The sequence below is a fragment of the Podarcis raffonei genome, chromosome 7, assembly GCF_027172205.1.
Source record: "Podarcis raffonei isolate rPodRaf1 chromosome 7, rPodRaf1.pri, whole genome shotgun sequence".
NCBI lineage: Eukaryota > Metazoa > Chordata > Lepidosauria > Squamata > Lacertidae > Podarcis > Podarcis raffonei.
Genome location: NC_070608.1, coordinates 34,951,191 through 35,095,369, shown reverse-complemented (window position 1 = coordinate 35,095,369; position 144,179 = coordinate 34,951,191). Strand labels below are relative to the sequence as shown.

General features: G+C 40.7%; 3 protein-coding genes across 7 annotated transcripts; 1 reads left to right on the top strand and 2 right to left on the bottom strand.

Annotated features, from left to right (window-relative positions):
* Positions 1-40,219: 40,219 nt before the first annotated feature.
* Positions 40,220-57,632, bottom strand: ARMC1 (armadillo repeat containing 1). Of its 4 annotated transcripts, none has more exons than XM_053396026.1 (7): positions 57,356-57,632; positions 54,336-54,535; positions 51,931-52,022; positions 47,630-47,819; positions 43,477-43,593; positions 43,302-43,376; positions 40,220-42,543 (listed from the first exon to the last, which is right to left on the bottom strand). In XM_053396026.1, the coding sequence occupies exons 2-7, from the start codon at positions 54,507-54,509 to the stop codon at positions 42,352-42,354; spliced, it is 840 nt and encodes a 279-aa protein (XP_053252001.1). In that variant the 5' UTR covers positions 54,510-54,535; positions 57,356-57,632; the 3' UTR covers positions 40,220-42,351. The 4 variants fall into 4 exon arrangements, with proteins under 4 accessions (XP_053252001.1, XP_053252000.1, XP_053252004.1 ...); XM_053396025.1 differs by having other exon boundaries at positions 54,336-54,532; XM_053396029.1 differs by lacking the exon at positions 57,356-57,632 and adding an exon at positions 55,968-56,038.
* A 1,648-nt stretch (positions 57,633-59,280) lies between these two features.
* On the top strand, positions 59,281-79,389 carry MTFR1 (mitochondrial fission regulator 1). The gene is made up of 8 exons (XM_053396024.1): positions 59,281-59,487; positions 64,810-64,953; positions 66,203-66,301; positions 72,915-73,033; positions 73,900-74,138; positions 75,178-75,430; positions 75,823-75,973; positions 77,897-79,389. Exons 2-8 carry the CDS (start codon positions 64,888-64,890, stop codon positions 77,954-77,956), a joined length of 987 nt encoding a protein of 328 aa, XP_053251999.1. The 5' UTR covers positions 59,281-59,487; positions 64,810-64,887; the 3' UTR covers positions 77,957-79,389.
* A 4,737-nt stretch (positions 79,390-84,126) lies between these two features.
* On the bottom strand, positions 84,127-142,527 carry PDE7A (phosphodiesterase 7A). 2 transcript variants are annotated; one of them, XM_053396022.1, is made up of 13 exons: positions 141,779-142,527; positions 127,683-127,743; positions 109,302-109,385; positions 99,752-99,903; positions 97,748-97,811; positions 96,233-96,328; positions 94,021-94,121; positions 93,561-93,692; positions 92,384-92,475; positions 91,828-91,972; positions 89,818-89,914; positions 87,365-87,445; positions 84,127-85,981 (listed from the first exon to the last, which is right to left on the bottom strand). In XM_053396022.1, the coding sequence occupies exons 1-13, from the start codon at positions 141,914-141,916 to the stop codon at positions 85,770-85,772; spliced, it is 1,455 nt and encodes a 484-aa protein (XP_053251997.1). In that variant the 5' UTR covers positions 141,917-142,527; the 3' UTR covers positions 84,127-85,769. The 2 variants fall into 2 exon arrangements, with proteins under 2 accessions (XP_053251997.1, XP_053251998.1); XM_053396023.1 differs by lacking the exon at positions 109,302-109,385 and having other exon boundaries at positions 141,779-142,519.
* Positions 142,528-144,179: the final 1,652 nt, after the last annotated feature.

Genomic DNA, 144,179 nt, shown 5'->3' with positions numbered 1-144,179 from the left:
CCAAAGGTAGTATAGCCTGGGAGATAATCCCCAGGTGCTTCTAGGATATTCATGTTTCTCTGTGCTTAACATATATTTTCCAACATTTAACATGCATTATGATAATCTCTGCCATCCTTCTTTTATGCTACTGCTAGTTACTTCCAGCCTCATACAGAGCAGAACACATTGAGATAAATGCCTTTAGCTTGTTAAATCAGTGAAGTCAGCTGAATTATATCATGGATTGGTTCGGCCCTGTCTGCAGACACAGAATTGACCCCGCAAAAATGTCTATAAATCCGTACTGCTTTTGAGCTAGGAGTTGGAGAAAACATCATAATTTAGGAAGTGCCAAATGAGAAAAAAAACTGCTAGTTCACATTTGAGATTCTCAGGAAAGCTGTTAAATGTAAGAGGCAATTTGAAAGTCCAAGTTAACAAAATGAAAAAGTAAACGCAGAGGAGCTCTCTTAGGAAGGAAAAGGATGCAGTAATTGAATGGGTGAAAGGCACAAACAGACAATTCCTAGTATGTTACTCTTCCACTGCTTCCCGCTTCTCAGGAAACAAATTAGAATACATTTAAGATCAGCTACATTAGATCTGGCTGACTACAAGGACAGCGACAAATAACTAGTTTTTGAAATCTGTTATATGCCTCGGTAAATGAAAGAAGTATTGAAAGACAGATAAGAGTTTCAATTATGGTAAAGCAAGATCTATAATAATAAATTAAAAAATAAAGCAGTTGCCAACATTCTGTCACACCCTAGAATAAGGGAACCTGTGGTGCTTCAGGTGTTATTGTACCCCAGCTTTCAAAAGGTTCAGCTAACATGGCCAATAGCCAGGGATGGGAGTTGGAGGTCAGCAACACCTAGAAAATATTTTTATTGCTTAGTCTTGATGATTGGGGCCCTGGGCTCCTTCAGGGAAAAGGGCAGGATATAAATTTAATAAATAAAATAAAATATATGAACCCTCTGTTCACACACACACATCATAGCAGTTATTTTCCTAATGTAAAATTATTGTAAAATTGATGGGACTGTGTAATAGTATCTACTTTTTGCCCTGTGGCTGTCTGTCTGTCTATCCATTGCTTCCCTCCCATGTTTTGGGCATCAGCAAAGCCTACCTCCGGCCCTGCAGCTCATGTGAGCAGAGTGCCAGCTTCACCAAGTTTCTTTATGGGAGATGTCATTACGAGCAGCAGCATCTAGATCTCTGGTAAGCTCCTCATATTGTACAGACAGCTCACAAGTTGCCTTTGGACCTGTCAGATGGCACACACAGATGCTCATATGCCATGTGAACTGTTTTGACCTCGTCTGTGCCATTTTCCTTTGGCTTCTCTTCGATGCGGAGAATATGGCTTCCCCCACACAGCTTATGGGATCACAGCACCACCAAGGTCTTTACCCCCCCCCCAACCAAGATAACATAAAGGGGGGAGGGTTGTTTTCAACATAAGAAAAATGCTTGTTTCAAATGAATGGCTTATCAGAGGAGAGAAATGAAGAGATTTCATAGGTTCTTGACTTACCAGACATCTGGGCCTTGCCTCAACAAGCAGGGCTTTACATAACCGTGTCCACTATAAAATTCTGAGGAACCTACTGTCAGTGTACCAATCTACCTAGTAAGCCTATTGAGAATTGGGTGTATCTGTTGATCTACAATGGCTTTGTGAGCAGGTGGAGTCATATTTGTGGAATCATATTCAATGGTGGCGCTTATTTTGCCTCTACCAGTTAGCAGTACTTTATTTCTGAAATGAGGATGAGGGAGGGGGGCCAAATCTGCCCATCTCCACCAACCTAACCTGTCCCCTAAACCTGTATCACTTCTGGTTGCATGAACTGAATGATGACAAAAATGTTCCTTGGACAAAAGGCATCAAATGCATTTTCCTTCTCTTTATTACTTCACATTTTTTCAGGACTGTATATTGGTATCAAAACAGGCTCCCTGGTAATCGGTAAAACAAAATGAAAGTTGGATTCCTTATATTTTAGCCTCCCCAACCACCACTCCCTTCCACTTCTTTATGTCTAATCTAAGGCTCAGCAAATCAGCAAAACTAAAGCCTCTCATGAAATTGAATGGAATCAGGAGGGTTTGTGGGATAAGCTGCCAATAACCTTCTGCATAGTTTGGAGTGCTGAGAAAATCCCATTTGCAATTTGCCAACCTTCTCACCAAACAGTTCAGGATAGACCTGAGACTGCTGTTGTGTGCAATGGAACACTGTGATCCCGGTGCCATGAGGTTTTGTGTGTGTGACATACAGTGGTAAAAGGTAAAGGTAAAGGTACCCCTGCCCATCAGGGCCAGTCGTGACCGACTCTAGGGTTGCGTGCTCATCTCGCTCAAGAGGCCGGGAGCCGGCGCTGTCCGAAGACACTTCCAGGTCATGTGGCCAGCGTGACTAAGCTGCATCTGGCGAGCCAGCACCAGCACCGCACACGGAAACGCCGTTTACCTTCCCGCTAGAAAGCGGTCCCTTTTTATCTACTTGCACTTAGGGGTGCTTTCGAACTGCTAGGTAGGCAGGAGCTGGGACCGAACAACGAGAGCTCACCCCGCCGCGGGGATTCGAATCGCCGACCTTTCGATCGGCAGGTCCTAGGCTCCGTGGTTTAATCCACAGCGCCACCCGCGTCCCGACATACAGTGGTACCTCAGGTTAAGTACTTAATTCGTTCCGGAGGTCCGTTCTTAACCTGAAACTGTTCTTATCCTGAAGCACTACTTTAGCTAATGGGGCCTCCCACTGCCACCGCGCCACCAGAGCACAATTTCGGTTCTTATCCTGAAGCAAAGTTCTTAACCTGAGGTACTATTTCTGGGTTAGCGGAGTCTGTAACCTGAAGCATATGTAACCTGAAGCATAGGTACCACTATGCCACTAGGTACCACACAACCCGAGGTACCACTAGGTACCACACAACCTGAGGTACCACTGTATTCCTTTCCCCTACTGTTTTTCTGTCACCACATCCTCTCTTAAAACAGGAGATGTAGCTGCTTTATACTGAGTAAATGGCAGGGACTCTCCAAAGCCCAGACAGAGGTCTTTCTTACTCACTGGTATCTGATTTTTTTTTTTTTATTTTTACATTTGGAGATGCTAAGGATTGAATTTGGGTCTTACTGAATTTACCACTGAGATATGGCCCCTCTCTGAAGGTCTTTTAGGGAAAGTACATGAGGCAGTTCTATAAAATACGGTTCCCATATTTTTTATACCTTTGGGCCACAGTGCAATGGGAACTAGAAGCTTACTAAAATGGCACAAATATATGGATATGGAAGAGAGTGGGAACAAATTGCAGTGAGCTGTCGTAACAGAGAGGTCAAAGCTACAGCGATATGCGTATATATTCTGCTCTGGGCAGAGTTTGTGGGCAGGGCCATAAGAGCCGAGCATGATTTCAAGCCAAGGAACAGAACCATGGAAAGATATACTTGTTCCTTGCAGAGTGTTCCTCACCAGAAAAGCAGAGCAGGAATTCCAGAAAAGAGGAGTACCTTAGAGATCTCCAAGTAGGACCCAATGGAGTTACTACCTGGATATATGCAGCATCTATATCAGGTATAGGGAACTGGTGGCACTCCAGATGATATTGGACCCCAACTCCCAACAGCCCTCAACTTTGACCAGGGATGGTTGGGGCTGATGGGAGTTGGAGTCCAGTAACATCTGGAGTGCCACAGGTTTCCTAACCTTAATTTAAGCAAAGAAGACTGAGTTGTTGCTTCGGTTAAGATCTGGAAGTCACTGAAAGGCAGCTGTCCAGCCAGGGTGGCTAGTGCCACTCACCATCAGGGAAGCCCCTTGTGGTTTAAAGGATTCCTGCCTAATTTTTCAGTCATTGGCTCCAATGGCATTGGTTGTCAGATCTGAAAGTGAGTCCCTGGAGGCTGAGCAAGAGGGCAGAGCAACCTTCTTAGGTGATAGAAGTAGTGGCAGGACTGCTCCAGGGACTCCAGTGGCACAAAGGTGTGTGTGTGTGTGTGTGTGTGTGTGTGTGTACGTACAGGGGGAAAGTATTATGGAGCTCATGCTGACGGAAATTCTCTCCCTCAATCTGCCACCTCCTCAGAGTCACGAACCTCATCTCTCTGTTGGGGGAGTCCAACCCCATGCCCATGGCAGTATGATAAAATGCTACAAAAATGTTAAAGATTGCCATTGTGCAACTGGTGGAAATGATCCAGATGTCATGTATCAATCACAGTGCGTACATATCTTTCAATAAGGGGCGATCCTATACCCATTTACCTTGGAGAAAGTCTCATAGAACTCAATGGGCTTTACTTCTGAGCAGATGTTAATCTATATAAAAACATAGTCATTAAATATTTGGGTGATATATGTGCGTGAGTGTGTGAGTGAGTGCATACATACATGTGTGTGTGCATATATATATGTAGGTGGGTGTAAAAGAATTCAAAAAGAAATAAAACTACTAATAAATATATCTGATAAATAATGATGATGGCCCCCATATTTCTTTGTTTAATTCTCAGTTTCTTTCAAGACCTTCTTGAAGTTTGGCTGTAATGGATCATTACGTCCATAATGTGTTCAATGTTGGGAGTGAATTTTGAACAGTTTTTAGGCTGCATACTGTTTTCTTCCAGATAATTTACTGGATTAAAATTAGCAGTGTGAAAAGCTGTAGAGAAATCTAAATGCCTGCCAAATCAAAGAAATAATCACATTTTTATGAATATTTAATATCATAGTCATGGCAAATAAGGCAAGTAATTAGTACTTACCATATATTTGCAAAGTATTATTTTATGTAAATGCTACATTCTACTAGTTTGATATGAATTATTCATTGTATTACCCAACACTGACACAAACCAGTAAACATTTAAATCTATGTGTTATTCGTTTACTTCCCTTTAATGATATTGTGTAGAGTGAATTTTGGAGTGAAGATTGCTGTTTGTTTTCCCAAAGGGGATGGAAACAAGAAGGTCATTTAAAGTCACCTATTGTACAGCACCATAATAAAGAAACTTAAGATGCAAATTTACAAGACACAAATTCTTTCATGTGTACTGATGAAGAGCTCTTAGCTCTGCCTCAGCCTCCAAAGACAGCACAGGAATTACTATTAATGAGATATGGGAAGGGCTGTTTATGAAAATAATGGCTCTTAAGTGATGAGGAATTACGTGTTTTAAAAAATAGCATTCCATTCCACCAAAATTTCCAAAGCCTCCACAAGATTTTTAGACAGTAGAAAGATACAGTAAACTTCTCTAGTTATATTGTAGCTCTAGGCTTTGATTGGTTGAAAAGTACCAGGTATCATTCAAATACATGTGGGTAAAAAAAAAAAAAACTTTAAAAAGGCTGGAGATTGAACTCCATTGGGATCATTATCCAACACTGACCACCAGGAAACCCAGCCACTGACCACTTGTGCTATGTTACTTATGAGTAGACCAGAAGCCTGTGCTGTTTGGCTCTATGGAGCCTCCAATGTGTGGTTCTTCAGGGTTCAATTTTATCTCCCATGTTGTTTAACACATACATGAAACCGCTGAGTGGGATAATCTAGGTTTTTGGAGTATTTTGTCAGCAGTACGCTGATGACACACAGTTCTATGTCTTATTTACATCTGCAGGTGTAATAATGGATGTGATGAACTAATGTATTGTTTCAGTAATGGACTGGATGAGAGCCAATAAACCGAAGCTCAATCTAGATAAGACTGAGGCTAGGTTGCTCACTGGGGCAAGATAGTCTGAGCACATAACATCAGTCCCTGCCCCACTGAATTGCTACCAGATGGTACATGTACCAACATGTACACTAAGCATAAGGCCTTTGAGTGGGCCTTATGATTTCACGACCTCAATGACTGTCTTTCCCCCATAAGAACGAACCCAGACTCTGCAATTGTCATCTGAGGCCCTTCTTTGTGGGCCCCTCCACAGGAGATTCAGAGGTTGGTGACAGAGGTTGGTGAGCCTTTCCAGTGGTGGCTCCCCACTTGTGGAATGTTCTTCCCAAGGAGGCTCACTTGGAGCTATTATTGCCTATGTTTGGCACCAGGCAAAAATATTTCCTTTTTCACGTTGGCTTTTAATTATCTATGGCCTCCAATATGGGAGTGGGTGGGGTGTTTTCCTCTACCCTCCATGGCTGGCTGCTGTTGTACATAAAATTATAAGAAGAGCCCTGCTGGAGCAGACTAGCTAGTACAGGATCCAGTGGGCAACAACATAACTATGGGAAAATCACAACAACACTCTAAAATCCAGCTGAGTTCTCCAAATGTTCCATATAAGCACCTAGTGATTTAAGTTGCAACCTGGGAGAGCAGTAAACATGGCAGACAATCTAATAACCAAACAAATTCTTGAAGAAACACATGAACCTAAGTTCTTGTGTGTTTGGCTCCTCCTACTTTCTGTTCTGCATCACCATTAGGCACCTGCTCTGAGTAACTACTGCAACTGTAGCCCAGGAAGAGTAACCAATCACCTTCTGGGGGAATATGAATCAACTGAAGAGATGAGGGCTCACTGCAGTGGACACTAAAAACGTTTGTTTTTAGCTTTAATATTTTAAGCAAAGATTTCACTTCAGTTAGACTCATCCTGATCTGCAGTCTCCACCTGGTGTTCCTCTAGCCAGATGGAACTGTAAATTATTTAAAATCATGAATTTCCATTAGCAGTTGCATTTAAGTGCTTAAAAAAAGAGGTTTCTAGGATTCCTGAAAGCAGCAGTGGTGTGCTTGGGAAAGATGAGGGAGAGGGGCACAGCGTATCCACAGGCTTTGAATTCTTTGTATTGAGACCCAAGAGGAGCGTAAGGAATATGCCACTGCTATATGTAGTTGCTATTGCTAAGAACAAGGAATACAGTGGTACCTCAGGTTGCAGATGCTTCAGGTTACAGACGCTTCAGGTTACAGACTCCGCTAACCCAGAAATAGTACCTCGGGTTAAGAACTTTGCTTCAGGATGAGAACAGAAATCGTGCGGTGGTGGCGCAGTGGCAGCGGGAGGCCCCATTAGCTAAAGTGGTACCTCAGGTTAAGAACAGTTTCAGGTTAAGAAAGGACCTCCGGAACAAATTAAGTTCTTAACCCAAGGTACCACTGTATTGTTCACAGATAAAGATTAAAGCAGGGTTGGGCAGCCTCATTTCTGTCGACGGATAATAATGTCTAATAATGTTAATAACCTGCAACTAACCATGACAAATACATGTGGTCCTCCATTTTGGTGATTTTTGTACTAAGTTCCCCTTGCATGCTCTCATAGCTACATAGAGAATTGCAAGAAATCATCCTGAAGTAAGCACCAGTCCAAGAACAGTTCCTAGCTCATCCCTGATACCACTCCGGTCCATTTCAATATCTCCTATCCTCAATTACTAAGCAGCTTTTGATAGCATCTACCAATGTATCCGTCTGGCAAAGGTCATCCGAGGATTTGGAGCACGACGTCCACAATCTGTAGATGATTCTCAACAATATATTTCCTTACCATCTGCATCAGGCATGGTTGTGCAGATGCTGAACCAGGGTCTGGAGGCAGTAATGGGATGAATGAAGGCCAGTGAATGAATCCTGAAGGCACTTTGTGAGTGGATTCCATGTCCAATAAGTGGGTAGATGTCCTGTTCTAGATGAAGCCACTCCTTTATCCAACACTGACATTTGAAGCCCCAAAGACCTCTGTGGCTAGGAGTGCCTATTTTCAGCTAAGGATTGTTTTCCAGCTGTGACTGAACTGGAACAGCTCACCATTGGTGATTCATGTTTTCTTGGACTCCTGCAATGCACTCTGTGTACGGCTATCCTTGAAGGCTGTTCTGAAGCTGAAGCTGGTGCAGAATGCCATGGCCAAACTATTGAATGCCTCCTCAAACTGGAGTTACATTACACCAGTTCTGCATGACCCACACTGGCTGCCTTTATGCTTCCAGGCTCAAGGTGTTGATGCTTGTATATGAAGTCCTAAAAGACTTTGACTTCTCCCAGTATCTACCAGCACAGCCTTTGAGATCTGTTGGGTAGGGCCCCACTTGTGGTGACATTAATGGGTGCTGCCTGGTATGCTGTAACCCAGAACAGGTCTCTCTGCATTATAGCACTCTGCTCATTGGACTCCCCATACTCAGAGATGTTCAGATGCCTTCGGTGATTTCCTTTCACTATCAATGTACTTGAGCCTTGCAAGTTGGGGGCATCAGGTAAGTCACTGGAGCATTTGTGCATTATTTCTGCCATTTCATTTATATGTGAAATGTTTTGTTGTTCCGGATTTATGCCTTTGTCATTTTATTGACACATTGGTTTTACTGTTTTAATTTTGTAAACCATATGGTATATATATTTTTGTAACGAAGAGCCATATAAATAAACTTTAACAACGACAAACATCACACACGACAAGGAAGAGGTTATGACTGGCAATGTGTCGGCTCCCCATATTTGTTTGAGACATCACCATTTCATTCTTCTGCAAGGCTCATTTGTGAGGGAATTCCTCCACTATTCTCTTGGCTGAGGACATGTGCTCCACCTTGATTTGGATTGGATGGCTTTTCAGAAGGACATGACAGCAGACTAGAAGGGCCTAGGGGTGGGAAGAGATCGAGCATTGAAGCTGCAGTAATCGCCATGTGCTCAGATAGACTGCAATGTGTTGCAGCTGCTGTAAGGCTCCCTTTAACCGACTCTTCCTTGCAATGGAATTGTGTCAGTCCCAGAAGCAGAGAAAGGAGGTCGGCAGCAAGAGGAGGAGAAATCACTTTATTTCTACCCTGATGCAGTAAGATATAAATACAATCAAGAGGAGGTTAATCTAATCCTTTTGTGAAGCACTGAGTCAGAGAACAAGACAAAAACAAATCTGTGATCTGGAACTTCCTGAGCACCCACTCAGGGTGGATTAATGAGGACTACACGGCTGTGAAATTACGTGCCCTCTGAGTCAGGAAAATGGTCCTAGTGGTGCATGACCTTGAAATGAGGGGAAGCAAACTTCACCTGATCCACAATTATAAAGACCTGGGAGGAGGGGGTCTGGGAGGAAGAACATATTAAGAGCCTGGAAAATGTTCTGAATATGAAAGCAACAAAACACTTTAAAAACCCTGGGCTTTGAAGGATGCACTAAAAGTAGTATTTAAAAAAAAAAAATCAAGGGGCATTACACGGATACTGGTAGTTGAGCCTGAGCACTACAAAGAAAGCCTGTCCTCTTTATTTATAAGAAGTGGATTTTGGTCGCTGTTGTTAGGGACTTAGCGATGTTTGTCTCTGTTCAATTTTCTCTCAGCAATGAAAAATTGTTGCGAGATGATTTCCAGCCTTAGCTGCTTTACATGACAGTATTATCAAGGATTCATCAAGAGGCCATCTGTCGAATTTATGAAAAAAAAATGCCAAAAAAAACCCCTCACAGATGAAAAGGAAAGAGCAAGACAGAGACTGGTCCCGGGGAAAGATAGATGTGGCAGCATGTGCCTGAGTGTGAAAATTGCAGCATTTAAATACTGCAGAATAAATTACTCTGCTTGAAAATTAGTGATGCTCTCCCAATTTAGATTTACCCCTCCTTACTCTAAGAACATAATGAAATACATTGCATTCCCATGACTATTTTTATATCCTAATGAAAAAATAAAATGGGAGAAAGCACAGACCCTGTAATAGGCATCAAATAAGCTTTAGAACTTGAGTCCAAAAATTAAATAACTTCAAGATATGATACTCGTGGAAATGTATATTAATGTAAATTAACATATGTATGTAAAAAAATGGCATGCATGACTGTGACTGTCACATAAGTGGTTACTCCTAGCAGACAAAGTAAGATATAGTCTTATCAGATATATGGAATTGATAATATTTATAGAACATATCAAATTTGTTCACATTTACTATTATCATCATTTACTATTTTTAGTGTTGACAGGTTCTTATCCTCATACGGTGTATGAGAAATGAAGTTGAAGGTGTTGTCAGTTTACAAAATATAAATACTATTCCTTTAACTACTGTTTTCCTTGCATTATGCATAAGACACACAGGGATTTAGGTCAGGTTTAAAAGTATATTTTCATCCCACACATAATATACCGTAACTGATTTTTTAAAAAAAAAATAGTTCTTCTTTCCATGATAATATTTTGTTTCTTACATGGGATGGGTGGCTCTGTCAAGTTTGATTCCTCTCAGTTTCTCATTTTTCCAGTCTTCTGTTCAGTTCTACACATCTCTACATCAGTCTGTACATATTTAGTGAAGATTTCAATAAGCTGTTTTGATCAATATACACATTTCTGCAGAGTAATTTCCCCTAAGATAATGCATTTTCATTATGCTATTTTCACTAATATGTGCATTTTTACTCTCATATTCTAATATATACATTTTTGCGCACATTACTTAGCTGGAGAACTGAATTGCAAAATTCAGAGAAGTACAAATTTCAATGGATGCTTTGTTTCGGTTCACATATTGTTTCAGGAAGTGCAAATTAGGTAGGTTCACCTTTAAATGGGAACTGAATGAAATGCCTCCCACATCCTTAACTACATTGCAGGGAAGCAATGAGGTGGGATTAAAGCAGCTGCAACAAGATTACCTTACAAGAACAACATAGCTAAGCTGATGCTGCCCTATGAATTTGAGTCTTTCGTCCACTGGCCCTGGGAAGGATCATCGTGGACTGTCCAGCCAAAGTAAACTCCAGGCACAGGGCAGTTGTCTGCTAAGCAGGTCCTTGTCGTCACATCCTGCTCTCTTGTAGGAAGAAGGTATTAGGGAAAGTTCGGATTTTGGAGCCATCAGCAAGCTCCCTTTGGTTTATTGTCACTAAGGTGAGAATGAGCCTAGTGAGACATCCTAGCAGTATGAACATCATATGAAACCTTATTTGTTTATTCCCAATGTCTATACCTAGGAGCAGACCTATCGTGAGGCAGAATGAGGCCACAGACTCAGGTGGCAGATGCTAGGGCCAGTGGCAGTAACCCCTATTGGAGGACAGGTATATGGGTGCCATGTGAGCTGTTCTGCATCCTCATAACAAACCCACTATCACATTACCAGAACTGAAATAACATTCAACTGCAATTCCAGTCACCTTCTGTACATGGAATATCAGGGTGCAGGTATATTGACCTATGCCTCGGGCAGCAAAATGTTTTGGGCTAGTCCTAATTATATCCTGCCTTCCACCCAACAGGTAACACAAGGCACCATGCCTGGGTTCCCTGGAGGACTTGCCTTCAGACACTGACAAGATTCCAGAATTGCTTACTGTCCACAAGCTGTGATGGTCTGGCGGCATTATGTGCCGCCAGACCATCCCCCTGCTTTTAAAAAAATGCCAACCAATCTATTGCTTTTTTACTTAGACACATCTTTTTCACAATGTTGTCATATTTTTCCACACTGACCTTCAATGTGAGTTGGCTGCCTTCCGCTCCACCCTGGCCTATGAAATATATTCTGCAATACCACCTGTCATGTTGCTCAACAAGAGGTTATTGTTGTTTTGAATGAGTTCCATCTTCCCCAGTCTGTGTTTTGTGAAATAGATTCCAGGTTGCTTAACATTAACCTCTTGCCTTGAATAAATACCTTTATTGGATTGAGGTTACCTCATCCTGCCAATGCTGGCAGGATCCCTGCAAAGTACAGTTTCCCCTATAGCATGTAACACTGTGGGAAAAGTTGTATGGATCACTGTTGTTGGGTTGGGGTTTCTATCAGAAATAGCGTGGGTAAAAAAAATCAAAACATATCTGAGTGCAATCTTTGTCTATCCAGCTGCAAATAAACAAAGCATATTGTAAGCCAATGGGAGTAGAGCAGGATGGAAAACAATTAGCCTTCCAAGGACCTCGTTCCCTTCTGGGCAAACTTCTGTGGCCATATTTCCTGTGGCAGGGCCAGAGACAAAAGTGGTTGATGCAACAAATTTTAATTTTACCTTTGGACAGTAGGATAGTTTCTACAAAGAATTCACATCCCTCTCTATCTTCCATCTAGGCAAACAAGAAGCCTTCAAGGGCCAAAACACACAGGTGCAAAGCAAGCCAATGAGGGGGTTGGTCTCAGGAGAGGACTTGTGGCCTAGGGAACATTCCAAGGTCCCAGTGACATGCAGTCAGTGGACTAGAGGGACTAGGCTAGTCCCTTATATGCTCCTGGTAAATTAGAGTATTAAAGTATTAAAGCCTGAAGCCTCCTTCCCAAAGCCCAGGAAGCTTCTGCCCAGCTAAGGAGGGAGGTGTGATGCTCCAACGAGCTCCAAGAGCCCTCCCTCCACCTTCCCAAAACCTGTCCCGCTTTGGGAAGGAAAAAGCAGGGCTCCAGCATCCTTTAAAAGGCCTGCCACCTCCTTCCCAAAGTCTGGGAAGCTTCTGCTTGGCTTAGGCAGGGAGAAACGATGCTCACACATGCGACGCCAGGACACCCTCCTCCCCTGCTAATCACCCTCACAAGCTGGTGTCTCTGGCCCTAACTGTTTCCCTCCAAAAATTTTCACTGCACACCACTGCAAGGGCCAGACAGAGAGATCTGGGAGGCTGGGTCAGCCTCGAGGCCTGAGATTCCCCACTTCTGGGGTAGAATTTTTGTCTTTGTTCAGAAACCTAAATCTGGGATTAGGGCATCTCCAGTTATGTTTATTTTCTCTTGGTATGATAAATGGTGAGGAATTCTATAGCTGCTTAAAGATCTAGTGGTTACTGATGTGTGAAATGATAGTTTCATGAAGAACAGTCTGGATTTTAAACATTTGCTGTAGCAGCATTTTAGATTCAACATGTTAAGAGTGGATGCATTGAAGGTTTAATCCGGGCTAGAGCTCACCATCAGTTTTTAATGTCAGGGCTTACTCTGGAACATACAAAATTAGAAAACGTAGAAGTAACCCAAAGCTGGTAAAGACCTAGGTTTTCCTCAACACTGTTTAATTGCAAGAGAACCCTCACATCTTCAGGATTCAAAGGTAGAGCTTTCAGACCAAGTGGTGGTGATTTCTCACAGACATGGGCCTCTACACCCCTTTTTCTAGAAAATAAGTACAAGATATGTCAGAAAGTTAGAATACTCAGAAACTTAGAATAAGCACCATTCACTTCTACACACACAACAGCACACTGTGCTCTTAGTGTGCATTAAAACAAGGAAACTTCATGGCTGCTTCAAACATGATGAGTTCAGTAAATGGAAAAGGCATCAATGCAAGGAATACTGTTCAAACTGTATACAGATGACTGCATGTAACTACTTTAACTGTAACCATTTTACCCCATGTACATGGGGCAAAGTAGCTCACAGAGCCAGCCCTAGCATTTGGTGGAGTGAGGTAGCTACATTGGATGATAGATATGGGGTGGGTAGGGGGGCAGAAGCCCTCCCAATCTTCTGAACCCCCTAAGCTAGCCTGCTGTTCTTGGGTGTACTTAGGGAGGGTGCCCCATCACTAGTGTTGAACCAAGAGTCAGCTGCCCTTCAGGTTAGACTATGTATGTGGAACACAGGGTGTGAAATTTTGCCTCTTGCCTTAGGCAGCAAAAACTTTGGACTGGTTCTGTTTACATGGCAGCTGTCATTCACCATAAAGTATACATGGCTTGCAATGTTATTTCCTAAAGAAGGGTTGGGGAACCTCTGGCTCACAGGTCAAACTTGGCACACTAGGTGTCCCCATTTGGCCCATGAGGCCATTTAGGGCAAGTCACACCCACCTGCCCTACACCTGAGGCTATAGATACTGGATAGGGCTAGACCTGCTTTCCATGCAGGTAATTGATTCTTTTGCAGTGCTTTCCATGCAGGAAGTTGATATTTTTGAAGCTCGCTTTACCCAACTCCAGTTGGGTAAAATAAGAGATTTTGTGTTGTTGTTTCTTCTGTATCTTAATTCAGCTGAGGCAGAGGTGACAGCAGTTCTCTTAGGTAGGATATTAGCAGTCATACTGATCATAATCGCTCCAAGCATTGCAAGCAGAAAATGGCTTAACAACAACAACAATATTCAGCGTAGAAAAATTAAAAGAGTTGTTAAGACAAGCAAAGCAGGCAGCTGAGATCAAAATAATTTCATGGAGATCACAAAATATGCTGTTGTGAGTTATGTATTCTAACCATCATAAGAAACTCTCGGCTGATCCCGATCAGGGATCACTGAAGTAGTTAAGGTAGCACTGATATGTAAGTGCTTTAAAAAGGAAATTATTTTTGCTTGCTCTGCTTGCTTTCCAAGCAAGTCTGGGGATAATCGTGGCTCATATTAAAAATACTGTTATCGACAGGCATTTGCTTAGGTTTCAATTATTTATTTTTACTATGAATATGATTTCATTGCAGATCCATTACTTTAAACACAATTATAGTTTTATGTGCACATTTTCCTTTTACATATTTTGGAATTTCCAAATGATAAATTAAGGCTGTTTGTTATCAAGACTGTGCATGACAGTGTTAATGACAGTGTTGTTCAGAGAGCAAATATTCTTACAGGTTTTCATCCAATAAAGACGAATAATTTTCGATTATAGCCTATATATGAATTGGGAAATCAGAGAATATTCCTCCTCACATAATATAGGCTTATGCTAAAATGACTACAGCCATGAAGCGTAAGAATTTTAATAGCTTAGACCATGTTCCTTGTAAATCTTATGCAATTTAGCAATCAAGAAAAGGTGTTGTTGATTCCATGAACTGGGAGGATGCTTTAGTTAAATCATACAGTTCCTTAAATCACAAAGCAGGCGGAGGCATTGCTGAGTTTAGGAAGGAATCAATATTTTGCTTATTCCACGATTTAAACCAATTTTGCAGAACCAATTTAATCTTAAGCATATCTTGCTAAATTCAATCAAACACATTGTGCAGTCACATTGTACTGCCCCCATGTTTTGCAAGAATTGTTAGGGCGTAAGGGGGTCAGCGGCGGAGCAAGCCAATTGGGTGCCTGGGGTGGCACCCGGGGGCAAGGCCAGCTGCCTGTGGGGCAGGGCGAGCTGGGGCAGGACGCTCTGCAGGGCCTCTGAGGAGTCTGCCTGCCTCCTCCCACTCAGCCACCCTACAGCTGATGCCAGTGAGTGTGAACAATCCTGAACCAATGCAAGGCTATTCCTAATCAGAATATCCATAAGAATTAATCCCTCCTGTAATGTACCTCTTGAAAGGTCAGTTTGGTCATTACATTGAAACAAAATTGTCCTGTAAAGTACAGGAGAACTGTAGCTGGCTAGAAAGGGCTCAAAGGGGTGTTCAGAAGTTACAGAGGAGGTACATTTGTCCTGGAGTGCTGATAGGGTTAGTTTCAGTGGCATCATCAGGCATCTACCTAGGTCCATACTCGGACTAAGTCTAATAACCCCAGGCCCCCTAAATCTATGAATCCCACTCATGGAAGCTGCTGACTGCTTACTGGCCCTCTCCAAATGAGCGAGCAGTGACTAGATCAGGGCTAGAGAAATGTGGCCCTCCAGATGCTATTGGACTCCAAATCCCATCAGCCTTATCCAGCAGAGGCTATGATCAGGGATGGTGTGAACTGTAGCTCAGCAACATCTGGAAGAACACACATTCGCCATCTCTGGACTAGAAGGGAAAGAACCACAGCCAACACTCACTTTGCCATTTCCCTCTGGGCATGGGCATTGATCTGGTCAAGAGGCAACAAGGCTGGGCATTTGAGCAGAGGAGGTGACTTGAAGAGAGGCTATAGCTCAGGAGAAGACCACCTGCTTTGTATGCAGAAGATCCCAGGTTCGATCCCTTGTGTCTCCAGGTAGAGCTCCTGCTTGAAATCCTGAAGAGCTGCTACTTGGTTACTGAGCTCAATAGTTTGACTCAATACCAGGCAGTTTTCTATGTTTCTATGAGATGTGCCTGCTCAGGGAGAGAGAGACCTCTGAAGGCATCTTGCCCAAGTGCCCCTCCCCTTGGAAAAAAAGGGGGGAACCCTGGAGATGATACTGAGTCTGACCAAACACTGAAGAAGCGAAGTTCATTAAATTCTCAGATGTGCCATCCTTCCATTCAAAAGCATCACAGAAGGCAGTTCCCACTTTCCCCCATTCCTTGTAATCATGATTCAAAACCCCCAGTGCATTACACACAAGCTGCAGAAATCTGCCAAGGGATCCTTAACACCATAGCCATTAAGCGGGCACTGTATTTTTCCATAGGTACGTCTTATTAGAATAATCTTTGAACTATTCCACTACATGAACTCCAATATCACACAAATATCTTTCCATCTGTGCAAATGCAGGTTCTGGAGAACAAGCTGGAAATAGATGGGAGACAGTGTTATTTTAAATAGCTGTTCAACCAAATAAATATTAAGCACATAGTTCAGCATTTCAAAAATTGTAAAATAAATCATCATCAAAAGGCTTATTTTATGAACCTATAAATCTCCGGAAAATAAACGTTTTCTTCATCTTCCTGTGTTTTAATAAAGAATCCCCCCCTTTTTACTCACTCAATTACAATATCACTATCAGTTCAAATTACAGGTCAAAGATATGAGGCTTAATGTATGTACAGCCGGTTCTCTTCTCCTAATAACCTGTCATTCCTGGGATTTGAATGTCAGAATGCAGCCTGCTGCGGTAATGCTCTTCGGCAGTGCTGTGATGAAAACTTTGGACAAATCATGAAGAACATTCCAGATCCAAATCATCAGAAGGTTACTGGGGAGAGCCTTTCATTCTGCTTTGACCCCTTGATCTGACAAGTGACACCTACAAAATGAACAGCCCTCCAACTTAAATTGTTTAACTGTAGCCTGATCAGTTTTATTATCTTGCTAATCCGGATATCAGCCATTTCATCAGAATGGAAGATATGCATATCATGAATTATTTTGACACCAAGACCTTTTAATTTTTGCCAGCAATATTTCACTGCACCAATCAGGGCCTGCAGTCAGTGATGCTTCTCACCTCCTGGGATGTCAAGAGGACAGTGCACTCCTGACAGCACCAAATCATCTGGGAGCTGTAACGAGCTATTGCTGCAATTATTATTATCTCCTGTAGTCATGCATTTCATTACAGTGCGGGTAGGCAGAGGCTTCTCTTCCAGGCTGGTCTTATTTAGGAATCTCTGCTGTTTTATGTGCTGTGGGGCTCTGTCGTGTAATTTCTTTTCTCCTCGGCAGACAAGGGTAGGTGAATTTGTAATAAAAACAAAACACTAGCTAGGTACCATAGGAAAAAAAGAATGATCACAATACAGTACATTAACCAGCGGTGAAACAGTTTAAATGGCCCACTTGTACTTTATGAAAGCAGTGGTTAATCAGCAATATGGTATGCTACAGAGAGAAATAAAGCACAGTTTATTCTTAAAAGATACATTACACACACTCACCCACATGTACTTTCCTAAAATCCTTTTATTTTTTTATCATGCCTACATCCAATTTTTTCTCTTTTCCTTTTGGTATTAATACAGTTGAAATGTTTCAGAGATTGTTTGGGGAGAACTCTACCTCCTTTATACACATGGGGAGCTAATTTTCATTTCCAGCGAAAATGAAGGGTGGTATTCAACAAAGTCTTACTCAGAGTAGTCCCATTGAAATCAACATAACTAAGTTATGTCCATTAATTTCAGTACATCTGCTCTGGGTTATAGTTGAATACCACCCAACACCATTCAAAAAGCATGTGAATCTTACTACAGGTTGTGCAAATAAGCTGTGGAGCATTCTGTTTACCAAGTCACCAGTGAGAAAGCTGGATCCGTAAGTTTGTTATGTGAGGTCAACCAGAGGCTCCACAACAGCAGTTTTATCATTGGGTGCTCCAGAAAGCCTTGCTTTCCCTAAATCCCACATTTCAATGTCTCAAAAAGAAGTGGTCCTCCCCTATGTTTTCCTCATTTCTCCAGGTGTTCTGCAGCTTTCATAAGCCTCCTGTTCATATCATTCAGCAATCTCCCTTCTAGGCAGCCATACATCTTTTAAAGTGCTCTTCCCTTTCTCATTTTCACTAGGTGACCTGTCTGACAACAATGTCACAAAGAGCTAATAAATCTGATGATAACTGGTTGACCAGAGAGATATTGGAGCACTCACTAGTTATATCTGCCATGTTTGATTTTCCTGGGCCTGCAACTTCGCTCCCAAACATTGTTCCACTTTTTATGAGTTTCTCCACATGGATATTGCTTCTATGTATGTGACTGCATGTGCACTCTGTGTACAATATCACAAATGACAAGTACATGTGCTTAGTCTGTCACATACAACCATGGAAAGAAATGCTGATTGGTAGCTGCTTTCTGACCTTCTCCAGTCCACAGGACAAGGCAGGCCAGCTGTTGCAGCACCCACCATGGAGAGCTCCAAGTGAGCAACCTCTTCCAACAAAAGTTAGAGGTGGGCTTTTCAGCCTTTGCCTCCAGTACACCTCTCCTAGGCTTCACTTTTATTGTGGGAGCTGCAATCTTTAAACAGCCAACTCTCTGACCTCCAGACAGGCACTTCTGTGTTTCCAAGCCTTCTGTCTGGTGCACTTCCTGCGCTGTTGGATCAGCACAGACTTGGAGGCACTTGGTTCTTTAACCAAGGGAAAGATGCCTTGAGAGTCTATGTTCTATGGGTGCTGCAGAATCTGGTTCAGGAAGCTCCTGCCTGCCTGCCTGCCTGTCAGCCATCATGAGCATCAGACTCTGGCTCTGGCTCCTTAGTCAGTGATACTGCATTCTTTGACTTCATCCTGGACTCTGGGGTGAAGACAGTTATCCCAGCATGTACACCTTGAAAATTTAGCTGTTGTTTCCCCATGATTTCAGGGATTTTATTTGGACTTCTATTTTATCTTTGATTGTGTTGGTGATTTTATGGTTTTACTGGACAGAATGCTACTTTAATGTCATTGTGGGCTACTGTTATTTATTAATTTTATTGTGATTGTGTATTCTTTAGCGTTAAATATGATGCACTATATATATATATATATATATTGCTTAATTTATATATTATTGTGAGCTGTTCTATATGGGAATTTTTCTAAAAGATGGGAAATTAAATATATATGCATAATAAATAAATATGAACATATATGGCATATGCAATTTACTGAATAGCAATAATAGCAGTTTAGAAAAATCTATCAGATAGTGCTTCCCAACCTCTATGAAAATTGATACCAAACTATTTAGTTAAAAAATTATCAATGGATGCATATTGGAATTTATTGAGCTAATTTCCATGTGTTAAAGAAGTTGTTCTTGATGGTATAAGTTTAAATACAATGAGCTAAGGGGGGAAAGTGACTACTGGTAAAATAGATAGATATAGATATAGATATAGATATAGATATAGATATAGATGTGGAGCAGAAAGAGGTCTGTCACAACATTCTATTTCTTGTTAATCTTGGGCAAGGGAGCAATTAAGTGATAAGATGATCACCTGCTTATTCAACATTTCTCTACAGAGATCCCAATTCTCTTTTACATATTTCCAAACTAAAACTAGATAACAAGGTTGGATGCTCACATGATACATCTGCATGTATGTCATTGGAAACAAATCACTAACACAGGCACATGCAGTGCATCAGTTGTTTCAATTGATCAAACAGCTGGCTTTAGTTTACTGAGCTATCTATTTGAGGTTGATCTACAGCAGACATTGAGGTAACTCTGCTTGCAGCCCACATCCATTTGAAGTCAATGACCACACTCCCACTGACTTTCATTGAGATGGATTGCATCCTAAATTATTTCATCAGATTGTTTTTCTCTGCAGGAGAATTCTTCTGCCAAATACTTCTTAAAAGTACTTCTAGACAGCTATTCAGCTTCATCATAGGGGTCTCAAATAGAATTATAGAAATGCCTTTTCTAACATATATAATGATTTTGGACCAATCCACACAGTCAGCAGACTCAAGACGTAAGCCTTCACCAACATTCTTGAAGCTGAAGGTTAAGTGACATGCCTAAAAAACCCATGGGAAGAAAGTACAAAACTAGCATGCCAGGGAGAAGAGTTCAGACTAGGCTGAAGCCTGAAGTGCTTCAGCCAAAAAGACTTTTCAACTTGTTCCTGCTAATGGTATGAACTGGCCCACACTCTGGTATAATGTTTGCTTTGTGTTGGAGCCTCTTTTGCACAACACTTTGAGGTCAGGTGTTGAGGGGGTCCCCCATATGCAGCAAGGCTGGCTCACCGCATTTTAAAGTGGGTGGCGCTGTGGTCTAAACCACTGAGCCTAGGACTTGCCGATCGGAAGGTCGGTGGTTCGAATCCCCACGACGGGGTGAGCTCCCGTTGCTCGGTCCCTGCTCCTGCCAACCCAGCAGTTCGAAAGCACGTCAAAGTGCAAATAGATAAATAGGTACCGCTCCGGCGGGAAGGTAAACGGCGTTTCCATGAGGTGCTCTGGTTTCGCCAGAAGCAGCTTAGTCATGCTGGCCACATGACCCAGAAAAACTGTCTGCAGACAAACGTCGGCTCCCTCAGCCAGTAAAGCGAGATGAGCACCTCAACCCCAGAGTCGTCTGCGACTGGACTTAACTGTCAGAGGTCCTTTACCTTTACCTTTTTAATACACTATCTAAAGATGAGGGTTCCCATAAAATTACCCAATTGCAACTGTTGCTTCCATGCAAATAAATACATGTTTTTAAAAAACCCTGTGGCATGCAACATCAGAATTACTTCACAGTAGCTAAGCTTCTAATGTCCTTTTATAGCCATGTTATTCTGGTGATAAGACAAATGCATTTCTGAACATTAAACCAACATATTATTTCTTTCATGTAAAGAGACAGCTGATGCTGCTTGAAAGTTTGGCACCAAAGACACAGGACCATATTTTTCAACCACCCCCACACAAAATCTTTTAATAAGATCACTGCAGAAAACTGCCTGTTACATTTCCAGCCATTTTATTTGGCAAAGGCTAACTTGCAGTGCTCAGGATAATCATTTTTTGCTGGCTTAAAAAAAGAAAAATATTTTATTTATTTTATTTATAAATTTTCTATCTTGCCTTTCCTTAAAAAAAAAAGTAAAAGGCCAAGGCAGCTCACAACATGTGATCAAAACAGTGATGTTCAACTAAACCATACAAATTCCATTCAACATTGCAAAAAAAAAGTGCACGCATGCACACACACACACACACACACACACACTATATCAGTCTAAGGATGTCATTTGTGTGACATGAACAGAATGAGGAAGCAGTATCACCATTAACATTTGATGTCTTAGAAGCAAAACGGATTGGCTTTTTTACTGTTTGAAGGGTAAATAAAGAACTTCCCTGCTACATCCCAACATGTGATTCTAAACATAAATATTACTTAGGGACATAGGATGCTGTCTTCTACAGAGTCAGACCATGGGTCCATCTACTGTCCATTTATTCCAAATCTTTGCTTCCTGTTACTTAACCACTTCCTGATCCACAAGACTGCTGATCCATGACTGCTAAGCTTACTCAGAAGTCTTCGGTGTCTTTCAAAAAGCTTTCGGCAAAGCACACTATGTGAAGCAACACTGAAAGGCACTGTGGCTTAGAAAGTGGCCTATCAATATAGCAATTTATGAATTTATAAATTAATGAACAAGCTGACTCTCTGGGTGGCGTTTTTGTGGGTCCCGGGACCTTGGCCCTGAGAGCCATCCCTAGCTGCAATACTGCTCATATTCCATGGACTAGATGGGTTCACTAAGACACTCAACATGCTGGACCCAAGATGGCTGCATTGCTCTATGGCAGGCAGGCAGGTGCTAACCAGCAATCAGGTCAGGGGAATGTAAAGGCCTAATACCTTCAATGAATCTCACACAAGAACATTGGAGAGTACTTGAAGAGGGTTATATCCAAACATGGACGTGAGACACTGTAGAAGAAGAGGAGGAGGAGGAACAGAGGCATCAGACACCAAGGGACTTGTCCAGGGGCTCTGGGGCACCCAAAGGTACTATACTGGGTGTCGCCAGGTCCACTCTGTCCACCAATGACTCTCTGGGGTCTCAGGCAGAAATCACTCACAACACCTATTACTTGGTCTCTTTTTAATCGGAGATGCCAGGATTTGAACTTTGGGGGCTTTTACAGGTGAAAAATGAACAATTTTCTATATTCATATGCTTTGTGGGGGTTGGAGGGCATTTAACTTTAATGTCCTTTCATCTGACATTAAGCCGGTCGTGAAAAGAGACCCTTTGCCTGCATGTCTGTATTCATGTTTTTCTCCAGCTTCTTTCCAAACTGTAGTTCATTGTGCTATGTTAATAGTCCATTTCTGAGTATATCACAGGCTTTCATTATGGCTTGCCTGAGAGCAAGAAGTCCCCAAATACTTGAGAAGAATTTCCACAGTGTTGTTTAGATTTGGAATAACCATGTTTTACTTTTGCAGATCAAACTGATATAAACAGAACAATTGTCTTGCTTGGATCCAGCAATTTATTTTGAGTAATTCCAGTTTTTTCTTCTTCTAAAGCGCAAAATGGTTTCGTTCTATCCACCAAGCAATTAGTATGTTCTACTAAACAAATCAGTGCTAAAGAACCAAATTAACACCCTTCAACAGTGATACATCAGTGCCTGATTTCACAGAATGTTTTATGACCCTTCCACCTAAACTAATGGATAGATTTCAAACATGAAAGCCCCAACATGGCTTGAATTTGAATTCTTGGATTCCGTGTAAGTGTATTCTAAGTCTTTTTAAAGAAAATTGCTGTCTTTTTTTCATAAATATTATGTCTACCTTTTACAAGAGCAATTAGATATTGGCTTATTAATCAGTTTTTTGGCCATTTCATTACAATTCTCCAGCCTCTCAAGGAAATATTTCAGGCATTCAATGGTATCTTTATTATCAATTAGTATCACAAGTATTTCCTAAAACAAAGCCGCCGCCACCACCACCAACAACAACAACAACAACCCACCACCACCAGTGTTTCTTAAGCAGGAACTCAGAAGCAAGGTGTCAGGAAAAACTAACCATTGTTTCTTGTTCTGTTTTCTAAACAGCCTGAGGAAATGAAGCAAATTCAGACTAACATGTACAATTGGGCTCAACTGAACCATGTAAAAAAAAAAATCACAGAGAATGAAAGAATAGTGCGATGTCAGACCCTCCAAGTGTCTCTATTTTCCAGGAATAGTCACAGATTTACAGAAGCGGTCCAGTTTCTGATTTGATCCTAGAACAGGGGTCAGCAAAAATTTTTAGCTGCAGGCCTCAGACCTTGTGGCAGGCCAGAGAAGCAGCACTGGGGGGAGAGCTGGAAGAAGAGGCAAGGGGGGCAAGTAGTCCTTCTCCCCATCCCCCACTGCCACCACTGCTGCTTCTCGTGGGTAGGCAGAGGGAGCTCGTCCACTCCACTCTCTGGCCCACAGGAGCACCAGGGTGGTGGCGGCAGAGAAGGGAAGACAAGCAGTGCAAAAGGGCTGGCTCCAGAGAGGGGCTGTTTAAAATGGCCCTCTGCCAGCTCAGCCCAACCCCCTTCCTCCTATAGGCAGGGCAGGGAGAAGCTTGGAGGAGGGAGGGAAGAGGCGCTGCCGCAGTGTGTGTGAGGCGGGGGGAATAGCGCAGCCCAAACAAACAGAATCCCCACGCCGATCCATGGACAGTCTGCGGGCCGGATCCTGAAGGCAATTGGGCCTGATCCAGCCCCTGGGCCTTAGTTTGCTGACCCCTGTCCTAGAAGGTCCTGCTTTTTCTTGGGATGTCCCTATTTTCATCGGAGAGTATATGATGTAATGGCTAGAGTGTTGGACTGGGATGTAGGGAAACCTGGGTTCAAAACATTGCTCAGCGTTGATGCTCACTGGATAATCTCAGGCAAGTCACTTTCTCTCAGCCTTAACTACTGTTGCTGTGAGAATAAAAAGAGTTAATCTCCATATTTTGGAAGAAGGGTAAGATATGAATGAGTTAAAGCAGCCACAATGGAGGCCTTTGCAAAACAAATGCAACCTGTTTGATAGGAATCCAACGATAGACTGGACAGGTCAGCATCTCCATACTACTTTCAGGGTCTGTAGCAGCAGCAGCATCCTGAGTTAAGCACATAGTGTTCAGAGTCAGATGACCAATTTAGCCAGCAGCATGGCTAAAGGTCAGCATTGGCATGGGCTAGGCTGGAAAAACCACAGATTCAGGAAGCCATGCATATGTCTAGCCTGTGTGTCCTCAGTGTAGGATCGTTCACTCTCCTGATTCCTCTGGGTAACTTGATTATAGCTTACCAAATGACCTGGTAGCAGAATGAAATCCAGAACTGGTGTCAAAATGGTCCCATCTGATTACCATTTGCTGGTTATCATAAGCAGTAAAATGCTTTGCCTTCACGTCTTGCTACCTATAGGCATCCTGTTGGTCACTATCAGAATAGGCTGTGACAATAGATAGGCCTTTAAGTATGATCCTGCAGGGCTGTTCTTATATTCTTATTCCCAGCAATCTTTCCAGTATCTCCTTTGAAATAACCCAGCAATCCCTGTCCTCAGGGGGTTTTTGTGTGTGTATCCCACATCCTTCCACAACAACCCATGAAAGAAATTGAACATTTTCAGAGGCCAGCTTTAACTTGTAATTTATACAGCAGTACAAGATTAATAAATCTATTACCAATGTCGTTTTACGCTTTATAAGAATTTCACAACCAGGGGAGCAATATCCAGATCACAACATTTTGTCACTAGTAGGAGATGTGGAGATGAGTGAGCATGATGGGATACAAATCTATTCCAAGTCAAGATTTATATGGGGAGAAATTACTTTGTTAGCCAACTATGACTTGTTTTATTAGCATCATTTACTTCTAAGTAGACTGAGAAATGGAAAAAGAATGGTTTTTCAGTTTTAACATTTCCTTCCCCACTTAGTATCCATCATGGATGGGAATGATCAGTCACACTCGCACAACAACACACCATCCCTTCAAAAGCCAGGGCAAGTTTCTGAAATATGTCTCTTTCTTAGTGAAGGTTGTGCTTCTAAACACGCTTGGCATTGTTTCTTAATATAACATTGGCATATGGCATTTATGCGCTTAGTCGTGTTGTTTTGTTTGTGTGTGTTTTCTAGCTTATCTCCAGTCTTTTCTGCAGGCAATTACTGTCAAATGCATTTAATTTCTTCTGTTATGTATTATCGGGTTGCTAACATGCTTGTATTTACATTACATGGAGCCTTTGTTCTTAGACTGGAGAAGTATTATGAAGTTGTGCAATGCACAGGCACATGCCTTTCTCATTCTAATAGGCTTACATTTCTCAAATTAACTGGGTCAACCATTATGGAAGGATCTCAAAACCGAGCTGGTGTTCTTTCCGCCCAAGTCTATATAGCTGCTTTGTTGCTTTTGTCCATCCTTCTGAATGTTTTGCCTGTGGTTCATTCTACCACAGCACAATCTTATGCATGTCCACCCAGAAGTACATCGCTTTGAGTTCAGCTGTAACTCCCAGGCAAAGTGGGTGAGGGGAGGAAGCTAAGAGGAGTAGAAAGCATCCATGAAGCAAGAATTCTCTTTATCCTCATCCCAGCTGTAACCAAGTCTAAGTACGTATAACTGCATCTGCTCACAATTATCCTTTGCTACCCTTGTCTCTCCCTCCCTTTGTCTTCCCTGCTCTCCACATTTGCATTTGAAGATCCTTGGGGGCAGGGGCCTGTCTTTATGGCTTATGAAAGCCTGTACATGGTGATTTTACATGGATTACACTCTAAAAATAAAGTACAGCAATATTTCATAAGATTGCCCTGTTTTGAAATGAAAATGTTTACTCAAACCTAGTACCAAACACGTACCCAAAAGTAGTATAGCATAAGACATACGTGGCCATAATCGTCTGCCTAAGAGACAATGCTAAAATCAAACAGTTGGCCATTTTGCACTTAAAAATTTGCACCCAAAAAATGTGGCTGCAGTTGTCACCATTAACATTATCAGGGCCATCTTTAGCATATGCGCCGCCAGGGTGCAAAGATCCGCCCAGTGCCCCCAAATTAACTTTTATCAAGGAGGGGGGAAGCCAAAGAAAAACTGCTTTGGTTTCCTGACTTGTCAGGAATATTTAACGCTATGGAGTAACAGAGCAACGGGGGGGGGGGGGCAGGGCACTTTAGCTAATGGGGCCTCCCGCTGCCACCGTGTGATTTCTGTTCTCATCCTGAGGTAAAGTTCTTAACCCAAGGTATTACTTCCAGGTTAGCAGAGTCTGTAACCTGAAGCGTTTGTAACCCGATATACCACTGTACTGTTAATTTTAATTACCTTTTAAATGTTTTTAATTACTTGTTTTTAAACTGTTTTTCTTGATGAATTTAAATATTTCTTGTAAAGCACTTAGAGATTTACTACAATCAAGCAGTGTATACATTTGGTTAAAGAAAATAAGGTGGGTCCTATAATAAATATCTTAGATGTCAAATACCAGGTGTGAAGAGGTGTGTTTTTCTTGGGTTTGGGAATGGCAGTTTTGGAGAAAAAAGCTGGTAGTGAATTGGTTAAGTGCACCAAGCCTTCCTGCCCTTTCCTGTTGCAAAACTGCCCCAAACCTTGAAAAGGTTCTGCAGTGCAGAGCTGCAAACGACTGCCAGGGCTTCTTTTCATATGGCTCTAGTGCCACATGGAGTTATTCTCTGACTGTGAACACTCAAAGGAACTGAGATTAAATATCTGCAAAACAGGTACTTGCTCTCTCCCTCTGTCGGCTCCCAAGGAAAACATCTGGAGTGCAGAGAAATCAAGGGATTAGTTAGCCCAATTAGTATAATGATGTTCAGGCTTAGTTTCTTTTGTTACGGCAACAGCGTCAGCCTGTTTTAAGCTTTTCTGCATTGTCTCAGAAGTTAAGTCACAACGAATTTAAAAATAGGAAGTATTACATTCCCTTACTTCCTCCCCTCCCAGCGTTTACAACTTTATTTATTTTTTAAAAAAAAATATTACCCAGCAAAATAGAAATATCTTAGTAAAAAAGATATATACTTAGCTTGGAAGTGGGGTGGAACATGAGATTCAAAAAGCATGTTGTGTGCCCCATAGAAATGAACTGAGCAACATCCTCAGAACCAATTTGTTTTGGAGCAGATCTAGGTCAGCCTGTAAAACTTCTTTCTCCCAACGTTTTTTGAGACCCAGGCAATCCATAGATGATCATTTTAGGCAGCCCCTTGGTAGAGAAATCGTACTAAAGTAGTCCTGAAAATTGAAACGGCCTGACCGTTTATTAGGCTGCATGTTAAAGTACAGGTGATGCTGATGAGGTCTTCTGGTAGGGTCATGTTTCTCTGAATTTGAGCCAATTTATATATTGGCTCTCGAAGGAATAATTTAGCCCAACTCTTGAAGTGTGGAATCAGCCGTGTGGCTGTTTGCTTTGGCTGAAAAGGGCATTCCAGAAAATTGGATTATTTTTTTTACTTTTGCCCAAGGTGATGACGAATGCAGAGACAAAGCTCTGCCAATGGAATTGCAACAAGGCTGGGTTTGGGGGACATGGTGGGGTTTGGTTGTTTTTAATCCCATTTGAAACCATCATTCCCTTTTCAAAGTAATCAATGCAAAAGTTTGCATAGGATGCAAGGCCTCTAAAGTTGAACCACACCATCGGTTTTGTGCTGATGAGACATCAGATGAATTTCCTGTTATATATCCAAAGGGTGAACATCTGTCTTACCAGAAACTTGCTCAGCCTCAGCCAAAAGCTCTCATAGGCAGGGACACATGTCATCATTTGAGGCTACTGAACTGAAGCTCTGCAGGAGAAGAGACATGCCACCAGGGAATACTCAAACACAGCAGAGATTTGTTTTACATAGAAAGGACACAGAAGGGGAATGCACCCTTTTAGCATTATTTCTGACTTCTTCTTCAATGCCTTCCTCTGTCCTTCCAGTGCTACAATTCTATTAAATTATATTAATTTTAAAGGTTCTCAGAGTGGCTTGCAATGGTCAATAATAAGACACTTAAGAAAGATTTTTTTACAATCTAAGGAACACAACAAAAAGGAAAGGGATTGAGATTTAGGAGGGGAAAATCTCAGGCATTACTTCTTAGAGTTACAAAGTTCTTGTAAATGTTCTTTCTAATAGAGGCTAAAAAACGCTCCCTGAAGCTGATTCCTTCCTGGCTGATAGATGAGACCAGGTTGATCTTGTTGTTCTTACTGATAATCCTAAAATGTTTTACTTTATTAGGGCTTTTTATATATATAAAAACCCAAGTTATAGCCCTTAAATGAAGATGCATTTAAAATAGGGCTGTGATCTTCAAGTGAGTAATGGGTTGATTAATCCATTTGGAAACAAGGGATTGAATAGAATATATGTACAGTGGTACCTCGGAATGCGAACGCGATCCGTTCCGGAACCCCGTTCGCATCCTGAACGGAACGCAACACGCGATGGTGCTCCGTTACTTCCGGGTTGCCACAGAGCGCAACTCGAATGCGCTCAACCCGAAGCACATTCAACTCGAGGTATGACTGTACAAACTTGCAACACATGAACAAGCCACGTAGAAAAGTAGACTCACCATGGACAAATTTCATGATTTTTGAAATTCATTTTTATAAACACTGTATTAGGTTAGGTTTAAGATAACTACAATAATAATCATGTAATGTTTATAGTTTTTGTTGTTTTTTTATATGGGTGTTACTTTATTGTCTTGTTTTACCTTGTGCACTTACAATTTTATACTTCTTATTTTTCAATAAAGAATGTTTAAAAAGTTGCATTATATATTCAGGTTGCAGAATTCGGATACTTTTGACCACAGAAATTTGGTATTTAGCAGAGGCTTGCCTTCCTGCCTATGTGTTGTTCGCTGTGAGTAGAAGTAGCTGTTTTAAAACTTTTTTAGAAGTTCTTTTAAAATATTTTTATTATACTTTTTATTTCATCCTTTTGCTGCTTTGCCACCCTGAACTTCTTTGCAAGTAAGGACAGGAAAGAAATGTCAATAACAATTAATCACCTGCCATTTGTGCCTAAATCATTCCCAAGCATGCCTACCCTCCCTCAGTTTTGCCTTCTTCACTTCCCTCTTAATGCAAGGAGTAGATAGACCAAGACCATCATTGTTGTTTTACCTAGAATTTTTATGGTTCCTTGCGAAGATCATTGTATTAATGCGATATAGATGGGAAACACTTTGAATGCATGCTCACACACAAAACATCACAGATGTGACACATATACAGAGGAAATGTGCATTTGCAAATGCAATTTGCAAAACACATCACATGGAAATTCACTAATGCACCAGGCCACTGATTCATGATCGTCAAAAGATGAAAAGGGTTAACCACTTGCCTGTGTGCCACGAGTTCAGCTTTGCTGAATAGATTTATCAATAGAGTTAGCACTCTAAATTATGTAATGTGTTTTGCCTAATAAGGTTGCTCTTGCTGTAATTGCTGTTCTAGGATTAGGTGGTTAATCTTTTAAGTGAAGCCGTTGAACTCACCTTCTGAGAGATGATCTAGAGCTCACCAATAAATCATTCATGGTTTCATGCCCCCCATCCTGCACTTAAATCTATGCCAGCAGTTTCCAAAAGCAAAGAATTCAGCCCCATGTTCCACTGTGATCAATTAGACCTCATGCTTAGCAATCAGAGACTTCCGCTCAGTTGGAGAAATGTAGCCTCTTTTTTCGATTTCGTGGGAGGTAGAATGGCAGATGGAATTTGCTTCTTTTATTCAAAGACTGTTTACAAGATTCATTTGGTTGAAGGATCATTCCTCCTGGGTTTTTTGTTCTTCTTCGAGGGAGGGAGACATCACCACGGGCTGCATCTCCTTAGAAAATTCATGCCAGGAAAGCTGGCATGCCCAAGGTTTCAAAATACTTAGCTTAGTGTCGTCTTACTTGCTCCAAAAACAGTATCACTATCTCTGCTGTCCACATCAGCCCCATACAAGTGTCAAGATTCATTCTAACCTGTGGGTAGGGATGCACAGAATGGTACAGAATGGCAATGACAGTTTTGCTTAGAAGGGAGGAGAAGGCTCTAAAGCAGAGGTGTGGTATCTGTGGTGCTCCTGATATTGTTGGACTGAAAAGTAGTCATGCTGGCTTGGGATGATGGGAGTTGGTTCAACAACATCTGGAGGAACAGCATTTAGCTAACTGAAGCAGGGATTTATTATAATAATTATAATCATCATAAATATTTCATTTGGAGAAGAGGGTAGAATAATGTGGATAAACACAATTCTGTTTTATAGTCCTTCTAAAAGGATGTTCTCCAGTCTTTTTAGTGATGTTCCTCTGCAGTCTGGCTTGAGCCCATAAAACTGCATAAAAATGAAGGCATAGCACACAAGTTTTGCCTTCAGAAGGCCCTTGGTTCAGTCCTTTTTCTAGGCAGGGCAAAGGGAACAAACTCATCAGAAATCGTCAAAGCCATTGTACTCAGCATAGCCGTAGAAGATACTAGGTTGGTGTACCAGTGGTAGCCTCTTAAGTGAAGTTCTGCTCACACAATGAACTTTTCTTGCCTCCTCCTTCCTGTTGCAGTCCCTGCATTGCTCCCACTCACCTCCAAAGCTTCCCCCAATAGGCATGGAAATGGTATTGGATGAGGCAGAAGGGACTCCTTGAGTAGAGAACTGTCCGATATGAGGAAACCACCCACATAAGTGGAAGTGTTACTCCTCATACCATTCAATCCAAGTCCTTAACATAGAATATTCTTTTGAAAGTTGTCTTTCAACAGGAGGCGGCTCCCAATGCCAAATCACAAACTATATTTGAAGGATCATTCATCGTTTCAAAACTGATGTCCTATGTGGCCTGAGAAGCTGCTGCTTGAGGAACACAAGTCCAAAATCCCTTTAGGCCTAGGTGTGTAGTAGAGGAGAGGAATGTAGGAAATTAAGTAATATCGCAGATCAAATATTTCATTTCATGCAAGGCTCATCAAGACAAATATTGTTAAATATTTACTTACCGCCCACCAGCATATTAATAATTTTCTCACCCAATACAGCTCATAATATAGAGTGTAGGAAGGAATGTATTGCGCTGCATTTGACTAGAAACATTCCATGAGTAAAACTCATGAGGGAACAAAAATGTTGTTACTCATCTTTATCAGGGGCAGCTGAATATCCCTAGTCAGTTGGCTTCCTGAAAGAGCTGCTCTTCTGTTAATTTCTCTTTCTCTCTCTCTCTCTCTCTCTCTCTCTCTCTCGTTCAGGGATAAACATTTTATATAACATCAGTATATCTGCACTATCCATTAAATACCATCATACCACTTTTAACCATCACGGCTTTGCCTCAAATAACCCTGGAAGTGGTAGGGTGCTGAGAGTTGTTAGGAGACCCCTATTCTCCTCAAAGAACTACAATTTCCAGAGTTTCCTGGGAAGATGGATTGACTGTTAAACAACTCTAACAATTGTAGCTCTGTCAGGGAAATAGGAGTTGGCCAACACTCTCTGCATCCTTGACAAACTACAGTTCCCAAGATGTTTTTGTGGAAGTTATGACTGCTTCAAGTGGTGTGATACTGCTTTAAATGTAAATTAATGACGTTAATGTCACAAAATAAAGTTATCCATTGGCACAATGGAATTAGCTGCAGCATGGGTGGGGAACTTACCCACCATCTGCTCCCTGAACATTTAACTAGTGAGGTCAAAGACAGGCCCTTGTGTATGCAAAGCATGTAATCCACTCCTGAGCAATGCTTCTTCCATCCAAAACTGGGTGAGTTTGTATGGAACACACTGTTCTTCAATGCTTCATGGCTATTGATAGGCCTTAAACACTTTGAATTTTGGACAAGCTTACTATACTGTTAGCCCAGTGTTAAAAATGTGCACCAGCATTGGGTGATCAATTGCAGATATGTCCATATTTTCAGAGACTGCAGGCTGTTGACATGTTCAAGAAATTGTATGCACACACACCATTGCCAATGTCAGGAAACAGCTTATTTATCCCTAAGGAACTTATATGGTCATTGTCACCACATGTATCATTTCCATAAAGGAAAAAAAGTGCATAGCAAACACAAGCGGTGAATATTTTGCCAGGCTTCAGACATTACAGATTGCACAGACTGTTTGCACTAATTCCCTTTTATAATATGTATACTTGCATTGAGTACATACTTTCTCCTAAAAGTAGTGTAGGAAGACCACTATGTGTGAGGCTAGGGGGTTGTATAGCAAACATAAGAAAGAATGTCTAACTGCAAGCACAATAAACCCTTCTCCCCCCCCCCCCACCCCTGTGCTAGGAATGGTTGTAACTCAATCTAGCCAAGGAGAGCAAATCTGCTAGTGAGTTATGTCTGCTCTTCCCAAAGGAATGAAAATAAGAAGTATATTACATTGCCGACTATTACACATTATATTTAATGATAGCATGATCCAAGAGGGATTTCTGTATTACAAACAGAGACCTAATGTTTTTGCTAATACTGATGTAGAAACAATATAATTTATTGCTTTTTAGAATGTCCCATGCTAAAATTATGCATACAAGGGAGAAATTAATGTATATGATTCTGAAAAACAGACACAGCAAAAATGTGTAGAAGTAATTTCAAAGGGGCCGTCCCCAGTTTATTTTGTATCTAAGGCATCTTCCTGGTCAATGAACCTCTGTGAAAGATTAATGTAGTTTGAACTTTTATTGAGGAATATCATTTGTGCACTGTCACATTTAGCACAAATGGTGCTTCAGTCACAGTTCAGTAATATTCCAGCATATTATTTCCAAGGCATTTGAGAGTTTAGAGAATTATTGAAGGGCATGCTGTACTCATTTGGTAATAAGGCAGAGTACAGTTGCAGTCTCCATATGATTTCAACAAATGGAATCTCTGTTAATTCCGTTGCACATAGAAGATGGTTATGTGATAATCACCCAAGTGAAATAAACCCTGTTGGAGAATATGAATGGAATCGGGCACTCCACAAGGTCTTTGGCAAAAGCTTTTTTTAAAAGGAAGAAACTGAACCTAGAGTTGTCAAAGGCTATTTGTAACAAAATATATCCCCCCCCCAAGGGCCAAGAATAGCTCAGGGTATTTTCCCCCTTGCCAGTCTGAGGTAAAATATACCTCCCCCAGGTTATAAATACAGTGGACAGCAAAACACTGGTTTACATCTGAGGCGGTGACTAGACTCAAGAGCAATCAATGTATCCATGGCAGAAGACACAATTCATAGAAAGGCTGTGCTCAAGAATAGTCCCCCTCCCCCCATGCATGCAGTAAATGCTGAGGGAGGGAGAGTGGGACTGTGTCCACCAGCCCCTCCCCTGACACAGATAACCAGATACAATCACTGACACAACCTGACTCATGTAACCATTTTAAACACAAGTGGGGTGGGAGAGTATTGGCTGTGTGGAAGTCTACTCCCCTGGCCAGGACCAGTCCTACTATTAGACAAAGAGAGGCAGCCACCTCAGGCAGCAGATGCTGAGCAACAGAAACAGAGCTGTGCATGACACACATGATCTGCCCTATACCCTCTAAGCTAGAATTCTGCCCTCAAGTGCAGTGGTGGATGAGTGCCCCATTGCCAGTGTCAAAATAAGATTCAGTTGCCAGTGTGGTCAGCTTTGGACATGGAATGAGGCAGGTGGACTGTGTTATCTTGTCATGTGCTTCAAGCAACACAATGCCTTTGGCTGGCCCTTTCCAAAGCATTCCACCAATTTCTGTTCTCCCTTTGCTTTACTTTTATAATGCTACTTTGTTTTAATCCTGTCCACTCTTCAGAGCATTTCTCTTGCATTTAATTGGGTGGCGCTGTGGTCTAAACCACTGAGCCTCTTGGGCTTGCCGAATGGAAGGTTGACGGTTCGAATCCCCACGATGGGGTGAGCTCCCGTTGCTCGATCCCTGCTCCAGCCAACCTAGCAGTTCAAAAGCACGTCAAAGTGCAAGTAGATAAATAGGTAGTACTCCGGCGGGAAGGTAAGCGGCGTTTCCGTGCACTGCTCTGGTTCGCCAGAAGTGGCTTAGTCATGCTGGCCACGTGACCCGGAAGCTGTACGCCGGCTCCCTCGGCCAGTAAAGCGAGATGAGCACCACAACTCCAGAGTCGTTCGCGACTGGACTTAACTATCAGGAGTCCTTTACCTTTTAAGGTAGTCCATAGGTTCTTCCCCTGCCCACTGGTCATTACGTAGAATAGGATATCCTGCTGCTGTGCATTTGATCAGGGAAATGTTGGTTGTTGTTTTTTCCTTATTTTTTATTAAACTTATTCCTTATTAAACTTATTTTTTTGAGGTGGGGGGAGGTTATTGGCTTTTTATCATCTGGAAAGACTGTAATATAACCACTTAGCAGGTGTGTGTATGACTTTAATTTTCTCTCTAAGTAAATGGTACAGGCAATTTGAAACAGTTTTTTCAGCTTCATCCAAGACCCAGATGGAAAACTGTGAAAGCTTAATTTCTGAGGGCATTCAGGCTGACAGCTCCTCAAGCAGGAGGCTTAATCCAACTTGTGTGAAGATAGTAAAAGGCTCTGCACAAATGCTAAGAATCCCAAACTGCTTCCATCTATCCATGAGGCTAACTTCAACCTCTAAAAATAAATAACATGACAGCCATTTAACAAGAGACAGGACAGGATGCTGTTGTCTCTTCAAAACTACAAGGGAAGCTTCAAGGCGTACTAGGATGCAGCCACCCGGACTGGATTGTTAAACTGGACGTAAACACAAATTACAGCTTTTCTTGGAAAAAGTATAATGGGGATAGCAAGGATGTGAAGATCCGCAGGTGCCTGGAGGGCAGTTGCTCAGCTTTGCACCACCCACTGGGTGAGCGGAGATAGGAGGAAATCAAGGGAAGGATGGCGGCATGGTAGTGATAATCACAAGGGATGGGTGAATATGTCAATCTCCATTTCTCATTTTTCCAATCTTAAATTCCATTCTCCACATTTCCACATCAGTTTACATTTAAAAAAAAACAACACAATTCATTGTGAAAATTCCATGGCAGTCTGTGGTTCCCCAATTTTTGCTGGGGTAGAAACTCCCATCATCCCTGACAAAGTGTCTTGCCAAATGCAAGGTGGCTCATTTAAAATGAGAATCGGAGGCAATGCAAACACAAGTGAGTGAGAAGATTAAGTATTTTATTCTAAACAGCAAGCATTATATACATTACCAAACAAGCACTTCGATCTGCCACTTGGAAGCCCTCAAGAAGTGGTGAAGCGACTCCCACAAGTAGCCTCAGTTTGCAGGGCCCTGTGATTGATCAGTCTATGCATGAGCTTCTAAAAACTGTACCCGATTTATAGATAGCTAACCTGTTAGCCTGCATGGCTTGCCTGACAGCCTACATGCTACTAGCTACATGCAGATTATTCATTAACCACATCTCCCAGTGCCTTACTTTCTTCAAACAACGTCTAACATCAAAGAAGTTGAAGGTATTCAGCACTATCACTTTCTTCCAACAGATTAGGACTAGGAAATTAAAGGCTGTTTTTCAGCCATCAAAGAGCTTAGAGAGGAAGAAAAGGAAGGAACAGGGGCAGGAAGAGGGCAACCAAGTTAGTTCACTAAACTCCTCTAAACACAAATATATTTGGGATAGATTGCCCATACACAAAGCTATCTTGGACTGATGGGAGCTAGATTCGAACATCTGGAGGGCCACCCATTTCCTCGCGCCCTGCATTATAAGGAACAGAGCAAGACAGTAGCAGATCTTCAGAATATTTTTGTTTTAATCATTCATTCCTACTCCTCCACATGCAAGACATAAGCCACAACCATCTACATAAAATGCAGTGTTGTGCCTGGCCTCTCTGATTCATATTCTGCTATACATAAGCGTCTGCTGTTATACATCTGTTGTGGTGCAAGCGATTTTCTGCACTTTTATGATCTGACTCAGTATTTGTACTTCTGTCTCATAACTGTGCTGAAAACATCCCTAGCTGCACCGCTCTGTAATTGGTATCAAAATATTTGGTAGCAGAATCAACAACACCCACAACTTTCCACTTTGCCTTATGCCAGTATGGAACATTAGGGCTTCCTTGTACGTTTTCGGCAGGGTGTGGGAGTGCCGCTGGCTTGATTTATTTTGGAGAACCGTCAGCATTGCGTTGTCCCTGTGCAGTTTTGTGAAACTTATATATGTTTGCAGCTTTCCTAGGATCGAGTTTTGTAGATCTGTCGTGGACCACTGATCTCCGGAAAAGCTGGTGGCTATAGACTGAGCCCAACAAGAAGTCTAGCATTAGATCTATCAGTGACAAATAAAGACACATCATGAGGCTCTCATTATAAGGGATGAAATATATGTATGCACGCCTGAATAGTTCAGTTGGTTAAAGCATGGTGCTGATAACAGCAAGGTCGCAGGTTCAATCCATGTATGGGACAGCTGCATATTCCTGCATTGCAGGGAATTTGACTAAATCATCCTCAGGGATCTGTAATTCTAAGATTCTATTTCCTTACAGCAACTTCATAAAATGAAAGTCAGGATGTGGAGCTGCGTGATGAGTTTAAAAAGCTAATCTGTGACATATATTCCCCAACTATTATTATTATTATTATTAACCATTATATTTATACCCCACCTTTTCCCCTGATGGGACTCAAGACTTAGCTTCACCTAAAGAATACAACTACATTACTCAGAGGAGGGATGGGGAAGCTGTGGTCTTTAAGAAGTTGTTGAACTCCAACTCTAATCAGTCCCAAGCACTGGCCAAGCTAGGTTGGAACTGATGGGAGTTGGAGACCAACATCAGGAGAGCCACAGCTTCCCTGTCCCTTTTTAAACACTGATCTGTATTATGCGGTCGTTGCATCTGCTCTGTCCTTTCCAAGTAGTCCCAACAGTTCCACAAAACACTTAGGTAAAGAAGCAAGAAGCCTAAATTATCTCACCTTGAGAGGACGACCAGAACACCAAATACAGTGTTTAGTTTCCTCACCAGAGATGGTGACTACCCCTTTAAAATGCTCCGTCACCAAGGGAGACATCTTCCAGGCTTTTCTACCTGCTAGTCTATAGGACTCTCATCTCACTCCCCAAAACACACACAAATATATCTAGCAGCTGAGGGTGGAAGAGAGGGGAATGCAAGTGTCTATAGTGCCTCCCTCAATACACCAGAGTATTTAAATATGTAGGGAGTTTCAGGGGAGGTTTACCACACAGAAATATAGGCACACCTTCTTAATTTGAAAAAAGTGCTGCTGCAAAGCCTCAGCAGAAAATTATGAGGACCACCTAATGTGGGACCTACTGTGGTTTTCTGTGGGTCCCACAGTGTATGAAAGCCTTCACATAATACAGCTGCATATGAGAATGCTCTCTTCCCACAGACATTTGTGCTGCATGTGCAGATGTCGTTGGTAGGGCTAGCTAGGGTGCAAGTTGGGGCACAGTTAGCCAGCACAGCCCTGCTTTCTTTCAATGCAATGAGATGAACTTCCAAACAAGGCTGACATTGCCACCTTATCAGTTGCTTCTGCAAACCAGGCCTCTTACCGATGCGTTTTTTACTGTCTTATACAAGCATTGATTTCTACAGGAGGTGAAACAGTCAACTCTTGAAACCCCCTTACAATCCCTTCTACACAACCTGTCTGGTCTATCACTTGAGTACTTCATGTACCATTCAACTCTGCTTTTTGGGGAACTGCCAGCGCTCATTAAAACATCTTACCAAGTACCAACTCAGAGTCTGGGGAAGGAAATAAGATTTTTGGCTACCTCTCCATTCAGGAGCCCCCTTTCCTAGTGTGCCAGGAAAAAAACTGTTTGGTTTTTTCTCCCCTCAGTTTTTGATCACTAAGCACCCAACCAGTATAAAATTCTAACCTTTGCAAAATCCTAAGCACAGATCTTGGAAGCCTTGAAAATATAAAGGAAATGGGGAACGAGACCCTAGGTTTATTAGATTCTTTCTAATTATACATACAATTATATCTCAAATGTGTATATGGTACCAATTCCCTTTCCAGATTTTTTTTTTCATAAAATGGTCGTATTCTACACCACTGGCCTATAAATAACCTCAGCATTGTACCCAAGCAAGGATAGCATGGTCAGAATATACTTTGATGTGAGAAAACGGCCCCAAATACCTGCACACAATTACCTGCTGTAAACAGAAAATAAAAGATCTTGGAAGTCAGTTGACTGATTCACTTTGATGGGGGTAAAAGAGGCTACCTCATCCCAAAGCAGGGTCCAAAAGTGATTAGACCATTCAGTTCATCACTGAGCAAAATCTGGACATACATCATCTGCAGTTCAAGTTCAATAGCCCATCCCCAACACTCCACAGGCTCTCTAACATCTAAGGATGCAGTCCTAACCCGACTTACCTGGGAGTAGACCCCAATGAGTCCAATAAGATTTAACTTCTAAGCAGACATGGTTAGGACTGTGCTGTAAGATTGGTACGGAACATAAGAGGATGCTTTAGTAGCAAAAACAACTAGAATATATAGACACACACAAGGCAATATCTACCTACCAGTTTGCTCTTGCACAACTTTGGTTCATTAAAAAAAATACATTTGTTTGTTTAAAGGAAAATTGTGCAGGAAAAAATATGATAGATTGCACCCATGATAGCCTTTTTTCATGTAGACTTACTGTTGTATGATTTACAAAATGATATAGACAGCCCAATACCAAAACTTTTGAATATTCAAATATTTTGCAGGTTACTTGGATAGGTGGATTGGCATTATGTTTTGAAATTATATATCTTGTCATTCCAATGTGCAGTTTTTCCAACTCTTCCCATCTTAGCCATATACATTATTCATGTCAAAAAAGAAAGAACATATGAAAACCACACATTTCCTGTGTTGGCTCTCCACCTCAGCATAAAAAAAATTAAAATTCTATGAGAACACTAAAAAAACCCCTGAGGAATCTACTACCAGATACTGAGAGAGGGACGGAGAGAAAGAGAGACAGACAGATAGACAGATAGACAGACAGACAGACAGACAGACAGACAGACAGAAGTAGTCCATCAGTTCATAGGCCTATCCTGCTGCTAATCTACATATTGCAAAATGCCAGGATAAATCATCATGCATCCAAAAATCAAAACTAAGTGCAATTCAAAAGCTTGCAGTCCAGTCTCTTTCTCAGATACTGAGTTTCTACAATAATATTTCTATGCTGCCATCTAGTGCAGCATTGGCAGAACATGTATGAAATTTCAAGATGAATTTAAAAGAAAAAGAGTGAACCCCAATATGGAGACTTTTTATTTTAAAATATGATGCCTCCCAGAAAGCAGCTTCGGAAGGAAAACTTCAATTTGTGGGATGACATACAAGAATAGAAGATGAGAGTGCAGACCGTTGCAGTAATCCAGGTGAGAGAGGACTAGTGTGAAGGTTGGCTTTTGCTGAGAGGGGTGGAAAGGTTGCATTTCTGCAATATTGGAAAAACAAGAGTTGGTTACAGGCTAAATATGGGGGGGGGGGCAAAGTAAAGAGGGAGCCAAAAATAAAACCAAGACTTTGTGCTTGTCAATTGATAAGAATACATAAGAATAGGGCTTAAGAGGAATGCTGAGAAATTTCAACTCTGACACACAGAGATTTGGAGCTATTAAAAATAGGACATTGCATCTAATCAGAATACACATTCCCTAGCAAATTAAATGGAGTAATCTGACTTTTGGAAGAATAAAGAAAACCGATAGCGTTTTGATACCAATCATGACATCATAATAGGGGGCCAAGGGCAAGGGGACAAGGCCTTCAACAATGGAATAGTAAGTAGTAGAGCTGAATCAAGTCTCATATACCATATACTAGAATCCATACCTTGTTTCTCCTAACAAGCAGCGTTCTGTAGCTTGCATCCACGGACATGGCAACCTGAACTCTACTTCCATGGATAATAATAGTTTCTCGTTATCAATACACAGGCACCCCCAATACAAGGTGCAGTCCTGCTCCCTCAATTGTGACCATGAGCACATTTTGATCCTTATGAATTCTGAAAGCAAAAAGCACCAGCTTTAAAGAAAGGGATGGAGACTCTGTGGCCACCCAGATATTCTCCCTGTAGTCCCAAAAAGTGTCGCTAACGGGGAGGATGACTGGAGCTGTGATCTAGCAATATCTGGATGGCCACAGGTTCCCCATTCCTGCTCTAGAGACAAAAACCCTTAAAAACTCTTATAAAACTAGAGGAATGCCAGTTCATTATATTACACTTTTATTTTACAGTATTTCCAAAGCTCTTTTATAGATGCTTTAACTGGGAGAGCTGCAATACTGACCAAAGGAAAAAAAAATATACCTACAGATTGATTACACAAGTTTTAATATCTACTTGTACTGAACCATTAATATCCAAAGGGGTGTGTCAGGTAGTGCAGTAGGTGTGCGGCAATGCAAATTGCACAGAGAGAGAGAGATGTTAAAACAAAAAGTAAACATTGTATCCATGGCTACACAACAGAGGGCTTTGCAAACACATTTGGTACTGTAACATTCTAGACAGCAATATGCTTCGAAATACATATTTAATACAATTTAATACATGCCTTAGAAAGCTTGTATTATGTGCGTGTAAACTTCAACCAAATAAACTAGGTACGTTAAAAAATAGAAATAAAATCTGAAAGTAAGCTCTTTATCTCAAAAGTAGGCTGAATTTATGAGAACTTTGATTTGTCATTAGAACTTTACACTTCCCCCTGCAATTTTGTTTTTACTAATAAGCGTCTTGATGCTACTTAATTACTGCTACTGTGCAAGACACAGAGATAAGACCTCCAAAGGGGCAAAAGCACTGCTTTGATACGTGTACGTCACTGATTTAAGTAAAAATTTGTATGGATCACACCACAAAAAGAAGCACTGCAGAATCAACTTTAGGGTCGCATCGCAGTGTCACAGCTGTATTCCTGTGGTGCAGTTGCGTACAAGGTTTTCTAACGCACTGAGAAACATCCCAGACAATATTTCAGTAACCTAATTGCTATGCTTAATATTTTGCCTACTGAATATTTACTTGCATGATCCTTTCTGGAAGCTAGGCAGAGACAAGATGCGATGGTCCAAGCACCTTAATTGTCTGCAAGATCGCCAAATGAAGCCAATTCTTCAGGCGCAGGTTTCCTTGTTGTCTAGACTAGGTGAGTGCACTTACAAGGACTTTTTTCCAAGATGCCCACCCCCCTCTGGGCATCAGGCACATGCTGGCTTTTGCCCTGCTCCAAGCTTCACAAACAATTTTTGGATTGCTCCATATTTCATAATGGTTGTCCAAAGGGTATAAAGGTGGAATTGAGAAGCATAAAAGGCAACTGGGATTATACATGAAATTTCCACCAAGCGACAAAAGTCTAGATTGTAGGGCAGTGGCACAATGGCATATTAGGCATTTTATTCCCACCCACCCACCCGCTGGCCACTATGTTACATTTTTAGCTCTCATTAAACCAATCGAAAACACTATCAGAGTAAGGCCAACATCACACATTCTACCACAGACAAATTCTGCAACCAAGATGTCACTGGAGCAGGTTGCAACTTTTGAAACCAGAGCTTCTTTATCCAACCTAAATTGCAATCAGTGGTTTCTGATCATATTTACAAAGTCATAGGCATCATTACAAGCATATTTTTTTACAGATTATTTACTTACACGTTCACATTTCCACCTTCATTTATTTACTAATGTTCAAATTGCGAGTGGTCAAGGGCTGACAGTTTAGAACAAAAACAAAAATCCCAGCACATCAAGGGCTGTAAAGTTCAAGTTTGAATCATTCTTGCTGAAATGCACCAAGTGGAATAATGACATACCAGCTATGAACCAAGTGTGCAGGGGGAGGGAATAAATGGTAAACAATTCGGGTTTCCCCCATTAGAATGACCTTCCAGGGGAAATATATAATCTGAAATAAGGCAAAAATAAAAATAAAAAAGGCATTTCAATCTATGCAAAATTAAGGGCTAATAATTTCCTTGTACAGATGTCCTGAGATTTGTACTGAATGGGTTCTGTATGTGTTTATCACTAATATTAACTTAAAGCTCTATACACTCAACGAAGTTTGGTTAATCATGGACCCATATTAAAAAGTGAGGCAATAAAACATATGAGAACAGAGGTGAGGGAAAGGGCATTAACAAATGCCTCCATCTTTCTCACCGGCCTGAAAGACCAAATGTCCAACAAAATGTAAAAGACAGCATATGTTTTGTGTAGTCTAAAAATCTGTTGTGATAACTTATTGCAAATTGCACTTGGCAGTTCACCACACCAATGGAAAACTGGCCCCCTGTTGGTTCACACAGTCCTGTAAGCCTTGACTCAAAGTCACCAGTAGAAGGATCTGGAGAGAAAGTTTGCAGCTGAGCTCAGCCAGCTGGCTGCACCTTCTGGGTGTGATCCAACCCGGGACACTGCTTTGTCTTGCTCCTTTGAAGGGCTTTCATCTTCTGGCAGATACTCAGGGAGGTCGGTATTCTGTTCCACTTCTACAGGAGTATCTTGGAATGGAACCAGCATCTGTTTAATGGCATTCAGAAAGTCGTTTTACCCAATCTGACCTTGCTGCGAAGCTCAGCATCACTCATTCATGCAACTGCTGTTTTAGACATAGTTCAGAGTTTTAGCAAAACTAGGAACTGTGACATGCAAGATTACTTTATAGGTCTGAAAAAAAATAACTCCTCCATTCACTTCCTGATAAGCATGCCCCTCAACCAATGGGAAGAGTTTACCTACGCTGTAGCAGGCTTTGGACCAAGCTCTTGGAGACCTGTGTAATTAATTTGAGTTTCCGAAACGTTTGTGCTTAATATAATCACTGTAATTCAGAAGATTGCAAACGCTCTTAGCAACATGACATTAATGCCTTCATTACATAAGGCTATTTTGCACCTCTTGCTAACTGAAATCAATATTCTACAATGCTAAACCTATGACACACTTTCAACTTCTACCAGATTTTCCATGTACAGTTGGCATGAAAGCTCCACAAAAGAAGCAGCTTTCTCTTGTTTCAGGAAGTGAGGCGCCCTGTATGAACACACTGCTGCTTACATTGCATAGATATAACATGCCTTGGATTCAAAATAGAAATTAAAGGAGACAACACACACACACATCCCCCAAAAAGCCACATCTGCATACAATTTCATGTATGTTCAGCCGGTGGGATTATTGCTGCACCCAAAGAATAGACCAATTGCATTTAATTCCTTTTCTTTAATTGCCAGCGCTACCAACAGGCTTGCGTTCTAAATTACAAAGCGTTCTCTCACCTCTTCTCCACTTTCACTTTTCACAACTTGCTGGGCTTTCATAACTTTGGTTGATGCTATTGCTGTTGCCAGTGCCTATACAACAAGAAAATGGAAAAACAGAAAAGAAGAGCAGGTGAGTAAGTCATTACTCAGCGTCAGAAGAATGTAAAAGGCAAACGGCTGCAAACCTTACCTCTGCTTTCAAATCTGATCTGATTCGGACTACACATCTTTGAACTGCCATTTGAAACGTGAAGCTGATGACCCCTTTAATCTTTAGCAAGGCCTCTTCACAAAGGTTTCTCCGAGACTAAAAATTAACGGCACCAGTTATTTGCAAACACCTAATAAATAATTGTGTACGTTAAACACAGATCAGTTAAGAAACAAGACACATGAATTGAAGCAGAATGATGCTTTTTAATATATATATATATATTTTAAAAGAGGAGAGGGAATGGCTCTGAATTTAGCCATAAGAGAATTTAAAAACATCATTCCTGCCTACATTTTGACGACAAACCAGAATGGAATCAACTGTGAATAATGAGGGGAAAGTGCTGAAAAGCAAAGCAAGCTTTTCTCCGTATGATCAGCTAAACAGTCCCCTGTGGTTAAGTTCTGACTGACTGCAATGCTCATTGATGAGCAGTTAGTGTTTAAGTTGCTATTTATCAGACACCTTGTATCCATACTGACTGAATGCATCAAAGCAGCTGTTGTATCCTTCAGCTACCTCATCTGTGGCAGCTCATGGACATCACTGCACTGCACAAACTGAACTCTGATTGCAAAGGAAAATGTCCGCTCACAAAACACACAAGTGAACGGTTACGTTTAAAGCAAGTGACAGGGCCTACTGCGCAACAACACGACACTGACCTGTGCTAGTTGCACCTGCTCTACGTTAGCTCAGCGTGCTTCCATGCATTTACTGAGTGTCTCAAAGACATCAGCATACAAATAAGTGGCCTCTTAGAACTATCACAAGCGCAATATGAAACACAGCCTGGCCTACATAATCATGTATATGAGCTGCTTGCTTGGTGTCTTACTACACGAACACATTCTTCTCAACCAGCACTGCATTCTTAACTCCCTCCTCAAGCCTAGCTCCCACGGTTTATGGCTAAGGCAGCAGGTTGGCTCACATGTTACAGGAAGCCATGGTTTTTGCCATATTAACAAGCCTACACAAGCCTCAGGCTCACACACTTCCCTCCTCCTATTTTGCATAGCCACCAGTTTCCCATTGCATCCAAATTTAGGGATGCAGGTTCCTTTAAGAGCAAGAAAGGATCAAACCATGGTTTCAGAGCCTAGTCTGTTTATAAAACTAAGTTTAGCCAAAGTACAAATCCAAGTCCATACCTTATGGGGAACTCCCAGTCTCCTCGCAAACAACACAAGACGTGGGGAGCACACAAACATGAGACTCATTCATAAGTAGTATCAAACTATGGTCTGACATTACATGAGAACTGGAAACCACAGTGGAACATAGGAAGATGCTTCAAACAGAGTCATACCATTGGTGCATCTGCTAGCTCAGTATTATCTACACTGAGTGTCAGTGGCTCGCCAGGGTTTCAGGCAAGACACATTCCCAGCCCTACCTGGACATGCCAGAGGCTGCAGCTGAGATCTTCTACATGGGAAACAGGTGTTCTACCACTGAACCAGAGAATACACCCATTGAAACAATATGTAAAACTTCAGCATGTACATCAGGCCAACACAGGTGAAATAAGATTAGTCAAATGTGCTCCGATTTTCAAGTTGTGTTTTTTGCTTCAAAGCAGCCCCATACAGAGAGCATCATTACAGTGACCTAGCCGGGGTGTAACTGGGGCATAGATAACCAACACCAAGTTCATCCTCTATACAGAGGCTGGAAGAAAAATGAACTAAAATCCAACAAGTTCATGTTTGGCAAGATTAAGTCAAACTGCTGAATTTTATCAGGGTTTCTGCCTCAAGAGTAACATGCAGATACACCTGACTATGCATTGGAAGTCTGTATTTATGAGAAAGAACAGTCCTACACACACACACACACACACACACACACACAAATATTGTTTAGGGGTTGTTGTGACTGTTATTGATATTATATTAATTTTTACATTTTATAATGATTTATGTGGAAATGGTTCAATTATGGCTGTGCACTTTTTGATGTGTTTAATTTATTGTTTGATTATTTTTGTTATGCTTGTAATTATGCAAATCTTTTCACGTTGCGAGCTGCCTTGACCATGGTTTTAACTATGGAAAGGCAGCATACAAAACAAATTATGGTGGTGATTATGAGATGACAGGGCAAGCAGGAGTGGTGACAAGGAGTGGAGTTCATGATGCCCACTAAAGTATATTGCTGGGATATACATAGAGCTTTAGACAGTAATTACATAAGATTTCACAAGAGAGACCAATTAGTATCATTTCTGTGAAAAACGAAGTACAGCTGTTCAGTTATTATTGTCCTTTAGGGTTTTCATTTGCTTGCTTGCTTGTTCTTCCGGGGTTTTTTAACTGCCTAAAATCTTAAGAAAAAGAGGCAAAAAGAACATGATTATCCCAGTTGTTGTTGTTGCTGTTGTTATTATTTCTACACTTGAAGATAGCTTACGTTTCACGGATGAATGTAGGTGCCCATGTTAGAAGCACCTACCTGAAACTCAGAACTGCTGCAAGTGCTGACTATAGTTTAATATAGCACTTGGAGGTCAAAATGATTTACAAACAGTGTTTTTCATTGCCCTTTGTAGACTGAAACGGCATGCTGTGCACAAACTAAAAATCAAGTAAAAATCTCCCTAAGAGCAGAAAAGGTTTTGAGGACAGCTTAAAAAACCAAATAAACTTTAATACACATTTGCCCCTTTTTGCTCTTGAAGGAATATGCTGCCAGGCCATCAGCAGTTAAGGAAGCCCTCCAAATTAAGTATGTCTACATTTCTTACTGCATGCTGGCTACTAGAAACAAGCAGCTTTACCTAAACAGAGAGGAGTAAAACTGCAAGGATCTGCATTAGCATTGTTTTAGGAGAGCAATACAGGCAGCTTTGAGATATGCTGACCACAGACCATTTACAGTGGTAACGCGTATTTAAATTGGCAGGCAAAACAGAAACAGGCAGCATTTTTCTGGCTTTTAGAGAAGCTTTAGAGACAGTGATGGGCAAACAAATGAGCTACCAAGTCAGTAAACATAATAAGGACAAGACTACTGGAACTGATTAAACCTGGCTTAAAGAAGCGGGTCGGGCAGAGGAGGGGAGAGAGAAATATAAGGAGAGAGCAAAATGGTGGTGGCAAGAAGGGGAGGAAGGTAACTCTGGGAAAGCAAGGGTATAAATATGCTCATTATTCATCCGATTAACAGCCACTGACTTTATTAAAGAAGATGGGATCTATATACAGACCTGGTTCTCTTAAAAGGCTTACTTAGGCCCCCCACCCCCGAACAAATGTAAGCCAGTGCAGCAGAAGATCAGGTTTGATAATTTAAAAGGCTACAAAACTGAAACAGAGACCTGAGGGCACTTGTGGATAACATGCTCAAACAGCCTTGCATGCTGCTTGGCAGCCATAAAAAGGCAAACATGACCCTGGGGTGTTATCTACAGGGGAATGGAGGATAAATTTATAGAAGTTATTCTGACATTGCATGGAGAATCCACTGAGACCTCATTATTACAACAGTTATCCAATAGCCAAGAGAAATCTCGGGCAATGAGAAAAGATGTTAGGAAGAGCAGGCTAAGAAAATTCAACATTTCCTTAGGCCTGAACAATGGGAAGTTGATAAATTGTTATGAATGTCTCATGATGTGAAGAAGAAAAAACGCCGGGGGGAAATTACCATTCATCTGATGGCTAGGTTGATCAACCTTTTCCGGTATAAAGTATCACTTGTTGGGTAGGGGTAGGGATGACTGCTACTGGGAGACCCTGGAGAGATGCTGCCCATCAGTGCAAACAGTACTAAACTAGAGGGACCAATGATCTGACTCAGAAGAAGGCAGCTTGTGATGTTCTGATGTCCAAACTTAATGCAGTCAATTATTTAATGTGACCTTTATACTGTCAGCTTCTTGGGGGTATTTAACGTTTTGCATCAGTAAATTCTGATGCACAGTAAATTCTACTAAGATCAACTCCTACAAGTTACCGACATCTAAGAGATTGGTACAGACTTCATAAATGTTATTATGTTTATGGCATTTAGTACAGAGCAGTCTAAGCTGTAAACTCAAGGAATGCTTACAGAAAACAAGGTGCCCTTCACACACCTTGATACATAAGTGTGCATTGTATGCCCCAAAACACCCTTTTCTTACCGAATCATCAAGGCCATCTATGTGTAACACGACTGTTTTAGCACGTTTATTTGTACTTCCCAGAAAAAACTGAGCTTTCCGGCGCCGTGAATTCATCTCGTTCACATTGTCAACGTCGGACATTGCGGAAGACTGAAGAATATCATAGATTTCAGAAGCCAACAATTTTGTCTCTCCTGGTGTGGTGGTCCTAAGGCAAAGCAAACTGAGGTTTGTATGGATTTTGCTTTACAATCCTTTGTATTTTAGTTTTGTTAAATATATTTCTTAACAGCTTAATACAGTCTCTAAGCAATTTACAAATAACATGATATATATAACTCAGAAATTAGGGTACAATGCAATGCAATGAAATAAAATAATAAAATCTGAAAGAACAAAAACATGGCACCTTTAGAATCATGGTTCCCTTCCCCCTTCAGCCTTCCTCTTACCAAGGCACATCCTGACTCACCAAATACTACACATCACACTCAAGTGTTGCCTTAAAGGTAAAGGTAAAGGACCCCTGACAGTTAAGCCCAGTTGCAGACGACTCTGGGGTTGCAGCGTTCATCTCGCTTTACAGGCCCAGGGAGCCGGCGTTTGTCTGCAGACAGTTTTTCCAGGTCATGTGGCCAGCATGACTAAGCCATTTCTGGCGCAACAGAACACCAAAACCAGAGGAGCGCACAGAAACACTGTTTACCTTCCCGCCGGAGCAGTACCTATTTATCTACATGCACTTTTTGGGGTGTTTTCAAACTGCTAGGTTGACAGGAGCTGTGTTGCCTTACAGCTCCTGTCAATGATACCTACTACTTATTCAGTATCAATGATACCTACTACTTATTCAGTATCACTTTCCCAACCTACACTCACACCTCATTCATACCCACCAATATGAACAAACGCGCCATCCACTCAGCGATTCCAATACTCACACTCAATCACCAACCACTTTCACCAGTCAACTCCTTCCACTGCACAAAAGTGTACTGCAAAAACTAGGGAGACAATGAAACCATTCACTGACAGAGCAGTATAAATAACAAGGCAGGGGGCCACTCATCAGCCACACAGATGAACTGCACCCCCTGCACCTGGTACTCCTTCCTCTCACCAAGAATTGCCCACAGACAATTCAAACCACACAGGAGGAATTAAAAGAAAAAGAAAAACTTTGAAGGAAGGCACCCACATCACAATCCCAACACCCTTTGCCTCAGCAGTACAGTCCTGGTTTTATAAATTTCCAAAATGAAGGTTCTCAATATGAAGCTAAGCGATGCATGAACTTCCCCTTAGGCTGTCTGGTTATCTTTAGCTGAATTAGGAACCATACATACATACCTCATTTCATTTGGATGCTGTCTTTCCACAGTACAAACCCCCCTCAAGGTGGTTTACAACATTACAAAACCCATAACTACAACGTAACTACAGTATTTATAAACAATAAATAAAACATTAAATACACAACCAAACTGAACAATTTCCATATAAATCACAACAAAATATAAAGATCCAAAAAAAACCAACAGCAGCAACAGAAACACACACCCCCAACACAACCCTCCCTCCAAACAACATGAAAACCAGGCAGACATCCATGGTTTCCATACCTTGTCTGCATGACCCTTCTAATGCCCCAATTTCAAAAGTTTTCATCTGACTATCAAAACTGTATGCACCGACTTAATTCCCATTGAGGTTTCTTGCCCATACTATGCAGAGAGCCCTAGCTGACTAGGAGTTCTATTGAACTGGGCTTCTTCACCTCAGCACTACTCCCTGCAAAGTTTTCTCTGGAACTCTCCTCTCTCCAATATTCCTCTTGCTCTCCCTCTTCTGCCCATAACATCCATCCAGCATTCTCGTCCTCCTGTCTCAAACCATGGATCTCCTTGTTGTCTTCTCCCCACAGATACTCTGCATTTCACAATAAGCGTGAACAGCAGCCACTTACTTTTGACAGAATGCCGTCCAACAGCACCATTAGACCAACAGAAAACCAACTGAACTTATCTGCATTGCCCCAACTAGGGTTTTATTTCTTCCTCAGAGAAGTGGGGTGGTTCTTTATTTGATCAGAAAGCAATGGGTTTCGCATTTTAATGTACTGAAAATATGATGAGTGGGGAAGTATTTAGTGACACAAGCAACTTTTCTGCATCAGCTGACAAAAGAGGGACCAAGGGACCAAGCAACATTGCTCTCCTTTGGGTAACTGCAAAAACCCAAAGGAGTCAAAGGAGTAAGAGGAAAAGAAGAAGGCCACTGCCAGTCTGGCTATTTCCCTTCCATAGGTACTGACCTCAGCCTGGAATACTGTCAGTCTGGCATCTTTCACATACACTAACGTCAAATTAAAATATGCTGCCCCTTTTAAAAATAGCAGCTTGAGCAATCTTGGCTTTTTATTCCAGCAAGCTGTCAAGAAAGGACGGCATATCAGACAAGAGCCTGTTTCAGCATTTTCCCTTCATAGCTTTTCGATTTGCACGGAAGACTACAGCATTTCTAACATCTCAGAATTCAGACAATGCCCAGCTATCAAGTTTAATGGATGCTTTAAAATACTGCTTGTTCCATCATCACTACCTATTTCCAATTCTATGCAATGAAGCCCAAAATTATTATTTGAAGGTACTTGGGGGGGGGATAATGGTTTCCACTAAAAAAAAAAGAATAGAGTGACATGACTGCTTAAAGCAAAGAGTGAATTTCAGCACATACCCTCCCCTCTGGAAAGTGGAGAAATGGCACCCAAATTTGCAGGTTGTGAATGGGACAATGATATTCAGGGAGTGTTTTGGTACAGCTATAGATGAGCCCCTAACCAGTTTTGAAGATTTAATGTTTAGCATGATTGCAGAACATAATATCTGTGTAAGATCACAAAACAAAAGTTGGTGTTTAAGTTGTTTTGCAAAATGCTTACTGAACTCCGAATTCCTGAAATATTTTCAATTCTGAAAATTTGTAGTATGTATGTATTTCCTTCCAACCAACAATTATAATTCTGACAAAACATATAACAAAACTTCTGATCAAGTAGAATTATTTTGGTCTGTTCTAATTTGACACACTAGATGGCGTTATTACCTTTTATTACGATGTCTTGCAATTCATCCAACACTGCATTCCCAAACTCTGCACAATACTCTTAGTGTGCATGAATAATTTATCTTTCGGCTAAGTGTATAAAATGTTCACAACCCATTTAAAAGTATTCCATATAATCCTGTTTGTAGTGTCAGAGAGGGCATCTTTTTCTTCAAATATCCTTTTATGGGGAAGGTGTCATAACAAAGGGTCCATTTTAAAAGGCTACTTGTGACCTTCTAACCATGATTAATTATTTGTACAAGCAAGTAAAATTGTGTTAAATCAAAACTGAGGCAGTGGCTTGGTTTACAGGATTGTGTGCATCTTATCATACCTGAAAGGGACTCCTGTGCAATTAAATACATAGTTTCTGAGCTAATCGTTTTAGGCAGATAATAAATGGGGGGGGGTGAATAGATGGGTTCAGTTCAAGTAGTTCAGTATGAGACTCTGGAAGAGGCATACTATCTTGGAATAGAATGCTTCGAGCCAAGTAATTGGATTTTTGCTTTCATTAACTAGCCACTTAGTATCAAGAACTACTGAACATACCAGTATCCTCACAGTGTTTTCAATGTTACATGCAAAGCCAGGAATTTATGTACAGTGGTACCTCGGGTTAAGTACTTAATTCGTTCCGGAGGTCCGTACTTAACCTGAAATTGTTCTTAACCTGAAGCACCACTTTAGCTAATGGGGCCTCCTGCTGCTGCCGTGCCGCCGGAGCCCGATTTCTGTTCTTATCCTGAAGCAAAGTTCTTAACCTGAAGCACTATTTCTGGCTTAGTGGAGTGTGTAACCTGAAGCGTATGTAACCTGAAGCGTATGTAACCCGAGGTACACTGTATTGGAGATCATGAAAGAAATCTGCTTGAACCTACACAAGGAAGCCACCTTTGCAATCTAATTCCCAGGTCCCTTATTCTTAAAACAATTTTAAGACAGAAATGCACTATATACCGCAATAATCTGATAGTTTGTAAGGGGGTACAGACTCCCTCGTAAGGTGGTGGTAGGAAGGAAATACGTACATACTCCAACCTTCATTGGAAGATTTTAAAGCAAAGGTTGGATGTCATGGATGCTCCAGCTGAGATTTCTGTACTGCAGGGGGTTAGACCAGATGACTCTTGGGGTTCCTTCCAACTCTACAGTTCTAGGATTCTATGATAAATCGTGTACTTTTACTATAGATATCACACTATACTTACTTTTGCACAACCGTTTGTAAGCTCAGCATCATACCTAGTTCACTTTTCATCTTTTCTCTGTTGGCACGACATTCCGCCAAATAGCGGAGAGCCTGTAAGAAAGGGCAAGTTAAAGTAATCTAATAGAATAATGCTATTGTTTCTAATTTTTCTTTTATACATCTCTCAAAAATAAACAATATCAATTTTGAAGAGATTTTATGTAATGGTTAGAACATATGCAATTTTAGTTTAATAAGCTGCACCCCAAAATATTTTTGGTGTATTCTTGTCTAGAAAAATCCCAGTAATTATATAAATATGATTTTGACTAAATATTGAATTAAGAGAACTGATTCTTTCAGTTGTCTATCAGCAAATATAGTATCATATAAAACTAAGTTAACATTTCCAGCAAGTTGCGTATAATGGGATAACTCAAAATATGAATGTTAAATGTGCAGCTGTTCAAAGCATTGTATTTGCATTGTTGCTGCTGAAGGAGTGTTTTTGTGTTATATATGTATAAAACTAGGGGCTGCACTCCTGCTTGCTCCTCTCATCAACCTACCTACCAGTTTCCCCATCCCAACAATGCAACTACTAAACTCGCTTTCACCGTCACCTCATTTCTAAAGCCACTTCTCTCTCATTCTGCAGTCCTGCTTTACACCCTTTTTCACCTTCACCCCATGTCCTTGCCTCTTCCCCCTCCTTTTGCGCAATTCCCCCTTGCACACCTTCATGGTAACTTCCTGCAGCTTCCTCCTCCCACACAATGCACCTACAAAGCACCCTTTTCACCATCCCCTCCTATTCTTTAGACCTTCCGTCCCCTTTCATCTTCAGCTCCATTACCATGCCTCTTGTTGTTGTTGTTTAGTCGTTTAGTCGTGCCCAACTCTTCATGACCCCATGGACCAGAGCACGCCAGGCACTCCTGTCTTCCACTGCCTCCCACAGTTTAGTCAAACTCATGCTGGTAGCTTCGAGAACACTGTCCAACCATCTCATCCTCTGTCATCCCCTTCTCCTTGTGCCCTCCATCTTTCCCAACATCAGGGTCTTTTCCAGGGAGTCTTCTCTTCTCATGAGGTGGCCAAAGTATTGGAGCCTCAGCTTCACGATCTGTCCTTCCAGTGAGCACTCAGGGCTGATTTCCTTAAGAATGGAGAGGTTTGATCTTCTTGCAGTCCATGGGACTCTCAAGAGTCTCCTCCAGCACCATAATTCAAAAGCATCAATTCTTCGGCGATCAGCCTTCTTTATGGTCCAGCTCTCACTTCCATACATCACTACTGGGAAAACCCATACCTCTTACCCCTCCTTTTTTCAACCACCTTTACACTCCCATTTTCACCTTCACTCCTTTTTGCTCTACCCTCCTCCTTTTCTCAATTCTTCCTTGGCACAGATCACTTCCATTTCCATGCCTCCTCTCTCCTATTCTGCAACCCTTTTTCCACATACATCCCATGCTGATAGATGTTACTGAATCTTTAAGATGAATAGACTTAAGAGCAAGCCTGTCAGCTTGTTCAGTTAGAGAAGGATAAGTTTAGTTGACAGATGTTGTATGTATATGGGTGTTTGCTTTTGGGAGGTAAATTGTTATCATACAAACAATTTGGGTTTTTCATTGTTCTACTTAGCATCACATTTTCTCTGAGCTCTAAGACTGCACGTGTCACGATTAAGTGACATTCAGAAAAAAGAGGACCTTGAACCAGTTGTCATTGTGTTGTGTAATTGGTCTTGTGCCAGCATTAATGTTTGCTTAGTTCCTAACAGCTCTGATACAGCATGTCCATTGCTCTAATACCTGCTATGTTCCTTTATTAATTAATTTAGACTGCCAACTTACACTTTATACATTTACCTGGGAGTAAGGCCCATTTAATTCAGTAGGACTGGATTCTGATTTGGAGAGTGGGAAGATGAGAACTATGATTATTTTTACCTTGGGGTGGGGGCAGGACCTGGCATCAAACAGAATTAACACTGCTCCTGAACTCTCATATTTGATATACATTGCTAAACTTCGGTATCATTCAAACTTGCATCAATAAATTTCTTTCTTTCTTTTTAAAGAAATCCTCCACTTCAATTCCATAGTTTCTCAGAATGTACCAGAGTGACATGAGCATAATCAGCATTTCAGTTTTGTTGCATCTGGGATTGTCACGTCTAGGTGATCCTCTCTGGCTAAGAATCTGTGCTATTACATCTTTTCTTCTTCAGTAAAATTTTCTAAGATGTTTTGTTTTAAGATATTTTATGGAAACACACTGGTGTAAAATATGGTTGCAACAGCCAGTGAGTGATTATTTAATATTAAATCCTGAAATTTAGAGTGCCAATCACATAGTCATGCTATAGAATGCATAGGAAAAAAGTTGCACAATTAGGAAACAGATGATACTTACCAGTAGGGCTGAATGGACAACTGGGGGATTGGGATGATCCAAAAATAAAATAAGGCCTGGTAGACATCCCTGATCCTGGACAATTGCTCTTCTGTTTAGGGGATCAGCTGCAAGGTCCCTCAGCTGATTAACTACAGATAACGCATCAGGCTCTTCGCTCATGCTGCTGTTCATTTTTGCTTGTCATACATAAAATTCTGCTGGAAAAGAAATGTTATTAGAAATATTGTGCAGTTAATGGCCACCGTCATTAGCTTGGTGTGGTTCAAATTATATTTCCTTAAGTACCATATTTTTTGCTCTATAAGACTCACTTTTTCCCTCCTAAAAAGTAAGGGGAAATGTGTGTGCTATCACAGACGCCAGAACAGCAAGAGGGATTGCTGCTTTCACTGCGCAGCGATCCCTCTTGCTGTTCTGGCTTCTGAGATTCAGAATATTTTTTTTCTTGTTTTCCTCCTCCAAAAACTAGGTGCGTCTTGTGGTCTGGTGCGTCTTATAGAGCGAAAAATACGGTAATTCTTTAGGAGTTTTTAAAAGACTACATGTAGACACTAGTCAGCACATGCTGCTCAGATCACTATTCAAAATTCAACAAAAAGGCAAACCTAAGACACAGTATGTATTGTTTTAAATTTTAATGTACTCAAAGTTCCCATTTCCTTCCACCAAAACCAGACAGCAAGTCGAAGAATCTAATACATAGCACATCTTATCGCTTTTTCAGCTATCAACATCAGAAGTTAGCCATTCACTCAGTAATAGAATAATTCTTGCTGGGCAAGAATTATTCCTAATCCACAGTTATCACCATCTTGTACATATGCAAGGACTCCCAGCTGTACCCCAAAAGCAAGTAAATGGGATAGGTGGGTGAAATAATCACTAAAGCATTTGCATTTCACCTTCACATACACACAAAGCACAAAAACATAGTGAGAATTGGCCCCAAGTTTTTAATGTTGTGAAGCCTTCAGTCTAAATCCAAAATGCTATTTTAGATATAACAAGGGCTTCCATGCATTGTGAACATAACATTTCATATACAGCTTTCGAAAGTGCCTAAAGGGACTATTATACAGTAAACAGAACAGAATTCTCTTGGGTAAGCAAATGAAGGCATGTGGTTGTTCAGGTCTTGACCAGTGCCCAAAGAGCTTCATGCAGCATATGTATTTATCACGGCATGAGTAGTGGAAAGGCAACCTTCTCAACTGCTGCATGCCACCCCTAGCAAAACAAAACACAACGCACCGCCAGAACCTAAATTCAATAACTAGATTATTAGAATAGCAATTTTCAAACTTTGCTCCTGAGAATCCCCATATGCTTATCATAGGTTCCTCTATTGAAAGAGCCATGATGACAGTCAAGGGATTGAATCCAACCAAGTCATACTCAGAGTAAACCCACTGAAACAGACCTGTTAATGATATCCAATGATTTGAATGAGTCTACTCTAAGTATGGCTAATGTTGACAACAACCCAAGCTTCCTAGACAGACAGCTTGCCTATTTCTCCTTGCATAGTATGAGGACATTGTTGAGTATAATCCAGGGTGCACTCACAGCTCACATGCAGCAACAATGAGGACCAATATGACCAGTGTCCTCTATCAAATGTCGGTTCACCTTAGTAAACATGGTCCAGAATATTCTGAATGCACAAGGTTCTTGAGTGTCGACACCCTCAAGTTCTGCAGCAGACAAAGCAATGCAGAAAGGGCTCCTTGAAGGTGGAATCTGAAAACCACTGAGCTAAAAATATGAGTTAACTCCACCATGAATAAAGTATTCAGAAATTAAACTGGTCTGGAAATCATGTTTCCATGAGGCTAACTTCAAAAGCTGTGCTTAGGATCAACCCTAAATACTGTATGTGGCTTTTACTGAAATTGATGGTCCTTAGGGCCACAGACAAACATTTGTGCTATTTACTGATTCAGAATTACACAAATATCACCAAAGAAACTTGATACCGCTTCTGACCACAACCAGAGCCAGAGACTGACAACATGCTCATATTAAGAATTATATGTAATTCATTAAAACAAATATGCCTCATCTATTTCACTGTTGTTTTTTACTTACTTCAGTACATAGCACAATCCTATATGCATGTTTATTCATAAATCCCACTCTGCCAGTAGGGCTTGCTCCCTGGTAAGCATGCACAAGTTCATACTCAAACACTGCCAGGTGTACGCATGCCTTCTTAGAAGTCCTACTTGTTTCAATAGGACTTACTTGCAAGCATATGCACAGTCTGATAAAAAAAATCAAGACCCAAAGAAATCACTTTTGTTTCTCTTTTGAAAAACAAAAGCAACTCACCATATAGCACTGTGGCTATATTCAAACACCAAGTCTTAGATGCTGCAGCAAGCCTTTTCTAAAATGAAACAACCGTTAACCAAATAGTCAGCCAAAGGTAAATCTAGCTCACTGCGACGGAACTTATTCCCAGATGTGGACATCCAAGGTGCTATGTTGGTCATTTGTACTATTTCACATACTGGTTTGTATCGCAAAAATATCGAAAGTTCAGTACACAAGGGACTGCTACCTTACGCGCCAGCGCCTAAACCTCCTCCCCATTCCCCAGGGCCAGATAACTGAAATCAGCTTCCACTGCAATCATATCCCCAATTACCTGGGAGGGCTGCCCATTGAACCCAATGGAATTTCCATCTGAGTAGACCCACATAGTACCACACTTTAGGCTAGCAGGGACTAAGCCCCACTAAACGAAATTGGGCTTAATTCAAAGTAAACATACATAAGCTGATACTGTGAGAGAAAAGCAGCCATTAGAAACCCCTGATGTTTTGGTGATTTAAAATAAGAGCTTGTGATTGGGGTGGGAAGAGGTCAGAGGACTCTTATGTTACCCTGCCCGGGGTCACTCCCCTTGGTCTGGCTTCCCCTGCCTTCAGGGGCCCAATAGCCCTTAAACCCTCACCAGGCTCCTTCTCCCCACCGACTCCCCACTCCGAAGATCCCCCATTCCCCGCCCTCACTTTCATAGGATGCGAAAGGGGAGGCGCTTTCTTGCTCCCGCCCCGCCAGAAGAAGGAACGGTCCAGGTCACGTATCTGCTGCCGCGGAGGCCGCCCTCGTGCGAAAGGAGGCCGGGCGGGGAGAAGGCGCTTTGCACCCCGGGGCGCCCGGCCAGAGGTCAGCAGGATTGGAACCTTCTACCCCCGGAGACAACATTCACCCAGCCAGGCGGACGCTCACAGGTCTCCGGCACCTCGGCGCTCCGGGGGACCCCATTGGCTGCAGCCGAAAGCACCTCCTGGCCAGTCGCGGCTCGCCTTGTTACGCGCGTCTCTAATTGGTTAAATGCGGCTGGCTGGACTTCCGCGGCATTGTGGGTTGGAGCCGGTGAGGCTTTTTTTTTTTAAGGTGGACCTAAGAAACTACAAGTCCCAGGGAGACCTTTCTCGGCGTCGTGAGCTTTCGCTGTCACGCGAGAGTATGGCGCGAGCGGGGCTTGTAGGCGAAAAGGGTAAACAGAGCGATTGTGTGAGCGCTTATGGGAAGCGAGTCCCGCTCCTGTTCAGCGGGATTTATTTGTGGGTGTTCCACGGGGGTTTGCTACCGCAGGTTGAAAAGGAAGTGTTGCAGCGCAGTCCCGTGTATGTATACCCGGAAGTAAGCCCCGCTGCGTTGAATGGCTCTTCATCTCTAGTTTGGGAATGCAGGCAGCCTTATTAGCCAGTTCTACTCAGGAGTAAGTCGTATTGAATTGAATGGGGCTTACTCCTGGGCATGTGGGGCTTGGATAGCAGCCTTAATTTCCTCTTTCACCAGCATGCCGTGAGTCTGAAAAATATACGAATTTTGGAGTACTTTATGAATCAAAGGAAGACTATGGTCTTGACTAGGATGCATTCTTCTGTAGCAACATGCATTTTATCAATTTCCGTACTTATAAGATGTTTTATGAGTGGTATTTAACTCCCCATAAATTTATTGAGAAATGGGCTTTTTCTTGATGTATTGAAATAGGAAGTATAATGACAACACAGCCATACGTTCTCTTCAGTTTAGTGTAAAGTTTTTAGTTGGGAATTTCCGTTACTGTATTGCAAAGTTATTGTTTATTGGAAACACACTGCAAATCTTTAAAAATACAAATAATAGTAATAAAATACATTTTAAAAAGGAGGTAGATACCTGAATAGCTCAGTTGGTTACATCATGGTGCTGATAATGCCAAGGTTGCAGGTTTGATCCCCATATGGGACAGCTGCATATTCCTGCATTGCAGTGGGTTGGACTTGATGATCCTCTAGCTTTCTTCCAACTCAACAATTCTACGATCTAAGCTCAACAACTTTGACCTGTACCCATAAAATACGGAGTAGATCACTGCCAGTTTTTAACTCTGTAAGTAGAGTGCAGTTTTTTGGAAGTTGGCCACCCCTGGTATAAGAATCCAAGCCTAAACATACTTGGGAGTAAGCCTCATCAAAGTACAGTAGTAGGAACTTAGGAAGCTACTTATACCTTAGGCTTTGGGCATGTTTAGGCTGCTCACAAGGCAGCTTACAAGACATAAAATACAATACAAATATATAATATTATATAATCTAAACAACTACGTATTTAAAACAAACGCTTGACAGCGTATCAAGCCATATAATTTTTAATTATTTTTAAATATTTAATTAATAACGACAGTACCGATAAAAGCGAGTTGCGAAATGCTACCGTCGTAGCGGACAGGGACCTAGTCAGGACGAGAAAAGAAACAACAGTTGTACAGCTTTATTGTGCTCTGCTAAGTAATCATTGGCTGTTGTACCGAGCGCTCCGCATCGGCAGATGGCGCTCTCGCGCGATCCTTCAGTACTGTTCACGCGAAGAGCAAGAATTTCCCAGCGTGTCCGCAAACCAAGTCACCCGTCTTTCCCGTCTCGGTGGTAGACTAACGTCTTGTGACCCGGATAAGGCGGGGGCTGAAGCCTCACCTCCCGCAACGGCAAACGATGATTGGCCAAGAGCTGTAGCCGGTGCAGCTGGAGGATTGGTTGTTGAAGGAGACGGGCGGGGGAGAGATGAGGAGCGTGTGTGGGAATGAACTGCCTGGACTTGGCGGCTGCTGAGGTGACTGAGAAAGGAGTATTACCGGCAGGGCGAGGCGGTGAGTTTGAGCGGCGAGGGCGGTGGCCCTCTCCGTTCGTGCTGCGGTCCCGGGGTCCGCTGCTGCCCTTGGTACGGGAGGAGCTTTTGAACCGGCTTCGGAGGGGGCTGAGGAAGAAGTTGGCCGTCCGGACTTGAGGATGCCCACACAGGCGCCTGAGGGGACCCGCCAATCTCGCCCCGGTGCGGCCGGGGGTGGGAGCGAGTGGCTTGGCGGGGGCCACTGCCCCAGAGCACCGCGTGCCGCTTAGTCCCAACAGTTCGTTGAGAGCACTGTTGCTTTCCCTCCGCATTTCCTAAAAGCGGGCCTTGTTCCGAGGCACACTCCAACCTGGGAGCATGTAGCACTGTAGTAAAAAAAAAATGGGGGCGAGGGTGCCTCTGAGCATGTGCAGTGCCCTTCCCCCCCCCTTGAGTAATCGCAACTCGCCATCGCGTTGTCGAGGAATAGGGGCACAGAGTAGGCAGAAAAGCCTGACTTCCAGGGTTAGGCCTAAATCTGGCCTCTCCTTGGGTTACAAAATAGGCACTGCTTTTTTTTTTTTTTTTTTGCTTTGCTTTTTTTTTCAGGAGTCAAGTGAAAGGTCAAAATGCTCCGCCGTGTGAGTTCTCTCTTTGTCTCCAGTGTGAGGACACTGGTTAGACAGCGGCTAACCTTGAGAAGCTGTTCTTTTCTCCTACTGCGTCCTAGTAAACAACACTGTGGGCCATCGTTGCTAGCACTTTGAAACTTGCCTACCTGTGCCAGCTCAGTGGTGACTTCTGTAAACAAAAAGCAGAGGCGGGGAAGCAAGGCATTTTGACTTTTTTGTCGGTACTGAGATCAAGATTTGTTTTTGCCATATTTGAATACATTCTCTCTCTCTCTCTCTCACACACACACACACATAAAAAACTTGTATCTAACATAGCTAGACCTAGTTCATTCTGGTGCTTCTTACATTACTAGGTATATAAAAACAAGTTGTGCTGAGAATAATAGTGTGTAGAAAACATAGTTGCATTTAGGTGGAAGTCGTTTAGAAATTGCAAGTTACCGTCTTGTAATGCTGATGAGGAAACCCAGTTACATGGGTGGGGTATAAATAATAAAATTATTATTATTATTATTATTATTATTATTATTATTATTGAGACAAGTATTTTTAAGGTGACATAAAAATAAGGACTCCTTGTTCTTCAGGATGTGTGTTCTGTTAAAGCTCAGACAGCATTTTGGCAAAGGAGCCATAGACCAATGGTGGAACACATGTTTTGCATGCAGAAACTGACATCTCTAGTTAAAAGGATCAGGTAGCAGGTGATGAGAATGCCTGAGGCCCCAGAGAGCTGCTGTGAGTCAAGGGAGATAATACTGGGATAGATGGAAGTATTCTGATCTCTGAACAAAGCAGCTTCCAGTATACTGTGCTTATTGTGGCAACCAGTGTTTGTACCGCAAATGAAAATTCTCTGCTCCTATAAATTAGGCAAATGCTTTAAAAGGAATATAAAAGCCTTGCATTTGTGTTTCATTATAATAGGTATTTGTAGGACTTTAAAATATGAACATTATTGTTTCAGACTATCTAGCTTAAAATGGGGCTTGCCAAAATAAGTGGCAGTTCAAGAAAACATATCTCTGTACTGCATAAGAATGGTTGCAACTGAGCAACATGTGCAAAACTGGTAATTTTGAGTAGCAAACCCTCACCTCTAGCCAGATCATTAGGTTGATTCATCCTCAATTAGTGACCACAAAGTCAAATGGAAAGTGAATAGGGATTGCTTATGCACTCTGAGATATAATACATATATTATGTTCTTGGTATCTTATGTATTACTGGGTATAATTAGAAAACACTAAAGCACATCAGGGATCTAGGTGTTGCAGGCTTACAACCTACTTAAAAAAGAAGAAGTGGGGGAAGGAATGAAGAAAGACAGGAGTGTAGATATTTAAATCCAAACTGCACTTGCTGGCTGCTGTATGCAGTGAAGGTTAACTGTCTGTGTCCCCTGTTGCCAAATCAGCCATTTGCATTTTGAGGTATATAAATTGATTTTTCCATTAGTTTGGGAGTTCCATTACATTGGCCTAGTTTGCATGTCACAATAAGTCACAATTCATCTTAAACAGTGTTTTAATTGTGAATGCCTGTCACGTGGGTCCCTATGTCATTCCCTCTGTGCATCACCCACACAGCTCAAATAAGCAATAACATGACTTGCTGTGTAGCTTGATTTTGGACCATGCTCTATTTGTTTCAAATAAACCAAATGTAGTAAGCATATAGCTCAGTCGGAAGAGCATGAGACTCTTAATCTCAGGGTCATGGGTTTGAGCCCCACATTGGTCAAAGATTCCTGCATTGCAGGGGGCTAGACTAGATTATCCTTGTGGTCCTTTCCAACTCTGATACCAATATTTGTTCCTGTGTCAACGCAAGGTGACTATGAGTTGTATTTCATGAATTTCTATTTCTACTCAGAGTAGACCAATTGAAATTAATTACTCCAAGTAGGTCTGTCATTGACTACCGTCCTATATGTTTCCTCCTCCTGGACAGAACATTTTAAAGGTCAGGATAAAAAAGTACTTTAAAATATTGCTTTTCTTGACAATGCAGCCTGGCTCTGTAAGCTGCTTTTCTTAGATTTAAAGAGCTGAGGAAGCACAGTTAGGATATGGCAGATGAGTAGAGGCCAAGGAGGGGATTTGTTGCTCAGTGGTAGAAGAGCACATACTTTGCATGTATGAAGTCCCCATTTTGATCTTTGGCATCTTTGGAAGAACAATGTAGTGGAAGAAAATCTGTCTAAGACTCTAGAGAGCCAATTCCAGTCAGAAAGGCTCACCTGGAAGACTGTTCCATCTTTTCCTGTACAGATAGGTACAAAAAGTTAGCCATGTTAATCTGTAGCAGAAAAAGCAGAAAATGTCGTATTATGGCGTAAGAGTTCATGAATATAAGTCCACTTGCATCTGATGAATTAGTCCACTTGCATCTGATGAATAAGTCTACTTGCATCTGATGAGTCTAATCCCTGAAAGTTTATGTCATATTAAATTTGCTACTCTTTAAATGTAAATGTGGGTAGGTGGCATTGGTGGGGTTTTTTTGTGGGGTGGGATAGGGGTAGGGGGATAATCACAAATAAGTGGCAGTAGAAAGCCATGCAGGTACCCATAATAATTTCAGATTGCTTTGTTGAGAAGCCAAGGGGAAGTCAGAGTTTGCAAAGAGGGCTCCTAATAGTTTCCCCTTCTACGGCTTCCAGAATAGAAACATGGAAATACAGTACGTATTGTCATGTTTAGTTTTGAGAATGGGGTGATACATTATTTCCCAGATGGGTCAGAGAAGAACTTGCTGCTAGCAGATATTTGTGCTTTCTTAAGAAAGTATGCTTTAGTCTTCTGGAATGATCCATCTAAGTCTAAGAAAATGATTCCAGGTTCAAAGGGATACAAAATAAATGGCAGCCCTGAAGTGCATACCATGTACTGCATGTGAGAAACTGTCAACTGAACAGCTGCACCAGAATCTCAAACATCCCATAAACGGTAAACCTCAAGGCAGTGCAACTGGGGTTGCCTGTGCCAAGTTTCCACATGAAGATATTATTACCTAGGAGTGGTAAACTGTTGACTAAAACAAGCTTGTAATGAAAGCACTAGCAATGAATTAACTACAACAGTTCTTGCTAGAACTGTCCCAAGTGTCTTGTAGTCTGCTGACTTGTCATTTTTTTAAAAAAACACCATTCAGTTTTTCCATTATGTAGCAGACTGAGAAGTTTAACAAGTTTCCAAAATGATCATAATTATGTTCACATTATCAAATTCGTCTTTCTTAGAGGAACTAAACTGAGAGCAGTAGATATTTGTAGGTTTTTTGATGATGTATGCATTTGATTCAAAAATCCTGAAATACACCATTTTCAGGCCAAAAGCATATTGACCCTTAGTCAAGTTGCCATGTATATGTGGGTATGCAAGACCAAAGTGTAAATGGAATCATGGTGAGAACTGCAGCTCTCAAGGCTATTTTCTGAACAACTTTCTCACCAACTATTTCATGCTATCTTAAATCAAGTTTTATCATTTATTATTTGTTTCTGTTATAAAAAAAATTAAATGACAAATTTTGGGCATTTGTCACAGGACTGGAAGCAGTGTAAGATTTTTAAAAATTGAAACATTGTGGGGTAAGGCTTAGATGTGCACAAGATATAACTAACGTTCCTTGTGAGAGGTGTTTGAATGAAATATAAGCTTCTTGAAAACATAAGCCCTTAAGAATCTTGTCTTTTAATTATCACTAGTACTTTCTTGTCAGTTATGTTCCATAGATACACAGATACACACATTCAAAGTGGAATCCTGGCAGCTACATTCTGAACCACCTGAAGTTTCCAAAGGCAGCCCCACATAGAACACATTGCAGTAGTCTGGTTGGAATATGACCAAAATGTGGATGACTGTGGCAGAGTCATTCCAGGGGCAGTTGGCATATGAGCCAGTGCTGATAAAACAAAAACCAAAAACACTCCTGGTCACTGATACTTACTGGGTTTCCCCAGTCAGTGCCAAATTCATGAGCACTCCCAAACTATATACTTCTTCTATCAGGTAGAGTACTAGTCCATCCAAAACCAGTTGTAAACTATCTTCTGGAACTGGGGAACTCCCCACCCACAGCATCATCTTGCTGTGATTCAGTTTTAGCTTGTTTGCTGCATCCATCCCAGAACTGCCACTAGGTATGGTCGTACCTCATGTTATGGATGTTTCAGTTTATGTGTTTTCGGATTGCGGACTGCAGGAAACCCGGAAGTACTGGAATGGGTTACTTCCGGGTTTCGCCACTCACGCATGCGCAGAAGTGCTAAATCATGCTTTGCACATGCGCAGCAGCGCCAAATTGCGGCTGCACAGATCCTGCGCTTTAGGATGCGAACGCTGCGGATTGCGGACGTTTCTCCGTCATGGATTATGTCTGCAACCCGAGGTTCCACTGTACTGGTTTAAGATTTCAACAGCTTCCTTGGGAACTGAACATGGAAAGGAAAGGTAGAGCCAAGTGACATCAATATACTGATGACCAAACCTGCTTGCACCCTAGAACTTTATTTTCAATTTATGGAAATCCTACTTGACAGTTTTGACAGCGCCTGAAAGTGAGTTTACAAATTACAATCAATAAATACTGATTGCTTATTTACAGTGAAAATTGTGGACTTAGCTTTTTTTGATATGTTTTCTTCTAGATCATTTCTCATAGTTTGAAAGAGTTGCACACAGATACTCATGGTTTCACACTTTGTTTTTTCTCCCCAGAGTGACTATGGAACATTTGCATTCCAGCAAACTGAGGTGGTTAGCTAACAAGATTGTGGAAACCCTGCATTGTTCCAGATGATTTACTGGATTAAGCACCTACTTAGAGTGATATTTGAGAAAGCAGCATTAACTATGGAATCAGTAAGTGTTATAGTGAAGTACAGACTTGCCTGGCTGTTAGGATCAGTGTGAAATACCCTATTGACAGTGCCACCCTTTTGAGGGTCATGTGGCAGTAGTGTTTGAGAGCATCTTTTTGTGCCTGTGGCCCCCAGGTTATAGAACTCCTTCTCCTCCAAAGTGCATTTGGCCTTGCCATCGTACACGTTTTGTCAACACATCACAGTATGCTTTTTTGCCCAGGAGTTAGATGAATGTTACATTAGAAGGGGTAGACAAATCTCTGTACAGTGGTACCTCTAGTTACGAACTTAATTCGTTCCGGAGGTCCGTTCTTAACCTGAAACTGTTCTTAACTAGAGGTGTGCTTTCGCTAATGGGGCCTCTTGCTGCCGCTGCACTGCCGACACACAATTTCCATTCTCATCCTGGGGCAGAGTTCTCAAGGTTAGCGGAGTTTGTAACCTGAAGTGTTTGTAACTCGAGGTACCACTGTATTATAAACACTTAAAAATTTTATTTATTCAGGCTTTGATTCCATCCTTCACCCTAAGGTTCCAAGGAGGATTACTTAAAACTGGGAGAATAGATTAAAACAATAAAACATCAATTAAAATATGATTTAAAAGAAAGTGGAGCTTGAAGTCACTACTGATCATCAGTAATCTCAAGACCTGCTTAATTGGTCTTGTATTTCTATTTTTAGCATGGCTTGTCATGCTACAAAAGAGAAATGACTCACCTTACGTCAAGGAATTGACAAGTGAGTGGGCTTGTTTGTCTGCATCCATTTCAAAACTGTCAAAATGGCCCGGTGGTGGTGGAGGAACTCAAGGTCTGGCCCACTGGCCAGATTCATTTCCTTATCCTTCTCTAGTCTTCTGTCCACATGAGAATTCCAGTGTAGATCATCCTTGTTAAAACATAATGCATGAAATCTCATGGTAGCTGTTCTGACAGCCGAACAGATTTCCTTCCCCCCTGCACATCCCCAAACCTGCCCTGTTCCTTTTGCCGGGGGGGGGGGAGGAGAGAATGAAAAAGTTCCATTGCACAAGTATTTGTGTGTTGATGGATGATGTTGCACAATGTACTTTTCTTGATACAGAGGCATTGCAGTGCACATCTGTATATTTATTCAAAAGAACATTAACTGGGGCTTACTCCCAGGTGATCTGGATTTGCAGTGAAACTTAAAGAAACAAATTATTTTCATGCTAGGCAGATCATGTTAGGCAGTAATAAAATTGTTTTTCTTTTTTTCTTCCAGTTGCTTTGGTCTAGTAAGCCTTATGGTCGTGATAGAAGTATTGTAAGGAAAATTGGCACCAACCTCTCGCTGATACAATGTCCAAGAGTTCAGTTTCAGGTAAGATTTTAAATATTTGTTTCACTTTCCAGAGGGAAATTAAATTAATCTTAGTGGTCAGAGCAAACTAATGGGATCTGGGTCTAGGCTGTTGGTACGTTTTTTCATCTGTGAATTTGAAAGCTGTGTCAAATATCTCATAACCAGCATAATTTTCTCTAATAGGAAACTACTACAACTGTCTAAGGGACGTGGGTGGCGCTGTGGGTTAAACCACAGAGCCTAGGACTTGCCGATCAGAAGGTCGGCGGTTCGAATCCCTGCAATGGGGTGAGCTCCCGTTGTTCGGTCCCTGCTCCTGCCAACCTAGCAGTTCGAAAGCACGTCAAAGTGCAAGTAGATAAATAGGTACCTCTCTGGCGGGAAGGTAAACACTGTTTCTGTGTGCTGCTCTGGTTCGCCAGAAGCGGCTTAGTCATGCTGGCCACATGACCCGGAAGCTGTCTGCAGGCAAACACCGGCTCCCTCGGCCTATAGAGCGAGATGAGCGCGCAACCCCAGAGTCGGTCACGACTGGACCTAATGATCAGGGGTCCCTTTACCTTTACCTTTTACAACTGTCCAACAGTTTTAAACAAAACAGTAACCATCAAAAATTAAGCAGAGATCATTCATTCATTCATTCATTGCATTCATATATACTGCCTTTCTGCCAAGGCAGTTTATAATTTTTAGTATGAAAAGAAACAATATAACATGGCGAGTAGAGCAGGCCATGTAGTTTGTCTATACATGCCTCCCTTGATCTCTTCCTCACAGGACAGATGGTGTCAATTGACTCAGGGGTGGGCAGGGAGAAGGGACAGTGTATCTGAAGCAGGCCTTGATGTTTTACATAGGGGGGAGGCTTCTCCAGGTAGGGAAACAATATAAATATTGTCAAATAAAGGGAAAAAATATTCTTGAAAAAAGCTTGAAAGGACCAGCTTTCAGGATGTACTAATGTGTCAGGTGAGGTGTTGGGAGTCAGAGAGAGAGAATGGACCTCTTGAAGCACCTAAAACTTACAGCAAATGTGTTTGTGAGCTTAGAATACTCACCTCTTTGTGCTATACGCCACTTAGAAGGTCTGAAGAGACCTCAAAGGATCTGCCTCTTTGGAGGTGGAGACACACTACAGCATTTTGTTGAAGGTTCTGTATAATTATTAAAATTTACCTTTGTTATTATGTTTTAATAGTTTACATTCTCTATCTTCTGAGCAGCCTGCTAACCCAACAGACAGGTTTTGCACATTGTATAACTTCCTTTAAAACTGTACCTCTGTTGGTTGTTTTTAAAATTGTTGAATGTCATGGGGAAACGTCTTAAAATACATCTTATGGAAACATTTATTCAGCAAGATATTGTGAGTTGGAAGGTTAATAGTATTGACTCTGGGGAATAGTAGAGATAGCTGTCATTAAACATCTGTCTACAAGTTCAGCGAACTCTTCCAATGAATATTCTGGTGCACTTCCTAGTGTAGATCTATGCTTTGAAAAGTTTGCTTTCATGAAAATAAAGTTAAGCAGTTTTAAAACTTTGCTGTGTCTCTGTCATCTTAGATGAGGGATTTGTCCCAGTCTTCTTCCTATTGTAGAGAGGTTATGCATGTTGTATTAACTTGCTGTAGAGTAACTTTGTGGAGCAGCAGAGCCTATTACTGCAAATGTTGAGTGAGAGATTGTCTCTAATGCAGCTAGAAATTGGCTCTGAACTTGGGAATTTTTTTATTGAAACAGAGCTCCTTTTGTCTACAGCCCCAGGAGTCACATCTATGACTCTTTTTAAATCTTGGCATGTTGACAGAGTAAATGGTAATTATCTTCTCGGATGTTTCCTTCACTGCATACCCGTATTCCCATTCTATGTTATTGTTATGAAGCTTTGGAAATGGGGTTCAGCAATGGCTTGTTAAGGTGTCACTGTGAGTTGAAAAAAATCTGTATATAGCCAGCTCTTGCACAAAGACTTTCTATATGCTTAGAAGGGAGAGCTCCAGTTGCATTTACTCAACCCACACATTGCCATGTAAAAGCTGCTTGTGATTCAGCTGTGTTAAGAAAGGTCAGACAAAGGATAAAAAGTATCAAGAAGCTTTTAACGTGTTGTGTTCTGTTGTGTTTTCATATATTCTGTTGGAAGCCACTCAAAGTGGCTGGGGCAACCCAGTCAGATGAGTGGGGTACAAAAAATAAATAATTATATTATTATAACTACTAGAGAGTTGATAGGGACACAACTCCCTTGTTACAAGAGCTTCACTGGCTACCAGTCTGTTTTCAGGGATAGTTCAAAGTGGTGGTTGTGTTATCTGAAGCCCTATACAGCTTTGGTCCAGGCCATCTGAAGGACCATATTCTCCTATACAAACATGTCCAAGCTCAGGTCTTTGGGGAATGTTTTACTTTTAGTCTTGCCACCTTCACAGGCATGCCCGATGGGGATGCAGTAGAGGGCCTTCTTGGTGGCTGCTCTGAGACTTCGGAACTCCCTAAAGAAGCTGCACTAGCTTCCTCCTTGTCCTTTTGCCAGCAAGTGAAGTCTTTTTTCCCCAGGCTTCTGGAAACTGGCTGTTCTTAAGGAAAGGCCTCTTAATAGTGTGCTGTACGGTTTTTTACTATCTGCATTTTAGTAGTTTTTTACATTGTTTTAATTCAGAATACAATTTAATTACTTTTTAACAATAACCATTTATATGTTTTTAGCTATTTGTGTTTTATTGGTATTTGTTTTATTTAATTTTTGTGAGCAGCTGTGAGTCCTAGTTCTGGGGGAAAGGCACAGCATAATTACAATTAAATAAATAAAATAAAATAAATAAATAAATAAATAAATAACAGCTTTGTGGCACCTAAAAGACTAACAAATTTCTTATAGCATAAGCTTTCATGGACTACACTCCACTAAATCAGATTAGCTTACAAAAGTATATATTATGATGTGTTACTTTTTAGGGTGCCACAAAATTCTTCATTTTTGCTGTAAGATACAGTACTAACATTGCTTGCCAGCTGGAGGATTAATATATACAGGTATACACTTTCATAATTATTTCTTCTCAGTGTTAGCCTGGAGTTGTATAAGTGCATTTTTGAGTTGTGGAAACACAGTTAAATGGGATGGAGTTGGATGAAGAGTCCTAATGATACATAGAATAGTAGACACTTTTATTTATAATTAAGTGAAAATCAGATGAAACAAATTGGTGAAACAGGGCTGGGGAAGAAGTGTTGGCACTTCATATAAAGGTGGAGAGAAATAGATACATAGAATCTTCGAAGGGCAAACAAATGTAATAGAAATACATGTTTCAAATATAAGGAGCATTATTTTGACTTTTAGAATAATATGTGTTACTTCAATATAAACAAGTGTAACCTTTTTGGAATCTTAGTTCTGTAATAATACAAGTCATATTGTGATAAGTGTTTGTAGGCTGAGGGTGCCACTGCCACCCAGGATTCTGGTTTTGCATATGCTTGTTCTTCTGCGACGTTTCTGACAATAGTTCCACAGATTTTAAATAAAACTGTGTCCTTGTGATGCATGCAGTTCTGAAGTTACTGTTTTAATTAAACGTGATTTACAATAGCATTCATTCTTCAAATTTGAAAGTGGGAGGAAAGAAATCTTACAGGGAATTTTACATTAGTTGTGAATTCTGTGTTTTTATTGTAGTCGTATGACAGTAGCATTTAATTTTACTGAAATCTTGTGGGTTCTAAATTGTTCTTGAAGAGAAAATATATTCAAGTATAGTAATGATTTTAAATTTATGACTACATTGAAGTTAGCTGTTTCAAAATACACTTGTATGATACATTAAAATGAGCATAGTTTCTAGCCTTTTTATAAAAGGTAAAAAGAACAGATGTTTCCTTCCTTTGTTGGTCCACCTGCATTCAAACTTCTTTGTTACACACTTACCTGTTTCCAGTTATAATGGGCTTTGAGGTTTAGATGTTACCTCTTAACATGAAAATGGACTGCGTCAACAAGGTTTATTTGGGAAAGAAAGGAATAGGAAGCAAGGAATAATATTTCATCTCTATCTGCAAAATTTTCTCACTGGCCTGCATCCATAAAATTATTCACCAGGAATAAGAGCTTTGGCCCTCTGGTAAGCCAGGATTCCTGATAATGGAGAGGATCCTCACTCACTGAAGTCTATTAGTTGACACTGAGCTTTTGAGCCTGCTTCTATTGCTTGAAAGCTCAGTAGGACATGATACCTTTCCTCTCACTTGCAGAAGTGGGGAGAGGTTGGTTCTTTCTGTGCTGCTGACCATGCTAAAGCAGCACAAGGGATTGGCTTCAGCCTGCTCCAGAGGCCCAGCACCACAGAGACAAACACCCCTCTGTAAATCCTTTGGCATGTGTGCCAGGGAGGATCGATGGTGAGCACAAATGATGGCTTTCTCTGGAACTGAGCCAAGAATGTGTGAACCCTACAGATATTTCCAACAAAAGTGGGAAGCAGCTAGAGGAGAGAGTATGCAAACATATTCTTTGGGTACAGTTAATGTGGTTTCCAAGCTGAAAGGGGTATTATATCCATTCCCTAAATTGAACAGCCTTATATTACTTAGTTGTGAGGATCTGATATGTGTTTCAGCAGCAGAATCAGTGCCAAGGTTGAACTCTTGCTTTTTTCTAGATTGTTGCTACACTGAAACTTTTCTATAGTGTTCTCTCTTTCCCTCTTTTTTCTTTCTTTCTTGCTTTAGCTATTATATCACAGGATCGTGCACTGAACCTGCAGTAAGTCAGTTTTGTCCTTTCTCATTAAACTTGATTAAACTATTAGTGCATGCTTGTAATCATAATGAACTGCTATTAAGAACTATAAATCAAATTAACTTTTAGAGCCTTAATTTTCTGCTTGAGCTTACATAGGGGGCTTTAACTGCTGCAAGTTTTTGTTCTGCAACTGTGGGAGAGAAACTATTGAGGCAGTCCTGTGCACACTTACTCAGAAGCAAGACCCGCTATATTCAATGGGACTTATTCTGCTCAAGTGGGCATACGATTGCGGCTTGAATAAGACGTTGTGACTTTAAAGTTGTGGTATAGTTGGACAAAGAAATGTGTGGTGGGTGATTTGGATGCTTGCCACAGACGGGGATATGGGACTCTTGTACTCCCATCAGCCCTAGCCAACACAGCCAGTGGAAAGAGATAATTGGAGTTGTAATCTAACATCTGGAGGTTTCCATGTCAGCTGCCCATAACCTTGAGACTGAAGCACTAAGAAGATGAAAACCTCTAAACCAGCACTTCTCAGGCTATCTGATGTGATAGATCAGCTATTCCCTCCCCTAATGTGCTAAGAACTAGTAACATATTTGGTCCCTGAAATGCCCCACCCAACCTGGGCTGTGTGGAGTTGCCAGGGGCCAGCAACTGATGACTCACAGAACAGCACTGGTCCATGGACCACCACATTACAATAATAATAATAGTACAGTAATAAATTTATTATTTATACCCCATCCAGCTGGCTGGGTTGCCTCAGCCACTTTGAGTAGCATTGCTCTAAACCACTATGGGAGCTCAAATGTGGTTTACATTAAACTACTGTTAGTGTGAGTCACAGTTGAGTGGCATGTCTTAATTGAGCTTCAAATGTAGAGTTTAAAGCTATACTACAACTTGCTATTTTAGTCACCTTGGAAGTCATGTCAGAATAACCCAGTGATAGCTAAGGGATAGGTGCACTTGATAATCTCTGTCTTTCTGTTTGTTTGTTTGTCTGTCTGTCTGTCTGTCTCAACAACTAGATCCACACAGAATATGTAATAGCAAACCTCTGCTTAGGCCTGTAAATTTGGCTCCAAGTCTTTAAGGCTGGAAAAATATTTCTTATATTTGGAGTTGGCCTAGGGGAAAAAATCCACAGTTGCTAGGCAGCAGTATCAACCCTTTATGTATTGATCATGGTGCTTTCTTAGCTTTGTTGGCAAATCTGGAAACAGATACTATTTGACATTAGAACTGCACCCACATCCTCTAGCCATATAGTGCATATTCCCAGTGTACATTTTGCACTTACTATCTTTACTCCTATTTCTCACCAAAGTATTACTAATTGGAAGGGCACATTGAATGCAGACCAGGTTTCTTGCTAGCTCTGCCATGTAGAATATTATTCCCTGGTTTACTTTAATCTTTAATCTGAACCTTCTTTTGCACGAAAACATTCCTTTTGGGCACTTGGAAAGAATGGCACTGCTAGATGCTTGGTGAGAGTCAGTAACTATTAGCTTAGGTAACTTTCCAAATTGCAACTAGTGACTTATGGTGCAGGTTAAAGAGAAACTTGCCTGGCGTTGTACACATTGGAAAACAGGTTTATTTGCAATTTGTTGTACTGTATTAGTTCATGTTTTGTATTTCATAGATTAATTGTGCTAATACTAAAATTTCTGTGTTTAGTTCACATGCAGTGTTCTTTGTGGGATTTATCCCTGGTGTAAAATCTTTCTCCTTTTCCATCTATTTCTCTCTGACATAATAGGAGGATGTTTCATCCTTCCACTACCCTCAAGTAAGCAAGACTATGTGTGAAATCATTGTCGACTTAGTGCTATTTGAATTCTAATATGTAATCTTGTCCACTCAAATCTAGCTTCCATCTCAGTCTGCAGAAGGCAATCATTCTAACCCACTGAGAGTTGATGGAGTGGTCTCCCTTGCAGATGTGGGGTGGGTTGCTGAAGAAGAAAGTGAAGTCTTTACACGGCTCAGGTATGTTTTTTGAAGCTGCCCCTCTGTGGTTGATTCTTTAAGTCAACCTGTGTCAAGGGAAGCAGCAGTGTGTTGAATTGAACTAGATATCCTGCTCATTTGAATGCTGTCAAGTGTTGTTTTCATGGGTAGAGAAACAGCAGTCACAAGTTTCAGCACCCCTGGCACTTGGAAGATAGGGAATGAACAATGTAAAGGCAGGTGCTTCCAATGTTTAGAATATTGGGTGTAAGCTAGGTCTCTGTAATGTGATGTAAACCCAAAGAACTGCCTCTGGGATGCACCAGTTTCATTTTGACAATATGAGAAGCAGAGAGTTGACATATTGGTGAAGTGGGGTTGGGAGGACATTGGTCCCATTTTGCATTACTGAATGATGATCCTACAGTCCATAAAGCAAGAGATGACTGCAGAGAAAGCCACAGTTTTGCCAGTGCTCTCTTCCATTCATTCCTGCAGAAATTGATATGCTGTTATGAGGTGTTTCACATTAAGTGTGACTATAGGTTGATGTGTATTCCTTTGTGGCACATGAAAATATTTTGGCTGCCATTATACATTAAATTTACAGAAAGATGAGAAAGGGGTAGATTTGGGGAATTCAATTTGAAGTGAGAACTAACTAGTTGTGGCAGTCTTAATAGCCTATGCAGCCATTCCCTGTACAAAGAAGTAGTAAAAAAAAAAACCTCGTGCCTATAGAAGGTTTAGGCTGCATAAGATGCTGTGCACATGGAGTTCCAATCACACAACAGAACTTCCCCTTCCTCTCCCCCTCTTCTCCTCACCATTGCTCCCTTTAGCTTGTTTGATAATGGGGTTTTTTAAAAAGTAAGTACTACTGTATATTGTTTTGTTGATTACAGATCAGACGTTTGGTCAAAATCCCAAACATATCCTAGAGGTGAAGGCTGCTCAGGAAGAGATCCAAATATTCAAGTACCTTTGCCAAAGCCATTGCAAGAAAAAGAAGACTCCAAGATTGCTGTGGCCACAAATGATGAAGCTCTGCAGAAAATCAGTGTGCTAGAAAATGAACTTGCCAGTTTAAGAGCACAAATAGCCAAAATCGTAAGCTTACAAGAACAGCAGAATATGACAGCAGGTATTTTTTAAAAAAATATATAACAAAGCTAATTTTATAACTTTTCTTTCAAATTGACTTTCATTCCAATGGGTCTGATTATTCTTTGCATTAGAAGTGGTGACTTCCATTGTTGTGGTATCTCACTTCTTAACTCACCTTGACAGGAGAGGGTCACACTTTGCTGTTCCATCCACTGGACTATTCATACTTTCGTAAACAATTGCAGAAACGTAGGCTCAAGGTGATATTGAGCCATTGCTGTGTTATCTGACATTGTTGATTTTAAAGGTGCTGAATGGCAGTAGTTGAAAAAGCTTGTCTGATCACTATTCTGATGTCTAAAAACAACTTTATGAAAGCGTCAGTTAACACATTTTGGGTGTTGAATTATTCTTTAAGCCATATTTCCAACTTATTCATCTCTGATTAGTGACTGCTAAACATGAATTGGAAGATTGCCAGTACTTCTTGGAAGAAGTATAAAGACATTAACTACTTGATTGTCTTGCATTCCCTTTCCTTTGTCTCATTTATCCCCTCTTAATAATCTACTTTTTCATAGCAATCTGAACATGACAGCGGAGGGTATTGGAAGGACGAGAAGAACAACCTTGTTTCCTAGCTGGCAAGGTCTTTAGTGTTGCACGTTAAATTTTCTGAGACTGCTGCCAAAATCAACCCAGTATCTGCAGTTGTAAGCTCTAAAGCACTGCTGCACTGTTCAAATATGTTTGATTTGGTCATCATTTTATAAGATGGCTGGTGATGGCTTATTATTTATACATTTGTCATACTTAAAGATTCTCTAGTGGCTTAAACAGAATCCACACCCATTGGGTAGAAATTTTAAAACTTGTTCAACACTAGTAAGCCTAACCAGAGAATGGGGTTCCAAGCCCTTTTGGCACCCTCTACTCTTCTTGTATTTCCTTCCTAGATAGATGTCTGTCCCTAATTGAAAAATACTACATTGCTTTGATGGGCTTTGTTTTTGAAATGATAATCATTATTTACTGAAGAATATTGTTGCATAATTAAATGGACTATTTTGTTACAGCTGGAGTAAGTTCTGCAGCATCAGTTCCTGTCCTAGCAGGAGTGCCAGCACCGCCCCCACCGCCCCCACCCCTTCCACCTCCACCACCGCTCCAGCAGAGCACTTCTGCCATTGATCTTATTAAGGAGCGCAAAGGAAAAAGAGTAAATTCCGGACGGACTTTTATAGATGATGATTCAAAGAAGCCTGAAATACCAAACATGCTAGATATTCTCAAAGATATGAACAACGTAAAGCTGCGATCTGTGAAAAGGTGAATCTACTACGGCTCTCTGTTCAGGAAGGTTGGGGGGATGGGGCTTTCAGTGAGGAAACTTAACAATGGATGGTTCCTTAGGTTACATAAGTAGCCATTCATTTGCTTAATCAAGGTAACACATACCCCACTGCAGCCCCCTCTTGCACCATCATGCACTCTTTCGGATTAGGAGGCATATCACATCCCTCTTTAGGTAAAGTTAGCAGTTCAAGGCCAGGAGATGTGCTGTATCAGATAAGAGGCTGGAAGATGTGTTGTAGCACTTGTAGCTGGTAGTACCAACCCTTCCGGGTTGGGGGGGGTGGAGAGAGAGAGAGGGGAAGCCAGTCTCTTTGCAGGCATTTGAAGTGTCTACAACTCAACAGTTTTGCTCTATTCTTTTGAAGACCAGAGGAGAGCACCAAACGAAAAGCAGCCGACCCAACAGATCCTGCCGCACTAATAGCTGAAGCTCTTAAAAAGAAATTTGCTTATCGATATCGAAGTGACAGCCCAAGTGAAACTGAGAAACAGGCTCCTGAATCTGACACAAGGCTGGTAAGCACTGCATCCAATTTATGATTCACTGGACTCTAGTGACTAGGATTTTAATCCTTCCTCCCAGTTCTCCCTTGACCTTTAAAACTGTAGTTGTAGCCAACTGCATATATCTTAAGGATCATGCACTGGAAGTTGACCCGGCTTGCCACTGGAATGTGTAGAAGTATCTCTGCCCCCTATGCACATAATTTCTGAGGAGAGATTTGCTGACTTGGACTCTGACATGCTCCAGCCAGCTGATGGAGGGGCTGGCCTGTGTGGCTGTGAAACCCTTCTCACATGTGGAGTGTAGAATTATAAAATGGGTCTATCTACAGAAAATGCAGTGGGGAGCATGAAGATGCAGGCTGCTAGTCTGTCTTATCTTGTACCAAACAGACTGGTGAAGTTAGCATGATGTCATTTGTCTGTCCCTCCATTAGCCTACTTGTTCACTTGCATGTAATTCCTTGCTACATATGGACTAGGAAAGTTGTTAACAATAAGGTTGCCCTATAGTATTTAAGCCCATAAAAGTTAGTAGCCTGCCCAAAAAGCCTAATCCTGCTTTTTTCTCTCCTAAAAGGAGCCCCTCTTTTACCAGTTTGCTACAAATTTCTATAATTTTTACTATTTATTAAATTTGTATATTGCCCTATACCCATAGTTCTCAGGGTAGTTCACAGGGTCAGGCTAGCAATGCAGCAGGCTGGCAAAGGGGAAACAAAGCACTCTCCCCCTTTGCCAGTCTGCCTTGCTACCACAGTAGCTGCAGAGAAGGGGTCTCACTGTCTCTTAAAACCTGCTCATCCTTGAGCACAATTCACATACCCACGTGCAGATTCTTGATCCCCAATGGCAACCAGAAAAGTAGTTAAATACAAGCCTTCTATAGAGCAGCTGCAATATAGTGCTAGATTACCGAGGGCAAGGTGCGCAGGAAGCTTTTTTTCTAGTCTCAGAACAACACTTGCACTGGGGAGAGGGGATTTCCCAGCTACGAAGGCCCCCTAATATGTTATATTGTAACAGTCACATACCACCAATAACTGGGCTAACTTACAGCTTGTCCCATTGCTAGTTGGTCTTTAGGCAGAATGGCATCAGAGGGTATGTTGCAACTATTGTTCATTATTTCAGTTGGTGGGCAAGAACAAGTATGTAATGAAATAACTGGTCACTGTACTAGAGGTACATAGAATTTAAGGAGGTTTGGAAGGCAAGACGGACATGATGGTGAAGCCTAATTCTAACTAGAGAGCTTCTTGCCAAACAAAGGTTTACTTGTACTTCAAGAATGCTGAACACAGTGTTGACTCCATTTGGTGCCCTGGTCCTAACAGAAGTGCTTTTGATCCTGCAGGTGCCTCTGCTAACAGATGAGGCCCTTTTTGCCAAATCGCTCTTCCCCTAGCACCTGCAGGAGATTGGCCCCAGAGAGTAGAGGGGCCTTGTGGAGTAGCAGGGAAGGTGTAGGAAGAAAGGGGATTTGTCAAAAACTTACCCACATCATGCTCTTCTGTCAGCAAATGTGTCTGCTGCATCAAATGCCCTTATAGAAGTGCAAGACCACTAACTGAATTCCATTCTTTTATTTATTTGACAAGATTTATATACCACTGAATCAACAAAAACCTCTAAACAGTTTATGTAAAGCATAAACTAAAAATCAAATGCTAAACATTCATATAAATAAAATCAGCAGTTTTAAAACAAATGTAAATATTTATAAACCCTATTTGGTTTTTAAGCTCCATTATTTCAGTTCTGGGTTGCTTCTTAAATTTCTCAATTTTAAAATTGATCAGGAAAAACCACAAGTAGAAGAAATGTGTAAGAATGACTTCTGAGTACATGCTAGCGGTAGCCTGTAGCCTTGGTGTATGAACTTACTCCCAGTATGTGCAAATCCTTGTTCTTACTCTCATTCTCTTTTTATAGTTTGGGCCACACATGCTGAAGCCTACAGGAAAAATGAAGAATCTAATTGAAAACTCTTAAGCAGGGGGGGAAGTTACCTCACTACAAAAGGACTTTTTACAACTACTTCTGCTTTTTTGAGAAACAAGTGTTTTGGTTTTTTTAAAAAAATTCAGGGGGCTGAGTAATAGGTTTAAGAATATAAATATTGTATTGTGGTAACACAGCTTTTTAGTACAGAAATGTCAATGTGGTATTAGAGTATTAATAGACAATATAAGAATGACTGACACTCTTAAACACCATGTGTACAATAATTAACTTTAAGTTATTATAGTTCCAGTGCAATAACTGGTATAATGTAAGGGTAATTTTTAATGACTTATTTTTAGTTTGTTACACATTAATTTTGAACTATGTTCTGCATTTAGAAATCTCATGCTGTGTTTTCAGCTTCTTTAAATGAAGCACTCAGACTTTACTAAAGCTATTCTACCTCTCAAACACTAACCTTGAAGGAGGCATGGCTTTAAAAACCTTATTTATTCTCCAGCAATACAAACTTCAAAATTAAGTAATTATCTTTCAATAAAGCAACTCATTTTTGCTTCAAAACACATGTTACATTGCAGCATATTTATAGGCAATAAATTAGCCAAAGTTTGGACTATATTTTTGTACAGGACTAAACATTACAACTGCAATAGAAGTAATGCTGCATATTCTGTATTAGGAAACTAGAGCAGAATATATAATTTACCAATGGAAGGATAAGCAGGGCTTCTTTACCTCAGACCTTAAACTGCCAGGTTACAGAGCCTGGGTTATAGTTTTCTTAGTTCTCTTATGATCATTCTTGTCAACATCTGCAGTATTTGTTCCAGCAACTTGTCTGGTACCAAGTCCAGTCAGTTCAGTAGGAGTTTGCACTTTTACAGGGAACAATCAACTGAAGATGTAGAGCATGACCCATCCTGGCTAGGTTTTTTGGGTGGGGGAACCAACAAACTGAAAAGTTGCATTTGGAAAAGGGTACGGTGTCGTTCTGTTTTTGTGCTGCATAAAATTTCATTTCTAGAAATAGAAGGCAATTATTTTGTGAATGCTTGTTACTTAGATTACAATAGCAAGATCCAACATTGCAACAGCAGATACAGTGAGACTTCACCTCCTCCCCCTGTAGCCCATCAATGTGCTCCAACCCTCAACAGCATGTTTGAGGGGAGTGAAGTGGAAGAACTGTTTTCATGTGCAAGTCCACTGACACCCCATGTCATCAAACAATTATCACTGTTTTTCTATGAAGAGATAATTTAATCTAGGTAGTATAGTGTCCCTGAAATGTTTGGAAACTTTCATTTTAAAGTTTTTTAATTTAGAACTTTGTTTTACAGATTATTTTTTATCTGATCTGTAGAATGCTGCAAGATGCCTTAACGCCAACTGTTGTTTTTCTACGCTCATGTGCATTTAGCCCTGTACCACCAATGTAAAAAGTTAAAATCAGAAAGATACTTACCAGCTCTTGATTTCATTTTTTTGTACATCACATAGCTCAGTCGGTAAAGCATGAGACTCTTACTCTCAAGGTCGTGGGTTCAGGTTCCACGTTAGGCAAAAGATTCCTCCATTGCAGGGGATTGAGTTACATGACCATTGTGGTCCCTTCCCACTACAATTCTATGATCCTATGACTAATGTATGCAGGCATTAGTTCAGTGTTGAGGCAGCTGCTACAAGTACACTGGGAATAGGATCTGGAAAGATCTGATCCATTAAGGGCGTACATAGCAGAGAAAGTCCCACTGGACTGGAAGGAATGTCAGAGTAATTAACTCTATTGAGGCACAAATTCATAATAGAATTAGATAACAAGTACTATAAAGCTCTTTTCAGGTAGTTCTGGAAAAATCCCTAGACCTGAATTGCCCAGCAACAATTGTATAGTGCTGCTATTGAGTTTTCAAACAACTTCACGTGCATTATCGAATTATAATCCTTACTATAAACCTGTAAGGCAAGTATTATTCCCCATATGGGAATGTCAAGACAGAAGGACTTGCTTAAGCCCAGGAAGAGTGAGATTCAAATCAGGAGTGTTACTAGGAGACAATTCCCATCATCCCTTGTGGCACAGGCTGGTGGGAGTCGATCATCTTCAGGAGGGTCACAGGTTCCACATCGTGTTTGTAGAGGTAATAAGAGTACAGTGGTACCTCCGGTTAAGTACTTAATTCATTCCGGAGGTCCGTTCTTAACCTAAAACTGTTCTTAACCTGAAGCACCACTTTAGCTAATGGGGCCTCCTGCTGCCGCCGCGCCGCCGGAGCACGATTTCTGTTCTCATCCTGAAGCAAAGTTCTTAACCTGAAGCACTATTTCTGGGTTAGTGGAGTCTGTAACCTGAAGCGTATGTAACCTGAGGTACCACTGTACATGTCACTGTGACACTTGGTGATAGGTGGCTGTTCAGTAAGTTTGAAATTTTTTTTTAAAAACTTAAATCCAGATTTTTATTGTATACATATTTTTAGGATACATTTTCTTACGTCAGTCAAGGAAGGCTGTAATCCTGTACCTATGTATTTAGGAATAAAATCAGACATAGGCTGGAATCTTGTATATAAGAAAATGTATCCTAAAAATATTTAAATTCCAAAAAAAATGGGTGCAGAACCAGAATGTACAGCTTTGAATTCCTCAAAATAGCATGCATTGTGCTAATTGGTTATTAGTTATAGAAGTTTGAAGTCACACCACCATGTTTCTCTATGGCGCTTGGACCAAACCTAGTCCCTGATAATCCATTTCTATAAGTGAGTTCATGTTGACAAATGATACATTTGCTTAAAACAATGTAAAGCATAGTTTACAATTGGTTGAACATTTTCAGTTGCTATATTTTAGTTATAAGCTATTGACTTATTTGTATTCTAAAAGTTTATCAATTAATAAATACATAAAATATACACATCTATATCCAAGAATGCCAAGTAGCAGTAATTTGTGTTCATGTTGGGTACTCTTTCATATATTTGACAACTTGAAATATTCTTTCTAGTGGTGCCTACAGACTGTATATAAATTTATTTTTAAAAATCCATACTGGACTTTATTCTCTTTGTTTCCGTTCTTATTTCTCCCTCACTTTATTTTCAGATAAACAATGTATTCCAGTATTTTTTCAAAGTAGACAGTACAACCCAGTTAAATGCTCTCCAAAATTTAGCATACCAGCTAAGAAAATAAAGTGTAGATATAAACGTTTTATAAGCATTGATGAGTCCTCTAAGGTGTACTGATTTGTTCTTCAAATTACTTAAATGTATCATACAAGGCTAGTCTTTCATTAATGCAGTTACCTTAGCAATTGTTTTTATCAAAAGGGATACAACAAAATGGCAACACTAGGGATAGGGCAGGATGTATAATAATTACCGTATTTTTTGCACCATAACACTCACTTTTTTCCTCCTAGAAAGTAAGGGGAAATGTCTGTGCGTGTTATGGAGGGAATGCCTATGGGTGGCATGCCTACGGATTTTCCTCCTCTAAAAACTACGTGCGTGTTATGGTCGGGTGCGTGTTATAGAGCGAAAAATACGGTAGATGCAACTCCTAAGATCTGGAGAACTTTTGGCCCTCTAGATGTTGCTGAGCTACAAGTCCCACCAGCCCCAGTAAGCACATCCAATGGACAGGAATGATGGAAATTGCAGTTCAGCAACTTCTGGAAGGTCAAAAGTTCTCCACACCTGTCGTAACTGCATGTGAAGTGACTGCAGGGAGTCGATAAGCAGAAAGTCATTCAGTATACCAACCTTTGCTGCCTCTTAAAATATGTGCCCAATGGAACAGGAATTTGTGGGAAAGCTTGAATTGTTGATGGTAAATAGCCGACTGCTTTTTATGTTGGTTTGGTTATGATTTCTATCTAAATTAGCTGAGCACTTAAAGCATTTGTCTAAAGCAGCGATGGCCAAACTTGGCCCTCCAGCTGTTTTGGGACTACAATTCCCATCATTGCTAGCTAACAGGACCAGTGGTCAGGGATGATGAGAATTGTAGTCCCAAAACAGCTGGAGGGCCAAGTTTGGCCATTACTGGTCTAAAGTAATCCTCTCAGTTTCCCAAACATATTCCCAATGCTAAGATACAGTATAAGGAGAGGGTAAAATTGAGAATGTTACCTGTAGCAGAATAAACTTGGATTATGCACATGATGACGCAGGTAACTATCAAGCCACCTAGAGTTTAGAACCTGTCACTAAGGAGGTGTCTTTACATACTACCAAGTGGCAGAAATAGTAAAAATATAAGTTAAGCATGAACCTGCTATTGCATGTGCCACATAATATGCACATCTTATGGTGAGATGCATTAGGAGTTTATACATCTGCCTCTCACAACATACAAAAAAAGTGCTGGTTTCCTTGCAAGGGCAGCTTTGCATGTCTGTCTCACATTACCACAGGTAAGTAGCCCTACATTGATTTAAAGGGACAGCAGGCTACATAGGCATGTTGCCTCCAGTACATAGCAATTACAGAAATCCACATATATCAGGAAAAAAATGACTGGAAATATAAATCCATATTTAAAAGCTACTGATACTTTGTCTCAGAACTCTACTCTTGCATCATTGCAAATTGCAATAAGCTTTCCCCGCTGTTGAAGATTTCTCCAGAATTGCCTGAAAGATTAAAATGATTATACAGATGGATATTGAGAACATTTAGAGAGGCAGAAACTACTTCTCAACGGTTAATTCAAAATAAATGTGGACTTGAATTGTGGCTCATTCAGAGATGATATGCAACAGTTCAGCAACTGGAAGATTCAGCCAAATGCTGCTTTTCATTTACTACAGTTCAGACCATAAGGATTTGGGTCAGTTCTTCTGCAGGGGTAGTCAGGTTCAAAACACAGAACAAGGGCATTTTTAAAAATTCTACCTCCTAATCGCAAGACAATCTCTCCACTGAAATGCAGTTTCTCTCAGGAGTCCCTGGCCCAATGCCACAAAGACTGCCAGAGGCTGAAGACAGCTTTTAATTTAAAAAAAGTATCTAGTCCTCTTAGAAAGTTATGGAGCAAAATTTGCAAGTACCTTAAAAGGGATTTCAGGATAATGCACCAGTGGCTGCTCCCCCCGTCAGTGTTTCTGGCCAATGAGTGAAGTTACAGCTAGATTTGTCTGACATCTGTTACTATCTATAAGTTATGTTCTATACAATAGATGTGGGTGGATGCTAAGTTAACCCCATCCCCTCAAAAGGCAAATATGAAAACTTTGCAAAGGGGCTTAAGCTTATCTTCTGCTGTGCAGGAGCTGAAGATCAGGCCGCTATTAAGAATTTACCACATAGTTAACCCGTTTAAGGTCTATTTTGATGTTAGTCTCTGCGTTTAATGGGGCTTACTCTCAGGTAAGTTGGCACAGGACGGCAGCCTTGGCATTGGGGAAAACCAGGGTTCTTGTGCCTTTAACATCTGCATGGCAGGCAGAAATTAAACGTATGGAAATAGCATGGGGAGAGCTTCACTATGACAGTAAGGTAAAGGTAAATGACCCCTAGATGGTTAAGTCCAGTCAAAAGCGACTGGGGTGCGGCACTCACTCTTGCTTCAGGCCAAGAGAGCCGGCATTTGTCCACAGACAACTTTCTAGGTAATGTGGTCAGTATGACTAAACCACTTCTGGCACAACAGAACACCATGATGGAAGCCAGAGCATATGGAAACGCCGTTTACCTTTCTGCTGCAGCAGTACCTATTTATCTACTTGCACTGGTATGCTTTTGAACTGCTAGGTTCAAAACTGCTAGGCACTCGAATTTTGTGGTATGCCCCACCACCCAGCAGCCATTTTGTGATTGGTGCTGTCATTACTCAAAATTCAAAATGTTCGCACTTGGCTAAAAAGGTTGGTGGCCCCGGGTCTATCTGAATCCAAGAAATTGGATTGTAACTAAACTGAAGAGAAATAGGAAGTGCAATTGACAGTGCAATCCTATATATTTTTACTCAAAAGCCAGCCCCTTTGGGTTCAATGTGCCTTAGTTTCAGGTAAGCAGGTATAGGATTGCAACCCAAAAGACTTGTTTCCTTCCTACGCCTTCTCAATTTTATGATCAAAGTAACTTTGAAACACTGTAATGACCTGTTTAAACAAGTCTCAAAAGAGCTACAAAGGGAGAATATGTGATTAAAGTGGTTTCAGCTACTTTTCTAAGGCTGGACTCAGGAGGTAATGTGAAAAGATTTTTATTATTAATCAAAAGTTAACAGCAACAGGCACATTAAAATGAGTATGGCAAAGCCTTTTACAAATGGCTTTACACTGAAGCTCTCTCCCAAAAATGGCTGTTGCAAACTGTAAACAGAATGGAATAAACAGTCTTTACAGTAACAAGGGAATTACAAATGAACAAAAAGAAAGCACCAATTCCTCAAAATAGATTACAGTTGTGCTTACAGTACTTAAAACAATGTAAAAAACAAATTACAAAAAAGGAATGCTTGAAGATTAAAAATTAGTCCTTAAAATTTGTCCTTAAAAACATTTTCTCCTTTTCACATCAAAAAACCCCATAACGGGGAGCATTTCAGTAGAGGGAGGAATAAGTAAACAATGCACTTTTTCAATCAACAACAAAATTTGGTCACTTAGCTTTGTGCATAGTTTAAGGCAGCTGTAGCAACCTGTTCCTTTCCCCCCTGTGGCTGCTCATGAAAATGTCACATTCTAAAAAGAATAAATAAAAAAAATTGCCTTTCAAATCCTTCCTATTGTTCCCTTCCTCCCCAACCCACCCCCATCCCCAAGTATTCACACACACACAAACACACACACTTTCTCTCTCTCTCTCTCTCTCTCTCTCACACACACACACAAACACACAAACATACACACACACTGCAGCGAAAGGGGCATTTGTACCCTTGTTCTGAAGGACACACTTCCCATCCCACTTTATTTCAGATTGGCAAATACCCTGAGCTGTTTCTGGTGTTCATAATCATTCCACCTGTTTTCCCTTGCATGTGCAGTTCAAGTGTACAATAGCGAAAACAACATGCAAATGTTTCCACGGCAGAATCTTAACACAATGAAGACTCTTCTTCTCCTCCTCTATACCATCCCACATCCCCTCCCAAAATCCAGAAGTATTTCTGCCCGCTGTAAATTGCATTCCCATTCTGCACTGGAGTAAAAGCTTGGCTGTGCTTTATGTAAAAAAATGCTCTTTCCAATGCACAGCCAAAATTATGACACATGGGATACTTTCTTTTTTACTAGCAGGAAAATGAGCTGCAGTTTCAGATTTGATCTCTTTGTTTTCCTTTTTTAAAAAATTAGTGGTTCCTTCACAGCCATGCAGAAAGATTAATTTAGAACCTATAGTTTCCAAGTACATTTGTAAACATCAGTTCTTGCCAGAGGCATCCAAGTGGGGGCACTTCACTCTTCCACATTTTGGACAAGGACTGAATGAGTCTTGTTAAATTCCAAGAGGAGGAATCATCCACCATGTCATGTGGCAACTTTGAAGGCCTGATTTCAAATTTTCTCTAAAAACAAATAAAAACAAAGCGATGTGGCACGTAACAATATTTTCTCGTACTTTCCCCTCGGTCAAGCTTCAACCACTCCTCTGGTTTGCATATTCAAGGATCCATGCAGAAGCCAAACAAGGCATATGCATATTGCTCTATGTTCAGGTCTTGTAACTGAAAACTGGGTTCAAATGATTTATCAAAGGAAAAACTTGGAAATAAATAATGCTGGCATTGTTTACACTGAAACCTTGGCAGTCAGACAAAATTTATCCTCAAACCCTGTTCCATAGATACCAGGCAAGAGGCAGTTTTTGTTAAGCAGATCCTGGGGTCAGGATAGTCGGTGTTCCTGAGGTATAACATCAGAGTCCATTTCCTCAAATGCAGGATCAGTATCGTCACCGCTGCTGGATTGTTCTCTCTGCACACCCTTCCAGCTAGCTTTATTCAATCCCAAATGACCGAGCATCGTTTGAGATAGTCTGGTGTTTGAGAAACGAGCCCACTCTGTGAATAATGGTTCCACCAAATAGGTCATAAAACCTAATGAGAAAAAACACCTTGGAATTAGAACCCCAGAAACAAGAGACCGTGTGTTTTCCATGTAACATTTCCGTATTAAGAGTTATTTGAATGAGTTTACTGTGTTTTATCTTCCTGTACTTATTACATTTGTCCAGAGTGCTTTTCGAAAGGCAATTTATAAACTAAATAAAATATATACATTTTAGTACAAATGCAAAATAAAGCAGCACACAAGCTCTCTCTCTCAAGCCCTAAGGAATACAACATATTTTTGTGTGTAGTTGAGGCTGCTACTGAGTCACACAAAAACTGCTGGGTTCAAAAGATCTCATATGGGTCAGATCAGTAACCATAAACATTTGCTACTTCAAACTGATCAGGTAAAGGAAAGCCCTCTGATTTCACCATGCTGCTATAACAGGAAACATGTGGTAGTGCAGCCATGAATCAAGTAAGGGACTTTATGGGTAAATACTGGTCAAGAAATTTAAATGCTGCTTCTTTTTGTTACTAGCTTTCAATTGCTCGAGACCAAACATGCTGGAGACTTGTGTGCATAGCAACTCCTTCCTCCACATCAAACCAGGATGTGCGGAAAGGAGTTGTGCATGCAAGTCTCCATGGTTTGCTGTGATGTCCAAATAAGACATGCTGACCATAGTTTGCCTACAACCCAGAATTAAAAAACACACTTCAAACCAAATTTCCAACTCTGGAAAAACAGCATTAAGCAAATGGAACATTTCCTCCCACCACTGTGCAGTTCCTGAATCTGTTCTGTGGATTCCCCCAAACCCTCTTGAGCAGATCTGGGAGGGCAGAGGGGGCACCACTTGCAGTAGCACAACTCTTTCACTGAATACTGCCGATGTTGTTTAAATTTCCATCATTTAAAAATAGTAAAAATAATAAATTTGTATACCGTCCTTCATCCATGAATCTCAGGGTGATTCATAAGTAGCCCAGTAGAAAACAAGCACCCTCTTTAAAATAAATAATTTGCCACAAAATTGAATCTGACCTAAAGTCACAATTAAAGCCTCTTCACAAGCAGCTGTCAGAATTTATCCAGGCAAAGAAATATAAATGCCAGATGAGAAAACAGAAAACTCTCTCTATACACTTCCTATTTCATGGAAATGAAGATTTCAATAACAACAAAACATAGGGTAGCGTTCACTAAACTTAACTCAACAGTAGTTAACTGAAATTAATAGACCTAACTTGGACATGTTCATCATTTCAGTGGGTCTACACTGAGTAAAACTAAGCTGAATACCACCCAAAATGTTCTCTTAAAAACTGTCAAAGACTTTTAAAACTAAACATCACACAGTTTATCTTCCCTATATTATATATTAATGGAAACTATAGTAACTTATCACATAGATTTGTAGTTACCAATCTGGATGTTGGCAATGGTTTCTGTCTGTCGATCACACAGTGGACTCACGCCCAAGCAGTATTTTTTCTCAACATCTCCTACAAACAGAATACTAATTTAATAAGCCGTTTTCTACAATTCAACAAAACTTAAAGTGTTAAGGTTTTTCATTTAACTATTATTAATGTTAACAGATACCAGACAGATCTAAGAAATGTAACTTCAGTTGTTCAATATAGCTGCCGTATTTAAAACCACAGCTTTATCATTTGAACACTAGCTTCATAACTGTTTACAAATATAAATGATCTAGCATATATGATCTAGCATTTTGTTGTAATGCTCATGAAATGAAGTACTAACAATAATTCTTTCTAAACGTTAATTCTATAATGCAACAAGCTGTCACTCTGCTTTGGAATACGTTTTTAAAAGAAAACCCTGACTAGCTTTTCAGATATCTTTTAATTGCATAACTTTCTAAAGAACTGCCTGAATTAATTGATATTATAGTTTGAAGTCTTGTTTCTTCTGTTATATTTTACTCCAAGAAGACCCATTTATCCTAAACAGAACCCAATAAGGCAGACACGTATATACAAAATATTTTTTTCAATGTGCTCCCATTGAGATCCCAAGGTTAAATTTTGCAGGCAGTTCTTAGAAATATTAAATAATACATTTTTTCCAATTTTTTAATCGTATCTATTCTTTTTAAAATTTTAAGTTTTGTAACTTCAATTTAAAATTTAAAGTAAGTCCATCTTGTGACATATATTAAAGCCCATGAGGTTCTGAAGAGATTGGTGTTTTTAGTTTTGACTTATCTCCAGTGGCGTAGCGTGGGTTGTCAGCACCCGGGGCAAGGCAAGTAATTTGCGCCCCCTAACCCGTGGATTTGTGCCCCCTAACCCACAGATTTGCGCCCCCTAACCCGTGGATTTGCCCTAACCCCCAGGTGTTGCGCCCGGTGTGGCCGGGCCCCCCCTGCACCCCCCACGCTACGCCACTGCTTATCTCAATGCTGGGCTGAGCAACAAGATGAGATAAAATGCTAAAATTTAGATTTAAACTTAGTTTTTTATCATTCAACAAGTGTACAAAATATTGAGAAAATTGGATAATATGAGGTAAAAAAGTTGGATCACTTGATATGGAATTAACCAGCAAGAAAATTACCCATTTATCTCTCAATGAGCAAATGTAACTTGAAAGATCAGTAGCATGTTTTCCATTATGAATTTTTCCATTAAGAAATACATCACAAGTTGAACTACTTCACAAGACCTGTAGCATGCCATAATTATCACTATTGTAATAATCTCTCATACAAGAATGTTTTGCGGAAAGTTTGTAGGTGAACTTTCAGGCTGTAGATCCAAACCACAGGGCCAAGTTAGCTGCTTCAGGTTCAAAATCTTCCACTCCCTGCCTAAAAACCATATTGTTGAAACACATAAATGCATTTCAAAAACAAAAAATCCTAAGTAAGAAAAGTGACAAGACCTTTGATTGCTACTTGAAGGAAAATGCTTGTGAGAAGTGCTAATGATCCAGTAACAGTATATTGTACTCAAAAGCTGAGCTAATGAGTAGGCATTGGTTGCTATCAATATCATTAATAGCTTAAAGGTAAAGGTAAAGGGACCCCTGACAATTAAGTCCAGTCGCAAACGACTCTGGGGTTGCGGCGCTCATCTCGCTTTACAGGCCAAGGGAGCTGGCGTTTGTCCACTTCTGCAGACAGTTTTTCTGGGTCATGTGGCCAGCATGAGTAAGCCACTTCTGGCGAAACCAGAGCAGCGCACAGAAACACTGTTTTCCTTCCTGCTGGAGAGGTACCTATTTATCTACTTGCACTATTTGCTTTCGAACTGCTAGGTTGGCAGGAGCTGGGACCGAAAAATGGGAGCTCACCTCACCCCGTTACAGGGATTCAAACTGCCGACCTTTCGATCGGCAAGCCCAAGTTAGTTAATGCAATACCAGTGAAGATCTGCACAGTTAAAAGATTTTATATACAATTTCAAAAAGTGCAAGATTCCAGAAACCTAACTGCAATTCGTCTCAATTGCACTGACAACTTAAATCCATGTACACAAAACGGTGTGTCCAACCTTTTAACTTGCATAGCACAGTCCTAAATAATTTTTAATCATCAAGCAATTCTACAGAGATAAATTCAGCTTTTTTTCTCTCAATACATGTGGCTTTGGACTGAAGCAGCAGGTGAAAGTAAAGCCTTTATTACTGTGAAATAGCTTCTCATCCAGTTAAAGTTAGGTAAACAGAAATGTCAAGTGTTCTACGAAGCTGCAATCTATACAGTAAAAATGGTCTGAGGAAACCATTCAAGGTGCATTCATTGCAAATAATAAAATTTTCTATTTTCTGTAAAAGCCATGCTTCACTACAATTCTTTTATCATTTTGTTTCACGTTCCATAATGAAATCACTTTTCACTACTTGCCTTGATGAAAGAATTCTTCTGTTACTTTTTCACTCCACTGCTTGCTTAATTCCCAAGTCCGGCAGGGGTTGCAAATATCAGCACATTTCAAAGCCATCTAGTAAATAAGACAAACCATCAACATATTATGCAAGATATTGTGGCCTGCTAACAACTACACACTTAAGTTTTGCAACTTCAGATGATGCAAAGTGTCACATGGCACAATGGGTCAGTACATCTGGCTGTTTAAAAGAAGGTTGGTGGTTTAGGCCACCCAGGGATGACTGTGAGCAGGATTCCTGCATTGCGGGAGGCTGACTAGATGACCCTGACAGTCCCTTCCAACTCCTTGATTCTGTGACTTCTAAGTCAGGTTCTTTTAAAATCCTTAACAATATGTAATGGACAAGTGATACTGAGTAACAAAGGGGGCTACAATGCAGCACACATGTGGATCACTATCACTTAATCCAATGTAACTTAGCTGACCAAGCGGTGTGTTTTGGGAAGGAAATATGTTTGAACATATATGAGTTAACCTCTCCCAGAAACATCAGTGCAATCTTGGAAAATTATGAAAACATTCATCTTCCATAGCACCAATAAAGAAGTCTGATAGCAAGCAATATCAATTTAATATGGCTATGTCTGGTTATCATGAAAGATCATTCATCAATACACTGCACTTCACCATTTACGAATGCCTGCCTGTAAATTAATGCAATGTTGCTTTTATTTCTTTTTAAAATTTGTATCCCACCCTTCCTCCAAAAGGAACCCAGGGCAACAGAGCACACTGTTTTGGCTACAGAATGTTAAACTATGGAATTCGCTCCCACAAGAAGCAGTGATGGCCATTTACATGGATGGCTTTAAAAATGGATTAGAGAAATTTATGGAGGATAAGCCTATCAGTGACTACCAACCATGATGACTCCACTAGTGGAGACAGTATGCCTCCAAATACCAGTGCTGGGGGGAAAGGGGGAAACACTATTGCACTCAGGTCCAGCATGTGGTTTCCCATAGGCATCAGGTTGGTCATGGTGAGAGCAGAACAGATTAGATGGGACTGTGGCCTGATCCAGCAGGGCTCTTCTTACATTCTTATGCTATTGCTTTCTTGTTTGGAAAAGTTTCAGAAGCAAGACTGGATTAAGGTGGTTGAGGGTCTGTTGAAATGCCCAGAATAGGGCCCCTTTTTCATTCTTGTTTCTGACCACTTCTTGGTTTGGGCCACTTACCAACTCCCAGCCTAGCCTAACTACAAGGCTGCTATGAATACATATAAGGAAGTATAAAATGGCTGCAAATGGGGATTTAATGTTTGGAGGCAACAAAATTGTGGTTCCTTTAATCAGAACAATGCATTTCTGTACTATAAATGGCAATGTTTTTCAGCTTTCTCTCACTCAAATTAGCATACCTCCAAAGCTTCAATGAATCTTAATCCGGCCTGATTATGGCATGCTTTAGACGCACAAGTCCCACTTGTGTTCAATGGTGCTTACTTCCATGTTAATGAGCACAGGGGACTGATTCCTAAGGAGTTATTTTAGGCCTGTAGCCACTGGGGCTGGAGGCTGTGGAAAGCAATTTGATTGTTTTACTTGTACAGGTAAAATAGTAAGAAAAGCAGGTAGCTAGCATTTTTCGTAAGTGCTCAGTTAAAAAAAGCTACTCTCACTTCCCAACATTCTGCAACAACAGCAAGATTACTTAGATAATAAACAGGATTTTAAAGTGATAAAGAATATCTTTTTAAAAATAATTTCAATTGTTTTAAGATTGTGGTGAACAGAGTAAGATAAACATTTGCTACTGAGTTGCAACCATTTTGCTGGCAAATGGAATATCCAAGTTTTCTGTACTAGAAAACTATTTTTGTTAGAACTATGCCATTAGAGAACACAGAAGGCCATCTTCAACCCTATGTGCATCAACCAAAAATTATTTCGTATAGTAGACGGCAAAGCAGTTGTTACTGAACAGTTGTACTACTTTTCTATTTAGGGACCAAACAATTACCTGAAGAATGAGATGACGATGATTTTCCTCTGTTAAGCATAAATCTTCCTTGTCCAAATGACTGCGAAATAGGGATAGATATTCATTTTGCCGACTGATATCAGTGGCAAGTATCAGTGCTCCTATCTGGCTTTCCATCAGCTGCCTTAAATTGGAGATACACAGAAAGAAGAATGAAATAAGTGACCAACATTTAAACAGTCTTTGTTAACTTTACACAAAATTCAGGCCAACCCTGATTAAATTACTATAAAATACAGTTTTGTTAACAAACTAAGACCCAGTGCAACAGTTCAATAATTTAACAAAGTCTTCATATCACTCAAAATTATTGTGATAAACATGAAAAGTGTACACTTTACAAGTGTAGCAAGTTAGGCATCAAGATTTGTTTTGTTTTGATTGGGGTGGATGGGATACGATTGCCTTCATCATATGAAGCTGCAGTAAATTATATTATTTGGAAATGTGTTTTTACTTCCATTTCACATCCATTTAAAATGTTCTGCAATATATTTTCCATAGATGCATGTGATACTGCCAATCTGACACATACCTGTTTTCTAGTGACATATGTGCAAATAATCCAGATTCTCTCAACAATCCCACTGCAGATCTCCAGTGGTGATTTTCCAATACTGAGGTATTCTGAAAAAAAGGGGAAGAGGAAGATAGAGAATTATGGTTATCAAATATTCATTGAATTCTGAATTGTATTTTCATGAACGAACAATCCTTTATGCCAATACTTCACTAGGGGATAGACAGGGGGAGTACAACCTCTCCTGGTTGTCTCTGTGGCTTTCAGTGTCATCCATGATCACATCCTTCAGAATTCTCTCTCCAACTTGGGACTAGGCAATATTGTGGCTCAAAATGGCTCCAGTCCTACCGTAGGGGAAAGTTCCAGCATGTGGTGCAGGGGCCTATGGGTGGCATAAAGTTTAATTTCATCTCCCATGCTTTTTCAACATCTACATGAAATCACTGGGAGGTTACCCAGAGCTTTGGGATACGGCATCATCAGTATGCAGAAGACACTACCCAGCTCTCTCGTTTACACCTTTGGATTCCAGAATGTGGCTGCTGGAAGAAGCTTTCCATTCAGACCATCGTTACATAGCTCTTCTATGGGCTTCACTGGTTACCAGTTTGCTTCCAGGCACCAGCTTTGATGTTAACAACCTTAAATCACACAAGGTCTGCCCCAACCAACTTCAGCTTCAGATTGTTGTGCAATAGGCACCCCAAGCTGGACAATTTAGCTTGTACACCTTTTCTGGTTGGCCATGCCCAGTTGTCAATCATATGGCATCAGGTAATTGACACGTAAAGCACAATCCCAACTGTTCCTTGGCAGCAGAGCTTGCATTTGGTGCTGTTTAATTATTATGCTAAACGCAACCCCGGCTGGACTGATTCCTTGTGGGAATTGCAGCTCCTAAGCGGGGAAGTTTTCTGCTGAAAGCAGCATGGCTTGCATTCAGCGCTGAACTGAAACAACACCAAATACAAGACACAATGTTTTCTGGCAGATTTAGGCCTTTCCACCAGTCAAAGATTGCTCCCAGAGGTGTGGCCACTTTTGGAGCCAATCCATTCCCCAAAGCTGCTATAAATAATTAAATCACTCCTTTAAAAATTTCTCCCACAAAGAATTTGTGACTACCAGCAAGTAAGCATTTTTGCACTTGGTTATGTTTTTCCGAACAGAAATATTTTTCCTCACTTACCTTGTATAAAGTTGCTAAATAATGGTTTGTTTTAATAAGGAAAGGCTGATTAACACCTGGGTGATCCAAATCATGAGTGGCAGCTGCAATTAAGCCAAGAAGAGTATCCCATGGAGTCAGGGACTGGGAAAGCTGTAATATATAAAGCATGACCACATGAATATTCACTACTGACCAAGCAAACTTGGGTTGAATGTGTTCTTTTAAAAAATGCACAGAATTTCATCTTTCAATGCATCAAATTCTTCTTTCATTTATTTATACTTTTATCTAGAATATAGGATTCAGAGTTCTCTGTAGGAAGACCAATAATAAAGCAGTAAGGGAGGTGTACATTTTTATTACACAAAACTAGTATTTACTTATTTGTTTTTTAAAAAGGCCGGTCCTATGCCACATGAAATCTGCTTTTGAAACTGTATAACTTCTTTGCTGAAAACTGTTAAGGAGATATTTTTACCTTAGGTTCTTTTAAAAAACAGTGCATGGCCTGAGTCACATCAGCAGCATGAACTGCATTGTGGTATGGGTTGTGACTGTGGTAATCTTCTTGAACCATTACTACAAATGAGAAGAAATCTTGCATTAATTTACCTTTCATATCATTGTGCACTTTTATTTTATAAGTTACTGTTGAAAAACCAAACAGCTTTGGTCACACATTCAGCCAGCAGCAGTCTGAGCCCATGATCCTCCTTCCACCATGCAGATTATCTTCAGTGCAAATCAGGCTGTATGCACTAGAATATCTGTCCATAAAGTCCCAGTGCACATTATTTCCCCCACATCAAAAAATGGTGGAGGAGTAATCATGTAAACCAGGCGTTTGCACTTATCAGGTGCTCACATAGAGGATCGAACTCACACTTTACATAACATATAAATTTTAGAAGAAACTTACACCACTCAACCATATTACTATTGCAGCATTCCAGACACAACTAAAAGTATAAACGAAGGCATATACAGTTGTGCCTCCAACTCAACAGACCAGTATATTATTAAAGCAGAACCACCTTCATTTGTGTGTGTGTGTGTTTTGACTACTAAACAACAGTATCCAATTATAAACAGTTCTGCCAGTACTTTAGCTATGCAGTAGAACTTCCCTGCTCTTCCCATTTTCCACATGACCAGTAAATCTGCTCCAGAGGGTTGTGCGACCCCCACAGAACAGATTTAGAGAGTATGCAGGGAGGGGGAGGGAAAGTTCTATTGCACAGCTAAAAGCCCTTTCTTTAGAAGAATTGTTCAGCTGGATACTAACCCAAAGGGCTTACACATGTCAAAACTATCCATGAGGATATAAGCTGTAGGACTGGGCTTCAATAATAGTTCTCTTCATAGAGGATTTCAAACAAATCCAGTCTCCCCCCCCAAAATAATAATAATAATAATAATAATTGGGCATGCTTATAAAGAATGTGGTTTTATATTAATTTTAAAAAATAAGAATTAGGTTACTAGGACAGGAAGCAGACCAGCGTATTAGTTTTTTAAACTTTAAGAAATTTAGGGGGAAATAAAGATTTCCTTACTCACAGGGTTTTAGCTATATAAAGAATATAATATAATTGCATGCATCAAACAAATAATTGACAAACAGTGCCTGGTCTTTGATGGTATTACCATTGCTAAGCCTTGACAATTTATTTCAAAAGCTAACATATCTGGGACAAAATAAAGGCTGTTCTTTAGGAGTAACTGCTTCTCCACTGCCCTCACAAGAATAAGCAGGTTTGTCTCCTTACTACACTATTTAGAGAAATGTGAATTACAGAACATGCTAATCTCCATTTTTCATTTTATAAAGCAAAATACATACACCCATGTGTACTTGCATTATATATTAACTTAGCATTTAGTAGATGCACAATGGCAATTGCTGCCTCAGAAATGGAGGTTCAAAATACAGTAATTTGAATTTGCTGTAATCAAGGCAAGTTTTATTGTTTATTCTGAACTATCAAAAGTTATCTAATTCCTTTGCTCTCTCTCTCTCTCTCATCCTTTAGGTTTCCATTAACTGATTTTCCAAAATAAAGTACAGAATGGAATAAAGCTGTTCTATAATAGGAAAATCCCATTATACAAAATGCATTTTTATGCAGATCTAAATGTAACATTGAAACAAAAACCTTTATTGACTAGTGTTTTAGATTGTTTACTAAACAACACAGCTGTAACACAATTGTTGCAAAAGAGTCACCTTTCTTTCTCCAAGGAAGCATTTTAGATGTGGGTTCCTCTCATTTTTCAGTAATATTTTAATGCAGGCTTCCATACAGTTAAGCACATCTGTTGTGGTTTGCAGTGCTTTTTGAAGCATGGTTGGATGTGGTGGGGCACATGGCAACTGCTGGCTAGCACCTGTGTCATGCAACATTCTTTCCTCCCACCCACCAGTAAACGGTATACAGCAGGTTTTTAAAAAGTCTTTAGAAGATGAGTGTCCACTTTTAACAGAAACACTTTAAAACCTGCAAAATAAATTGGCAACTAGCATGACAGTAACAGCAATACCCATAATTTCATGAGTCTATCACCCTTTTCTCTCTTCTCCCCAGTTCCTTAGGGCTCTCCATGCTGGACAGCATAATTTAAAGTAGCAAATGGGCTGTTGTACCCTATTTTTGCAAAAGTGACTTAAGTGAACCTCTGAAAATTTTTACCTAAAAATCGGCGGAGCTTCATTGTATCTAGTTGGAAGTGCTCTACAAGTCCATGAAGATTAAACAGGTGGAAGGTTAAGGTGACTAAACTGTTTCCTAAAAAAAACCAAAAAACACAAAATCATCTTTAATGGGAAGCATCAAAAATGTAGACAGGCTAAATGTTTTAAGGCACTCTATTACATGGGCCCAAAGCAAGTCATTCATACAGCACATGCTTCCAGACCAACTACAAGAAATCTTACTTACTAGTTTTTGCAAGTAACTGACAGCTAATATTCTATTATCTCTATTATCCACATTACTAGCAAACCTCTGTGGTATACTACCATCACAGGCCAAGTTACCATAATTATTCCTCCTGATCTACAGAACAACCATGGTTTCATTCAACATAATGATTAAGAATTTCAAGCACATTTTGTTTCTATTTTTTACTTATGCAGAATAGTAATTAAAGCTTTAAGATTTAGTGTTTTTACTTCAGTGTAAAACATCTGATCCATCAGCAATGAATTGGGACTGAGAAAAATCTCTCTCGGTAATGCAAAGTGAACCCATCAGTTTAATAGCATTTGTCTGTTCTTCAGAATTTTATAAAAACACAGATCTCATATAAATGAAATTTCTGTATTGGATAATCTACTCAAATGAATATGAAAATTGTGAAATGTAACACATTTTTAATTTAAAGGAGGGAGAGGTTCCTTCAAAGAAAGATTTTGCCAAGGGCTTTAATATAGCATCCCAATGCTATCTGTGCCTCTGGATGCTCAAATAAGAGCGGGGGGTGGAATCTTAAAGCTTCTTAAAGTCTGTAAAACAAATAAATGGGGGGTTTAAAGGGGGTATGCATACTCATAAAGGTCGAGAACCACTTTAAAAATTCAGACTTCATGGAATGTACCATCTCCTTGAAAAAACGTAACTTTATCTCATTTCACAGAAACAGCGTAAGTGTCTAGCAAGTGCTTCTCAGGAAAAGTGGTCAAATTTAACAATCAACTACATTCTGTAAAGCTAATCAATGAGAATTCAGTGGGTTTTAATACACATGGTAATATTTTTTACATTAAGAGGAAGAAAATTTAAAATATGGTAACCATACCCTACATAAATATTGCCCATTTCAAATATATAGTGTAAAACAGATACTTAAAACTGAATATACTGGCTGTTTCAAGTTGTTTAAGTCACAGGATTTCTTTGTCAGAGAGAAGTTATTCCCAACACTACAAATTTAAGTCCATACAGGATACGTGGTAATCAAGGTATAAAGGGCTGAATGTAAGGAATTAGCATATTTTTGTTGAAAATAACAAGGTCAAATTGGCTATCCATACCTGAATAATGCAGTATCAGTAGTGAGTCTGGGATGTGCACTTAATGTTTGCATGAAACAGCCACTCATTCACAACTTTAAAAAGGAACTTTCTTCAATGCAAAGTAGGAGAAAGGGACTAGCTTAGTGGACAACTGACTTAAAGAGTAATATAAAAAACCCACTAATCTTACCATTCGTTAACCTGTCAAAAAGGAAAATGTCAAAATTCCAGTTTCCAACTTTTTCTAGCATACACTGAAAGTAAAACAAAAAGAAAGTTTCTCAAATAAGTTAAAAGCACTTATCTGAATACATTGCATATATGATTCACCTTCCTTTCACCCCACAAATCAAGACAGGATACTGAAAATGAACTAGCAAAGATGTAAAAGGTGATCAGTAGCATATTTGTAACCACACCACTTATTTCTGTTTCACAAACCCCATAAACTGTCATTCTACAACTGATGGGTCATAAGTTGCAGCTAGCTGGCTTCTTACAGCCACAATGTTCTCTCATCTGGAAGTTACAATACTATCTTTTATGGAAAAAGCATTGATAAACACTCTTTCCTTAAGATACACTGATCACCCAAACATAGCCAAATCTCAGTTTAATAAACAGGGATATGCAAAAGCTTCATGCACTCCCATGTAGCCCTTTTGCTTCCACTTCACTCCTCCCTTCACTGGGGGACGGGACAAGCTAGAATATGAACCCATGGTTTAAAATTGGCTTCCAGGTAGCTCTCAACAGGAAGTATGGTTAACTGTGGCTTCCTGGCTTGTTCAGTTCACACAAAGGGAGAAGCAAAGGGGGCTGTGTGTGAGTACATGAAACTCATGCACATATTGGCTTACTAAAAAGATTTCATCACGGGCTCTGAAAATGTTCAGTTTACACACTACTCCTTCAATCTTCTCATCCACATGATCAAATAAGCTATCACAGAGAATAGTTATATTGTGCCAGATGTGGCAAATCCACTGTACAGAGTAACAATACCCTAAGACTGATTTAAGCAGCCCCCTGTGGAAACAAGGGCCAAACTTGTGCACAAGTCATTATACATATTTGTAAGGTAGAGGTAAAAAGGTAAAGGACCCCTGGATGGTTAAGTCCAGTCAAAGGCGACTATGGGGTGTGGCGCTCATCTCACTTTCAGGCCGAGGGAGCCGGCGTTTGTCCACAGACAGATTTCCAGTTCATGTGGCCAGCATAACTAAACCGCTTCTGGTGCAACGGAACACCTTGACGGAAACCAGAGCGCACGGAAAAGCCATTTACCTTCCCGCCGCAGTGGTACCTATTTATCTACTTGCACTGGCTGGGACAGAGCATTACCTCGTTGTGCGGATTTGAACCGCCAACCTTCTGATTGGCAAGCCCAAGAGGCTCAGTGGTTTAGACCACAGCACCACCCGCATTCCAATATATATATACATATACCTGCATATAAATATTTATGCACAGAATGAGCAGAGCATCATATTGTGCCTGTCGCTCCTGGAGCACATTCACAAACTATACCAGGGCAGGAAGAAAAAGTGGAACAAGTGGCTTTGGACCATAATTTAAGACTTTTTCTAGAGCATTGGCAGACATGACTTCTCCCTTACAAGCAATACTAAAGAGGAAAACTTCAGTTTACTGTATGTATGATTATCTAGAAATATTTGTTCTTACTCAAGAGGTGTCCAGTTTCTAAAACCGCTAATGAAGTGAAAAGGGAGGGGAGATATCTGAGGGAAATAATGTTAGTTCTAGAGAACAAAAAGAGGCAGACTGAATAAGGTATTGCCAATTATAACACAACCAGCAAACATATAATGAAGTTTCAGCATTTGACTTAGTTATCCAATTAGGTTTTATACTTCATTGCCTTTTAAGACATTTTGGCCAAGTCTAGTACAGTATCTACTATAATTTCTAAAACAAAAGACACTCAGCTTGCCATCACAGTGAATGAATTTTCTGAGCAGATTATTCAAACTATTTCCTGTTACCAGCTGTAGTAATCTTATTATTGATTATTCTCATACCCTCATTTTTATTTTTGCTTTATTTACTTCTATGGAGGATAAATATAAGTCCAAAAGTATTTAGTACATGCAATATTATGGTCACTTACAGATCTTAACACACATCAATATTTTTTTCATGGCAAAGTTATATGGTAGTTTCAAAAACAGACCTTAGCTTGTCCATTATAATCATCATCTAAAATGTTTGAAGAATTTGGAAGAGTGATACCACGGAAGAAACGGGAAGATCTCAAGTACCGCTGGAAACTCAGTAACCTTCGTATATTTCTTGCAGACACAGAAACATCAATTTCAGAATTTGCTGAGGGGGGAAATAGAGAGCCTTAAATGCATGATGAATCTATAAAACATTTAAAAATAGATCTATAAGAACAGCATTCAGTTCAAGCATTGTGTTCTGCACCGTGATCACACAGGTTAACCTAACCCTAACCTCAGCATATTTATAAATAGAACCATGGTAACCTAAAACAGTACTGCACATTTAGGGTTACAGCTATCAAAGCCAACCACTAACAGAAGGGAGGAGACATTTTTTATTTTATTTTTTGCCATTTCCCTTTCACTATAGCACCCCCACCCCACCAGTACTTCTCCCTGCTATTCTGGAGGATTCACAGCACAGTTCCAGAAAGTGCAAGCACCTGCAAAAAGGTGTAGGAAGGGAATGGTGAAAAGCATGGTCCCCCTTCTGTTACAAGATGCTGGGAACATGTTTTCCATAAAAGGAGCTTCATTCAGGGGATCTTAGGATCCAACTCTTGAATTCCAAACACACCAAAGCTATTGGAAAACTTGTTAGGCTTGTAATGGCTATCCTTGTACTACAATTATCATATAATTGCAACTAAACTGTTAACGTGGATTTACAAAACCCAATCCCATGTTAAAATCAGTTTCAAGATTAAGTTAGCAAATCACTACTGTGGTATATTTGATGTATTATAGTTTGATGTATTACAGTGAATAAATTATTGAGATCTGCATCAGACATAACACTACCAAAAAGTAAAATACACTGGGAAGGTTTAGTTCTGAAATGAATCTTAGGATTATGCACAGGTTAAATTTGAAACAGAGTTAAGCATCACTAAACATTAACAGTAAACTGAGATGGAGAGTGATGGGAGTGAGGAACTAACACATAAAGAGGTGGGTAGGAAAGGGAGTTAACAATCCCATACCTGCTCCCAGTCTCTAGGTGCTGTTTCATTTGCACCAAGCAGAAAGCACTTATTTCCAAATTGTACTTTTCATTTTACTATTTGTTCCTGCTATGGTCCCTTACAAGCACTACAACCACTCCCCAACACAGACCATTCCTAATATTCATGGAGTTATGAGACAATTTGGTCAGGAAAACAACTGTTCTGCTTCATCTTTTACTAGTACACTCTGTCCCCCTCTCTGTCATGAGAATCACTGCAAGTCACCTCCTTCCTGGGCCTCTCAAGAGTGTATGAGAAACTCCAGCCCATCCTACAGGAGATCACATTGTGGCTTACCCAAACACCAGAAACTTCTCTTCTAGGATCTGGATTCCCACAGAACAAGGGGTGCCCTACATTACCTGAATAGCAATGGGAAGAGGCCACCCTCCAAAAAGCTAGCATGAAAAGGGAACTAAAGTATTTCTTGCTTTCTCTGAACTAAAATCTTATACTGTAGTTACAGGTAGGTAGCCAGGTTGGTCTGCTGTAGTCGAAACAAAATAAAAAAATTCCTTCCAGTAGGACCTTAGAGACCAACTAAGTTTGTTATTGGTATGAGCTTTTGTGTGCATGCACACTTCTTCAGATACCTTTTGTGCATGCACATGAAAGCTCATACCAGTAACAAACTTAGTTGGTCTCTAAGGTGCTACTGGAAGGATTTATTTTATTTTTTTCAAATACGGCAGACCAACACGGCTACCTACCTGTAACTACAGTATAAGGAATTATCTTATACTGTACAATTCTCCAATATGAAACAAATACAGACTTCAGAATAAAAACAGAATTTCTTAAATTCACTAACTCAAGGGTGTACAGAAGGCAGAATGCGGATATCTCAGGATGATTTGCAGTAGATCATCTTTTTTTGTTTACTCCCAATTGTTTAACAATTTCAACAAAACAACTTTCCCATCTAAATCATGATGCTGAAATAAAGCTAAAAGAAAGCTTTTTGTATGGAAGGACCATGAGCTCAGTTCAGTTTTGTAGTGGAATTAATTCCTAGGTTTGAATGGACTCAGAGGCACAATGTTATTTAATTCAACTATATATCTTTTGTACTTGGCTTGGGGTTTTAGTAAAAAAGAAACCAAAGAAGAGCCAACACAGCTGAAGTTTCTCCACCTCTGCAGTGGTCTGCACTACAGGTTTACTTACTAGAAGGATCGCCTGGCAGCTTCATCTTTAGGGGCAGACAAAAATGTTTCTCTATATCCAGGCATTTAGTTCATTAACATTCTATGGCCTTTGGGGAAGGGTTTGTTTACATTTTTGTTTTTGCTTTTATTATGTATTTTGTGTTCTCATTTTGTGGTTTTATGTTGTAAACTGCCCTGTGGGTTTTATTGTGTTTTCAGTTTGTGAACTATTAATAATGGATCTAGTTTGTTAAATTCAAGGTTCTTTCGTCTGCTTCCTTCAGTGGAATAAAAACGTTAAGTATGTGGTGAACATCAAATCCTCTAAGACAGCTACACTTCATAGTGTGAAAAGCAAATTCTGAAATCCATTTTGTTTTTATCCTTCCCAAAATAAAAGAAGAATTTACAGTATAACCCTACCCACCCTTCCAAGTTTACACATGAAACATTAATTTTAGCTAATCAAAAACAGTACACAGCAGTTTGGAAACCTTACACATGCTCCTAGTAACATACTAAAAAGTGAATTTCAGCACTCTTCATTGCTAATAAGACACATTGTTCTCACAAGAACACAACCTTTCATCTTCCCCAGGCTCTCTTTTTACAAGGCAATGTCTTGACATTTCCACAGGATTTTAAATCTTTCACCTCTACTTAAAGATCCCATGATCCTGATCAGAGATAAAAACCAGTCAGTCTGTTTTTTTATCGGAACCTAAGGTTTGAAAAGTTCTCTTCCATTCATTCTAGAACAAGTTTTTAAAAGACCTACACGAATGAAATAATGAGTCTGTGTCTGTCCATAATAACACCAAAGCAGCACTGATTATTTGGGGATGTATCCAAGTGAAAAAGTATAACACAAGAAGCATGCAAACTGGAGAAAACAGGGAAAGAACACATTGTTGTTTTAAAAATAAACACCATCAGCCCAAATGAAATAAGTCACTCAAATAGGAGGAAGAAGAGGAAAGTGGAGAAATATGGGAAAGCATATAAAAAGGTAAATACAGTAAGCCCACAACTTATGCAGGGTATATGTTCTGTAGATCACATCTAAAGTCAAAGTTGCACATAAACAAAGCACATTGGGTTTAATGGAGGGCGGGACTGCCAAAGTCTTTTTTCCTGGACAACTACCCTCTTCCCAACCCCCTTTTTAATTTTTTTCATTGCCAAGCAAGCTGAATGTGTACAAGTTAAATGTGCATAAGTTGTGAGCATACTGTATATCTCAAGATAACCATTTTTGAATTTTAATATACAATAGGTTGAGCTTTAAAATTATAAATTCCACACACTCAATATCTCTATGCTCCAACTCAACTAATGTTTCAATGATCAAAAGCACCCTTTACAAACTTAGTCTGTTTACACACTATTATACACCAACATGCTGCTGCTGTTGTTTACACCAATTCATAAGTTGTAAAATTGAGCTCACGGTCTGAATTCAAAACCTGATTGGGAGAAAAATGAAGCTTTGTGCTCCTTCCATTCACATTCATGAGGAATTTTTAAAAAATAGTTTCAACTTTTTCTGTTTTGATAGAAATGAATGAAATTTGCAGACCTATTATCCATCTCGAGCAGATAAAACCAGCTGAATTTCTAAGAGGTTCATGGATTTTCTCTACTGGGCACCTTTAAAATGTGATACTGCCCCCTCCCCCCCCAAAAGGAATAGTATTTTTATTTAGAGGGATAACTGAAAGCATCATTGCCAGTTCTGAGGGAATGAATTCACTGCACTGGATAGCTGTAGTAGTTTTCCTGCAACGAAACCTTAACAATTTGAGGTTGGGTAAAACAGATTTACTTAATTTCCCCCCATTGCTTTGTGAGGAACTGCATTAAAATATAACATACATGGAAAGAGGTACCCCAGTGTAAGAACCTAGCCTAATTATCAACAAATAGGTCTAGGGGGTTTTGTACTAGTTGCCTTTAAAGTTGATTTCTAGGAGGGGAGATCTGCTTTCTCCCCTATGTCATACATTATAGAGGTGCCCAAGGAAAGTAATTGCAAAATTTCAAAAAGAAGAGAGCAGAGGCTAGAAAGTTCTGATTAATGAAAAATGCAGCTTCAGGCTTGTGTTCTGCTCAACTGGCACCCAAAAGTTATAGGGTGGTATCAAACTAAGTAGATCTGCTAGTGCAAGGAATTTGGCCTGCACAAAGGAACTTCCCTTCCTCTCCTCTCCTCTCCCTGCATGCCCCCTTAAATGCATGCATTTGCCCCAATCCTTCTGAGCCGATTTTTGGAGGACCAGGGGAGAGGGTAGAAGATGAAAGGGAAGGGAAGTTATGTCACACATGGAAATCCTCGCACTAGACGTATCAGTTGGATTCTGCCCATAGAAAGTGCAATGTTAATTTGACAGGAGTGAATGTGTGGACACAGAGAAATGGATGCTGATTGTGTTCCAAGCAAGCACCCCCAGAACAACAATTATAGGACAGGAGATAGAAGAACAAAATGATAAATTACTTTAACATTCCTTCCCCAAAGCATTGTGATTGAAGCACCCTGGTAAAATCATTTTATTTGATCAGAATCAAGACCCATCAGCCACAAAGGACTTCTTCCTCCCTCCCACCCAAGTACACACGCCTTTCCTTTAATGGCAAGGTTCAGGAGAAAGGTTTCCATCTTTGCAGACACACTGCCTGCAGCAACCACATCTCAGAAGCACTTTGGAATGCCCTGCTTTGGTCTAGGACACTTCAGAGACATCCTGCTTGATTTAGACAAGCCCCAAGTATGTCTTAAGCAGCCCCATTATTCATTTGTCCAAATGTTTTGCACACCCCTAGCACAAATACCATAATCTGGGATTGGCATTTAAAAGAAGGAGCATACATCAATGATAAAGCACATGCTTGGCACATAGAAAGTCAGAGTTTTAATTCTCAACACCTCCATGTGGGCCTCTCTGAAATCCTGGAGAGCTGCTTCCAAATACAACAATACTGACCTAAACGGGCCAACAGTATGATTCAACATAAGGCAGCCTCCTAAGATTTACCGTAGCTAACAAAACCTGCACCCTAATAATAATGCACTGGAGTAGAGATAAACAACAGCAACTGCTAAGCACTCTTCCTTTACATGCTTTGGCTGCTCACTTCAATTCACCTGTCTTGCTTTGTGTAGGGGAGTGAGCAGTGTGGGAATGTAAGAGGAGAACCCTGAGAAACCCTCTATTGCTGTTTACATTGAGGAAGAAATTAGAAAGCCCTCTGCTTGTGTCTCAATTTTTAGAGATAAATTCTCCATCTGTTCAGTTCAAAATTACCGTATTTTTCGCTCGATAACACGCACCTGACCATAACACGCACATAGTTTTTAGAGGAGGAAAACAAGAAAAAAAATTCTGAATGAAACAGTGGATGTATCATTTTTGTGCTTCATGCTGTGGCCACAGACATGTAATTTGACAGTGAGTTTGGGGTAGCCCAATGCAAAAATCCTGAGAATCCATGTGGATCTGTGCTTTGTAACCACGTTTTTGCACCATTGTGGCCCCAGGCAACAGTGGGTGCGTGATTTTTTTGGTGCAGGCTGTAGCCATGGACATGCTATGTGATCTGATGGTGAATTTGGGGTGACCCAATGCAAAGATCCCGAGGATCCGTGTGGATCCATGCTTTGTAACCACGTTTTTGCACCACTGCAGCCCAAGGCAACAGTGGGTGCATGATTTTTTTGGTGCAGGCTGTAGCCATGGACATGCTATGTGATCTGATGGTGAATTTGGGGTGACCCAATGCAAAGATCCTGAGGATCCATGTGGTTCCGTGCTTTGTAACCACGTTTTAAGTGGGGAGGGAAGGAAAAACACAGAAGGGACAAGGAGCACGAGAGGGGTGTGCAGAGAAGCAGCTGGCTAACAATGCAGGAGAGGGGTTTGACGGGAGGGAGGAAAGGAAGGCAAAAGTTTTTCCCCACCCACCCAAGCCAGCACTCTCTCTCTATCCCACCTGCATGTTTCTCCTGCATGCGGAGAAGCAGCTGGCTAACAATGCAGGAGAGGGGTTTAACGGGAGGGAGGAAAGGAAGGCAAAAGTTTCCCCCCACCCACCCAAGCCAGCCCTCTCTCTCTCTCTCTCTCTTTCTCTCTCTCTCTCTCTCCCACCTGCATTTTCCGGCTGCCTGCGATGCTGGACGCAGCAGCAGCAGCAGCGGAGCATGGAGAGGAGGAGGAGGAGGCGGCTGTCGGCTGCGCTCCTAGCTGACGGAACCTGAGCCGGGTGGGCTGGAGTTTGAGCAAACACAGCAACCGAAAACAGTGGGCAGTAAGACCCTGAGGCAGAATGCAGGAAAGCAGCAACCTCCTCTCTTTAGCCTTCCCTCCTCCGCGATCTGATTTTTGCCTGATTTTTGCCCCTGTACTCAGGCCAGTCGGCTCCAGGGACCACACATTCACTCAATAACACGCACAGACATTTCCCCTTACTTTTTAGGAGAAAAAATGTGAGTGTTATAGAGAGAAAAATACGGTAAGAATTAGCAGACGACCAGGGAACAAGAATATTACCTCTATGGAACAGAACACGTTTTTAATTGAATATGCAGTTCATCATAAGATTCAAACTTTGCTCATCACTTGTTACAGAAGGAAACTGGTATTTCATATGTTAATTCTGTTTGGAAAAGGCAAGCCTTTTTTAAAAAAGAAGAAAGAAAGATGAGGGCATGGGACTTTTAAAAAGTACCTTATTGGAATTTAAGAGACTTCTGTGACTATAAACACAAGTTGAATGCTACAAACTTTAATTTCTGGAAAACAGTGTCTGGTCCTGTCTCCACAACTGTGACAAAAGTCCAGCATGAGGTTCTTAAAGAAACAGGAAACCGGAGCAAGAAGATTCAGCTGTCCAATCTCTTCTTGAAGATCTTCAGCAAGGCAAAACCCACCATGCCTCTAGTTAATTGGTTCCATTGTCAATAAGTTTATCCTACTATTCAACCAAAATCTTAACTCCTGTAAATTAAGCCCATTACATCTACTCCTGCCCACTGAAGGAGCACCAAGTATTTGCCCTTTACTATGCAACAGCCCTTCAGACAAGTGTTATCATGTCAACTGACAAACTTTTTCAATATTGCTCTTCCACTTTATTTATTTCAAATACTGATAGCCCACCATGCACCACGTGATCTCCAGAAAGGGGTAGAGAACAACAAACACGTATAAAATCAATGTTAATTTACAATAAATAAAATTAACTAAACCATCAAACAACGTACATCAGCTGAAAGTTACAGCTACCCATTAAAGGCATCTTTATCAAAGGCTGAGGTGAACAACCATGTTTTAAACTGGCACCACCAGGAAGAAGGCCCTCTCCTACATCACTGCATAATATATAATACCTGGTGGTCGGGATGCTAAGAAGGGCCTTCATGGCAGACCTTAACATCCAGGACAGGACTATACAGGGAGAGGCACTCTTCCAAGTAGTTAGACCCCAAGTTATTCACAGTTTGGCATCCCAGCTTCTCACATACCCTCCATCAGATAATTGGAATGCAAAGACAGTAATGACCTGACTGTTTCAAGCTTTTCTGGACTCCAACTCAAAAGTTTAAATTTTCTCCTTGCACATTGCTGAGTTTCATTTGCAATTTATACTTTTGTATTACTTTTTATTTAGCTTTTATAAAATGTTACTAATTGTTATATCAACAGAAACAACTTAGAGGTTATTATTATATTAAGTGGCATAAGCATTTTATAAATAAAGCTTTACACACAGAATGTGTGGGAGATCAGGTGGATGTTTTTGCAAATTTATATAAGCCTTTAAGAGTATCCCTTGGAAGAAAAACATCTCAGGCATAATGCTGCTTCTTTATACAATGTCCAGCTGAAGCCAAGCCAAGTCTTCTCAGAAACATCAACATTAGGAAGCAGCTTTCAGACCAAACTAAACATTTTAAAATATTTGTGGAATATGGATGCATCTTCATTTTGAAGATAAGAAAATTAATCAAATAATTTTTCAAATAAGAAATATATATGTGCAAAGTTAGTGTTTGGTGTAGTATTGCCCAAGAGGGAAACTATGGGGATAACTGAATCTGAAAAAATTGCTTTGAATGTCTTACCAAGACCTATCAAGTACCATTCCATTGTTGTGCTACTACTTATGGATAGTGAATGATTTCTCTTTCTGAAAAAACTTGTCAATGTTATTCTCAAACCTTCATGCCAAAGGACAAATATCTCCACTTCCATCTAAAGATAATGGTTGCTTAAACAGACAAAGATAATTCATTCTTTGTCATATCTTTCAGTTCTTAACTTTAGGGAGAGGGGGGAGAGAAGAATATCACAAAGAGGAGGTTATTTTGCAATTTAAACTACTTTCTCTTCTTTTATTCAATACATTTGCATACAGTTTAATTATGTGCATTTCTAAGTGGTGTACATAAAACAATCAACACAAAATGGGAAAATAAAATAAAAATTTAACACCTGACATTGTAGATGAAGACTCCATGCACTGCAGTTAGGTTCAGCTCTGTTTTTTGAGTATTTATTGAAACAGGCTTCATGTTGCAGAAAAAATAGATAAGCTAAACTTCAGGAAACCTGAATTACTGGGAGCAAGAGTCTGCTAGAAACCAAAAGCTGTACTGCTGAGAAGTATTACCATTGGAATTTTCAATTAAACAAGAAAGCTCTACCAAATGAATTACAACAGCATAGGCAATTGAGTGAATACAGACTTGCCCCTCCACAGAGGGCTCATTCTATTCACAAAAGCAAGTCTGATCCAAGAGAGGTGAAGGGGAGACAATTAACAATTTCACCTTTTCCCATGTCATCTCCCATGTTGTTTTGAAGGATTCCCCCTTACCAGAGCAGATTTTCAGAGGAAATTTTCAGAGGAGGCAGCAGGGGGAATTAGAAAAAGTCAATATCTTCCAACAGTGTCCAGTTAGCTGAGTAATTGCATCTCTGGAATCCAACCTACTTTTAATATTCAGCATGCATAGCTACGGTACATAAGAATTTTCTTCTATCAGTCATACAGAGAGAAGTTATTGGTGCACAGGTATTGGTTACATACTTGGGAATAAGAATATGAAACAGACCAGCTTCATATCAAGCTGACTGCATAGCACCCTGGAGAATATGGACCTTTTATTCATTAATTTAAAAGAAACAGTTTCACCTCTGTAGCACATGGATTTTTATATATGCAGGGAAATGAAAAAAATTATGTAAATTTCCATTTTAAATCAGCCATCAATTATTTGAAGCCCCACAGCCAAACACAAATGGAACTCTTTATTACTGTTCTGCTATTATTTAAATACTTACAGTGAAAAATACGGAAATCAATGTATGGATGAGAACCTCTTCTCTCTGTTTCAAATCCTGCCCGACTTCTTACTCGTACATCTCCTAGAAATAGGGTCAAAAGTGAAATACACCGTGTCGAAGAGCTACAGAGAAAATTGCAACCAAGCACAGTTGCAAGGTGTAGATGTTTCTGTATGTAGTGTAACAGTCATACAGTGAACCTACTAAATGCCCTGATCAATGCCTTTTATTTTAAAGATGATAGTTCAAAACAAAGTCTTTAAAATCTTTCAAACATGCAATTGCATGCTCTCCATAAAATTTTCCGACCTCATCAAATCTAGCCATAAGTACATAGATGAAGTTGCATCTGCTATGCTTTATCACCATAATGAGGTGAAAATAACTAAACGAGAACATAGAATTTTATTTTGCTTCTTGCTACAACTGAACAGCTCACGGTATTATCCAGTTTGGAAATAGCAGCAAACCATGTTATGTGAACTAGCCTTTGACCAACACACTCACTCCTACCCCAACTTCCTCATTTGTTTTAAATTTTAATTTGGCTTGCACAAATCATAGTTTGATCAGCCATAATGGCAAATTATTACAAGGGAAGTTGGGGAGGGTCTATGTGAGCTTAGCGCTGTCAACATAAAAAAACCTCAAATTACAATCTTTGAGTCAAATGTGCCCCAATAAAACTATATTAAGCATGACACCATTTGCAAGCTAAAGTATGCCTTCACTGAGAACTTTATTTTCAGTATAAAAAAAAACCTGCTGATAAATTATCAGGGTCAACAATACCCCACAACTCAAAGTACATAAAGCTACAAGAACAGTTTGTAGGATCTAACTGACCCCACAGTTTTTAAAACATAAAACATACTGCGCTTTTAACATACATATTATAACAGTTACACAAGTATAACTGTGCAATAATCATGAGTTGTGAATTACCTGCAACAACAAATCTTACAGACCTTGCAACCATAGCACACATTACTCAAGCAGCACATTTCACAACTGCGTGAGTAGAACAGACAAAATGGTTACATGAAGCACATTGTTGCTGCAATTTTCTGTTGCTGCATTAACAACAGAAGCAATAGCTTCCTCTTTTATGCTGTCCTGGTGGAAGGCCCTACCAATTCTGAAGCTTCCTCCCTTGACATCTCAGACAATATGACTATGTTTCTGTATTCATCTCAGAGTATAGTATAACCAACTCCAAACTCACTCCATTGTGGCTGTTAGCTTCTAAACAGTACTGGCATTTAAACAGGTAATGTCTACTACATTTGAAAAAATACATTAGTGGCCCCCATTTCATTAAGTGTTTTAATGTGGTATAGAGACTCATCACTTCACAAGTATCCATATCACTTTTACTTTCATTATAATGAAAGAAATGATCTCAAGCATTTTTGTTATAATGATGATCTCAGGCTTGAACTTGTGGCCTAAGATTGCTGCAACATTCTGCATTAAAGCAAGGGTGAATAATCTAATCTGCACAGAGGGTCAAATTCAGAACTGGCCAACACTCTACAGGCTATTTTGACTGGTGGGCAGGATTGCTCAGCTGTCAATTACCTGACATTATATATCATCTGATTCAAAATTCAACTAGTCAGAGCAGAAAAAAGCTTATCTTTAATCTTAGTGCTAAGATTTAGTGTAAGAGAAATGCTGCTTACGCTTTGACCCTGGCAGACCTATTTAGGCCTATGAGCCAAAACTTCACTACAGCATTTTTTTAAAAAAGGGAGAATCATCTTCTTTCTCTCTTAAGAACCAAAAATGCTAGTTGGTATTGATATTCCGGAATTTGTCAGTAAAGAATCTTGAGGGAATTTCTTGTCAGTCTCCCTCCTTGCAACGGGCCACAGTTTTCCTTACTTTATCCACTGGCTAGTGGCACATTAATGACAAAGTCAGCAGTTGTTACATTCCATTCTCCGCAAATGTGTTCATTTCTTAGCCACTGCCTGGTGTATGTTTTTAGCTGCTAGAGCTGGCTGGTTATAAAAATACCTGAAGAAACCTTCAACAACATATTTTGGAAATTTATTCCTATAAGAGTAAAGGGATCACCTAAAGTCCATTGATTATGATTATGAAAATATTGTTTTCAAATAACCCATTTTCTCTTTTCTTACAAAATATGAAAAAAGCAAATTCTGGGCTAAGCATCTGTAGTTATGTTTGTCTGCATCCACTACAGAAATCTGCTTGCAAAGCAGGTCTTCTGGTTTCTCTTATCCCCATATTCCAGCACCCTACAAGCCCTCAAAATCTGCTCCAACGGGTTTCCTACATCACTGCGGTAGATGAGAGGGACTATAGGGGAAGGAGAAGTAGTAGGCCCATGGTGTGAGCAGGCATAACACTGGATCCCATCCATGAAAAGAAACTGAACAGCATTTTTCATGGACACTTCAATCCCTAGGATTTTATGTGGGTGTATTTTTAAGTTCTGTCAGTCACCACAATACAGTGGTACCTCTGGTTAAGAACTTAATTCATTCCAGAGGTCCGTTCTTCATCTGAAGCCATTCTTAACCTGAGGTACCACTTTAGCTAATGGGGCCTCCTGCTGCCGCTGCACAATTTCTGTTCTCATCCTGGAGCCAAGTTCTTAACCCAAGGTACTATTTCTGGGTTAGCAGAGTCTGTAACCCGATATGTTTGTAACGTGAGGTGTTTGCAACCCGAGGTATCACTGTACAGTGGTACCTCGCAAGACGAATGCCTCGCAAGACGAAAAACGCGCAAGACGAAAGGGTTTTTCGTTTTTTGCGATGCTTCGCAAGACGAAAACATCTTGCGAGTTTGTTCCCTTTTTTCTTAAAGCCGCTTGAAGAGGCGCAGTTGCGATGGACCGTGCTTCACAAGATGAAAAACATCGCAAGACGAAAAGACTCGCGGAATGAATTAATTTCGTCTTGCGAGGCACCACTGTCGTGGTAAAACTGACTCCACATACTTTTATAATAAAAAAAAATCTGTATTTCACTTGATTCAAAGTATGGGGGCACTGAAACACCACATGGAAATCAAAATGTCATAATGGCTAAGGAGTATCTGGAACTGGAGTTGTGAGACATTTACATAAGCATTTTATGAACTTTTAGCACTGTGCATTTGACACGTCTATTGATTGAGGTTTAAGGCTAGCTCATGTTATGCCAAACTCTATCTATGCATTAAATGGCACTGGTAAAATCTAAACAAATTATTTACTTATTTATTAAATTGATATCCCACCCTTCCTCCCAAAGGAGACCAGGGCAGCAAACGTGTGATGAAACGAGTGATATTTAAAACAATTCCAATACAGCTGAAGACTGGGTAAGATCTCAACTTAAAATGCTTCTTTAAGAAAGGAAGGACAAAAAGAAAACAAACAGCAGCTGTCAAAGAGGAGAGATTTTAAATGGTAGGTGCCACAACATTAAAGGCCCAATTGTTACGCTGTGTAGAACAGATATCCTGATGAGATGGTACCTGTTGGAGGCCCTCACCTGCAGAGTGCAGTGACTGATTAGGCATATATAGGATAATATTATTTTGCCAGGTATTCTAGACCTAAGCTGTACAGTGGTACCTTGGGATGTGAAGGGGATCCATTCCGGAGCCCCATTCGTATCCTGAATAGAAAGTAAGACGCAACAGCACATCTGTGCAGGTCGCCTTTCGCCACTTCCGCACATGCGATTGACGTCATTTTGACCATCTGCGCATGCACGAGCAGCGAAACCCGGAAGTAACACGCTCCGTTACTTCCAAGTCGCTGCAGAGCGCAACCCAAAAATACTTATCCTGAAGCATATTTATCCCGAGGTATGACTGTATAGGGCTTTATGCACCAAAACTAAAACCTTGAATGTAGCCCTGCAGCTACTTGGTAGCCAATGCAATTTTTTCAACAGTGGGGTGTGTTGGCTACATCCTGTCCCAGTAACCATACAGTATTTTGCACCAGCTGCAGCTAGCGGTCTTAAAAGGCAGCACTCCTCGCCACTGAGGTCACCTGGACCTCTGGCAATGAAGATGGATCCAGGAGCAGCCCCAGACTACTAGGCTGCTCTTTCAGGGGACCTATGACCTCATCTACAACAGGCAATTGACCAATTATCTGGACTTGGGAGCCACTCACAGCGCCTTTGTCTCACCAGGATTCAGAGTTAGTTTATTGGCCCTCATCCATCCCACCACTGAACCCAGGCACCAGTCCAGGGCTTGCCTGGCATCTCCTGGGTCAGATGCTACAGAGAAGTAAAGCTGGATATCATCAGCATACCTCAATCCTCATTTCCTACTGACCACTCCCAATGGCTTCATATGGATGTTAAACAGCATTGGGGGACAGGATTATACCCTGCAGCAGCCCACATCACAACTACCAGGGAGCCAAAAGACCATCACCACTGTAACGCAATGCCTCCAATACCAATCCCACTGTTGGCTCAGAAGGCTGCTATGATCAATGGTATCAAAAGCAACTGAGAGACCTAGGAAGAATAACAGGGTCACATTCCCCTGTCCTTTCCCCAATAAACATTATTTATCAGGATGACCAAGAAAAAATTACCTTTGTACAGTTGGCCAGGTTCTACACAAACAACATGCTCAATTAAGAGCTCATTATTAAGCTCATTATTAAGAGTTCAAGAACACATTCCAGTTAAGCAAAAACACTCAAGGAGAGAGTGAAAAAAAGCTGGTGAGGGGTGTGGCATGTGAAGAGTGCCAATGACCCAATAGAGAGGTTTGGAAGTCTGCATTTGGCCCCCATGCATGTGTTTCCCCACCTCTGTTCTATTGGTACAAAATTTAATGTTGGTAAATATAGCATACTTCAATCATAAGCACTGATTCAATTTTGTGTGTTTTACTGTAGCCACAATATACACTTATCTGTCAGATTTATTACCATTTACTGCAACATTAAAGAGCACGCCATTATGCTCAGCATGGAAATTGGCAAATATACAGTGAGAAATCAAACTTTGGCTACTGAATGTGTTTAAGCTGAGTTTTATTAAACTCTCCTAGAAATAGAATTAAAGCTAGATTTCAGATTACAATACAGACAAGATACAATCTGTATTGAGAACAAAAAAAAATTGTAACATTGATAATAAACTATTACTATAAATGGCTACAACACTGAATTGTGCATTCCACATTACATTTGCATCTGATGGCTTGGGCATGTACATGGGCTTTCAGGAGCCACCAACTACTTCAGCCCACTGTGCTACCCCCTTGCCTTCCCCTACAATTCACATTCAGTGCTGCAGCTGGAAGTGAAAATTGTTCCTTCTTACAAGCATAGACTATTTTGGATCCATCTTTTTCCAACTCAATAAAATGTTTTTGTTACTTATATTGTTATCTTAAAAGTTTTGCTCTGCTTTACACAGAAGACACGTTCAAAGACAAAAAGCAACCTCAAATGTAGCATTTTATATAGCACTGCATCAAATTTAAGCACCCCGAGTTTTGCAAGCACCAGTTATAAAAACATATCCTCACTTCCGGAGGCGGCGCAAAACCGTGATGGCGGACCTCTTCGAGCTCTGAAGAGGGGCACCGCAGAAAAGGGTTGCTCGCGACGGCACAGCGGCAACCCATCAAGATAAACCACGGGCAGAGTGAGTCCGTGGCCGTGGGACCCGGCGGGCACCTGGAGCGACCCCGAAATCACAAAAGGAACCCCGTAAGGGGCTCCGGAGTGAAGGAGGGGGAGCGGTGCTGTGGGTTCATCGCTCTTTCTGCGGAGGCGAAGCCGCGCGGCTGTCACGGATGAGCGCTGACCTTTCTTCCAAGAAACATCGGGCTGAAACATCAAACCCGTGAGTAAGGACCTAAGATTTTACAAATTAAATTGGAAAATTTGGCTAAAAACGGGAGACGAGAAAGAGGAAGTCCGTCTTCCGACACTGCTTTCAAGATCAAAGCAGACGGTCTAAGGAGCGGAAAGCGCTGTGAACAGGGAAGCTTTGAAGCTTTAAATCGGGACTTTCGTGCACATTTGAATTTTACTGTTAAAGAATAAATACAGCATAAAATTGACCTGGAGCGGACACCCCAAGGGCAAGGGAAGACTCTAACCCCAAATTCCCGGGTGGCCGGGTAAAGTTGTTTAAACTGCGGAACTGTTGCAAGCTTCCAGATACTTTTGCAACTTTTGAGCTCATCTAGCTGAAGTGGATACAATTGCAGGCACCTTGCTGGAACTTTGTTATATATTGAAAAGGGCTCTGCAGGACTTTTCTTTTAGCATGCTGGAACTAATTTGTTTTTAAAATTGTTTTTAAAGTTGGAACAAAGAGACTTTAATTGTGGAAAGTTACCTTCTTCTTACTAAAACTTTGGTGGCACTCCCCCTAGAGGACATTGGGAATACAGAGGCCTGGGAAAGTTTTTTTTTGTTTACCTTCTCTCAATAGACTGTTTTTAATTCTGGACTTGCCTTTCCCATGGGATTACAACATTTGACCTTGAACGTTGACTGATGAGTGGCACAGGAAAGACAAGAGCAGCCAAAGCTAAGGAAGCTAAGGAGAAAGAGAAAGCAAAAAAGCAAGCACAGCTTTTGCAAACAACTTTAACTCAGGGACGTAGATTATCAGTTCCAGCTGTGCTTGCGACACAAAAAGTAGAAACCGAAAAGCCTGAAAAATCTGAAGAGGAAGATATGGCAGCAGGAGGAGCTGAGGCAGTACTGAAACAAGTTTTGGAACAACTGTCAGCAATAAATCAAAAAATTGATAACCAATCAACAAAAATTGACCAAGCAACATCCTCGATTCAGAAATTGACAGATCAGGTTTCCCAACATACTCAAGCAATTGAAAAATTGCAAGGAGCAACAGAAGAGAATCGTAAATTGGCAGGGGAAGCCGTTCAAATTGCAACATCAGCCAAAAAAGAAGTCGAGGAAGTTAAAGCGGAAGTCAAGCCTCTTCATAAACAGATAGGGGACCAACAAACCTATCTCTCGTTGGTGGAATTGAAAAATCGCGAGACCAACCTTAGACTAAGGGCAGTCCCAGAAATTGAACAAGAAGATTTGAAAGGACTTTTGACAATAGAGTTTACAAAGTTCTGGGACTTAAAAGAAGAAATTGATTTTAAAATTGTATCGGCTTTTCGGTTGGGAAGATTAGTAAGAAAAGATAGATCCAGAGACTGCTTAATAGCTTTGAGATCAAGGGAGGAGAGAGACAAAATACTAGGCCTACACTTCAAAAACTCAATTGTGATACAAGAGAAAAGGGTGGAAATTTATCGAGATATTCCTAAACAGTTATTGGACTTGAGAGCCACCTACTCAGATTTGGCTAAGTTACTGAGACTCAACACAATTCCTTATAGGTGGGAGTTCCCACAAGGGCTATCATTCACTTACAAACAGAAGAAGGTTAAAATAAGATCACCAGAGGACTTACAAAAGTTCCAGCACGACCACGGAGAAGACCTCCAAAAAGAAGCAGCAGCTAATTGGCCTATACCCAACCCAGGTGGAGCAATACCTGCACCTTCGGAACCAGAGGAGAAAGAAGATACACCGCTCTAGGTGTAGTAGAATAGTTCAGGATGTCTCTGCGGCTACTCAGTTGGAATATAAATGGCGGAAATTCCCCGGAGAAAAGAAGGAGGTTATTTCACATATTGAAGAAAGAACAATTGGATATTATTTGCCTCCAAGAAACCCATGTGACCAGGCTCCACAGGAAGGTTTTGGTAAATAAAAGATTAGGCCAAGAATTTATTTCGTCTGACAAAGTAAAGAAAAGAGGAGTGGTGATCTATGCTAAGGAGAGCCTGATACCCAAATTTCTATTTAAGGATGAACAAGGAAGAATTTTGGCAATTGAAATTCAAACCCAAGGAGAAAAAATATTGATATTAGGAATTTATGCCCCAAATGACGGGAAATCAGAATTTTTCAAGAAGCTGCATGAGACGTTGCTGGACTATCTGGACTATGCTAACATCATAATGATGGGAGATATGAATGGAGTGGTGTCTACACATATGGATAAGTCTCACAACCAAAACTTAACATCTGATGGCAGACTGCCCAAAACTTTTTTCGAACTGACTGACAATCTGGATTTGATCGACATATGGAGGACAAAGAACCCCCTAGGTAAAGAAGGAACTTTTTTCTCTGAGGCCCACCTGTCTTGGTCAAGGATCGACCAAATCTGGACCTCCAGGGGGCTGGCACCCAAGACTAAAAAGGTGGAAATCTGCCCAAAAACATGCTCCGACCACAACGCCTTGAAAATAGAACTTAGATTAACTCAACCCGGTTCCTTCAGATGGAGAATGAATGACACACTACTAAGAGATCAAGAGATTGTGAAAAAGGCCCAAAAAACATTAAAGGACTATTTTGAGATAAATCTGAATACTACAGTTGAAAAAAGAACGATCTGGGACGCAAGTAAAGCTGTTATGAGAGGGTTTCTGATACAACAGAATTCAATCAAGAAAAAACTCTGGAACGGAAAGAAGGACAAAATATTGGAGAAAATACACCAAGGAGAAAAAAAACTGAGAACCAAACCAAAGTCCAAGGAGGTGCTGAGAGAAATTAAATTCCACCAAGCAGAATACTCAAAATTGATCAATCAGGAGATTGAATGGAAAATAAAACAGATGAAGCAAAGATCTTTTGAATCAGCAAATAAATGTGGAAAGCTGCTAGCTTGGCAGCTGAAAAAAAGACAAAAGCTAAATACGATAACAAATCTAGAGATTGATGGAAGGACCGTACAGAAACCAGAAGAAATTAGGAGGTGCTTCCACAGATACTTCAAAGAACTGTATGCACAGGGGCCCCAGAAAGAACCAGAGATAGATCAATTTTTAAAGACAAATGGACTATCAAAAATAACTCAAGATAAAAGATCAATCTTGAACTCTATAATAACCACACAGGAAATTGAAGGTGCCATTCAGAATATGCAACTAGGCAAATCTCCAGGCCCGGATGGACTTACCTCCAAATATTACAAGGTTCTGAAGGACTATTTGATACAACCTTTGTTGGAGGTATGTAACCAGATTATGGATGGGAAGAGGGCACCAGAAACGTGGAAAGAAGCCTTCATCACATTGATACCTAAGTCAGAATCTGAAAAGACTCAGCTTAAAAACTACCGTCCCATCTCACTCCTAAATGTGGATTACAAAATATTTGCAGACATTTTGGCAAATAGACTTAAAAAAGTCTTAAATGAAGTAATTCATAAAGACCAAGCTGGCTTTCTCCCTGGTAGACATTTATATGAGAACACTAGAAACATCATTGACATTTTAGAACTTTTGCAGACTAACAGGAACACAAGGGCGGTGTTAATCTTTATTGATGCGGAGAAAGCATTTGACAATATATCTTGGATGTTTATGAAGAAGAATTTGGAGGGGATGGGAGTGGGACGGGGGTTTGAGAATGGATTACATGCAATCTATTCAGAACAAAAAGCTAAATTAATAGTGAACAATGTGGTGACGGAGGAATTTAAAATTGAAAAAGGGACACGACAAGGGTGCCCTCTATCCCCTCTGTTATTTATTTCAGTCCTGGAGGTGCTATTGAATATGATCAGAGAGGACCGGTTGGTACAAGGGATAGAGGTCGGAGTGAAACAATATAAACTGAAAGCTTTTGCAGATGACCTAGTTTTGACACTGCAGGAGCCAGAATCCAGTACAAAAAGAGTTCTCGAACTTATATCTGAATTTGGTCGGGTGGCGGGATTTAGGTTGAATAAACAAAAAACTAAGGTTCTGACCAAAAATTTAACAATTACAGAAACAGAGGGGTTTCAGAGAGAAACAGAACTGAATGTGGTTAAAAAAGTGAAATACCTTGGGATCTATTTGTCCTCCAAGAATTTGAATTTATTTAAGGATAATTATGAGAAATGTTGGTTGGAAGTTAAAAAGGATTTAGAAATTTGGTCAAGATTGAAACTTTCCTTGCTGGGAAGAATTGCAGCTATAAAAATGAATGTGTTGCCGAAAATGTTATTTTTGTTTCAAACCTTACAGATCGTGGACAGAGTGGTTTGCTTTGGAAAATGGCAGAAGGATATATCTAGATTTATCTGGCAGGGCAAAAAGCCCCGAATAAAGTTTAAAATATTAACAGATTCGAAAGAAAGAGGGGGGTTTGCCCTGCCGGACTTGAGGTTGTATTATGAAGCTGCAGCCTTCTGCTGGCTGAAAGATTGGTTTTTGTTGGAAAACACCGATGTCCTAGATCTGGAAGGTTTTAATAATGCTTTTGGATGGCACGCATACCTATGGTACGACAAGGTTAAAGCACATAAATTGTTTAAAAGCCACATTGTCAGAAAAGCAATTTTTGCAGTCTGGATGAAATATAAAGACTTACTAGAGAGTAAAACTCCGAGGTGGCTATCACCAGTGGAGGCCAAGGCCCGAAAAAGACCCAATATGGAGGCCTATTGGCCGAAATATTGGGAATTGACTGAAAAAATTGGAGACAATTGGAAGTTGCAGAGCCAGGACAAACTAAAAAATAAGGTGCGAGACTGGCTACATTATGCTCAAATTCAAGAGGTTTTCAAAATGGACAAAAAAGTTGGTTTCCAGGTGGAAAAGTCGAAACTAGAGACAGAATTGTTAGAACCAAAGACAAAGCTGTTATCTAGAATGTATAACTTGCTGCTTATGTGGAATTTACAGGATGAGACAGTTAAATCTGCTATGATTAAATGGGCACAGGATGTTGGACACAACATTATGTTTGAAGACTGGGAAAGGTTATGGAACACCGGAATGAAATTCACGGCCAGTACGGCCTTGAAGGAAAACATTATGAAAATGATATACCGGTGGTACATGACCCCAGTCAAGTTAGCTAAGATACATCACCTGTCTGACAATAAATGTTGGAAGTGTAAGGAAGCAGAGGGGACTTTCTTTCACCTCTGGTGGACATGCCCAAAGGTTAAGGCTTTCTGGGAAATGATTTACAATGAGTTGAAAAAGGTATTTAGGTATACCTTTCCCAAGAAACCAGAGGCCTTCCTGTTGGGCATGGTAGACCAGAAAGTGTTAAAGAAGGACAGAACTTTGTTTATGTATGCTAGTACAGCAGCAAGAATACTCATCGCAAAGAACTGGAAGACACAAGATTTACCCACGCTGGAGGAATGGCAGACGCAGTTGATGGACTACATGGAGATAGCTGAACTGACCGGCAGAATCCGAGATTTGGATGTAGAAACAATTGAGGTGGACTGGAAAAAGTTTAAAGACTACTTGCAAAAGTATTACAAACTGTATGAATTTTAAGACGGTGCATGATTTGAAAATGATACGCTTTAGCAATTAAGATTAAGTAAATAGTAAACTAAGTGATAAAAGAGAAAAGGAGATAATATGAAATTGAACATGTTATGTTTATTTTAAAGGTATAAAAATTCTGACATAATACATTGAATATAGATACATAACATGCAAAAGTTACAATAAGGTATGACATAAGGTAACAAATTGCTGACATTGTTAATATAAAGAACGCAGAATCGGAAGGGGTGGGGAAGTCCAATTTGGGATTTTTGTTAAAAAAAAAAAAAAATGGTTTCTTGTAAACTCCTTGTTTGTAATGTATAAAATTTGGAAAGAAACGTAATAAAAAATATTATAAAAAAAAAAAAAATATAAAAACATATCCTCAGGAGGATGTTGTCACAATTTCACAGTAATAGATATAACTCTAACCTCTGTCATCAGCCAGCAGACCATGGACTGTATGTCCTGTCTTCCAGGGTGGGGCCAGCCCTGCCCACCCTTAAGGCAAGGTGAGACAACTGCCTCGGGTGGCAGGATCCACAAGGGGCAGCAGATCTGGCCGCCAACAAATACATTGCCTGCTGCTGCTGCTGCTGCTGCTGCTGCTGCTGCTGCTGCTGCTGCTGCTGCAACACACTCCTTGGAGGCCAGATCTGCTGTGTCCTTGGCAGGCTTCCCACCCCATGCCCCCTATACAGTGGACTCTTGGCAAATAGGAGGTGATTCTGGTCTCTTCTCACACTTGGGAGGAAATGACAGGCACTGCCCTCTGGGGTCTCCTGGGATCCGCACCTGCCCAGTGTGATTCAGAGAAGGAGCCCTGTCCTCCACGACAGACTTTGATTCCCGCTTCAACTGTCAAGTAATGTTGATTTGATTCCCTGCCTTGCTCCCAATGTACATCTTTATTCCCTGCTTGTTCCTGGTGTAGATCTTCATTCACACAAAATGTCTTGGGCAGCCCTATTCCAAGGAGATCATCATGGCAAGTGAGAGTAACCAACTTGGTCCCTTCTACTAACTAGTGAAATAACAGCTGTTCCAATGCTCCCCCCCTTCCTTTTTCCTTCTGTCTTGCGCCTCTTGAGATTGTGAGCTAGTTGACAGGAGTCTTATACTTTTATTATCTTAACATACAAAGTGCTTAAAATGTTAAGTGTTAATATTAATAATTTTCACCATGGCATCTAAGCCTGTTACCAAAATTTTGGAAATTCAAATGAGAGTGGAACCAGGGAAGGCACTGATCAAGCATTTTAGTATCAGACATAAGGAAAGAATGCCAGAGTGTTTGTGCACTAACTGTTCACCACAGTGTTGCATCTAAGTTGACCCTAAACAGATAATGAACTCAATTACAAATAAGATGTTCCTACAAAAACTTACTTGGGATTTTTAAAAGGTCTGAATTTCAGAGTCATTGTTTTAAATATTTTGCTTTTTCCACTGATTATTTGCTTATTCCACTGCTTGGTTTCAAAAGTCAGAATGTTCTTTTTCTCCCTATGTTTGAGCTCTTCAAAAAGCAGTGCTTCACGAAGGATATGCTTTCTCAAGTTCAAGGACCACTTCCATTTACGTACTTAGCTAAAGCTGATCAGTGTACTACTACTGCCTAGTAAGACACACTGTCCCAGGACAAATCACTCACTCTGCTAGCATCGCCCTCAGCAATTGGTAATTAGAGCAAATTATGTGGTGCATGTTTAAGTAGTATCACTTAATCAGGTTGTCCCACTCATTAGCAGTAAAATATACTACACCACCTACGTTTATTGTCTAGACATAGCCAGGTCACCTACCGTATTTTTCGCCCCATAGGACGCACCTAGTTTTTTTTTGGGGGGGGAACTAAAGGGAAAAAAATTTATTTCCCCCCCAGGCGCGGGGGCTGGCGAGGGGGAAGCCTGAGCTTCCGCCGACCCAGTCCCCAGAACAGGCTGCCGCCCCAAGCCTTGCGCGCCCGACGGGACCTCCTGCCGGGCGCGCGAGGCTTGCGGACATCTGCCTGAAGCAGGGGGCGGGCTCCGCAGCTGGCCCCCTGCTTCAGGCTGCAGGCTGCCGCCCCAAGCCTTGCGCGCCCGGCGGGACCTCCCGCCGGGCACGCGAGGCTTGCGGACATCTGGCCGAAGCAGGGGGCGGGCTCCGCAGCTCGCCCCCTGCTTCGGGCTGCAGGCTGCCAGCCCAAGCCTTGCGCGCCCGGCGGGACCTCCCGCCGGGCACGCGAGGCTTGCGGACATCTGGCCGAAGCAGGGGGCGGGCTCCGCAGCTCGCCCCCTGCTTCGGGCTGCAGGCTGCCAGCCCAAGCCTTGCGCGCCCGGCGGGACCTCCCGCCGGGCGCGCAAGGCTTGCCGACATCTGTCCGAAGCACGGGGCGTGCTACGCAACATGCCCCGTGCTTCGGGCTGCAGACTGCTGCCCGCAAGCCTTGCGTGCCCGGCGGGACCTCTCGCTCTCCAGGCTTCAGCGAAAGCCTGCATTCGCCCCATAGGACGCACACACATTTCCCCTTCATTTTTGGAGGGGAAAAAGTGCGTCCTATAGGGCGAAAAATATGGTAATTTTCCTTTTATTGTTTTAAAACAAAATCATATTCGGAGTAGATCCACTGAAACCTGCTGAGTTAAGTAACCTAAATCCATTTGATTCAATGAATAGACTGAGTATGACTAGGACTTGGTATCACCCTATATATCTAGCACAGAAGGAACAGAGAAAATGTTTAAAAAAAAACCACACCAGAAATAACTGAAATACCAAGCAATAGAGAGAGAATGGGCACTTTCCTTGGTAACAGATGCAACCTCAAGTAAGGAAAGGATAACTCAGGGTGTCTATTACAGTATACAGTTTTCCTCTTGGAATATCAAGTGAATAAATTGGGAGAGAGTGGGTACTTCTTTTAAATAATTTTTATTACATTTTAAAAGGTTTTACAAGATTCTGCAAAATACCATGCTATCAAACAGAAGAGAGGGTTTTTAATAAGCTAACTAACAATCTCAGCAAAACTGTTAGTAGACCACTTAAAGTAGCATGTGCCCATTTGTTTACTTATACCAGGTTTATGTCCTGTGAAAAATAATTAAACTGCAACTGAGTAGCTATCAACTGTTAGATATAAAGTAAGGTATGTATTTCTTTTAATAGCATTCACAAATTACATTTATTCCACAACAGATTATTGACTAAATAAAATATAGACATAAGGGCTTACTTAGGACTTCTTCAGACAATACTCACTCCTCAACTTGCACATGTAGTGATAAATAAAATTTAATCATAATGGCCATACTATAGATCCAAAAAACAGAAGGACAGCAGCATCAAAACTGAAAGAGAATGGAAGCAAACTGGACTCCAAAGAAGGATCTATACAGATTATCCAATCATGCAATAAATGTGTGAGAGATTGAACACCAACAAATGCAGAATAAAATCAGTATTTAACAATGCCATTCTATGATATGTTAGATATCTTTTTTAAAAAATAAGTCAGCATTCAAAGTGGATAGATTGAAGACCATTAACTTGCACTTATCTTTTATAATTGATCAACATAACAATATATTATCATAGAATTTTAGAGTTGGAAGGGACCCAGAGGGTCAGCTAGTCCAACCCCCTGCAATGCATGAATCTCAGCTACTTCATACATGACACATGACCATCAAACCTCCAAGGAAGGAGAGTCCACCACCTCTCATGGGAGTTTCTTCCACTGTTGAATAGCACCCCATTTGTCCCTTTTTTTTCCAGGATGACAAGGAACTATTAGTGATCACTCTTTGGTTTCAGTCTATCAACCAGCTACAAATCCACCTAACAGTTACCTTGTCCAATCCACATTTTACCAGCTTCTCCACAAGAATATCATGAAGGGCTTTGTCAAATGCCTAACTGAAATCAAGATACACTATGTCCACAGCAGTCCCCTGATCCACCCAGTTTGTAATGCTATCAAAACAAGAAATAGCATGACTTGTTTTTGAGAAACCCATGCTGGATCTTGGTAATCACAACATCCTTTTCTAAGTGCTCACAGACCAATTGTTTCATTATCTGTTCTATGAACCTTCCAGGTATCAATGTCAAGCTCACCACTGGTTGGTAGTTACCTGGGTCTCCCCACCCCACCCCCCGCCACCCAAAGAGACAATGCACATGCTTTTGTAAACTAAGAAATTGTTAATAAAAATTATATTTTAAAAGATGGGGACAACATTTGCCTACCTCCAATCTGCAGGGACCTCACCTGTTGTCCAAGAATTATCCAAGATTATAGACAGTTATGCAGTTATGCATTTATAGCAGTTATGACTTGCATAATGTTCTTTCCTCATTCTACCTGCTTTGAACGCCAATGTTTTTACGAGAGTAATCTAGTTATTTCATAGAATAGCATTTGCATGTGTTAGTTTAGTCTGCATTTTTTAAAATCTACAGTTGCCCCCAAGTTATTTATCAAAATTTCATCGGCATTTTGGACCAATAGATTCTCTATTATACACTGGTTTCAGATTAACTTCTCTGTTTCTTTGAACTAGAGACTGCATAGTCCAACTGATACAAGCTCTCCCAGTTAGCACAGAAGTGGAAGAGTCAGGCAAGCCCTATGACCCATTTCTGATTTCACTGTTAGTATAACTTTGAGAAAGAATTCTGACTGAACAAATCCTTAGTTAAACTGGAGTATATAAACTATCTCTATTTATTTAGTTTCAATTTATTACCCACCCTTTATCATAAGCTCCAGGGCAGGGTACAAACAATTCCACAATACAGTTTAAAACTTTCTATGTTATCTCCTGACACATATAAATTAAATAGGCTGCTGTGCAAATATACCTCCACAGTCACTAAAGATAAATAGAATAAGGAAAGTTGCTTTTGCTACACAATTAACAATCCCTTCATGAGCTATGTAGTCTGGATGGAAAGGAAAAGTTTTTAAAATGACTTTCAAACATCAGTACCATCACAAAATAGAACACCTAAGTCAATTATAATAGGAGTAGGCAACTGGTGACCTGTAAGCTCATTCCCTTGAAGCTATATGAGCCCAGCCCAGCCCCAAATCCCAAGGCCCCCTTTTATTAAGCACTCCAAAATTTACTCCTATGGGGCTATTTAAACAGCCTCTTTGCCACTGTGAGCAGCAACAGAGGCTTTGGCAGAGCTCTTCTGCATATGAGTTCAAACCTCTATTTGACTATATCTAAACTCAGACACAAAACAGAAGTTCTGGGAGACAACTCTTAACAGGGACATCCAACCAAATCATACTCAGAAAATACTTGCTTTCAGTGGATCTACTCTGACTTAAAGACCACCCTTCAGCTCACACAGAAGGAAGTTGGTGGGCTAAAGACCCCTTTGCTTACATCGCAAAACACAAGGGGGTTATCAGCAAGCTAAACCAATGTTGCTGCCCCTTCAAACTTTTGTGTAATTCATAGTGTAGCCCCAATAAAATATCATTTAATGATATATAATTCTGTTAATAAAATAACTGGATTTGATGTTAGTCTCTAAGAAAATCCATAATTTTCCCTTGTATCATATAATGTATAATGACTATGGAATGGTTTAATCCCCCCTTTATAATATGATTTATCTCCATAAACTTTAACTTCAAAATTAAAAGATCGTAAATGACTATTAGTGCTAAAGATCTGATACTCATTGATATTACACGTACATATTTAATTAATAGTACATAAGGCTACTGAATTTTATCCAAATAGCTCAAAAGAACTCTGTGAAAGAGTATATAATAATCCAAGTAGAAGCTAACTGGTTTACATTGAATGGTAAGGAAAAGCTGACTCCACAAATGTAAACACCAGGAGATCCATGGAAGCACAGGCACCAACAATTACATTCCTTTTAAAAGGAGAATGAGCAGAAACACCAATGGCTGCAGTGCAGCTGAAAACTAGCTATGTCTGATGAAGGTATCCCATATGGAGTCCTGGAAAGAGCAGCTAATTTTCCAAGGCTGGACTGTAAAGCGCAAAGAGTGACAAAGATAAATGCATGGACACAAATGGACATATTATTCTACTTGTGAGAATGATTAAAATGAGAGATGCTCAGAAAGGCTACAAGAATATACAGGTAAAAAATGTGTAACTTACTGACGGCCATCAATTTCTACTACTGTTAGGATATTTAACAGTTCAGCAATAGCAACTTCATGATCCAATGATCTCAAAGCTAAAATCCTATTAACAAGTCCCTGCCAAACATAAATAAGCCAACGACCTAAGCAAAAATTGTTGCTTTTTTGTTTTGTTTTTTTAAGAGGCACAGAACACTGATTACATATTATGCTGGAATTTTCTCCAACATTTACTTAATATTTATAGCAAGCAATTTAAATGTTTTTAATTGAAACTCCTCCCACTCATCCATTTCCCATCAGTCACCATTGTGCTATTTCAAGATTGCTATCACATAACAATATTCAGTTTACAGTTTAAGCTGAAACTTTCCTATACAAATATTTGCTTGGATGAGTCATTCAACTTCAACTTTAAGAAAACAAATTCTTAATCTCATATGTGCCAAGTTTCTGCTAGTCTCTTTGTGCATTTGAAATAAGAAACACAGCTACAAGAACTAACCTTTAAAGCAAGCAAAGGTTGTTACTACTCAAATATATCAGCCTTAATACATAAAATGTGCAATATGAAATGTTGAAATATAATATTTTCTCTAATAGTTGCACCCACCCCAATGCCTTCATCGCTTCTCTGTTAAATCTGCATTGCTGGGGAGCCTGTGATCTCCTATTTTGTGATAACCTTTACCTTATGCATTTGCTCAGTGCCCGAATGTGTGAAATTTGTGCTAAACAATATTGAAATACTAAGAGCCAAACAGCAAGCAACAGCAACACACGTTGTAAAAAGCTGAAGAGGGAGGAATAAAAACCAGAAAGGTTTTAAAATGCAGTAGTGTACACCATCTAATTAACAGCAGACAGCCACACGTATATACATACATCTGGGTGTTGAAACAAACAACCACACTTACCTAGCATGCGAATGTACAATGCAGTTTGATCAGAACTGTCATAGGATATTGCCCCACGTCTCTGGAAACAAAAAAACAGAAAAAAATATTATTTCTGAAATTAGGCTTTGGATGGTTTACCTCCATTAATCATGTTTAAAGGAGTGGGTCAGCAGACTGCACGATCCCACCTCCACCCCCCCACACACCTTAACCATGGTTAGAGGCTTATTTGCTCCAATCTGCCTTTCTTTAAGAATGTTTTTAGACTGCTGGTTCTTGAGACTTAGTGCTTACTTATGCTTCTGGATTCTTATGTTTTTAACCACTGATATGTTTCTAGAATGTAACCACATAGTTGTTATGCTCTAAAAGATGTGAGATAGTGATAGTGAGATATTTATATCTTATTCACTATTTGCTTTATCAGAGCAACTGATGAAGATGGAAGACCAAATATTTTGCTATAAGAATTTAAAATTGGTTATAGTCACTTTAATAAATATATGGTTTCAGTGATTAGCAGCACGCTACCAGGATCCCAAACAAATCTATCTGAAGTGCTGTTTGATGCTTTCATTACTATCTGTATAACTACAGTTGTACCTTGGTTCTCGAACGACTTGCAACTTGAACGTTTTGACACCCGAACGCCACAAACCCAGAAGTGTGTGTTCCAGTTTGCGAACATTATTTGGAACCTGAACATCTGACATACCTTACACAGCTTCCAACTGAGTGCAGTAAGCTCCTGCAGCCAATCAGAAGCTGCGCCTTGGTTTTCAAACATTTTCGGAAGTTGAACAGATTTCCAGAATGGATTCCATTCAAGTACTAAGGTATGACTGTACTGGTATTAAAAGAAATTGGACAGAGTCCGCTCTCTTTGATCAAGTTTGATCAAGTTTGCAGTATGGCAATAGTTCCAGATTGGTAATCCGCAGACCCCCAGAGGTCCATAGCACCATTCACCTGAAGAAAACTATCAAAATTTTCAAAAGTAGGGGGTCCATGGCTTGGCTTTTTAAAAACAGGGGTTCTGCAGTACTTAGCTAATTGGGAACCACTGTAGTACAGTGGTACCTCGGGTTACAAACTTAATTCGTTCTGGAGGTCTGTTCTTAACCTGAGGAATGCTTTCACTAATGGGGCCTCCTGCTGCCGTCGCGCCACTGCCTCGCAATTTCTGTTCTCATCCTGGGGCAAAGTTCTCAACCCAAGGTACTACTTCCGGGTTAGCTGAATTTGTAACCTGAGGTGTCTGTAACCCGAGGTACCACTGTATAGGGTTACTTTTGACTGGCACTGTTTGCAGAGGTTCCAGTGGCAGTGCTAATTAGGAGTGCTTTTTACCAGAGCTAGTCAGTTATCCACGCTAGATACTTGAAGCATACTTCTCCCAACATATCTCCCATCTATAGGACACTAACATGGTTACCCATACACTTGTTAGTCAATTACAGTTAATGTCAGCACTGATGTAGCTGTTAACCAAGGCTACAGCAAGAAGGAGAGGTCAGTGTTCTATTGTGCAAGTTCACACAGTGCTGAAACCCAATCTTTACAACCTCTGTCCTTCTGAACTGCTTTGAACTATTTTGTATGGGAAAGTAGAATATAAGTAATAATAATCCCTTAACTATCGTTAATGGTTGGAGAAAATTAAAGTCTACATCACCCAAAGAGACCTTTAAACACTAGGAATGTAATCCTACTACAGTTATTCATGTAGTGAATGCAAGACATGAATTTGCATTTTACATGCATAGAATTAGCTGAATGACAATCATCATCCATTCTCACCTGTTCTCTTGGTAACCATTTTCTACATATAAAGAATAAGTATTCCTTTTAGTCATTTTTTTCCAGTGAGCTTATATAAAAAGAATGCTGGCATGACAGAACTAAAGCTTGTGTCTAGATTTTAATTAAAGGTTTACTTTAAAGTCTTTCTTTAAAAACCGGAGTGCTATGTACATTCAAGTCTCCTACTGCTAGCTATGGAAGAGTGACCTCCAAATGTGTATAGGAAGCTTTCTTCCTCCCAAGCCCACAATAGTGAAGTCCATCCGGCATATACAGGATGGGCTCACGACTAACAGTGATGAAACACTGTGAACTATTGTATAAAGAGATTGCTAATTAGTAGAGCACTATTAACCTGCTCTATACGCAAAACGCTTATCACTGCAATATGCCACTAAACTGTGCCAATTTAAAGTGCTTGTGATTACCATTATAGCCCTTACCTAAAGCAAGTTACCTAAAGGACCTCCTGGATTTGAATCTGCCTGTACCTGAACACCTGTGTCTAAATTCCCATTGTGGTGCTGAAGTAGGCATATGTACCAGAGCTTTCCAGCAATAATGACACAAATATGGAATCAAACTCCATGTGATAGGAAAGTCCCATTCTTAACTAAGAACCAATCATAAACAAGCATCTTTAAAATATACTGTACAGTGGTACCTCGGGTTAAGAACTTAATTCGTTCTGGAGGTCTGTTCTTAACCTGAAACTGTTCTTAACCTGAAGCACCACTTTAGCTGATGGGGCCTCCTGCTGCGCCGCTGCTACATGATTTCTGTTCTCATCCTGAAGCAAAGTTCTTAACCTGAGGTAATATTTCTGGGTTAGCGGAGTCTGTAACCTGAAGCATATGTAACCCAAGGTACCACTGTACTAGTAACCTGGCATTTCTCTAAGCCAACTGCTTTCTATCCTCTCTCTTTCCATTGGCTCCTGCTTCCTTCTCCCCATTCCTTGGGACCATTGTACATGTCTGTGGCTACAGCTACATCTCTTTAACTGTTTTCCGTATTTCCCCACCCCACCCCGCAATTTGGCTTAAGTCCATCTCTTTGACTATATTAGTAAGATGCTGGCCAAGTTTGCCAAGATTTGTGTCCCAGCTTCCCAAAACTTAAACTGTGACATAGTTGTGTTTCTAGATCTGAAGAAGCCAACGTAGTGTCCTCTAGATGTTGCGGAAGTACAACTCCAACTATTCCCGACTATTGGCCTTGCTGGCTGAGACTGATGGGACATGGAATCCAACAACATCTAACGAGCGCTAGGTTGGCTAGCCTAGACAGCAGCACTACTGTCTTTGCTCACTTCTGTATGTCTGCATTAATTCTTGAAAGTTATTTTTCCATGCCTGTTTGGTCCCAAGTCCTCTTCACTCCTTTCGCTTAGTGTGAGGTATGTTGGTTGCTAAGGCAAGCAAACAGGAGAATAATAAGATGGGGATTGGTATAATGACTAATAATTTTATCAAAAGAGAGACTTCTCAAACACAGAAAAAGTAATACACACAGGTCTTGCTATCCCAAAACGAGCCAAAAATTTCCATTGAATCCTATGGGGAATTTTGACCCCAAGTTGATGAAAAACCCTGAGGAAACTACTAATTACTAAGGAAGGTATCCACATGTCAATCAAACAGGGGATACAGGCAGCACCCATCAGTGTGGTGAGGTACTTGCTGCTGCAAGCCCAAACACTTCCAAAATGATGTTCTCTGAGCAATAGTCTCATTCATAAGGGTGGCAACAACACAGAGAAACTGAAGGAAACAACTAAAACAAAAAATAAAAAAGTAAATACTAGAAAGAAAAGTAAACAGAAGTGAAAGAAGGGGAGAGGCCCAGCTCATGCTCTAAGGAGAAATGAACAAGTGAAAATTCACCAGGATGCACATGGCTATGGCAGTCTAAGCAAAAGTCACACCCCTTGATCATGCACATGAGCAAGACTCAAGAGGGCAGGCTTCTCACCAAAATACTTGCCTTGCTCTAGAAAGTTCCTAAAGTAGCTCTGTGCAGATTCAGAAAGCCCAAGTGGGACTAAATTAAGTCCACTGATTTTAATGGATGGCCACTGATTTTAATGGATGATCGCCCATTAATTATTGGATATACAGGCAACCCCACTTTATGTGGGGTTATGTTCCGAGGCATCGTACACATCAGTGAAATTGCATATATTTGAAAGATCATTGAAAAAGCCAGCAAACACCCCGTTCTGTTCTGCCATGCCCCTTTTTGTGACATTTTTGGGTCACTTCCGAGTTCTGCGCAATGTGTGTATGTGTGGTCACACACATATTGAATGTGTGCAAATGGGGAGTTACCTATATAAATGAAACATACCAACTTATTACCTACCAAATGCTACCTTGGAAATCATGGCACTTCAAATTTTGTCACAACTTTTTCCTTTTGCAAATCATCACAAGCATCATGATTATATTCTCTCTCTACCACTCCTATATAGATAAATGGGATATAGATACATACACACACACACACACACACACACACACACAAAACTATTCAGAATATGAACTATGACTTAGTTTCTTTAACATACTACTTCATCACATTTTGTTGTTGTTTAGTCGTGTCCGACTCTTCGTGACCCCAAGGACCAGAGCACGCCAGGCACTTCTGTCTTCCACTGCCTCCCGCAGTTTGGTCAAACTCATGCTGGTAGCTTCGAGAACACTCTCCAACCATCTCGTCCTCTGTCGTCTCCTTCTCTTTCCCAACATCAGGGTCTTTTCCAGGGAGTCTTCTCTTCTCATGAGGTGGCCAAAGTATTGGAGCCTCAGCTTCAGGATCTGTCCTTCCAGTGAGCGCTCAGGGCTGATTTCCTTAAGAATGGAGAGGTTTGATCTTCTTGCAGTCCATGGGACTCTCAAGAGTCTCCTCCAGCACCATAATTCAAAAGCATCAATTCTTCAGCCATCAGCCTTCTTAATGGTCCAGCTCTCACTTCCATACATCACTACTGGGAAAACCATAGCTTTAACTATACAGACCTTTATTGGCAAGGTGATGTCTCTGCTTTTGAAGATGCTGTCTAGGTTTGTCATTGCTTTTCTCCCAAGAAGCAGGCGTCTTTTAATTTCTTAGGGACACATAAACCCTAACTCTCTTTTCCTAAATATCAGATATCATAGTGGTATCCTAGTAGGGATTTCTCTATAATATGATATTTGTTGAATGACAGGGAACAAATACCAATCACTACATTTTCCACACGAAAACCAAAACCATGCAACCACGAAAGTAATATGTACAAATATTAATAGAATATAAGATTCAAAAATTTAAGAGGACGTCCACCTTCTTAATATACAGTGGTACCTCGGGATGTGAACGGGATCCGTTCCGGAGCCCCGTTCACATCCCGAACGGAACACAAGACGCGACGGCACGTCTGCGCGGGCCGCGTTTCGCCACTTCCGCTCATGTGCGTGACGTCATTTTGAGTGTCTGCGCATGTGCGAGCGGCGAAACCCGGAAGTAACACGTTCCGTTACTTCCGGGTTGCCGTGGAGCACAACTCAAACACGCTCAACCCGAAGCACATTCAACTCGAGGTATGACTGTAATGCAAAGCGTGACCAAGAGTCAGGAATGGCAACTAGACAATTAGGCAACTTTGAGACCCAGGTTATGTGAAAAGTAGAGTATAATAATAATAAGAAGCTCACAGATTACTCAACACTAGCTTAGAAAATACAGACATAAGTATTTGCAATACTGGGCATTTTTTTTTAACACTGGGATTTGATTACAAGCAACTTATATCTAGTCTTTAATTTGTTTAAATTGAATTGCTTCAAAGAGAGTGCTATCTGTACTAGTGCAAAATGAAAGCACAAATGTTCCAGCTTCCACTGTTTTTATTAAACGGCCTCAGCCCAGTATACCTGAAGGAGTGTCTCCACCCCCATCATTCAGCCCAGACACTGAGGTCCAGCACCGAGGGCCTTCTGGCAGTTCCCTCACTGCGAGAAGTGAGATTACAGGGAACCAGGCACAGGGCCTTCTCGGTAGTGGCGCCTGTCCTGTGGAACGCCCTCCCATCAGATGTCAAGGAAATAAACAACTATCCGACTTTTAGAAGACATCTGAAGGCAGCCCTGTTTAGGGAAGTTCTTAATGTTTGAAGTTTTATTCTGTTTATTATTATTATTATTATTATTATTCATATTTCAGCACAATATCCCACTACTTCAGAAAACAGGAAGAATCTGACTACTCAAGTGGTACATCCATTCACAATGGGAAGAGTCACCAAATTTTCCTGTCTGCACCCCCCCACACACAACAATATCCTGCAGATCAAAGAACTTCAAAAGCAGAGGTGGGGGGGAGGAGACAAACACAAACACACAAACACAAAATCTATGATCCATGTTCAGCAGGATCTTTGGATCCAAGCTGTTATTTATGGTGTACTTTTTTATATTATTATTAAAAGAATTTTTGGCTAGATTAGAATATCATATTTTAATTCTATTCTAATGCCATATAATTTTAAAGGCTACATGCTGTTTTTATACATTAACAGGAATTATCCACTAAGTTTCCTTTTAAACGAATGTAAGAGATGCCTGTAAAAGCCAACTAAAAATCTGCTTTAAAAATTCATGTTTTGAATCATTTGGGAAAGGAGGCACAAATTCCAATCCTATCAAAGTACAGTACTGGTTCATTATGAAGTTATCTCTAATGAGACAAATAATGCTCTGTAATTGTTATAAGATTTCCCAGAAGTCTAGTGTTCTAATGAATACACTATGTCACTACCTCAAAAAATTACATATCCTGTAAAATGAAAATGGCTTTCACAGGCAATATCTACAAGAGGTACAACTGCCTACTGAGGTCTGCATCTACAGAACTTTGTGAGGGACTCTTAAAGGAGATAATTGATACTGGATAATTAATGGCAAAGGAGGGGGTGTTGGTTCTATTAAGAATATCAGAGGATATTGATGGAAAGCTTACAGGCATGTGATTGGTTGGGATCAACAAGAAACATGTGATCTTCCTATTGATTGCTGCAAGTTTTACTCTTGATGCAGGGTACGGGGGAGATAGAGAAAGTAACCTCTCTTTATGAGTGTATCAAACTTAGAAAAAAGTTCCTTCATCTTTGCTTGGATGGAGGCAACTGTCAATGGAGAAATAACTTTCCCAATCCTCATTTGTGTTCCCACTGTTACAACACTTAACTCTGACCAACTGGAAAATGTTTCTTAAGAATCCTGCTAATCTAATCTCCTACCACTAAGATAATAAAAATATCGGAATCAGTATCGTATCAGGAAGCAGGCTGTGGGTGTAGTATGTAACCTGATTTGGGCAACAACAGTATTGTAACAAGTCTGAAAAAATTATGGGTTCCTAGTTATTCAAGCAGCTAAATGTTTATGCTAAGAACTGAAATACTTTCTCAGAAGAAATGTGTAAAAATATAAATAACCATTTATAGGTTATCAAGGAAGCCAATAAGGACTACTTCAAGTTAATATTTTTGTACCCATTGTTTATCAATGTTGTTATATGGCCAGAATACAAACTGAGCTGATCACCTAAATGTGGAGTCAAACTGTTTTTTTCAAACCATCAACAATATTTTTGAAGCATGCTAAACATTATTAAATAATAATATAATTTTCAGTAATATTACCCATTTCTGGAGGCCCAGGTAGCCTCCATGGCTAGAAGTGCCTTTTACAAGTTGTTACAGTACAACAATTTCAAAGATCCCTGAACTAGGAGAGCCTGACCACAGCAGTTCAGGCACTGGGGACTCAAGACTGCATTAATATAATGCACTCTGTGTAGATCGTCTCTTGCACTTGACATGGAAACTCTAGTTAGTGCAGAACACTGCTGCAATATGCTGGCACAGTAAGTATGATCCTGTCAGCATATAACACCTCTACTCAGGGATCTGGTTCGCCAGAAGCAGCTTAGTCATGCTGGCCACATGACCCGGAAGCTGTACGCTGGCTCCCTCGGCCAATAAAGCAAGATGAGCACCGCAACCTCAGAGTCAGGAACTAATGGTCAGGGGTCCCTTTACCTTTATCCAGACACATAATTGTTGACACATTTTAATCTTTTTCACTGCTGACAATAAAATAATAATAATTTTAATATTTCTTGTAAACTGCTTAGAGATTTTACTATGATCAAGCAGTATATAAATTTTGTAAAATAAATAAACCAAAATGTATACAGTGTGCTTACAGTTCACAGGACACCTTCCATACTGGCAGCAGCATACTGGCAGTTCAGGAAATAGCAGGTTCCTGACTTCCTGATAGAAGTGTTGATGATTTTGGAAACTAATCAGCAATAACTACCAAAGGACTGTGAGTATAAGTTAAGTATTGTGCATAGGGCAGCAGTAAAATTGTGCAACCCAGGAAGAACAGACTATTCTCGTCAATTAGTTGCAATTCACTAGCAGCTCAGTATCAGAATTCCATTTATTGTTTGCAAAGACTGTATAAAAAATTTAGCGACATTTGGAATGCCTCATTACAGTGGTACCTCCGGTTGCAGAAGGGATCTGTTCCAGAGGTCCGGTAGGATCCCGAGGTTTCCATTGCGCATGCGCGTGTGGCAAAACTGATCAAATACTTCCAGGTTTGCCGCTTTCGCATCCTCAAGTTTACGTAACCAGAGGGTTACCTAACCAGAGGTACTACTGTACTTGTATAGAGAGCAAAGTATTTTGGGAGCAGTTTTCAAAAGTGTTGTGGAAACAGGTTGCATGTTTGAAGCAAATGGGAGGAGCTACAGCTGAGACCAACCTTTCTTAGCTTTCATTCTTTGAAGATCAAAAATGTAGAGCCACACAAACTTCTCTCCCTTCCATCTTCCTTGTTTCCACACAAATTCCATCCTACATTCCCTACATTAACCATGATGTAAGGTTACATTTACCCTAATGTTAACCATAATTAGCTCTAGCTCAATTGTGGGGAACCTCTGGCACATGGGTGTAATTAGGCCTTTCAGGCAAACCACATCCACCTTTCCCGGGGCCAGGATGGAAGATGAAATGTTCATGGGAGAACAAACAGTGTGCAAGTCTATGAGGTAGCTACTAAAAATTTCAGAAAAATACTACTACTGCACAAGACAAAAATCATTTGATATAGCCTACTCTCATCAACTTCATTCTAAATTCTAATCAAGAATTTAGAAAAACTAATCACTTATCAGCTTCCACATACAAGATTCATTCCCTCTCTAAATGCCCCGAGCTTGATTAAGAACATGCAATTTAAAAGCTTGCACTCTTTCTAAAACTAGGTGGTCTAATGTTTCACTAACACAAAATCAGACTATGAAGCCAGATCAAACGAAGAGGCTGAAGGTTATGTCTGCTTATTTTCTCTACTATCTGACCTTAGAATGCTCCTCAACATTATGAATATACAAAATATTTCAACACTAACCCACTGCTAACTTAAACACACTAATTAACCCACTGTCTCCTTATTGTTGTCTTTAACAAAACACCACCACCAAACTTGCCACAATTTATCATTCAAGAAAAAGCCTGCCAAAATTATTGGTTAGACTCAAATACAGTGGTTCAGTATGAAACTGTAGTACAATTCATCTTGAAAATTTAGTAAGCATGTTTATCTACTGAAGCCTCAACTTCAGACTCCCTAGTTATCACTGCAAAAATAAACTATTAAAGCAGCATAGTGGTGCTGATCAGTCACAAAACTTCTCACACTCAGACCAAGGTTACCCACAGGCATAATGTTAACAGCCCAAAGTACAAACTTAAATGGCTGCAAATGTTCCCTGCATCAGAACTTCAAAATGGCCAGGGTAGAAAAATACTGTTGTATAAAATTTAGGGGAGCAAAAAAAAACCCCAAACCTGCAAAGCTTCAGTGCAGAAGGAAGTTGAAGCTTCTATAACATTTGACAGCTACTTTTATCCATTACCAAGGAACATGTGAAAGCACAGGTTACTTCTGAAACACAGAAGGAAAGGAACCCAAAGATGTCATTATCCCTATAAAACAGAAACAGTCAAGACGTGCAGATTAGCTGACAATAGAACACAACAGTACAGTCAAGGAACCGAGATATTATCAAAGTTATTTCAACTGATCCAATCTCATTGCCTGCTTGAGTTCAAAGAAATCCATCTACCCTGTGTTTGCATATTGCCTATCAAAGGAACTGTGACTTTAAAAACAGAGTGATTGTGGGGAAAGCGCTGCCTTTTTTGTTTGCTAATATTACCATACTTTTCCGTGCATAAGACTAGGGTTTTTTTACTTTAAAATAGAGTTAAAGGGGGTAGTCTTATACACAGGGATAATCTCCCCCCATTTTCTTAATTTTGAGTCCCCAAAAATGGGGGTGTCTTATATACGGGGGGGGTGTTATACACGGAAAAATATGGTATTTCACTTTTGTTTTGATACAGCTGTGAGGGGGCTGAAAGTGCTCTTGAAGAAGATTCTAACCACACTAGCACAATGTGTCTAAAAGTATGCTTTCTTTTAAAGATAAGACCTTGCCCTGCTACACCATCCAAGACCAGCATATGTACAATAAACACATTACTAGAACTATTTATGAACCCTCCTGAATATTGCACGTTGTTTAAACCTGATTGGTTACTAGAACTGATTTGTCAATTGTAAAACAAGTTACAAAAGGTTCATCAGAATCTATTGGTACGTTCTTCTGTTTTGGGTAGCATAAATGGAAAAAGATTCTGAATGCAATACTTTTATCTCTATTTCAGGCTCTCAAACCGGCTGTTTATGGAGAACACTTCTTGTGATGCAAATGACAAACTCTACAGTCTTTAAAGTTTAAGGTCTAAACTGAGAAGGGGACTTCATAACAATAAAAATTATGTGGCAAAGAGGTTTGCCTGACTTGTAAAATAAAAGATCTCACCCTCCTCCTTCAGTGAAGTTATTCAGGGGAATTCTAAATCAGCATTTCAGGTTAAGGTTTTCACTGGTAATAACAAGGCATTCGATTCACACTACAATAGTTAAAACTGTTAAACAAAAGACATTTGAAGGACTTTTGCTTTTATGTAATAGATACCTGGACCGAGGCAGAAATAACGTTTAGTACACAGAAAATTGACTAACATGTAACAAAGTTAGCTGATGTCAGCCAACTTACTTGTGTTAAATACTATACTCCAAAGCTAAACAGACATTATATATATATATATATATATATATATATATATATATATATATATATATATAAAAATATAATAGGGATAGCAGCTTCAGCTAAAAACATCAGAGCCAAGCAATACTATGATCCTCAGGCCTAAACTTCAAAGTTTCACTAACCTTCAGAAAAAATGTGTATACAGGCATACCTCATTTTATTGTGCTCAGATATTGCTCTGTGCTAAGATGTGGGTGAAGCTGCAGGCAGCCTGGCCACTCTCAGGGGAAGAAAACACGCATGCATGCACGCACGCACGCACACACACACACATACACCCCGCTGCCCCTCTTCTGGCCACTGGCAGGAGCAAAACTAGGCTTTATTTCACCTGGGTCAAAGACCCAGTTTGTCACACACACCCCACATGCATTTGCATACACACACACACAGAGGCTGGAAGCTTAAATGATGCCCCCTCCAGAGGCAAAAAAACTGGCTAGCCCCTCCCCCCCTACAGCTCTGCCACAGGAGCAGAGCTGGCTAGGGCTGGAACCAAGTTTTCCCTTCCCACCCCTGCAGCCAGGAGGGCCTGGCTTAACAGACTACAGTATAGCTTAAAATAACTTTTATACACACGGAGAAACACAAAATAATAGTGATCCACTTTATTGCAATGTTTGCTTTATTGTGGTGGTCTGGAACTGAACCTGCAATATCTCTGAGATATGCCTGTACATGCAAACATGTTCAAAGCATAAAAGCATGTAGGGCTAATGTACTAGTGCCAACACACACACACACACCCCACAATCCAGACAAGGAGATCCATGAGCATATCACTTCCTGTGGCAGGAACTGCAGGTATTTAATTTAATTTTTCCTGAATTCTTACGTGAACCCTTTTTAGGAGTAAAACACAGCATATGAATTATTTTAGACTAGAGCTAGAACAGGACATTTTCATGTTGTCATTGAAGCACTAACACCACACTATTTGCAGATGTTGCAACAGAGGCTAATACCTCTGAATGTCTACCTGCATCCTGTTGTGGGGGGGATTAGCAAAGAAAAATGGCAGACAGGAAAAGAAGTAACCACCTTCTTCCCACACAGTTTCACCGTTCAACCTTAAAGCTAATTTTCTTTACAAAGACCCCAGTTAACAGTTAAGTGTTAATGCATAACATGTAGTTCCCAATAAGAGAATCTTCACAAAACAAAATCTGTACTTCTTCTGAATAACTAGATGATGCATACTTTTCATTCTACTCTTAAGGCAATGTTCATAAAAGTACAGTGGTACCTCAGGTTACATACGCTTCAGGTTACATACGCTTCAGGTTACAGACTCGCTAACCCAGAAATAGTATCTCGGGTTAAGAACTTTGCTTCAGGATGAGAACAGAAATCGTGCAGCGGCGGCACAGTGGCAGCAGGAGGCCCCATTAGCTAAAGTGGTGCTTCAGGTTAAGAACAGTTTCAGGTTAAGAACAGACCTCTGGAACGAATTAAGTTCTTAACCCAAGGTACCACTGTATTCCTATATGCTAGCACTTAAAACATTGGGCCAACTATGTATGTTCTCTCTATTAAAATGAATATTCCCTAACAAACATATTCTATAACAAACTCTGAGGTGCTATTATTATGCACCAGAGGAAGAAGCAAAACATTAGATGATTTCCTCTTCTCTTAATAAGAGATTTAAACACATATGTCAAAGACAGGACAAAATTCCATGACCTTTTAAATGTGTTTGTTTTTGTTATTATGCATTTTGTGTGATCCTTGGATGAAGGGTGGTATACAATCAATCAATCAGTCAATCGATTGATTGATTGATTTCCGCCAGTAGATACCCAACAGTTCAATCTTATACATATCACCTCAGCATGAGTTCAATGGGGCCTATTTCCAGGGTAGTGGGTATAAAACTGAAGCCTAAATAAGTTTAGAAAATACTCAGTTTAGACCTCAATCGTGTACCCACCTCTTTGAAGTAAGCCCCACTGTACTGTTTATAACCACAAACCTTTGTAGCTGTTGTACAATATTCTATTGCAGTATATAGTTTTACAAATAAAGAAATAAAACTCGATTACTTCTGAGTAAACTTACATGGGATTATGCTATTTGAGAATACTCACAAATCAGACAATAAAACAAGTACATTATATCTTATTCTGGGCAGATGCTTTAAAGTTCAGAGATTTGTTATCATTTGCAGGGATATCTCAGCAGACTGCATCGGGGCAACAACAGATTGGCAAATGAATTCTGAAAACATTTGAAGAGAAGAGAGCCAATAATGGCAACAAGATCTATTTTTCCACACTCCACCTACATTTATTATGGATAAATTTGTTACTGTTACAATCACAATGGGATACATCAATGTGAACTGCACAGACAACATGGGGTTTTTTTTAGAAACCACTGCAAATCTAGCACAGTTCTATCTAAAAGCTTTCAGTGGTTGATAAAGAAAGAACATTATATACATTAGTCCATGTGGTGTTAGGGAAGGAATCCAATATTTCACAAAACATTTAAGAGACTGGGCGCAATCCAGTCAAATGTAAACAACTAATTCTCCCTCTAAAACCTTGACTGAATCACACCCTGTGTAAGTTTTATAACTACTCCGACATGAAGGGTAAAAAAAAAGTCTTTAAAAGATGTCACTACAGCTGTCTTGCAAAATAAAAATGCAAGTGTATTGGCAATAGCCAGCTGGTAGCTCCCCCTCCAGATTCTCAGCAGTATTATTTAGCCCAGGAACATTTAATAGAAGACAACCATAAAAGCAGAAGCTACCCTAGCTTTCCTTGAAGAAACGTGTCGACAAAAGCAGGACAATATAAATGTACAGCGAAGCACCTCAAAGGCATCGCTGTGTACTCTGGAGTGCATTTCTACCCAGCATTACAAATGACAAAACTTGACCGACAGAGAGCAAAGAGCGTATTCCGCAGAGGCAAGCGCCTCTTCGGCATATTTGCTTCTGATCTCGTGTGTTTTGCAAACTCCCCAATTCCACGGACTCCTCCACCAACCCCAGCACCCCATTTCTGCAGGGGAAGGGAGAAGCGCGTGGGAGGGGGGTTTCGGGGCCGCCTCACCTGAGAGAGCTGCCTGGGGTTGGGGCAGCCGAAGAGCGCGGAGCTGGAGCTGAAGCTGATGGCTCCTCTGCGGCTGAGGACATGCTGCGGGACCGGCCTGTCCAGAGGCAGCACCGGCAGCTGGTAACATACTTCCATTGAAACGGAGGCGCCGCCGCCGCCGCCGCTTCGTCTTCTGGAGCGCCCACAAAAGCCAGGCCAGGCTCCCGGAGCGAAGCGAGGCCAGGCCCGCCGCCCTCACCTGCCCCACACGCCGGGAACGGGTCGGTCAAAGGAGAAGCCGCGCTGAGGGGGCTTTCCCCGCACCCCGGCCCACCCCGCTCCGCGCCCGCCGACGCAGCCCTAGGGAAGGCTGAGGGGGAAGCAAGTGCCGAGGAGGAAGGAGAAGGACGAGAAGAAGCAGCAGCCACGGCAAGTCCCGTCTCAAGTCCCCCGGTCAGCTCCGCAGCCGGGACGGCCGCGTGCCGCCGCTCATGGGTGCCGGCGAGCGGGCCCGGGTGGCTGCAGCGACGGCGGCGGGCTGATTTGGGTGAGACACAACTCGGCTGCGGCAGCGCCGCTATTGTCCGGCACGAGGCGCGGCCCCGCGCGAGGGGAGGGGCCAGGTAGTGGCGGTTGGTGATGCCGCAGCTGTGGTGGAGGCGACGGAAGCGTCAGCGGGCGGGGGGGGGGGAGAGCAGCTGCGCGTGCAGGAGCGAGAGGCCGCCTTTGCCTCTCCCGCGCCCGCAGTCAGGCGCAAGCCCCAAGCGAAGGCGAGCGCACGCGCCCAGGGAAGCACCAGCCAGGGCGGCCGGGCGGGCAGGCTGTGTGTCGGCGCGCCTATGCGCAGCGGGGACGCCGACGGAGCTTGTGCGTCGTGACGTCATTCCTCCTGCCTGGCTTACCCCCCCCCCGTTGCTTTTGCTAAGGGAGAGTAAAGGGAGGGCGGGTGCTTTCTTCACAATCGTTTCTGTTTCCCTGCTCAGTATATAGGATCTTCTTTTTCTTTCCCTAGAGGCCCCTTATATCTCTTCAGCTTCGATCTTCTTCGTTCTCCAGCACCTCGCGAGAAGAAAATCTCTACTGATGTTCTGGCTAAATGCAGACTTGATGGCCGCAACATCCAACCGACTTTTCCTCCCCCTCCTCGCCCCTGTTTTAATTATCTTACCTACAGAATCTCACATAAATTGAGTTACATTTTGAAGGGATTCATGTGGCACTCGGCTCTTTTGTTTGCTGCTGCTACTGGTGCAGCAGCAGCAGCACTCAAAACCACACTTCTCAGGCTCAGCCCGCCCTAGGCAACCTCTGCCTCCCTTTGCAATGTGGCTCCAGCTCCACTTGCCTTCTTTCCTCTACCCTCAACCCATCCTATGACTGCCTTGTCAATTTCTAGCCTGTTCTCTGCGAGATGGCAGGAGATGAAGGACTCAAGGTGACATGATAAGAGTCATTGTTGACAATTGCTCACTTTCATTGCACTCTCGCCTTTGTTTGCATGTTTTTGTAGTGCTTCAATTACCTACAAAACCTGTTCGCCCAAAAAGGATTAGCATGAGAAAAGAATTGTGTTGTAAGCTATGGAAAACAATGGCTCTTATCATACTGCTTCAGCTCTCAAAAATGATAGGTTGCAGGGTATGTGTGAAGAAAGCACATGAAACCACAGCCTTGCTGAAGCTAAGCAGGGCTGGGTCTAGTCTGGGACTGTCTTGAGAACCACATGAATGCCACCATGGGTTCCATGAAATAAGAAAATCTGGATATAAAAATAAGTAAATAAATTAGTGTTATATACAGCTTTGTATAGTACAATGGTGCTGGAGGAGACTCTTGAGAGTCCCATGGACTGCAAGAAGATCAAACCTCTCCATTCTTAAGGAAATCAGCCCTGAATGCTCACTGGAAGGACAGATCGTGAAGCTGAGGGTCCAATACTTTGGCCACCTCATGAGAAGAGAAGACTCCCTGGAAAAGACCCTGATGTTGGGAGAGATGGAGGGCACAAGGAGAAGGGGACAACAGAGGACGAGATGGTTGGAGAGTGTTCTCAAAGCTACAAACATGAGTCTGACCAAATTGTGGGAGGCAGTGGAAGACAGGAGTGCCTGGTGTGCTCTGGTCCATGGGGTCACGAAGAGTCGGACACGACTAAACGACTAAACAACAACATAGTACAATGTAAGCCTTCTGGGAAGAAACTCCAGCACTCCTGGCGTGCTGTTGGCCCTTAATCACTGGTACACTTCAGACATCCCTAATACCTAAGAACTCACTCATTTCCCCCAGTTCTAGTTACAGGTAGGTAGCCAGCCGTGTTCGTCTGCCGTAGTCAAAACAAAATAAAAAAAATCCTTCCAGTAGCACCTTAGAGACCAACTAAGTTTGTTATTGGTATGAGCTTTTGTGTGCGTGCACA

What these genes read in the sequence shown, in the direction of transcription:
- ARMC1 (XM_053396026.1), bottom strand. Translation starts at nt 54,509, where the DNA reads ATGAACAGCAGCATGAGCGAAGAGCCTGATGCGTTATCTGTAGTTAAT. An exon ending in TTACAAACGGTTGTGCAAAA is followed by an intron (nt 47,820 to 51,930) that starts GTAAGTATAGTG and finishes GCTTTGCCTTAG; the next exon opens with GACCACCACACCAGGAGAGA. An exon ending in AAAGTGAAAGTGGAGAAGAG is followed by an intron (nt 42,544 to 43,301) that starts GTGAGAGAACGC and finishes GCCATTAAACAG; the next exon opens with ATGCTGGTTCCATTCCAAGA.
- MTFR1 (XM_053396024.1), top strand. Translation starts at nt 64,888, where the DNA reads ATGATTTACTGGATTAAGCACCTACTTAGAGTGATATTTGAGAAAGCA. An exon ending in CAGCATTAACTATGGAATCA is followed by an intron (nt 64,954 to 66,202) that starts GTAAGTGTTATA and finishes TTTTTCTTCCAG; the next exon opens with TTGCTTTGGTCTAGTAAGCC. An exon ending in AAGCTGCGATCTGTGAAAAG is followed by an intron (nt 75,431 to 75,822) that starts GTGAATCTACTA and finishes ATTCTTTTGAAG; the next exon opens with ACCAGAGGAGAGCACCAAAC.
- PDE7A (XM_053396022.1), bottom strand. Translation starts at nt 141,916, where the DNA reads ATGGAAGTATGTTACCAGCTGCCGGTGCTGCCTCTGGACAGGCCGGTC. An exon ending in ACCCCAGGCAGCTCTCTCAG is followed by an intron (nt 127,744 to 141,778) that starts GTGAGGCGGCCC and finishes TTTTGTTTCCAG; the next exon opens with AGACGTGGGGCAATATCCTA. An exon ending in GTTTTTTAAAAGAACCTAAG is followed by an intron (nt 93,693 to 94,020) that starts GTAAAAATATCT and finishes TATATATTACAG; the next exon opens with CTTTCCCAGTCCCTGACTCC.